This window comes from Oryctolagus cuniculus, chromosome X, assembly GCF_051225735.1.
Source record: "Oryctolagus cuniculus isolate XC-2025 breed Fujian yellow rabbit chromosome X, ASM5122573v1, whole genome shotgun sequence".
NCBI lineage: Eukaryota > Metazoa > Chordata > Mammalia > Lagomorpha > Leporidae > Oryctolagus > Oryctolagus cuniculus.
The window spans coordinates 23,247,325-23,391,503 of NC_142888.1; the positions used below are offsets into that span (position 1 = coordinate 23,247,325).

Here is a 144,179-nt window from a genome sequence, read left to right on the forward strand (position 1 = left end):
TGAGTGTGCATCGAAAACTTTGCAAACAGGGCAAGTGAGAAGGCAAGGAAATGCACATCCCAAAGTATAAGCATATTTAATTCTGCTAAGTACCAGCTGAGTATACCCATGGGTTTTATTGTTTCCTGGGACCTCTAATCCCAGAGCACCCCCAATTCATCAACTTTCTCTCCTTCTTCTCTTTAAGCAGTTCATTCTCATATGTTTTTTCCCGTGTCTGCTTAATCATGTGACCTCCTTTCTCCTGGGGGGCGGGTAGGTGTTCTCCTTACCTCTTCTGTCCATGTCTGTTCTTGGCTAAGAGCTCCAGGCTCAATAAACCTGGACTTCCCTGTGGACAGAAGGATCGACCTCAAGGTCAGCAGCCACAGGAATTGGACCTATTTTGTAGTCAGATCACAAGTCCGGGACAACCCTCTATGAGTGTGGCTGTGCATAAGAATGTGATGGTGGCTGCATTTATCCTTTCTCTCCATAAATAAACCTGGGCATTTTTATTTTTACTGTTGTAAAAAACAACCAGAAAGTTGATGCTGCATTAAATGTATAGGCCTCTACCATTATCATAAATCTTGCTGGAAGTGTGATCTCTCTCCTTGTTTCTTTAATTAAAAGTGCTAATGAATTGAGGCCTGATGGATGATGCCTTTAGAGTTTTAAAAATATATTTGTGTTTTCTTAAAATATTGAATCTTATCATTTCCACCTAGACTTCTTCACAAATGGCAAAGTCCCTTAGCTACAGAATTCCCTACATCTTCTTTTGCCTTTCTGCCCCTGGTATTTCTCCCTCTGAACCGAATTTGAAACATTTGCATTGAAAACTAAATCATCTCTATTTTTGTTCTGGGCAAAGGAGGGGTTTGGCAAGTAGTACGCATTAAAAGAGCAGACAGCCCTCTCTGCTTGCCTTTCTCCTACCTGCACAATACCAAGGAAGAAGACATGAGGGAGAAAGCTAAACGAGGTACAACTATCCAGAGCTATGAAAGTGGTTTCCAAGGACTGTGTGTGTGCTTTCTCTTTGCTTTTTTGTTTTTAATTCTACTAGGAAATAATTTCTCTGTGTGTGTGTGTGTGCACGCGCACAAGCAATGAAAGAGACAGTCAATATCATATATGAAATAAAATCCAACATTTATCTATTAGATATATCCGAGTGAACAAACGTGTTCTAGCATAACTTGATTAATGAATGGGTCTTAACTATGTGCTAACTGCTCCCCAATAAATTAGCACATAGTTAACTAGGGTACTCATTACATTTTAAGACGTTTATCTTAAACATTCATTTTTACTAAAACTTCTGCCTGGATAAAGCCATTAGTAGCCATCTGTAGAATATAACAGCCATGCATTTCACAGACAAGCAGCAGTGTCCAATAGAAATGTAGTGTGAGCCACAGATGCAGGTCACATAGGTAATTCATTAAGAAAAAAGTAAAGAAAAAAGGTGAAAATAATTTTAATCATGTATGACCATACTTCAAAAAGTTTGTAGAAAAGTGGAATTAAGTATGAGTTTATTTTGGCACAGAATTTTTTGAAATCCATTTATAAGAGGGCTCTTCAAAAAATTCACGTAAAATGTGTATTATGAAAAAATTTAAGCAGGGATTTCAAAAAACTTTTGCACCAAAATAAATTCATCTTTTAATTTCATTTTGCCACAATTTTTGAAAACCCTCATATTTATCTCAATATATCCAAAGTATTATCATTTTAATATGCAATCAATATAGAAATACTAAAGAGATACTTTCCATCTTTTGTACTGAACCTTCAGTATGCAGTGTGTACTTTACACTTAGCACACATCTCAGTTTAGTCTGGCCACATTCCAAATATGCAAGTCACATATGGGTCGACCACTGTGTTGGATAGTGTAAGGCTAGCATCCTATTTCTGTTTCCTTGTACTGATAAGGTTTTCCTACTGCTTAAATATTTTTGTTGTTATGAGAGAAAATGGAAATGGACACTTCATGTTTGTATGAGAATCGGGCTATTTCCCCAAATGCAACACAGCAGTACTAACAGCTGCCCTGTGGAAAATGGATCCTGTGTTAGGAAAGTTCTTTTCCCTCTTTCAGAGATCACATGGTAAAGATTCAGAAAACTGTCCTGGGTAAAGTAACCTGTCTGAAGTTGTTGAGTTCTTATCTATAAGAATTCTAAAAATTGCCATAAGTTATTTTTATATAAGAAAAACTTGTGTTTTCCTTTCTTTCTCCACTCTTTTTGGATCCTATGCATACTTACATTTGTATTCAGAATCACCCAAGGGTCAAGATGTCTCTTTTGTTCTACAATAACCCTTTACAAAATTAAGGTCTTGTACCCAAATATACACTTTTCTCTTGTTCTTTCAGAAATGTTGAAAATTCCAAAAAGATGAGAAACGTAGCACTAGACATGTATATGTATAAACATATAATACATATAGTTTCTTAAGTAAAACAGTTCCTGCAGATGCTTTCTTTATATTTTTGAATGTAGTGTTAATTTACATGCTTTAATGTGTGCTGTTCTTATAATGTGGACAAAGTAGCTGTGACATAGCCATCAGTTTAAAGAAGATGTAGACTATACTTGACTATAGTCAATCATAAGCAAATGATATTTTTGCCACTATACTCACAAGTTTTGTGTTTAGATCTGTGCTAAAGTGGCAATTTATTACCAATAAAATAAATTCTGCTGCTTAATTTAGTTCAAGTCGACTACAGTAACCCTTAAATGTTGATGTATTCAAATAAGAAGGCTGATTCAAATAATCAGTTTTGTCTTTGTGTTTTCAACTTTAATATTTCAATATTAGAAATGTCTTTTTAAGTCTGTAGCAGTAGGATACCTTTACTCTTGTAAATGCAAAGTGTAGCATGAGTTTTACATAGACTCTCCAGGAGTATGGAAGGCAAAGTCTCAAATGTAAGTTTGGTTTCAGAATCTGATGACAAGGACAGGCAGCCCATTCTAAAGTGGTAACAGCACTCCCAACTTTGAACATCTTTGGGAGCCCTTCTTGGAAGGAATGTCTGAATTTTAATCTCTTAGATTTAATGGCACAAAATGAAGAGTAATTTTAAAAATAGATTTTGTAAGATCCAGTTATTGGGGAGAACACTTTGCAAAGCCATATACTACAGGGAAATAATTAAATACCATATGTTAATTTGGGACTGTGAGTTTCCCAAGTGAATACATCTTGCTTCACCAAAAAAGCTTTGTTTTGCACAAATACCTTAAATGGTACTTATAGGATATGATTATATCATTGAAGAAAAACAGACTCATCTTCCTAAAGATATATTTTAAAAAGAGCAAATTAGTGCAATTCCTTAACTATTTGGGGGACAGTGCAAAAGAATAATCTTTCAAGATAGTATAACTAATTATTCCTAATTGTATCTAGGAAAAATATTATTTAAGATACTTTTGAATTTTGAAGGACTGCTCAATTAATTAGTGTTATTATTAATAAAATTACACTCTTTGCAATCTATTTGCCTTAGTACAAAAGCATATTTAAAACAAAATTGTAAAAATAATATAGATTAGTTATTACTACTTTAAAATACTATTAATTTCTGTCATCCTTAATTTTCTGTCATCCTTAACCAGTTATCTGTTGCATATAACTAAAATTTTGAAAGAATTGCACACAAAATGGGATTTTTTTTAAATGTCATTTTGCCAAAACAGGTTCTTTGATCTCTTGCTAATTATTATATTTCCTTAGAGGTACTTTGAGACTCTTTCAGACATATCAATAGCAATTAGGTCTGAATTTAGAGCAGAACATTCTGCCAGATATTTTACTATATCACAAAATGTCATACTAGTATATTTTATAATAAAACCAAATTCTCAAGTATTCTGATATGTTACATATTATTATACCAAAACATCACTTTCTATAAGTCTATTTATTGTATATAATATTTTTAAAACAATGGGATATTTTGGTCCTAGTGAGAAAATATAATGCAATACATGATATTAAATTGATCTGAGGTGAAAATCTATTTTGGTGGTTTGACAGGGAAGCTAGCAATCATAAGCTGTATTGTATACATTATTCTCAAGGACAAAATGGCAAAGACATGATCATTGGGGCAAGTTAGCTGGTGTGCAAACCTGAACATGCAAATGCTCATCAGATTTCAGCTTTTGTTACTGGTTGTTCCTGGAGGGGGAATTAATACAGTCAGTTGATATTGATCCACCTTCCTGTAGGGACTTGCTTTCGAGCCACTGGTATAATGAATCTCTTTAGAAGCAAAGTTGAGTCAGAAGCTTGTAGATGCACCTTACTGTTTTTAAAAACTGTTGTCACAATGGTCTGAACACTGTGATCTTTCCAATGTGTTTTCTGTATTAGTTTTGTACTGTAGAAAATAATTCCCCATAAACTGGACTTTATAGTGTTTACAGTGATGTTATTTATTGGCTTATTGCCCCACCCCACAATACACATGTATTTACAGGCCACTTAATGTAAAACCTGTGATAATCCTTTGCCTTAAAATAAAATCTAATACTAAATATTGAGTGTGTTCCAATTAATAATTCTAAGCTACTGATTAATTTTCCTTTTAAAACTAACCATGGTGTCAGATAAAATATTGTACAAATTCTCTGTGGAGTGTTGCTGCTGATTCTTTATTTGTGACAGTGTGTGTATCTTGACCCAGGACACAGTGGCCTGACGGGTCCTATAAATAGACATTAGTAATCCTTTTGGAAAAAGGACCTAGTACCTCTCAGCTGTTGGCTCCATCCTCCCCTCAATCCTTATAAATAGATTTTCCCATGTCACTGCACAACTAAGGAAAACAGGCCCTTACATTCTCTCCCTGTACATTCTTTGTCTTGACGCCTTCTGAATCTTCACGTTCTATTTGTGTTTGTATTATTTTCCTAAACAGAAAAGTATCAAATGTGCCTGAAGATTGAAATCACCCAATTTCAGCAGAGAAATATATCTTGTAATGCTAAGGCCTAACCCCTTCATGGAATAATTTAAAACATGAGTTGTAGAGAGGTTTAGGAGCTTGGTCAAGATCTGTGGGGCTGAGTCCATCCTGATGTCCAGGTGGTTACATTTTACTGGATGAAAGGAATTGTTAGTCTTGGGCTTGGCAGACCAGCAAGCAGAGGTATGCCTTGGGCTAGAAAACTGTTTCCTTATTAGGCCCTGCTCTTTGCCCTGTCGGAGTTAGGGCTATAGAGAAATGAATACGTTTTGTGGGCAGTTTTTCTAGAGGGAAGGCTTTGGTTCCTAGATATTACCTGATGCTCTCACCACGGACAGCAATGGCTCAGACCGCTGTATTTGGAAGGGGTTATGCTCACATGGCACGCTGAAGGGAAATCTCCCTCCCCCCTCCATCGGGGTGGTGGGTGTGTGACAACACACTTGCTCTTTGAAAAGCAGCCGTGTGGTCTGGTTATTTTTAAAAGACAGGAGCCTCTGACCTTTTGAAGAACCAGCCGTTTCCTCTGCCCAAAAAGGAGACACTGAGCTGGAAAGGCATTCAGACCCCAATTTTGGGGTCTGTCGGTTGCAGTTTTTCAAAGGCAGTATGGTTTCCAGAGAGCAGGAACCAAGGGACTCTAGGACCCAGCGGCTTCGCGAGGGGCCAGCAGGGCCCGCCGTTGGAGCCCTGGCGCGGCGCTGCGCAGCTGTGTGAAGGCGCGGGTTCGCGGCCCGCCAGGGGCTGTCGCTGAAGAGACGCCGCGGGTAGTCTAGCGCGCGGGCGGCGCACGGTGCGCGTGGGCGTGTCCGGCGGGACGGCGCCGCTTGCCCCACCCTTGGCCGGCTCCGTCGCCCCCAGGCCCAGCTCGAGCGTACTGGCCCAGCGGCCGGGCCCGCGTGCCCTCAGCGGGCTGCGCAAAGCGCGGAACAGGTCAGGGCCGGGCATGCCGGGAGCCCCTCAGGCAACCGCCGCCCCCGCCACCGCCATCGCGTCCGCCCCTGGTGCGCGCCGCTGACGCGCGGAGATGAAATTCCCGGCCTCCGTGCTGGCGTCCGTGTTTCTGTTCGTGGCCGAGACGACGGCGGCGCTCTACCTGAGCAGCACCTACCGCTCGGCAGGGGACCGCATGTGGCAGGCGCTGACGCTGCTTTTCTCGCTGCTTCCCTGCGCGCTCGTGCAGCTCACGCTCCTCTTCGTGCACCGCGACCTCAGCCGCGATCGCCCGCTGGTGCTGCTGCTGCACCTGCTGCAACTCGGCCCCTTGTTCAGGTGCGTGTGCAAGCCCAGAGCCAACCCCGGGCCGCAGTACCCCCCTCCCGCCGCTCCCCTCACCTGCCCGAGGGGGGCGGGGCGGCCTTCTGGTAGGGACAGGTGACTGGGCCTGGGGCTGGGCCCAAAGCCGACCCGCCCTGCCCCCAGCCCCACCATTCCAGTCACAGGCGTGCGACAGAGTCCTGGCGCAATAGTGACAATACTGAGGCCTTCTGCGTTTTTTGTTAGGTTCCATCAAATGAAATTGCCAACATTCACCTAAATTTTACCAAAAAAATGTCAGTTTCTTGTGGTTCAACCTCATCAGATACGTAACCTGCTCCGCGCTCAAGTAGGCCCTGGCAGGATTGCCTTGTGTGGCCACAAACCGTTGGGAAGTGTATTCTAAGCCTAGGTTGCAGTAAAAGCGTGTACAGGTAACAATTTCTCAACCATATGGCGCTTGTTGTGTGCCAGGCACTGTTCTAAGCGCTTGGCAAACATTTATTTATTTATTTCTCGTAAAGAAGTCTGGATATCCACACACCATGCTTTTCTCCTGGAGTTGTGATGAATATTGTGTGGTGTGAAAATATAAGGGGTCGTAGAAATGTCTTCCGGTCCTGACTTAGAAAACCAGATACTGAAGCTAACACAGTGTGCCATGAAGACAAAACGGTGCTGCGCACTAATAAAAACAGTGACTTTTCTGGAAATTAAATTTTTATTATGAACACAAAGCAAGTAGAAATATTTGGTAGTGAGACAGCCTTTGGCTTTTCTAAGGACCTTGAGGGGAGTTTAGAATGTGTTATTTTCATGTCTAGGAAAAAATGTCTTTCTGGATTAGAAATTAATTTATAATAATGAACTTTAAATATAGGTGACAGAGGAATTAGAAGAGATGGGAAGGCCAACGACACACCTTAGCTGCTAGGAAATAAAGGTTGTCAGGAACCTTTCTTAGTAGGAAATTTTTCTTCTCTTTCTCTGTGAGATACACACACACACTGGAGTAGCAAGACAGATCTTACAAAACTCTACTATAAAACTTGTGTACCTCATTTTAAAGACAAGCATCACAGCTGACCCTCAGAATACTGAATTGAGCTTACGTACAGTCAGTGCAAACTGGGTGAACAAGTTTCCCAGCCTGCAGAAGTGCAGAATCCTAGAAAAGAGAAACAGGTAAGCGGGCAGGAATGAGAAGTTACTAATCACATGCTGATAGCCAGGGGAGAGTCAGGGCGGAAAAGGAAAAGGGAATGAGGGGACTTTCAAAAGTCCTGCACCTTGAAGCGATTTGGAGTAACAGGGAAAGGGGAACTGGCATTTCTCGAAACCTTCCTGTGCTGGATGGTTTGGTATGTACTCATATGCCTCCGTTCATTCGCTCCTCACCAGGAGGTACGTGTAATTGTCCCCATTTGATAGATGAGGAAAAGGAGGCCCCAGACCACATTTCTAACATTTCTTAAAAAAGGAGTAGGATTCATTAAGTAAGTTCCCTATGCTTTGTGAAAGAAAGGAAAGGAATATATAATCTATTTTATCAGTAGTTCTAAAGTTTGGTCATTTTGGCAAATAAAAAATTTAAACACAACATAAATAACCGTCCAAGTAAATGATAAAACCCAGTCATTGCCACCATTTAAAATGTTTCTAGATCAGAGTAGGCCAAGACAAAGCTAATGACGTATTATGTCTAAAAAAAGTATGACAAGTATAAACCTGAAGACAAAAAAATACACCAAGATGTTAAGAGTGGTAATTTTTAGGGGGGTGGTGTTATGAGTAACTATAATATTATCTTGAAAAAATAGAGCAGTATATAGTTTTCTCCTTTATGATATACTGTTCTATATTTTTGGTTTTTATAATAAAATATTTTAACTGTATTTAAGAAATAAAAATGTTTGGTGGTTTGAAGATATAACTTCTTAGCGATATAGAAAGTTTGAATACTATTTTTAAAAAACTCTATTTCCAGAAACTTCTGAATGGGTCATTGTTTTCTTGGGAGGAAAACAAAATAACAGATGAAAACCAAAACAAAAAGCAACCCCTTTCCATCAACAAGGAGTCTCATTCTAAGGCAGCTCATTCATTTCAAGGAGATATTGGACCCATGATCTTACAGCTGAGATATACAAAATGTGGTCTCAGCTTCCAGATGAAAAGAAAGATGATTTGCTCTTGTCTATGGCTACTACTTAATATCTTACTGAAATTTCTTCCTGCTAACTGTTTGATTCTGTTTTAACTCTAAGACATCAGTTTACATAAATATCACAATTCTTTCCCCCCAAACAAAAGGGAATTGTGGTGTTTCTCTCCTACCTCTTTATTGATGGGATTTAGTAATATTTCTGAAATGTTTAGGGGCAGTTTATTTCTATTTAAGTTCGAGTGGACACTAGCCAAACTCACGTTCTTTTTAGGTATATGCTGTTTTTCATGCAGCATGATAGCCCAGTAAAACTGCACTATATACATTAATTTTTACTGGCTAATACTGCTAACTAGGCTCTGCTCTTTCTTTCCTTTAGGGAGGCATTGAGATAGCACCATATTTCATTTATATCAGTCTTATATTTAAAACTGTATTTACAGTTTGTATAGTTGTTTCTACATTATGGCTGGGCTTAAGTAATACAAAATTTGTATAATGCCTTCAACTTAATTTTTTCAGTTTTAAGGAGAATCTTATTGATAATAAAAATAGATATTCTTGTGGGAAAATATCTTAGCCCCTCCAAAAAGCATTATGTTTATCTTTTTTCACAGTTATGTTAACTTTCAGAAATTAATTGGGAAGAGTAGATATAAATGAATTATAGATTCAGGGAATTTTCTCTTTTGTTACTAGCATGGCGAGGGAAAAAATGGTCCATGAAATTCTGAGTTTATAAAATACAGGCAAAGAAATTCCAGAAATCTTTACGGAACAATGCAAAATGATTTGCCATAGTGTTTCTCTTTATAGTAAACTTTCCAAAGGATATAAAATAATAGTCTACATTTTAAGAGCACTTCTCATTTACAATGAGAAATGTATGCTTTTACATACAATATTTAGTTCCATCCACTGAAAAACCCTTTGAGCTCTCATTATCTTATTTTTACAGTCCATGAATTGAGGCACAGTGAGATTAAGCAAGTGGCTCTTCAAAGGTCTCACGGCATTTTTTATTTAACTAGTTTGGTTCCTGTGTAGCCTAGCAGGGCATGTGTGTCATAGGAAGATAACGTGGCTTATAGGAAATCATCATCAGTTTCTTCTTTGGAAAAAGTCTTTATTGGAGTCTCTGGTATCACAAGTTATTTGTGTTGGCACCAACATGTGTGTTTTCATCTGGGAAATAACCTCCTAGTGTTACTTTAAAAAAAAAAGATTTTTTTTTTATTTGAAAGACTGAGTTAGAGAGAGAGAAAAGGGGAGGGGGGAGAGAGCACAAGACTTTCATCTGCTGGTTCACTCCCCAAATGGCCCCAGTGGCCAAGGCTGCTTTCCCAGGCACGTTAGCAAGGAGCTGGATCTGAAGTGGAACAGTCTAGACTCAAACTGGCCCTCATATGGGATGCTGTCATTATAGGTGGCAGCTTAACTCATTACACCACAATGCTGGTCCCTTTTATCAGTTTTTTTAATGATTATTGGTGGGCCCTTTCATTATTTTTTTGCACACCTACTACATGTAAATGTCTATGCTAAGAAAAATGAGTTACCTGGGACAACAGCAGATTAGGAGAAGGTCTACCTGTGCCATTAGCTCATTCTGAGACCTTCTCATTTCCACTGATTGATTAGTGAAGTTTCATTTTGTCTGCAATTCTATCATTGCTCCCTGTTTCATACAGTCTCCTTGGCACCAAGAGAATTGCTTTCTCCTGTGAACCCTCATTACATTCATTCAGTTCTTAACATGTGTTGGTGTTTTATTAGTTATTTCAGCCTTTAAAAACACTAAGCTTGATTTTCTTATGCAAGTCAAACATTTGTTGTTGAAATGACAGAAGAGCACAAAACAGATATGCTCAATGAAGGCAATCAAACCTCTGATTGGACTCCCTAAGAAAAAATTCTTCAGGTTTTTGGTGTATATTAATATTTTGTGGTTTGCTTCTAAACTATCTTACTAAACTAAAAAGTGGTTTGCTTTTAAACTATCTCCGTGGGAAAAGAAGTCCTGATGTTCAGTGTTTGCTGATTTCTGTAATGTATAGCTCCCACCATGTCCATTCAAGCTACCAATTATTTAACAGCTAGCTCACAAAATTCTAATTTCACAGTTGGCTGTCTTCAGTCAGTACAAGCCAGCTCAAACATTCCACTCTTGGTATGTATATAACTTGTAGATATTTATATATGCATGTGATTCTCATTCTACAAAAACTGGAATTTTCTATATATACTCTAATATCCTTCTTTCGTTTACCAAGTATGTTAAAAATATTTTATGCTGATAGATGTATTTTTAAGCCATTTATTTTAAGGACTGCCTAATTTTTTAATGGATATATTATGATATGTAAAATTATTCTATTTTGGGGACCTTTAGAGTATTCTGAGTTTTGCTATTACAAATATGCTGTGATTCAAATTTATGCAGAATGGTTTCCTTCTAAATGAGATAATATATGAGAACATATTTGATAAACTAAAAATGCCATGTATAAATGTTAGTTCTTTTCATTATTTATTATTGTGTATATGTCCCATTATCTAATTTAAATGGTGTACACTTCTGAATGAGGCAGAACTATTTAGCTGTCTTTGCATTCTCCATAGCACTGAGTAAAATGCATCAGCACTCATCACTCAGTTGAGAATAAAGATGATAATCTGTTTATTGTATCTTCTAATCCTTGTTGTGGTTGGTGGTCCTATAGCAATAGCAGGGGTGCGGAACCTTTTGTCTGACAAGGGCCATTTGGATATTTATAAGATCATTCATGGGCCAAACAAAATGATCAACTTAAAAATTAACCTGCTATAGATGTATTGAATTTTGATTCCTGCCTGCAGTTGCCTTGGCAGGGCCAGGCCAAATGATTTCATGGGCCTTTTATGGCCCACGGGCCAGACGTTCCCCACCACTGTCCTAAGCATGAAATGGCTGGGTCTCATATAGTCCTCAGGTATAGATTTTAACTTTTCCTCAGAGGAAATTTCAGTTGGACCAGCTGGGCTTGGTCTGTTGACAGGAACTTCATTAACATTATTTTCAACTGAACAAACTGGTCCATGCTGTTTTACATGTTTTCATCTAATATCTTAAAATATCTTTGACCTCACTGGGAAAAATTTAGTAGACAAACCTGTCTGCCCTTTTCCCTCTCCTTCTCCCTTCCCCCACCTCCAACACACACACACACACACACACACACACAGAGCTACAGGCCTTCTTTTTCCCAGGAACAAATGAACAAAAGTAACCACAAAATACATCTGCTTTGTACTCACCAGAAAAGTTCCTGCAAGCTTTATTATTTCAAATTATGAATGTATTCTCCTTGCCATAGTTGCCTTGGGTAAGAGTATGAAGTTAACAGCATGCAATAAAATAGATGAAGCTGTAAAATCTTCTGGCAGTGTTATAAAAGTACATTTTTTGGGGAATGGAGAGAATTCCTTTAACAATTTTTAAACCTACGGCCCTGAGCACTTTTCTTACTCCTACAAAAAACAGCATTTTATTATTTATTATTTATTTATTTCCCCCAGCATTTTATTAATGTTGTTAAGCATACAGGGAAAAAATGAAAGAACACTACAGTGAACACCTAAGTGTCAGCCACACAGATTCTACAGTTAATATTTTGTTTCACAATCCGTCCATTTATCAGTCTCTCTATGTGTGTACTTCAAAGTTAATCATAGGAATCAGTATGCTTTCTCTCTTCAGCATTCATATCCGTTACCTGCAGAGGAAATCCCAGCCTTAAAAGTCTGATAGAGATCTCAGTCTTAAAAGTCTGATATTCTCTCAGTCTGGAGAGGTTACTGGTTAAATTTCCTTCCCTAGGACAGGCTTGCAATTCCATAAATCAGACATCCCTGGCAGCCCCCAGCTGTGATTAGCTTTGCCCTGTCAGGGATTATGAAAACACAGAGATAGGTAATATGTCACAGTCTTGCAGTGAAATGCTACCTGTCAAGCTGCCCTGTGCTGAGGTAGGGGGTGGAGTCTCCCCATCACAGCTCCTGCTTTACCAGGGGGTGATTTGAAGCATCTATGGAATGTGGGACATTTGTATATACACTAAATTATCACCATCTTTCATAGTAATATGACAGAGTAGATATTATCTCTGCTTTATCATTGAGGAAAAGAGCTGAGGGTGGGGTAAGGTGACTTTCCCAGGGTTACACAGCTAATATGTGTGAAGAAGGGAAATTGAACATTTTTCTATGGCTCTGGAGTCTGAACCCCTTCTCATTCTCTAGTAGGTTTCCTTGCCTTCGTGGCTTTCAGGGTTACCTCTCAATTTGATTCCCACTCAATTCACATTGGGCTGCTGGAGGGCCTCAAGAGGACTGTATTCTCAGAATTGGTCTTTAGAGTGGATGATTTAGAGGAGTTGACTGTATTCCAGAGTGGCCAAGTCAAGGTTTTGAGAATCAGGTTAAAGAAGCAAGCTGATGGAGAAAAGAAAAAAACAAAAACAAACAAACAAACAAAAAACAGAAAATCCTGCTTGTCGCCTGTCTCTAATTATATGACTTGCTGATATTTTTTCCAGGTGTTTTGAAGCCTTCTGCATCTACTGTCAGTCCAGTCACAATGAAGAGCCTTATGTCAGCATCACCAAGAAGCGGCAGATCCCCAAGAATGGCCTCTCTGAGGAGATTGAAAAGGAGGTGGGCCAGGCCGAAGGCAAGCTCTTCACCCACCGCTCTGCATTCAGCCGGGCATCGGTGATCCAGGCTTTCCTGGGCTCAGCCCCCCAGCTGACCCTGCAGCTGTATATAAGTGTCTTGCAGCAGCATGTCACTGTTGGAAGATGTATGTATCTTTTTAATTTCTTCCCACATTTGGGGGTCCAAATAGGAAGCAAAGCATGCAGTGATTTTTGTTTCATTCATACTTAGATTTAGTCCTGAGTTTGTGTTCTAGTTGTTAAAACTCAAAATTTAGTGATTTAAAATAATAATGTTTATTTCATTTTTAAATCTGCATTTGGGGCTGGGCTTACTGTGGATCAGTAAGCTGGGATGGCTCAGAGATTGGGGGGCTAGAATCCATTGAAGGCACATTCACTTACATGACTTGTTGCTCATATGTCTTGATGCTAGCTGTTGTTGGGGGTTCTTAGATCTTCTCGATTTGATCTCTGTTTGTGGACAAGTGTGATTCAGGAGTTTTACTCCTGAGAGACTAGGTCCAAGTCTGGACAGGACGGAGAATAACTTAGTAGCCTGTGCAAGTTCATACCTCTGTATTTCTAGTGGGGGGTGAAAATGTACACAGGAACACACCCTTTGTCTGGGGATGGCCGACTGGACTACTAGGAGGTATCTGTGCCTAACCATGCCATCCCCCCCCCCCCAAAAAAAAAGTGGCTCAGAGCCAAACCATTATATAACAGGGTTGTGGGCAACTAGCCAAACAGGTGGGTCTGTTGGTTACCATGACATCAGTTGCCATAGAGGCATAAAGATAAGAGGGCAAGGGCACAAAGGTGTGGGAACTTGATAAATATCATCTTCACAACAATGTTGGGCTTCCTCACAGTGTGACTGCTTCCAAGGGCAAGTGTCCTAAAAGCAACAGAGGGCCAGGTGGAGGTTAATCGTCTTTTTTTTTAAGATTTATTTATTTGAAAGGCAGAGTTACAGAGAGGCAGAGACAGAGAGAAAGAGAGAGAGAGGTCTTCCATCTGCTGGCTCACTCCCCAAATGGCCACAACAGCCGGAGCTGGGCCTATCCAAAGCCAGGAGCCAGGAGATTCTTCCAGGTCTCCTGCGTGGGTACAGGGGCCCAAGGACTTGGACCTTCTTCTACTGCTTTCCCAGGCCATAGCAGAGAGCTGGATGTGAAGTGGAGCAGCTGGGACTCGAACAGGTGCCCATATGGGATGCCGGCACTGCAGGTGGTAGCTTTACCCACTGTGCCACAGTGCTGGCCCCACTAATCATCTTTTGTGACCCAGCTTTGGTAGTCATGGGACATCACTTGCTGCCTTCTGTTTTCTGAAGGATTCACATACTTCTGCTGAGGTTCAAGAAAAGCACAGGGAAGTAAATTGATTCTTGCTGGGGAATGACAGAGTTCTGGAAGAGCATGTAGGACCAAAAATACCACTGTGGCCCCTTTTTTTTTAAGATTTATTTATTTTATTCGAAAGTCAGCATTACACAGAGAGAAGAGAGAGAGAGAGGTCTTCCATCCGTTGGTTTACTCCCCAGTTGACCGCAATGGCCAGAGCTGTGCCAATCTGAAGCCAGGAGCCAGGAGCCTCTTCCAGGTCTCCCACGTGGGTGCAGGGGCCCAAGGACCTGGGCCATCCTATACTGCTTTCCCAGGCCACAGCAGAGAGCAGGATTGGAAGTGGAGCACCCAGGACTAGAACCGGTGCCATATGGGATGAAGATTTATTTTTTATTTATTTGAAAGGCAGGGTTGGGGGGGGGAGATCTTCCATCTGCTGGTTCGCTCTCCAAATAGGGCACAAAGGCCAGGGCTGGACCAGGCCAAAGCCAGGAGCCAGGAACCAAATCCAGTTCTCCCACATGGATGGCCCTGGCCCAAGCAATTGGATCATCTTCCACTGTCTTCCAAGGCACATTAGCAAGGAGCTGGATCAGAAATGAAGCACCCAGGACTGGAACCCACATACTTCTGAGATGCTGGCATCAAAGGCTGTGGCTTAACCTGCAGAACCATAATGCCAACCCCAAGTATATTAGATTTGAAATGAACACAATTTTCTAAGCTTTGGGCTATTCTCATATCACCAAACTAAGAGCAGATTTTTATTAAGTCAGTTTTCAAAACAAACAAATCAACCTCTATTTGCATTAGGCATATAAGTGAAAAGGCTTCAAATTTTGAAGGGGAAACACCCCTCCACCCACAATGTTAGTATTGTAGATAAATTAAAAACCAGATATTCTGTTAAGTTTTATAAATCTGAATTTCATTCTTCTTGGTATCACTCTGTGCAATTTTTTCCTCCTCTTGCCTACCCTGTGGACTGAATGGTAAAATTTTTTTTATTCATGGCAGGTTATAGGATATTTGCCTGTTAGAGCTATATCCCTTATCCAGGTTATCTGAACCTGATTCTTAAGATATGAATCAGGATCTTAAGTAGAGGCCTTGAACTTTGTTGGATTAACATTTATATGAAAATGTCTTCTATGTATTCTGGTAGACAGTAAGTACTCAATAAATACAGCAGCATTTTTGTTCTCTGAGGACTTTTAACTGAAATGGGTCTTCACCAAGGTGAGTTCTCTGCATACCACTAAACCCTTTTCCAAGTTTCTTATTTTTCTCTTTGTGTCCAGGGACACAAAGAGAAGTCAGATATGATGATAGCCTGTGTGATTTTTACAAATAGATTTAATTTATTTTGTCAAGTTTTTGATAGCGATGACAGTTTTATAGTTGAAAGATTAGCAAACTACAACCCTTGGGCCTAATCTAGGCACTGCCTATTTTTATAAAGAAAGTTTTATTAGAACACAGTTGTACCCTTTCATTTTTGTTTTGGCTGTGGTGATTTCAGGGTGGGGATAGTTGCAGAAGATATCAGATATCTCATAAAGCCTAAAATATTTACTTCCTTCCTTGCTTCTTACAAGAAACCTTGACAACCCTTGTCCAAGTTGTGCAGACAGTACTCCATTTGGGAAAAAGAAACCTATCTTGTAAAATACCAGTGTCATTAGGGATGTCTGAGATGTAACCTAAGAACTTGGAAAAATATAAGTTCTCAGAGTTAAATGATAAAGCAATTGGATATGTATAAAGACAGTAGACATGCTCTTGTTAAAAGACAGATAGCTGCCATATAGGAAGGTCTTAAGTAACTGCAATCATTGCCTTAACATTTCTGAAGAAGGAACGCCCTACCCTGAAGCGGCAAGGCTGGTAGAAATGGAGCATGGTTCAGGGTCTGCCGTATGTTTAATCTTTTTTTTTTTTTTTTTTTGACAGGCAGAGTGGACAGTGAGAGAGAGAGACAGAGAGAGAAAGATCTTCCTTTGCCGATGGTTCACCCTCCAATGGCCGCCGCTGCAGCCGGCGCACCGCGCTGATCCTGGCAGGAGCCAGGAGCCAGGTGCTTTTCCTGGTCTCCCATGGGGTGCAGGGCCCAAGCACCTGGGCCATCCTCCACTGCACTCCCTGGCCATAGCAGAGAGCTGGCCTGGAAGAGGGGCAACCGGGACAGAATCCGGCGCCCCAACCGGGACTAGAACCCGGTGTGCCGGCGCCGCAAGGTGGAGGATTAGCCTATTGAGCCACGGCGCCGGCTTGCCGTATGTTTAAGAATGCATTTGGCCAGCGCCACGGCTCAATAGGCTAATCCTCCACCTAGCGGCGCCGGCACACTGGGTTCTGGTCCCGATCGGGGCACCGGATTCTGTCCCAGTTGCTCCTCTTCCAGGCCAGCTCTCTGCTCTGGCCCGGGAGGGCAGTGGAGGATGGCCCAAGTGCTTGGGTCCTGGCACCCGCATGGGAGACCAGGAGAGGCACCTGGCTCCTGGCTTTGGATCGGTGCAGCATGCTGGCCATAGCGGCCATTTGAGGGGTGAACCAACAGAAAAAGGAAGACCTTTCTCTTTCTCTCTCTCTCTCTCACTGTCTAACTCTGCCTGTCCACAAAAAAAAAAAAAAAAAGACGCTAATTTCTCTGGAAAATGGAAAATGGATTGGAAGGGAATGAGGGGAGAAACAGAGGCCAGTAAATGGGCTTGTTACCAGGTGAGAATGATAATGGCAAGTGATAATAGAGGGGACTATTGGAGCAATAATAAGGATGTCTAGGGCCAGCGCCATGGCTCACTTGGTTAATCCTCCGCCTGCAGTGCCAGCATCCCATATTGGCACCTGGTTCTAGTCCCGGTTGCTCCTCTTCCAGTCCAGCTCTCTGCTGTGGCCTGGGAGGGCAGTGGAGGATGGCCTAAGTGCTTGGGCGCCTGTACCCGCGTGGGAGACCAGGAAGAAGCACCTGGCTCCTGGCTTTGGATCGACATAGCTCCGGCCGTAGAGGCCATTTGGGGGGTGAACCAATGGAAGGAAAACCTTTCTCTCTGTCTCTCTCACTGTCTAACTCTATCTGTCAAATAAATAAATTAAAAAAAGGATATCTAAGTGGCATAATGTCTAAAATGAGAGTGGGGCAGAGGGAGATGTCAAGAATGGTTCCCAGGTTTATGTCATGGGAAGTTAAGGCCATGAATCCTCATTTATATTAGTAAAATCATCTGGAGAAGGAACAGGTGTAGGATATGTTTTTGTTTTTGTTTTCAGTTTCAGGTTTTTTTGTTTGAAAAAAGATGTATTTATTTATTTGAAAGGCAGAGTTACAGTGAGAGGGAGAGGCAGAGAGAATCTTCCATCCACTGGTTCACTCCCCAAATGATGGCAACAGGTGGGCTTGGGCAAGACTGAAGCTGGGAGCCAGATCTCCTACATGGGTGGCGGGGCCCCAAGCACTTGGGCCATCTTCTGCTGCTTTCCCAGGTGCATTAGCAGGAATCGGGAACAGCCCAGACTTGAACCGTCACCCATCTGGATGACTGTGCTGCAGACAACAGCTTCACTCGCTGCACTACAGCATCAGGCCCAAGTTTGATTTTTTTTAAAATGAATGTGTTTTGATGATTCTCTTTAACTCATGAGAGAACAAGTAGATGTCAAAACCAACTCAAAAGAAAATCCAGAGAACAGAGAACAGATATATTGACCAGGGATGTTTAATTAATATGTAAACAGAGGTAAAACTGGTTTTATTACAGCATGAGAGGGAGATGATTGAACTTCTATTGAATGTGACATGGTGCATGTCTGTCAGTGAAATATAGCTTACAAAGGGATGTAAATGAGTTCACAGGCAATGCAAGGCTTGAATCAGAGAACCTGTGGTGGAATCCTAAAGACAGGGTAGTCTTTCCATTGAGACATATTTTTTTTTTAAACTTTTATTTAATGAATATAAATTTCCAAAGTACAGCTTATGGATTACAATGGCTTCCCTCCCATACCGTCCCTCCCACCCGCAACCCTCCCCTTTCCCACTCCCTCTCCCCTTCCATTCACATCAAGATTCATTTTCGATTCCATTGAGACATATTTTTAAAAGATTTAAAAGTTTTATTTGTTTATTTGAAAGGCAGAGAGATCTTCCATCTACTGGTTCACTCCTAAATACCTGGTCTGAGCCGTTCCGAAGCCAAGAGCCCAAAACTCCATCCAGGTCTACCACTTGGGAGGTGCAGGGTTCAATAATTTAGCCATCAGCTGCTGCCTTCCCAGGTCCATTAGCAGGGAGCTGGATCATAAGCAGAGTAGTCATGACTTGAACCAGGCATGGGATGCTTGCTTCTCAAGTGGCAACTTTACCTGCTGTGCTCAGTGCCTGTCCTGAAACACTTTCTTGTTTGTTTTTTGCTAGAATGATAAAGTCAAGTAGAAAGTTAGAGTTCCCTCAGAAAGAAGGTTTAATCACTAGGGTGACCAGGCTAACATGATGGGTATTTCTAGTCTCAGGCTTGGTTAGGACCCAGTGGACAGAAATGACATTTCTAAGTGTAGGTTGTCACAAAGGCAATTCCCCGACTAGCAAGTGGCTGGAACACAGAGACATAGAGGGTGGGAATAAGTGCTGGTATCTTGAGAGGCCCAGGCCAGCAATAAAACCAGTTTAGCCAGCTGGAGCAAAACCCAGTAACCATTGTGCCTCAGAAAAATGCAGTCAGAACTCTACAGGCATTAGGAAGCCAACCTTTGCCTGCTCTGCGAGAGCCCAAATACAGTTCCCCATAGCCATGTGAACAACTTCTACCAAAAGGGGCACTATGTCTGGTGTCTGAGCTCATCACACCTATTTTCCTGGCTAGTGTTCTCGAGCCCCTGATGACAAACATCCTTGAGCTGGTAGACAAAGAGGCCCGCAAGAACGGCAAGGTGTGAATCACCCCAGGTCACCTGGAGAAGGCAGGGGAAAACAACTAGCAGCTCAGCTACACTTTCAGGCATAACACTAACTCTCAGGTTGTTGAAGCGTCCCAACCTGAGTAGAATCAGTGATACCTGTGTTTGAGAGCCTCGCTGGACCTCACCACTGCCTTGTTCAGCCCCCAGAACTCCCATAGATACAGGAGCCTGTGCTGTTCCCATCATCCAACGTTATTAGTGTTTAATCAATGCCAGTGATCTTGAATCCTCTCGTTTTTGTCATTGTGAGTTGGAGGTATTCATGAGACATCCAGTGTAGTGATCCCATAGAGACCTGGATGGGTGGAAGGGTGGCCGGTGTGGCGTGTTTGAATCAGGTATTTTAGAGGAATAGTTTCCAATGACGGAGGTGGGGAGTTGGGGGGAGGAGCTGGATGTAGTATAAAGCAGAGATTTTCCCATTGTCTCCGAGTGAGGAAGGCCTTGGGTGGCCTCAGAACTCTCAGCATGATGCGGGTAACTGGAGTGGAGCTGGAGATCATGATGAGTTGTGAAAAGCACTTTTGTTCTTTTAAATCTTTAGTTTTTTATTGAAAAGGCAGAGAGAGAAATCATGTATCCATTGATTCACTCCTCAAATGCCCACAACACCAGGACTGGTGTCAGGCTGATTCCAGGAGCCAGGTAGAAACCAGATCTCCCACATGGGTGGCAGGAACCCAACTCTTTGACCCATCACTTGCTCCCTCGCAGAATGAACATTAGCAGGAAGCTAGAATCAAGATGGGACGGAGAGGGGAGGGGGCGGTGTTGTGATGCAGCCAGTTTAGCCACTGCTTGCAACACTGGCATCCCATATCTGACTACTGGTTTAAGTCCCAGTTGCTCTGCTTCTTATCCAGCTTCCTGCTTATGAGCCTGAGAAAGCAGCAGAACATGGTCCAAATACTTGGGTCCCTGCCACCCACGTGGGAGACCTGGATGGAACTCTGGGTTCTTGCCTTTGGCCTGGACCAGCCCCACTGTTATGGTAACTGGATGGAAGATTCTCTCTCTCTCTCCCTCCCTCCCTCCCTCTCTACTCCTCTTTTCCTGTCACACTGCCTTTCGAATAAATAAAATAAATCTTTTTTAAAAGGGAGTGGAGCTAAGACTTAAATACAGACACTCCATTGTGGGACATGGACTTCCCATGGGCACCTAAACAATTACCCCCACAGAAGGCTTTATTCATGATAGGGAAGATTGAAAGTAAGAAGGCAATGACAAGAGATATGGAGTGGACAGGGTGGCACACTGGTTGGCATGGACTTAATGAGATGGGTTTTACATGAATATTGAGGAGTGATAGGGAGATCATGGGGAAATATACCAAAAAGGAGTTATGGTCAGCTTGATTTGTATATTATTTGTTTATACCCTGCCTCATTCCAAAAAAATAATTTGAGGCAATGATTAGTAGCTAGTGCTGTGATACTTTGTGGAATATATCCTTCTGTCCTCTTGTAAACATTGGTAGATTAAATAGTGATAGTATATAAAAGCTGTGATATGGCCTAATACAGTTGTTTACATTAGTTCTTAATGGTTATTAATTACTAATGAATGGACAATTCAATGTCATTAACAGATAAAATGCATAACTAATAATCATATATTTGATAGAGCAGCAAAGAGTTACCAAGTGGCCAAACATGTTTTGAGAAATATAAGAATAACCTGTGTAATTCTGTGCCAAGTGATAGACTGAAAAGCACATCTAATACTTTCAAAAATTTAATGCCCTATATAAAAAGATGTCTCAAGGAGTGCAACAATCTGGCCCCTTGCCCATGAGTGTCCACATTTGAGGTTTTCACTGATCCTTGGGTCCTCTAGGGCCACCCCCTGTTGCCTGCTGGCCTTTCATACAGGGCTAGTCTGAGGCTGCCTTGTCAGTTCTCACAACAGTCAGAAGACTTGAGTTCCAGATCCCAGTTCACCTTCTGGCCATGTGGCCTCAGGCCTTTATCTCTTCCTTTTGAGCAGGTTTCTTCATGTGTAAATGGGGTAATACAGGGCCCCCCATCTTTGGATTTCGTAAGTAGTCACCTCCACTTAGTTGATCCAAGGATGGTGCCAGAATTGCCCCTCTACTCTCTGAAGTGAAGCGTCTTTATATCTAGGACATGGGATTCTCATATTTCAGTGATCTTCAGTTGAAAGTGAGTGCCTCTGGGATGGGTAATGTCAGGAAAGTCATCATTATGCTCAGATCTTGACATGTTGGTTAAATAGCTATCTGATGTTGAAAATTGTTCAATTGTGGCTTGTAACTCTGGCTTGTTGTAGCACAGAACATAGACCCCTGCATACTGTACTGAGTACACATCTGAAGAACTAATTCAAAGTATAGGAAGCCATAGTAGGTAGTGTAAACCATGTTGGAGTAGCAGTTCTTTGTGGTCAATTACAGTCCATGCAGTATTCTACACCTGTGGTCATTGTGAGTCTCATAAGAAGCCAGGCTTCCTGGGCTGTTTCTGGTGTTTGAAGTTTAGCTTAAATGATCCCCTGCGGACAAGCCCTCTGCATGGGTGGCTCAGCAGCAGATAGGCACTATACATGCTGTGCTCACCTGTGCTTGTGCATTTCACAGCAATATGGGGCATCAACTATAGAGCGGCACTCTAGTCCAGCTTCCTGCCAGCTCCCCTTCCACACATGCAAGGAATCCTACCCTCAGGGGAGAATGGAAGCAGAGTGAGAATCATTGCCTCTGGGAAGGCATTAATGCATCCGAATTTAGCCCCCTTGTGCATCTAAAATGCAGGAAGGGGAATGGTGAGGAAGGAGTCTCTCTAGCCTGAGTCATGTAGAAAGAGCATCATTGGTGAACAGGACCCTGTTGGCAGAGGTCCTGAAAACTGAAAACCCAAGGCAGCAACAGCAGAAGCTGAAGCCAGGTAGGTCTGCGATCACAAGCTATGTCAGGATGGGACAGGGGCCAATGCAGGTCAACAGGGCAGTAAACATGTGGCAGAAGAGATGAGCCCAAGGATCGAGCCTGAGGGTAAGTTGGAGGTTAAAGGTAACTGGAAAATTGGGTAAACATGAGGCCTATTAACCAGCGTGACCTCCCTCTGAGGGCATCCCTCAGGAACAGAAGCATTTCAAAGATCCAGGTCCGCTGTTCCCTGTATGTGACAGATCCTGCAAGATGTGCCCTGGGGGAGATTGCCTGACTCTTTAGAAAGGAACTTGGGAGCCTGGAATAGGGTTATAGAAAAAGGGATCCTTTACCAACTTCAAATAAGTTATTTCCTGAAGGACTAATTGCCAAATGGCAACTTGTGACCAAGTCTGGATAACTTATGGGTTTGCTATTGTTACACAGACATCTTCAATCAGTATTAGAAAGCTGTGGACATTTACAGATCAAAGACTTTTTACCTGAAAGTCTTGATTTCTGAATTTTTCTTAAGAAACCAACTTGGATGTATACATGATTACAGTTGCATAGAAATAGATAGATGCTGCCCTTATAAGACTAGGTCTCTGGTTTGCCACAGTCCTCAGTCTTCCCCATTCAGTCCCATATCAGACCCACTTCACTAATTTATAGTAACTTGCCACTATATATACTTGAGTTTGTTACTTCCACCATAAATTAATTGTATTCACAGGAATCTTTTTATTTAATGAATTAGTATGGCACAGTGATTTTAAAACTATCTTTGGCAAAGGGCAAGCATTAGAAACTTTTCTTGTTTCAGTTCATTGGGAACTGATAATGTGGTCCTCCTTCACAAGACTAGTATGCAGCTCATATTTGATTTAGCACTTGAGTTCAACTACACTGGGCCTGGTACATACTATGTTCACCAAGACACAGCCACTCAAATATCATGACAAAGTCAGATTGCTATATGGATTCCTAAACAACAACTCGCAGTTTCCATATTTATTGAAGCTGACCAGTAAAAACAGTGCATTTACCAGTACTAGTCCACTCATAGTTTGAATAGATTAGGAGAATGAATTTATTATTTTACCAGTTTGATTTTCAGTTTCACAAAAGGCAGTAAACAAGACCTGCATTTGGTATCATTTTAGTAGTTCTTCAGACTCCTGCACAGAAATGGAAAGATTTGTTTATTCGTGCATTATGGATTTTAGAATAACATTGGGGAGAAAGATCTCTACATTCCATTAAAATAAAATCTATGAAAGGAAACCAGTTAGCAGCAGGGAGGCAGGTTAGATAACTGCAGTTGTTAGATACTGGATGCTGGAATGTAGGATGAAAGGAATTCACCAACTCAGGTGTAGAGTGGTGTCTTCATGACATAAAGGGACAAAAGAAGAAAGGAGAAGGAGGAGAACCAGGCTTCTATCTTCCATAGTGTGATTTAATTAGGGGCCCTTCAGCTTCTGTGACTGTGAAATGAGGGTATTAGAAACATCTTGGGGCCAGCACTGTGGCATAGAGGGTAAAGCTGCCACTTGCAGTGCCAGCCTCCCATGTGGGCACCGGTTCAAGTCCCGGCTGCTCCACTTCCTATCCAGCTCTCTGCTATGGACTGGGAAAGCAGTAGATGATGGTCCAAGTCCTTGGACCCTGCACCCTTGTTGGAGACCCGGAAGAAGCTCCTGGCTCCTGGCTTCTGGCTTCGGATGGGTGCAGCTTCAGCCATTGCAGCCATTTCGGGGGTGAACCAGTGGCTGGAAGACTTCTCTTTCTTTGCTTCTGCCTCTGCCTCTCTGTAACTGCCTTTCAAATAAATAAATCTTTTTTTAAAAAGAAACATTAACTTAAAAATCTGCTTAAGCTGTACAATTGCCTATGATCTTTTCCTAAGAAAAAAATCTTCACAGAAAGTGGGCAAATCAGATAAAAGGAGCAGGATTTTTTCATTTTATAGCTGAGGCCATGAGGCCCAGAGATGGTAAATCAGCTCTAGCAAGGTCACATGGACATTTGTATTTTTATTTTTTTTAAATGTTTATTTATTTTGATTTTATTTGAATGACAGACAAAAAAGAGCAACAAAGATCTTCCATCTGCTGGTTCATTCTCCAAATGCCCACAACAGCCATAGTTGGGCCAGTCTCAAGCTAGGAACCTTGACCTCAATCATGGACTCCCAAATGGGTAGCAGGGACCCAAGCATTTTAGCCGGAACCTATTGCCTTCCAGGTGCACATTAACAAGAAGCTGGTTTTGGCAGTCGAAGCTGGGACTTGAACCCAAGCACTCCAATATGGGATGCAGGTGTCCCAGATAGTATCTTAACCACTGTTTCAAATGCCTACCCTAGACATCTGCATTTCTATAGAGCTCCATAGAAAAGTTTGAAGTGTACTCTTAATTGAAAAGTCCTGATGGAAGATGCTTAATAAATTTTTAAAATTTTATTTATTTATTTTGAATGTCAGAGCTTTAGAGAGAGAGAAAGAGAATATCCTCTATACACTGGGCCAGACTGAAGCCAGGATCCAGGAGCTTCATCTGTTCCCCTACATGGGTAGCAGTGCCCAAACACTTGGGCCATCTTCTGCTGTTTTTCCCAGGCCATTAACAGGGAGCTGGATCAGAAGTGGAACAGCCGCGAAAAAACCGGCATCCGTATGGAATTCCAGCATCGCAGGTGGTGATTTTACTGGCTTTGTCACAATGCCAGCCCTGAAGTTTAATAAAATTGTGGTCAAATTTTTTTTTTAGAAATTTCCTGAAATGATGGCTGTTAACCCTATTTCTGTTGCCTAATATCAAAAGCATTAGGATTATGATAATTGGAAATAGAAAATAACAATGGAAGCCTTGACAAATCCCTAGGTACTTAACATACAGCCTAGAACTTTTGAAATACAGTCATCCCTGGGGATCCTTGAGGGATTGCTTTCAGGACCCCTGCAGATACCAAAATCTGTGGATGTTCCTTTCATATGTCAAAGTACTTCTATGTAACCTGCACATATCCTCTCATATACTTTAAATCATCCCTAGATTACTTATAATAACTAATGCAATGTAAATTCTATGTAAATAATTGCTAAACTATATTGTTAGGAAGTAAGAAAAAACAAGTATGTACATGTTTGTTACAGATGTACTTCATTTTTGAAGATTTTTGATCTGCAAGGCTGATCGGATTGATACTAATAATATTTTCCTATTCAAATTTAATCTGAAGTCTGAGCATCCCTTTTGATTAGACATTTTCTCCTGCAACTCATCAGTGCTAGCATAGCAAATAAAGTTGTTTTTTTCTAATGTGTTTCTTTCTACAAGGTGAAAGAGGAAATTTTTTTTTTAATTTTCTGAGGGCTCTCTGGGTAAGCTCAGTGCCAGTTTTAAGTGCAAAATATATTGGGAAGTTTTATTTCATTTCAGTTTTCATTTTGGAAGCAAACTTGAAAAGTTACCAGTAACTTTGAGAACTAAGATAGGATCATGGGTACCATAGTATAGTACCTAAATGGTCATGGCTTGGCTGTCCATTAATTAAAGTGATGTTACAATATTATATAAACATGCAGAAATTGTTTCTTTTATTTTAAAGAGAGTAATCAAGGGCATGATAAAGTCAGAACAAAGTGGCTGTGGTAAGAAATAGAGTATCTGTCATTTGAGCAGATTACATAAGGTGGGGTGGGAGGCTAAAAAGGACTCCCAAAGATATTCAGGTTCTAATCCCTGGAAACTGTGAATGTCACTTTCTATGGCAAAAGGGATTTTTCAGATGAGGAGCCATTTTGATATTTATAATTGTGCCATATAAAATTATCAATCTAAAAATTGGTCTGCTATAGATTTATTGAATTTCAAGTCCCGCCTGCAGTTACCTTTGCAGGACCAGATGAAATGATTTCACAAGCCTTATATGGCTTGTGGGCTGGATATTCACCACCACTGCGAACCTTTGGAGGGAGCATAGTCTATTGACAACTTGATTTTAGGTCAATGATACTAATTTCAGATTTACCTCCAGGAGTGTTAAAAGAATAAAAGACACAAATTTGTGGTAATTTGTTCCATCAGTTATAAGAAACTAATGCAGGCCAACAGTATTATTTTACAACCCCTTATCAAGAACAGACATAAGCCCCATAGATTGTCATTTTCACAGTAAGAAAACTATAAAATGTTTGATTCTAAAAGACCCACACTCTTCTGTGACAGTCTTACAAATAAACCCATCAAAATTGTGCCAGACATGACAAAATTTTAAGGCAAATTATGTTTCTTTTCAGATTTTCTCTTTTGTAAACCCCTACAGCTTACTTTATTTATCCAGGTGTCATCCTTGACTTTTAAAAAAGTATGCTCTTGAGATTCCTAGTAGAGTCTTATTCACTTACATTAATTATAACTTTTAAGCAGTCACAGTTGAGAAAGAAATCTAGGGGATAAATAATTGAGAATTTCTGCCATTTTAGCAGACTAGCAGATCTCATGAATACACCTAACCCAGTTTTATTTAATCGTATACATCCCTTATTGAGTTTCTTAATATGACAGAAATGAACATGTTCACTTATAAACACAAAGATGGAGTCTCTTTGTAGCTTATACAAATAAGAAACAAAGTATGTTGACTAAAACTGTGTTCATGAATCAATGTTACAGTACTCTATATTACTTACAAATGACAGAGAAAACCATTGAATGTCTTAGATCTTCAGTAATTAAAGATTTTGTAAATGCTCTTCCCATCGATAAACTCCATTACTGTAAGGATATAACTTTATCAGGACAATGATTCAATTTGTTTAAACATAAATTTACATTTTAATAGGAATAATTCTAACTAATTTGATCAGAAAATTGTATAGAAATTTATAAGAAAAAACCTAGAAAGCATAAACATGTGTTTCCATTATATATTAATACCAATAAATCAGAGAAGACATACTTGCTTACATTAAACTTAAACTCTTAAACTATTACTGTTTACCAAATTTATATAAATTATATAAATATAAATAATTAAAATAGTTTTGAGTTGTTTATAGGAGAATATGAATTTTTAAATTACCACATTTTAAGTATCAGTAGTTTAATTTCCCTATTTTAGGAATTTAAAAATTATTTATTGTTATTTATTTGAGGAGAGAATGTGTAGTAGAATCAGAAACAGACAGTGAGCTCTCATCCACTGGTTCACTCCATAATGTCCACAATGGCCAAGGCTGGACTGGGTCAAAGCCAGGAGCTGGGAACTCAATCCAGTTCTCCCCCATGGGTAGTAGGGACCCAATAACTTGAAACATCACATGCTGTTTCCCAGGATGTACAGCAACAGAAACCCAGACATTCTGATCTGGGATGTGAGTGTCCCAATCAGTTTCCTAACTGCTAGGCCAAATGCCTGCTCGTTGGGAAATTTTAGTTATATTCAATTTATATGAACAATAGTTTGTGTAGATCTACCAATCGGAAGAGAGCTCCTTTAATTTAACCAATTTAATCAGTTCCATCCAGAAGTAGGAAAACATCACACACACACACACACACACACACACACACAATTAGAGGTGAAGCTATTACTGCAGTACATACATTTATTCTTATAGACACAGAGAAATAGAATTTATAGCTTTAATTCTATGATTTCAGTTATGGGCCAGAAGCCAATATGAAATTAGAAAATTTTTCCAGTCCAGATTTCAAATGGCTCTACTCCTCCCAATACATGCTAGTGAAGAAGGGGGGGAAAGATACCCTAATCAACTGTTGGTGGGAATGTAAACTGGTACAGCCACTGTGGAAGACAGTATGAGGATACCTCAGAAAGCTGAAAATAAACCAACCATATGACCCAGAAATCCCACTCCTGGGAATTTGCAGAGAGAAGTGAAATCAGCATATGAAAGAGTTCTCTGTACCCCCATGTTTATTGCAGCTCAATTCACAATAGCTAAGATATAGTGTCAACCCAGATGTCAATTAACTAATGACTGGATAAAGAAATTATGGCATATATGCACTATGGAATACTATTCAGTAATTAAAAAAAATAAAATCCTGTCTTTTGTAACAAACTAGATACAACTAAAAACCATTATACTTATACTTAGTGAAATAAGCCAGTCTCAAAAAGACAAATATCATATGTTTTCCTTGATCTGTGGTAACTAATAGAGTATCTAAAATGCAATGTACAGGAATGAAATTGACATTATGAGATTCCATAATTGTATGCAGCTCTCATCTCTACTGTTGAGGAATATTGTGTTTTTTTTTCCCTCATACTATTTGTTGAACTCTTTACTTACCTTAGGACTAAACTTATGAGTATGAAGTAACTGAAAATAGATCATTGTAAAAATTAAGAGTGGGAATAGGAGAGAGAGGAGGAAGAAGTGTGGGATCATGGGCAGGAGAGAGAGTATGGTGGGAAGAATCACTATGTTCCTAAATCTGTATATATAAAATGCATGAAATTTATATACCTTAAAAAGTTTTTAAAAGAGAAAACTATGAAGTAGAAATAAAGTTAAAAAATATACAGAATTCTTAATTGGTTTGAACTGAAAAAAAAAAGAAATAACAACCAAAATAAAAAGACTGGCAAACCAGATTCTCTGTTGCTTCACATCCAATGGAGACTAGATTTCAATAAACTGTCAATACATTTAGAGAGATCTCCAGATGCTCAGACCCTAAAATCAAACTCCCAAGCAATTCTTCCAACAATAGGAAAACTTAATGGCCACAGATTAACCAAACCAAACCTAAACACAAAATTGGTAGAGAGACAATTCAAAATCGGAAAACAAGAACATCGATAAAGTTCAGGTAGTTTTCTGGATTCACTTACGAGAGCCAAGAAAAGACATGATTGGGTTTTGATTGCACATAAGTTGTGCTTCTCTGTTAACAATGTTTACCTGGATCTGACAGGTAATCTGTAGGGCATCTCGTCCTCACATTCAAAGTGTTTAAAAGATATTTTTGAGATGAGCATTTGGTACAGTGGTTAAGACACCACTTGGGATGCCTTCATCTCATATCAGAGTGAGTGCCTGGCTCTAGTCCCATCTCCTTTGCTTCCAATCTAGCTTCCTGCTAGTGCACATCCTGGAAGGCAACAGGTGGTGGCCCAGGCACTTGAGTCACTGCCACCCATGTGGGAGACCTGGATGCAGTTTAGGATTCCTGGCTTCAGCCTGGACCAGCCCTGGCTGTTGTGGGATTTGGAAAGTGAACCAGGGGGCAGAAGATTCTCTCTCTCTCTCTCTCTCTCTCTCTCTCTCTCTCTCCCCTTTGCCTTTCAAATCATATGAAAGTAAATAAACACTTTTTAAAAAGATTTTTCAAAAAGAAAATGGTATTGCTCATAACATATATGAAACTATGTTATTTATTCATAAAGTTATGGATAGATGTTACACCCAGTTCAGAGGACAATAGACAAAAGAATCTTCATTAGGATTATGGAAATAAGTATTTAACTGCAAATGGAACTTGTTTTATTACATTTTGGGTAGGAAGGCAATTGAACCTCAGCTGGAAAGTGCATTTTGCATGTGTATCAGTGACCTGACAGACAACCTGTTTCCTAGAGCTAGCAAGCAAAGAAGGCCTCCAGCCTTCCACAGCAGGTGCATCACCCCACAGCATGTGCAGATGGCAGTGCACAGCCCTGAGTGCCACCACTTTATGGATGGGAGTCAGTCTAATCCCAAGTTCCAGAAAAATTGCTGATTCCTGAGTTCCAGAGCCTGATGGGAGCTCTCAGCCTCATCAACAAATCACAGTTGAATAAGCTCTATGCTGCTGCCATCAGCAAATACTGTTAGATTGTAAATCCATGAGTGTGATCCTGAATGCTCTCAGTTTCTGTCATTTTTTAGTTGCAGGTATCGATGGGACATCTAAGGGGAATGTACTATAGGGATTTTGAAGATTGAATGTGGAAGCAGGAATAGATGTGTAGCCTGGTGAGCTAAATTTGAGGCCGAGTCAGGCACCTGGAGACTCTCAGCACATCCATGCAGCTGTGGTGAAGGGTTCTGTGCACATTGCCAATATCCCACTTCAAGCATGTGTCCCAACACACACTGTGCATTCCTCTTCCTCTGAGCTTCAGGAAATGCAGTTTAAGTACTAATGAGAAGTGTGAGGAAGCTAATACCCATGGGGTCACCCCCAAACTAAAGGAAATGGTAGCCAATGGATAAACTCTCAACCTCTCTGTTCTTTCAATTAGTAATCTGTAGATCCGCTGCAAATCCTCTGCATTTTTCCAGTGGGAATGAACCCCATTTGCCACAGCAGAAACCAGCTTAATGATGTAATTTTGATTAGCCTTGCTTTCTTTCTTCTGTCAATACCCCACACTCCTTCACATTCTGCTTCCTGGGCTTACCACCCAAATGAATCACCTGTACCCAGATGCTTGTCTTGGGCTGTGCTGTTTGAGAGTAGTCATCTGAATAGAGATAATAATTCTGAGCCACGGAAGGCTAGGCATAGGTTCATCCAGGGACGAGTTCTTTCTGATGGAGGCTATGAAAGAATGGGGGGGGGGTGATAAGTATGTTTCAGTGTTGTGCAAGGGAGTGGATGAACTTTTGCACCAAGGATTCTTAGCAGAATGGAAGGCAAGTAGGGGGTTTATTTGATTGGTGGGCTTGATAAGAATAATTTGAAAACAAAAATAGTTGCAATGGTTCTTAGGCAAGCAAGTTGGAAGGATAGAAGGTGGTGGTCAGCATAGGATATTTTGAATTAGTGATTATCCCTTGGGTATGTAGAATAACACCCTTAATAACGCATTCCCACAGTTTGACTTCTGCTATATCTGGGGGAAGGCTGAATAGACTAGGTTTCATGGGTCCAATTTTATAATACCCTTCTTTGAACCTTGAAAACCTGACATAATCATGTTTTATTTAATCAGATCATTTCCCAGAGATCCACCTTGGCCAGACACATTGGCTAGCTTCTGAAAGCACCTTATTTAATTTGTTACCTGTTTCCAGGACCAAATGCATGTTATGAACTAATCTGAAGATAATAACTTTAATTCATGCATTCTTAAGTTATACAGGAGGATTGAAGAATGGCTTTTTGTGTTTATGTGTAGTGCTTTACATGATATGAACTTACAAATTTTTTCCAAAACATCATTTCAGCTTTTGCACATCTGTACTCACACACACTCACATGCATACATGTACACACACATCTAAATATGAAAGTTCAAAAAGTAGGAAAGGAAATACTCTGAAATATCAGTTGGTTATTGTCTTGAGATAGAGGGGGATGATTTTTTCTTCTTTCCCTTTATCTGTTTTTTTCATACTTCCACAGTGAGGTAAGTTTTTGTTGGGATCATTGAGCTACTGGAAGTGACCAAAGGTCTTTGTCTTACTCATCTGTGCATGCCCATTCCTGATATGTGTGGATGCTCAATCTATATGGTCAGTGCATGGTGAAAAAGAGAAAACTGTTGCTGTGAGTCAGGCAGGGCAGTTATATTAATTTGATTTTCACAAATGAAAAAGCTGATAGTATCATTTATGTTATTTCAGTTTCAGTTGAGAGAAACCTGCCCCTCCCTCCAAAAAAAAAACAGCTTAAAATTTTAAAGAATATAATACAAGTTGAGCAGACTTAGTCTGAAAATCTGAAATCAGAAATGCTTTGAAATTTGAAACTTAAAAGTTTGGATTTGGAACATTTTGAATTTCAAATTTTTGGATTTTGCTGAACTACTTTCAGATTTAGAGCATATTGGATATGGGGGTTAAGAATTCTTGATCAGTAAAGTATATACAGATATTCAAAAATCTGAAAAACTGAGGAATCTGAAACACAACTGTTGTCAAGCAGTTTAGACAGGGAATACTCACTCCATACCTAATATAATAAATTCAAAGGCAGAGTGATCCCATGGTTGACTATAGGAACAACAGTGTCATTAGGATCCAGGTGCTTGTTATCATTTTGTCTTTCTTTTTTGACTTGTTAGTAGAGTCTCCCCTGATGATTGCAAGAGGGTCATATAGCGATTATATATTTTTATGAGGGTACTTTATATTTGTGGGAAATAGAAATAAAAGATAAGTTTGTTTTGGTGCAAAGAAATTTTGAAATCTATGCACAGTTTTTTCATAATATGCATTTTCTATGAGCTTTTTGAAGAACACTCCTGTGCTTGGATTTCAAATTTATTTGCACCAAGCAAACTTATCTTTTAATTATACTTTCCATGAACTTTTGGAAGGAATATCATGTACATAAACCACTACAAATCTTAGGGACTTAAAAGTAACAACAGTCATTTCTTTTGTCCCTGATTTTGCCATTTGGGCAAGTAACAGCAGGATCAACTTATCTCTGCTCCATGTGGCATCAAGCTGCAACATCTTCACTAGGGACTGGCGATTCGATGTTGCTTCATTGTGATTGCTTAGCTGGGGCTGAGGGCTGGAGGGCTTCGTTCTTTTCCATGTAGACTTATCCTTGACTTTCTCATACTATAGCAGCTATATTTAAGAATGATAGTTTCAAGAGACATGAATTGGAAGTTTCTGTTTCCTAATACATTGACTTAGAAGCAGCAAAGACATTTTTGACATATTCTGTTATTTAAGGAATCACATGATCTCAAATTCAAGAACAGGAGACAGATCATACTTCTTGTTGGGAGGGATATCAAAGAATTCCAAGGGCCACATTTTAAAACATCTCCAGATTGTTTCACATATAGACAATACGTATAGGTACCAAGTCAGCAATATGAGAGAGGTTTCTTTCTTTGTACTTTGTGCAGAGATGCCTTGTCACTTGACAGAATTCTATTCAAGTTTTATGGGTCAGAATTGAGTCATAAACCCATGCTAAACCACTCCTTAGCCATAGGAATGGAAAGTAGAGGTACATGTATCTTTGAGGTATGTAGATACCTTTGACACCACAGAGCAGCTGGACAGGGCCTGGAATGAATAGACCAACTTCGTCGACTTGACTCAATGTTCATACCATACAAGTAGTGTCATCTTTATATTTGTTTGTGGCACAAAAAAGTTAGTAGACTGGTCTGTACTAATCTTGGTTTACTCCAGCAACCAAACATGGGATCATTCCAAATTCTGGGAGGGTAAACATCATCTAATCAAATTACAGTTCAGCCTATAAGGAAGAAGGAAAGAAGGATACTGATTAAGGGGGGAGGCCCTAATAGTTGCCACATTGAGGACCAGGAAGTGTAAGGACCCAGAGGCAAAACCAAGGCTCAGTTTTTGGACACTTGACTCCATGCTAGTGTTTTAGTTGAAACTGGTTCTCATAGAGTAGGAGAACATTAGAGGTGGAAGGGACCTAAGAGGTCATCTTGTCTGATTTTTTTCACTTTCTGTAGAGTACTTTATTTAGTATTCCCTAAGAGGTAATCCACCAGCCTCTGCTTAGTTATAATCAGCAGTGGAGCTCCCAGTAGTTAAAAGACACTAAAAGTTCTTACACAATAAGATTTTAAGTGGGACCTGGCCTTTTCCCCCAGAAGTGACATCGGGCCCAAGTGCTGGATAATTCACATTCAGAAGAAAAGCCTCTAAGAATTGGCCAGATTGCTTCTTTCGGGATTTTCCAGGAGTGACAAGCCAGCTCTATCATAATCAACCCCACACACTCCCCACCCTCAGGTTCTATAAGGAAATATCTGGAGAGAGCTAGAACTTCTGTAATTTCTGTTTGTGCTGAAAAATTACTGCCACTCTCTCAGAAACTATTTAAAGTGGAATTTCATGATAAAGCATCAAGAGTAGCCACGCACTTCCTTCTTCTGCTTGCAAAGATGGAAACTCAGAGGCCCATCCCAGTGCTGATTAGCTCCCTTAGAGATAGCTTGCTGTGTGTACCCAGGGGTTTAGGAGCATTCATGAGAATAGAGACTGAGGCCTGCTTTTCATTTGTAGCTTTCTGAAGGAGGAAGACTTCCGGGAATATCCTGGAGTGAGTAGAGACTGCTGCCATATGCCTGGGAAGGGTACGAGAGGACCCACTTATGGCTGTTATTGAAGCACCTGAGATTCCAGATCCATGTACTGTACTAACAAACACATCTACTCCCCTTTATAAATGGTGATTCTCCAAATATTCACAGCCACCTATCTTCTCTTTTTTCTGTTTTCCATTTTCCAGATTCTCCAAAGACTTTAATGATGGTGTAATCAAGGTTACTCTACTTGAAATAAGAACTAGCTTATAAAAACTTTTTTCATAAAACGTGGTGTTCATAACATGATTGATATTTCAGAGTTGTTTTTGAGAAGAGAGAAAACAAGGCCATGCCCCATTTCTTACTTTTGATTTAATCAGAACCCTGTTATTTTCCTTGTGTGGCTTTTGGAGGAACTGAATCACATATTTCATTTGTTCTGAAGTAGGACCTGGTAAATTCTCTGAGACCCAAGATTTTCCATCTTGTACCTGGACAGTATATTTTTTAAAATAGAAGGACTTCCTATTTTTATTTTTCTTGTTGTATTTCCTTTTCTTGGATTCAAGCCCAGGGCAACAGTCTATTGAGATACTTTTGAATAATGAATCTCTTGTTTGTCTTCCCAGTTTTGTGCCAGCTGTAAGTTTATGTGTTCATCTAGCAGTTGACAAAAATGTGAGACGAGCATAGCCCAAAAGCCACTATCTTACTCATTCCTTGAGAAATACCTGTTCCTAGTGAGGAAAATGAGTACAGATTGCTTATCCAGTTGCCAATCCATCTACTTGTACTCACATTCTCATATGTTCTGATTTCTCTAACTTGTACATAAGGGTATCAGGAAATTTGGTTTTTGTTTGCTTGTTTCCTGGAGCCTTGCTTATAACCAACACTACTGTCCACACTATCCATTCACTCATTAATTACAAATGTTTTTCTTTGCATGTTAATTCAAAATATTGGTATTCCAACACATTTAAATAAATAGGTAAGAGTGGTGAATAGTGTAACAAAACTCAGATACCTTCTTGCCTACTTGATCAAATTTTCACATGATATATTTGCTTTAGGAATATTATTTAAAATAATTTTTCTTTTATTATTTGAGAGGGAGAGAGGGAGGAGAGACAGAGAGTGCCTATCCACTGATCATTCCCTACATGACTGCAACAGCTGGAGCTGGGCCAGGGCTAGAGACAAGAAGGCAATCCAGGTCTCCTACATGATTGGCAGGAACTCTGTCACTGCTGCCTCTCATGGTTTGCATTGGCAGGAAACTGGACTCAAGAGCCAGAGCTGGAAATAGAACCCAGATACTCCAGTGTGGAACCCAGACATCTTAACTACTAGGTTAACTGTCCACTACCCTTAATTTTTTCTTTTTAAGAAATACGATCATTAGTACATTGGAAGAACCCTTCTTTGCCATGATTTCAGAGTTTATTTTTTAAAGATTTATTTATTTATTTGAAAGTCAGAGTTACACAGAGAGGGGAGAGTCAGAATGAGAGAGCCGAGAGGTCTTCCATATGATGGTTCACTCCCCAATTGGCCGCAACGGCCAGAACTGCACTGATTTGAAGACAGGACCCAAGAGCTACTTCTGAGTCTCCCACGCAAGTGCAGGGGCCTAAGGACTTGGGCCATCTTCTACTGCTTTCCCAGGCCACAGCAGAGAACTGGATTGGAAGTGAAGCAGCCGGGTCTCGAACCAGCGCCCATATGGGATGCCGGCACTTCTCGCCAGGGCATTAACCTGCCACGGCACAGTGCCGGCCCCGATTTCAGAGTTTATTATCCTCATGTGTAACTTATAACTTTGATACAAAGGCATTATATTCATAAATATTTTTTTACCACTCTGCAACTGCTTCATTTTTTGGTAAATGTTTTTTCAATTTCAGTTTATTTTATTTATTTAACAGGCAGAGAACTGTTGCATTTGTTGCTCAATACATCAGTGCAGATTTCACAGGATTGTTGGGAAAAATTAAATGAAATATGCTGACAACATTAGAATGTGGTACACTCTGGTGAAATGCTCACTAGAGATTAATTTACTATATTATAAATCATTTATTTAAGGAGTGTCCCAGACAGAAAGTCTGCAGATGGCATGTATCTTTGGATAGTATTGATGACTTTAATAGATGTTTTTAAAAATATTTATTTATTTATTTGAAAGTCACAGTTACACAGAGAAGGAGAAGCAGAGAGAGAGGTCTTCCATCCGATGGTTCACTCCCCAGATGGCCGCAATGGCTGGAGCTGTGCTGATTCAAAGCCAGGAGCCAGGAGCTTCTTCCGGGTCTCCTATGTGGATGCAGGGTCCCAAGGACTTGGGACATCTTCTACTGCTTTCCCAGACCACAACAGAAAGCTGGATCAGAAATGGAGCAACTGGGTCTTGAACCCGGGATGTTGGCACTGCAGGCGGCAGCTTTACCCACTTTACCCACTATGCCATAGCGCCAGCCCCAACTTTAATAGATTTTAACAGTTTGTAAAGGTGATGAAAATCAGCATAGATTATTTTTTCTTCTGTTCTTGATGTAAAACAATTATGATTTTTTTCATGGGAAGGTTTTCATAATGAATTCAATTTTTAATACCTATATAGCAATTCAATCTCATGTCACTTTTAGTAAATTGTATTTTTTCTAGAATTTTATATATTTCACCCAAGTTGTTTGATTTTTTGGATAAAAAGTAGTTAATATTTCCTTATACATCTAATAACTGTGGGACTTATAATATCCTTCCCTCTTTAGTTTCTGATATGAGTTAATTCATATTCTGCCATCATTTTCTTGGTCATGAATTTTGCTGCTCTGATTTTGAAAGACCTAACTTTTAACATTTATATGTCTTTATTTTATGTATTTGAAAAGCAGAGAAAGAGTGATATCCTATCTGCTGGTTCACTCCTGAATAGTCAGGACTGAGCCAGGCTGAAGTCTAGAGCCAGGAACCCAATCCAGGTCTCCGAAGTGGGTGGCAGGCACCCAACTACTTGAGCTATCAGCTGCTACCTCCTGTGTATTGACGGGAACCTGGAATTAGGAGCAGAGCTGGGACCAGAACCCAAGCACTGTGATATAGGATGCGGACATCTCAAGAGGTGTCTTAACCATGGGCCAAATGCCCGCTCCAAAGATTTAACTTTTATGTATAACATTTTAAAATATTTTTTCATTGTTTAATTATATCAGTTTTTAAAAATGTTTTGTGATAACATATATTCAGTTTACACTATAGTAAAAAGCTTAATGCTCTACTAAATAAAGAATTCAACAAGTAAAAGGTAAAAAGACCATAGTTCAGCTGGAATATAGGCAAGAGCTATAAACAAAAATTACATGAAAAGATGTCAATTTCACTCATACAATAAATTTTAAGGTAGTCAAAGTTTTTATTTTTGAGTGGCACATAATAGTTGTGCATTATTAGGGAGTACAGTGTGTAATGATCACTGTTCCCAAATAGGAACATTAATTTGAGAAAAACATTCATAAAGAGTAGCATGCATTATATAGTACTCCAAATACCTTTTCTTATGCCTTAAACAGGTATCTGATTTACCTAGCATGGTGATAAGCAGGTATGCATACTGCAGACTTTTTGGCAAATCAGGTTCACATTTTTATTCCTCAGGTGAGACAAAATCACTCCTTTCTCATGCTCTGCAATCAAAGATTGCCCTGGCTGCTGAGTAGCAGAGTGACATCTTTGGAAATGGCTGGAGATTTGCAAATGGGCAAGGAGAATACATGTCAAAAGGGATAAACTAGTTCTATAGCTGTACTAATGTGGATAATAGTAATTGATGTTGCTGCCCTTTCCTTATTAAGGTCTATAGTTTATCAGCTTGTGGAAGACTGAGAAAGAAAGAAAGAAGGTTTAAGAGACAATCTTTATATTTGCACAGATAAGTAGTTTTTACTGCTTGCTTCAGATTGGAAGCTATTTCTAGTATTTCTAATTGTTCCCCAAGAGAACTAAAAGTAATTTGGACTCAGTATGCAGAATGAAATTGAATTTTCTCTAGGAAAAAATAATATTAAACATAAATTCAAAGCATCTTATATCAGGGTTATTATAATGGCAAACAGCTTCCATTATGTTTTGAGAAAATTAAGACAATAAATTCATGATTTTAGAACCTGTAAGAATTGGTTACTTTGAATTGGACCTCAGGACAAGCAGTTATCTCCTTCTGTGAACATTTTCTGAGTTATAGACCTGACTCCAAACAGTAAGATTAATTAAAGTGTGTGTGGGTGTGTGTGTGCATACAATATGATGAATATCTAAATATCTAGAATCTAGGAAAACTCACTACTTATTTGATTTCAGTTTTCTTATTTGTTTAAAAAAATCTAAAAGGGCATTTGAATTATTTTCATTGCCACTTATTAAAAGGATGACAATACATTGAGCGAAGAATTTATTAACAAATTCCTTCTCTTTCCAAGTAAGAATGAATGGCCAAAAAAGATGCCAAATATGCCGTGAAACTTGGTTAAATAGTCCGTGGGGAAAGGAAATTTCTGTACACTTGATTTCCTAATAATTTTCTAATTTTTTTCTAATTTTCTAGTCCAATCAGAAATAGTGTTTTGCTTGTGTATTTTTCAGCCTTACTATTGAAAAAAAAATTTTAGCTATTATTACCCTACTGTGCAATAGAACACCAGAGGATCATTTTTACAATAAGGAAAAAAATACTTTTAATTCAATAAAAGTAAACCTTTTTGAGGTTTAATTTATTTATTTTATTTATAAGCATTCTTTTATTTTTGAGAAACTTAATTAACTCTGAAGAAGAACTCAAGAATGATACATCTTTTGAAAGCACTCAGGAATAACTATAGCTCATGAGATGAAAGAATATTCTCCACTTAATACACTAAAACTAAGTAAAACTTTGAGAACAGGTTTTACTATTAACTCTTGTAATACAACTCTTTGAGGACAGAGTTCCTACATGGGAAGTTAGTGAACAGTGACTACTGTTGTTAATTTAACAATTAGCATTCTTATATATGATGTCAATGATCACCGGAGGCTCTTGACATGAGCTGCCTAGGCTATGGAAGCCTTTTGAATCTACAGAGTTCTTCAGTATTTAGAGAAGGCCATAAGCAAAGTGAAAGTTCTCTCTTCCCTTCAGAAAAAAAGTACATCCTTCTTTGACGACTACTTCTTTCCACTGGGGTCTCACCCACAGAGGTCTTTCATGTAGGACACTTTTTGCCACAGTGTCTTGGCTTTCCAATCCTGAAATGCCCTCATGGGCTTTTCAGCCAGACATGAATGCATTAAGGGCTGATTCGGAGGTCAAGAGTGCTACTTAAAGTGATTGTCATTCTGAGTCTGCTGTGTGGACTGCTTCCTGTGTTGGAACATTCACTCCCTTTTAATTATATCTATTATTATTACCAAACACTTAATCCTATTTACATGATCATGTGAACACTTAATCCTCTCCATATGTTCACTTTAATACTTAAAATGCTATTTTTACCACCCAGCTTAAAGGGATTTGGGGTCACATGGCAAGTTTTTAAATTGTACCCTAGGGGCTGGTGCTGTGGTGCAGCAAGTTAACGCCCTGGCCTGAAGTGCTGGCATCCCATGTGGGCACCAGTTCTAATCCCAAATGCTCCTCTTCCAGTTCAGCTTTCTGCTATGGCCTGGGAAAGCAGTAGAGGATGGCCCAAGTCTTTGGGCTTCTGCACCCATGTGGGAGACCCGGAAGAAGCTCCTGGCTCCTGGCTTTGGATTGGTGCAGCTCCGGCCATTGCGGCCATCTGGGGAGTGAACCATTGGATGGAAGGCCTCTCTCTCTGCTTCTCCTTCTCTGTGTAACTGTAACTTTCAAATAAATAAATCTTTTTTTAAAAATAAATTGTACCCTTAGAAGTGAGTCCATAGGAATATATGCAGAACTATACAGTTTTACAGTTAAAACTTCATACATTTTACAATTACAACTTTAGGAACATGGTGATTCTTCCCACTGTGCCCACCCTGCCGCCCACATTCCACACACTTCCTCCTACCTCTCTTATTTCCACTCTTATTTTTTACTGAGTTCTATTTTCAATTAACTTTGTACGGTATAATTATCTCTATGTTAAGTAAAGAGTTCAACAAATAATATGAAAAAAGAATTGTTCCACAACAATCAAGACAAGGGCTTTTCAAAGTATTGCTTCCCAAAGTGTCAGTTTCACTTCTGCAGATTGCCTTTTGGGTGCTCTATTAGTTACCACAGGTCAGGGAGAACATATGGTATATGTCCTTTTGGAACTGGCTTATTTCACTAAGTATGATGTCTTCCATTTTCATCCATTTTGTTGCAAATGACTGGATTTCATTTTTTTTACCACTGTGTAGTATTCCATAGAGTACATGTCCCATAATTTCTTTATCCAGTCTTCAGTTGATGGACATTTAGGTTGATTCCATATCTTAGCTATTGTGAATTGAGCTGCAATAAACATTGAGGTGCAGATAGCTCTTTTATTTGCCAATTTAATTTCCCTTGGGTAAATTCCTAGGAGTGGCATGACTGGATCATATGGTAGGTCTATATTCAGATTTCTGAGGTATCTCCAAACTGTTTTCCTTAGTCGTTTTACCAGTTTACATTACCACCAACAGGGGATTAGGGTACCTTTTCCCCTACATCCTTGCCAGCATTTGTTGTTTTTTGATTTCTGTATGAAAGCCATTCTAACTAGAGTGAGGTAAAATCTCATTGTGTTTTGATTTTCACTTCCCTGACAACTAGTGATCCTGAATATTTTTCATGTATCTGTTGGCCATTTGGATATTCTCTTTTGAAAAAGGTCTGTTTAAGTCCTTTGCCATTTAGTAACTGGGTAGTTTGTTGTTGAGTTCCATGATCTCTTTATATATTCTGTTTATTGATCCTTTATCTGTTGTATAGTTTGCAAATGATTTCTCCCAATCTGTCAGTTGCCTGTTCACTTTGCTGAGTGTTTATTTTGTAGTACAGAAGCTTATTGAAAATCTTTTTAAAGATACATTTGTTATCTTTCTGTCCTTTTTTTGAAGACATCATATATATTTGCTACACTTTTCAAGGATTCGTGTGTAACATATGATTTGGTAGAATAAGATATGTAGCACTGATTTGCATGCCTTGTATTTTATTAGATAATATATCTTTGTTATCAACTGAGTTATTCAATAGTCATTCATTGAACATCTGCTATATGCCAGGCATTAAAGAGCAGTATAACATCGTTGTCCAACTTCTATTCTATCAGGGATATTCATTGACACATTAACATATGATTCTTTTTACCTAAAAGTGGAGTATTGGTTAGTTGATAAACTGGTAAGTTATAAACTGATTGAAAGTTATAGTTATTTCAAACTTTAGTTACTACAAATTTTACTGAATTTTGTTTTCTTCTTACCCTAATGGTGACTTAGATATAGTGTCATATTGACTTTGCTCCAATATGAAGTTTCTCAAATCTCTGTTCTATGTTGCATGTCTTCTTTGTATACCATATTGCTTTCATCAACCTATAGACAGATAAATTTATTTGACTGCTGATAATCCAAGAAAGAGGTGATAGATAGATAGATAGATAGATAGATATAAAATAGATATCTAGATATCTTATAGTAGACTAGAAACTCTAGGACTTTTCTTTATAGGCTTAAACTTCTAACAACAATTACATTTAATATTTTTCTGTACTTAATATAGTACATATAGCTGCTATAGTAACCTCAACAATGGTCTATATGACTGTGTAATGGTATTTGTCAATATATAAGACAATATGAAGTCTGTAAAACTTGAGTGTGAATTCATATCCATTCCTCCTGAATTGATCTCATCTCCAAATATGCTGGACAAAAAGTGCTTCTGTGGTGGGGCTGGCATTGTGGCACAATGTGTTAAGCCACTGCCTGCAATGCCAGCATCCCATAATGGGTTCCAGTTCATGTCCTGGCTGCTTCACTTCCAATCCAGTGTCCTGCTAATGTGCCTGTGAAAGCAGTAGAAGATGGCCTGAGTCCTTGGAACCATGCTTGCACCTGGGAGAGCTGGATGGAGTGCCAGGCTCCTGGCTTCAGCCTGGCCCAGCCCTAGCCATTGTTGCCATTTGGGGAGTGAACCAGTAGATGGAAGATCTCGCTGTCTGTGTATCTCCCTCTCTCTGTAACTCTGCCTTTCAAATAAATAAATACATATTTTTTTAACTTTTATTTAATGAATATAAATTTCCAAAGTACAGCTTATGGATTACAATGGCTTCCCCCCCATAACATCCCTCCCACCCGCAACCCTCCCCTTTCCCACTCCCTCTCCCCTTCCATTGACATCAAGATTCATTTTCGATTCTCTTTATATACAGAAGATCAGTTTAGCATACATTAAGTAAAGATTTCAACAGTTTGCTCCCACACAGACATATTTTTAAAAATATGCTTCCATAGTAATACAGATTTTTCATTCAGACGTGGCATTTACATGCTGATTTTTTTCCCTGGATTTGGTGCCCACCAACCAATGGAAGTTACTTAGTGGTACTCAGTGGAAAGAAATACACTTGCCACACAGCTCCACATAGGAGTGTGTCGCTCCCCCTCTTCGTGGAGGAACGACACTAAACCCTGCCTAGGCTTCATATCCGAGTCACGGCACCATTATGTCGCTCCCCGTCTTTGTGGAGGAACGACACAGGACCCTGCGTTGTTCTTTTGTCTGCTCGGCCCTCCCCGGGTTTGCTGCTGGTTCTTCCCGGGTTGGCTACTGTCCCTTCCACCTCCGTGGAAGGGCGGTTCCCCCTGCCACCTTCCCCACTTCCGCGGGGGAGCGGCACACCGTTGGCCGGCTCTCTCGGGGGCTGCACAGGTGTTCCTTCAGATAGGTGTTCCTCGTGCATGTTGTCTCTCTCCTCCTTTATAGTCCTCTTCACCAATCCCAACTCTGCTACCCACACGCCGAGTACGCTGCTCTCCTCCAATCAGGAGCAGGTCCTGCTGTTTATTGGTTGAACTGGAGGCAGCTGTGTAGAAGCTGGTTCCTCCTCTCCCAGCGCCATATTGTGGGAGAGCAGATGCATAGAATAAGTCTTAATTTCAGTAACAGTCTAGTCTGAGTTGCTCCCCACAGAGTGTGTTATGAAGGCTGTGCTTGGATTAACTGGAGCATGACAGTAATGCTTTTTTAGCTCCTTAGATTTCCTTCTGGAGCCTGTTTTTAAGCAATATGGTATCTTTTTGATTCTTAACTCACATCTCTGTGAAGTAAGCAAACCTTAGTACTGTTGCTTAGAACTGGAGGCAACAGCGACTGGTGTTTTGGCACAGTGGGTTAAGATGCCACCTGTAATACCAGCATCTGATATCAGAATGCCCATTCAAGTCCTGATCCACCTTCCTTCTAATGCTCCTGAAAAGGCAGCAGATAATGGCCCAGTTGCTTGCTCCCCTGAGGCTTCAGCCCGGCCAAGCCTTTGGCATTGCAGTGATTTGGTGAGTGGACCAACAGATGGAAGATATCTCTCTCTTTCTGCCCTTCAAATGAATGAGAATAAATCTCAAAACAAACAAACAAAAAATTGGTGGCAATGAGCAGGTACAATCACACACAGAAGGTGAACTGAGATCTTTGAAAGACTCAAGCCATTTAGTGTCCATTTGTTTATTATCTATATCCTACCTATTTCTGAAAGGTTTTTGTGTTGCTTGCAACCATGGATTCATATCAAACAAGACAATAAAATAGAATAAAGCAGTTGAATGGAGGGAAGGGAAGATGGATTTGAGGGAGAAATTAGACTGATGATTAATGTGGCAGTTGAAAAGATTAGTGGAGGTGATGATGTGTCTATGGCTCAAGTATTGGCAAAGGGAAAAAACTGCACGAGGTTGTTTCAGTCATAGATACAACTGGCCATGCAAAGTTCACTGTACATAATTGCATTTTTAAAGGGTTTGCTTTGCCTTGCTCTAAGAATCTCCAGCAAGATGGAGAATCTTTGTCTTGGGGTGCTGGGTGGTTCCACTATCATTCTTCTGTTGTATAACCTGATATAGGGTCCTTTACATGATTCTAGGTACTTACTTCCTTGGTCTCAAAATCAAATGAGGGGATTTTTTTTTTTGTCTAGCTCAGTTCACCGGTGCCATCTCTCTCTGCCTGAAGCAGGATGATAAGGAAGGAGTAGGACTAGTTGGTAGGGCAGATAGAGGGGTCTGCCCCAACCCTCTTCTTTATGACCATTTATTGTGCCCTGGGAGGCAGTTCCCAGAAACCAGCCTAACACAGGTGCCACTCCCAGGTGCATAGGTAGCATGACATCAGATATTTATATGTGGAACACTCATATAGTGGAATAGACACTTAAGAAATTAGGGCTTTGTGGAAGGAAGGAAGAATTAGGTCCCCAGAGTACTCTGGGGAAATTTTCCAGATTCTTTTTGTAACTAGCATCAGGAAATTTTAAGGGTAGCAGACTCCGTTTTGATTCCTGTGGTAGAGCTGAGACCACTGCTAGGGAAATAATACTAATTATATTTATTGAGGCAGAAGAGCCTACTGTTTAAGACCAAGATCCTAGAGCAAGACTGCTGAAGTTTGAATCCCAGTTCTGTTAACTGAGAGATGTCTGAGAAGTTATTTAGTGTCTGCTTCATAATACAGATGAGAATTCTGTATTATGAAGATAATAATAGAATCTATTTATAGGATTGTCATTAGAATTAAATGATTAGTGCTTGAAAAAATTCTTACAATATCCCCTTGACAGTGAAGTAAGTGAAATCATTTTTTGAGCATTAAAAATGGATTGGAGGAAATCTTATCATCTAGATCCTTAGTCAAGAAATGGAAATATGTTGGAGACAAAAAAGAGCAAAATCATTCAAGATCTCTGGGATTATAGAATATACAGTTATAATCACATTGTGTGGGTTGTGAATGATAGGACATAATATATTTTCTGACAATTCTGAGAACTAAATAAGATATAAATGTATATTGAAGGATAAGTCTCAATTTCTGACTGAACATCTGGTAAACTGGCAAATATTCAAGGCAGATTCAAACCGTAAGATCTTAGTCAATAGGATTTTAAAATGTGTTTTTATGGTACTATGGTTTCTTACTGGTTACATTCATAGAACAGGTTTTACTGTAGTGACCTGAGGAGAGGTTTATACGTGTTTGTTTTCTATTTGACATTTTGCCAGGGTAGGGAAGGAACTTATTTTTGAAACAACTTAATTATATTAACTAAAGGGTAATCTTTTCCACCTTTAAACATTCATCTAATGAATATTTATTGAGTGTCTAGTAAGTATAGAAGTAGTGTACCTTGTTTTGTAAATGTGTATTTTTATTGTAGTAAAAAATGTATCCAGGCAACTGTATACACATCATAGGGGTGAAGTTTGATGAATTATCACCAAATAAACACACCCATGTAGCCCTCTGTCCATGTCAAGAAACCGAAGAGTATCAGCAACTCCAGAAGCATCTTTATGTCCCTGTTCAGTCATTCCTTTCCGCTCTTACCCAAAATGTTACCACTATCCTGAAATCAGACTACTAAGGCCATAGGTTAATTTTTCTGGTTTTTGTAAGTGTTCATTTATGTATTTGAAATATAGAGTGTATGTGTGTGTGTATTTGGTTTACTCCTCCAATGCCCACAACAACCAGGACTGGGCCAAGCCAAAGCCAGGAGCCTCAAAATCCATCTGTGTCTTCCACATGGGAGGCAGGAACCCAAGTACTCAGGCCATCCTCCACTGTTTCCCAGGAGCATTAGCAAGGAGCTGGATAAGAAGCACAGAGTAGCTGGGAGTTGAACCAGGCACTCCAAGCATCTCAAGTGGTGGATGTATCTGCTGTGCCACAATGCCCAACCAATTAAAAAAATAATTTAAAAAATTATGTAAGGGATGGGTGCTGTGGTGCAGCCAGTTAAAGCCCAGGCCTGCGGCACCAGCATCCGATATGGGCACCTGTTCAAGTCCTGGCTGCTCTACTTCGATCCAGCTCCCTGCTAATGCACCTGGGAAAGCAGTAGAAGATGGCCCAAGTACCTGGGCCCCTGCGCCCATGTGGGAGACCTGGAAGAAGCTCCTGACTCCTGGCTTTGGATTGACTCAGCTCTGGCTGTTGCAGCTATTTGGGGAGTGAAACAGCAAATGGAAGACCTCTTTCTCTGTCTCTACCTCTTTCTGTAACTCTGTCTTTCAAATAAATAAAATAAATCTTTTAAAACATTATGTAAATGTAGTCAGGGGTCTAGCTTTTTTCATCAAGATTGTTTGCTAGAATTACACATGTTGTGGCTTGTAGCAGAAGTTTATTCTTTAACATTGCCATCTTAGTATTCCGTTATACAAATATACCATAATGTATTGAGACTTTCTACTCTTGATTAATATGTCATTTATTGTTAAATATGACTGTTAAAAATAATACTTCTGTGAATCTCCTTACATGCAATGCCTTTTAGTGCATATACAAGGTACTTCAGAAAGCTTGTTGAGAATGGAGTTAAAAAATAGTGGGCATTTTCCTTAAACATTTTCAGGATCCTTCATATATATGCAGTTCTGTTGTATATGTGCTCAGGAGTAGAACTGCTGGGTCATAGGGATGCCCATGGTAAGCTTCGCCAGAAACTGTAAAAATGCTCTTACCGTTTCACACTACCAGAAACAGCGTCTTAGAGGTTCCAATTGTTCCACGTCCTTGCCAACACTTGGTTTTGTGATTCAGTGGATTTATAGTAGTATCTCATTGTAGTTTGAATTTTCATTTCCTGATTACTAGTGAAATTCATCTTTTCATGTCTTCAGTGGCCATTTTGTTATCTGTGCTTATATGTGTGTGGGGGAGGGGGTCTGTGTATAAATGTGGTGAATGGGGTGGCTGTGTGTGAAGTGATTGTTCACATCTTTCTGCCAATGTTAAGAACTGAGTTTTATTTACCATTTTGATCCCTGTTCATACTTTCTTGTATCTGTGCTTCCATGTGGAATCATTTCTCATGGTCCTTAACTACCTTTAATGTCTGCTTTAGAGCAGATGTGTTAGTGACAAATCCTCTCTCCTTATTTTTTGTCTTGCCCAAAAATGTCCTTCTTATACCGTCATCTTTTGGTATAACAGTCTGCGTCAGAGAGATCACTTACTTCTCACCTTGAGGGAGTCACTCCTTTGGTCTTAAGTCTGTTGAGATGCTGCTGTCTGCTGTTGTTATTATTGCTACTTTGAAGTTAACCAGTTTGTTTCTACTTTTTAAGACTTTTCTTTGACCTTGGTTTTCATCAGTTTTAACATGGTATGCTTAGATGTGGTTTTCGTCCCTTTTATCCTACTTGGGGTTTGTAGCAGTTCCTAAAACTATGGCTTGATATTTTGGCAGTTTGGGAAAGTTCTCAACATTTCTCTCTTCAAATATTGCTTCTTCTGATCCACCCCCAACACACACACACACAAATACACACACACACACATTTTCACTTTCCTGTAAGTCTCGAGCTTTTTGTTTCTCCATCAGTATTTTCTCCAAGCCTTTCAGTTACTGCTAATTATCTTTATAGCTGTGCCTAATCTGCTATTAAACCTGTCTGTTGATTTCTCAATTATAAATGATGCTATTTTTCAGTTCTAAAATTTTCATTTGAGTTTTTAAAATAGTTTCCAGTCTCTGATAAATTACTTATATTGTAATATAATTTCATTAACATATGAAAAGTTTTTGAGTCCATGTCAGAAATCTGTGTCTCCTATAGATCTGTTTTTATTATCTATTATTATTTTTTCATTGTGGTCATTTTAAAAAATTTCATTGTTGGCATGCCATATTATTTTTACATTAATAACACATATTTGAATGAAGAAAAGTAGAGGTTATTTGAGCCTCAGAATGAGTTGTCTCTCCAGGAAGATTTTATTTTGTTTATGGCAAGCAGCTGGACTAGATGCAGCTCAACTTGATTCAGTCACAATTTGATTTGGGTGCAATCTGTGCTTAAGTCTTTGTGTGGACTTAATCTATTTCAGTCACTGTTACCCCTAGTGTCCTTTGCGTTGCCACCAGGAAACCTTGGTTGTATGCCAGGGTCTTTATGGAACCTGAATGTCAATATTTGCTCCCACACCTACTAGCTTTGAGAAACTGCTGAAAGTTATGTTTTTTTTTAACTTTTATTTAATGAATATAAATTTCCAAAGTACAGAATATGGATTACAATGGCTCCCCCCCCATAACATCCCTCCAACCCGCAACCCTCCCCTTATCCACTCCCTCTCCCCTTCCATTCACATCAAGATTGATTTTCGATTCTCTTTATATACAGAAGATCAGTTTAGCATACATTAAGTAAAGATTTCAACAATTTGCTCCCACACAGAAACATAAAGTGAAAAATACTGTTTGAGTACTAGTTTTAGCATTAAATCTCAATGTACAGCACACTAAGGACAAAGATCCTACATGAGGAGTAAGTGCACAGTGACTCCTGTTGTTGACTTAACAATTGGCACTCTTGTTTATGGCGTCAGTAATCACCCTAGGCTCTTGTCGTGAGCTGCCAAGGCTATGGAAGCCCCCTGAGTTCACTGACTCTGATCATTTTTAGACAAGGCCATGGTCAAAGTGGAAGTTCTCTCCTCCCTTCAGAGAAAGGTACCTCCTTCTTTGATGACCCGTTCTTTCCACTGGGATCTCACTCGTGGAGATCTTTCATTTAGGTTTTTTTTTCCCCCAGAGTGTCTTGGCTTTCCATGCCTGAAATAGTCTCATGGGCATTTCAACCGGATCCGCATGCCTTAAGGGCTGATTATGAGGCCAGAGTGCTGTTAGGACATTTGCCATTCTATGGGTCTGCTGTGTATCTCACTTCCCATGTTGGATCATTCTCTCCCTTTTTGATTCTATCAGCTAGTATTTGCAGACACTATTATGTTAAGATTATTAGTCCCTTAGTACCTGCTTATATTTGGGCACATTTCTTGAGAGACAGAAAAACATCTTTAGAATTTTCTCTGGGAACATTTCTTCTTTCTGAGATCTTAGCCCCAGGAGTACTACTCACTGCTGCCGTAGCTCTCTGATACTTTTGAACAAATGTTTGTATCCAGTTGTTCTTGGTAGAAATATTGGACCAAAACAAGCTAATCTGCCATAGCCAGCATGGAAATTGTTTTTTGCTTTTTCATGCTTTTATTAAGGGAATTAAAAAATATTGAGAAAACAGAATTACCCTTATTTTCATCTTAAGTGCTCATTGATGACTTTGGATAAGGCTCATATTATATTATATAATATTATTAGTCTATGCAGATATGACTTTTGAATTCTGGAAAACATTTTGGTATATCAAAAGACAATATAAAATCTATTATGAGTTTGGTTCATTGCTAAGAACCAAAAGCAACCGAGGAAGATATACAAACTGCCAATAAGCACCAGGAAATATTCTGGAAATTATTAGTCACCAGAGAAATGCATGCAAATAAATATCACAACACACAACTTTACACCCATTTGAATGCTAGAATCAAGAAATTTATATAATAACAAATGTTGATGAGAATAGGGAGTAATTGGAATCCTCATATGCTGTTGGTGGGAGTATAAAATGCTGCAGCTGCTTTGGAAATCAGGTAAAAATAGAGTTATCATGTGTCTCAGCAACTCCACTCTTATAAACCTAAGAGAAAAGAACAGTATGTTTACACAAAAGCTTGTACACAAATGTTCATAGCAGAACTATTTACAATAACCAAAAGGTAGACACAACTTAAATGGTCATCAACTGATGACTGGGTAAGCAGAGTCTTGTATATCCATACAATGAAATATTATCTGGCCATAGAAATGAATTAATAAAGGACTATATGCTATAACATAGATGAACCTTATATTATCTCATTCATCTTAAAGTCCAGAATAGGGAAATCTGTAGATATGGAAGGTAGATTAATGGTCACATAAGGCTGTGTGCATATTGAGGGTGGAGGGGTAATAGCTATAGAATACAGTGTTTTGTTTTGAGGTGATGAAAATGTACTAAAATTAATTGTGGTGATAGTTGCACATATCTGTGAATATTATAAAAACATTTAATTATTTACTTTAAATGTACTTGAATTAGATCTCAATAAAAGTGTTAAGAAAGCTAAAAGCACTATTTGTACTAGCACCTGGGAGGAACCGGGAGCAGATATGGATGTAAGCTGAAGGTGATAATGATCTCTCTTGTTCTCAACCTCTTCATCAGTATTTTGCTGGCCAACTGTCAGAGCCAAGGGTAGAAATTGAAGTTGAATAACACTGGGTACTAGAGTAAGTATTCAAAACTAACTCCAAGGAGTAATCTGTGGAATCGAGCAAGGCCAGTTACTGACTGGCCAGGAAGACCTGACACTGCCAAGATAATTGGGATAACTCCTGATTGGTCCCCATGTCCTGAAGCAGTGCTTAGCTTTCATAGTTACTCTTGTCATCAGAGAATACTGCATTGTTCATATATGAAGATTCTTTAAGAAGTTCATGGAACATGCCTACTATGAGAAAACTATGCATGAATTTCAGTTTTATTTTGCACCAAAATAAATTTATCTTTTAATTGCATTTTCCCACAAACTTTTTGAAGTATTCTTGTATCTCCATGTTTTGAAGCCTTCTCATTTACCTCAAGAAGCATTTTTAGGGTACAGACTTAAATCTCAAAGAGTTTTTCTAATTTGGATCCTACTTCTCAGAAAATTTTGGAAATAGGTGCAACTTTGTGATTGAGAAAGGCATATGGAGAATAGATGAATTTGCATAGGAAGCCCATAACCCCAGGAGTCACCATGGTAAGAGGCTTTAAACATTCTCTTTGTTTGCACCAATCATGTCTGTGGCAATGTTCCTCATTCAATGGTGAAAAAAGGCAATTCATAGTTCTTTTTTATTAATTTATTCATTATAAATATATTGATTACTTTCTTTGTGCCATTCATTGTGCTAGGTACTAGTAGTACTTAGAGCAGTACTTCTCAAACTTTAATGTGCATACAAATCCCCTGGAAAATACAACTTCCAATTCAGTGTGCCTGGGGTAGGGCAGTTCTAACAAACTCCCCACCAGTGCCAAAGCGGCTGGTCCTTGGGTTGTGCTGAGTAGCAAGAGTTTAAAGATATGTTTGGTTGTAGTGAGACGAAGGTGAAGAGCCCTAGCTAAGACATAGGTTTCTAAAGAGGATGATCTGGGATGATAATGTCAGAAGCTGCTAAAGGAAGTGCAAGAGTATATTTTTCGAGACATACAAGTTTCATTTTGTCCATTTTTTTGAGACATCTATGGACTGTCTGGGAAGAGTAATCTGGTAGGCCCTGGGATAAAAGGAGAAAATGAAATCATTGTTCCTGAGTGGGAAGAGAAAGATGTGCCTCTGTAGGCACTGCAAGGTGGCTGCCATGAAAAGTGAGAGGATAATTAGAAAAAAATAACATGATCACGACTACAGTGAGAGTTGCAAGAAGCTGGGAATGAACAACATCAAATGTTGTAGAGATGAAGGAAAACCAAAGCCAGAATGCAGAATTCAAGGAGTTGAGGATTAGGAAGTGTTTGTTAGAGGATCGAAAGACATCAGAGTGAGTAGTAAATCAAAGTAAGTGCAGGGTAAGGAAAAGACTTCTTTCTCTTTTCTGCTTCCTTCCTTCCCTCCTGCCTTTTCCCCCTTTCTGTTTCTTTCTTCCTTTTTCTACCTCCTTTCTACCTTAATTATTATACAAATTTTCCAGCCTACAAAATGATTGAAAATATATGAAAATGAACTTAAATCTATCCATCATGAAAATCATGTGTGCTCTTGCCAGCAAAATATATTGTTTTAGATGCAGCTGACTTAGAGCAGATTCATACACTCAGGTAAAAGAGCCAAAAATGAGGAAGATGGTGAAAATTAATTTTAAAAGACTTATTTATTTATTTGAATGCAGAGTGACACAGAGAGAAGGAGAGACAGAGAAAGAGATATTCTATCCTCTGATTCACTTCCCAAATGCCTGCAACAGCTGAGGCTGGTCCAGGCCAAAGCCAGGAGCCAGTGACTCCGTCTGAGAAATCTGGTTAAAATAGCAATTTTCAGGAGCTTACTGTGCTAACTTCCTGTAATTTCCCTAGACCACTATAATCTGTATCATTTTAGGTTGCCTCAGTTTCCCCCTTGAAGTCATTCACTAATTTTTTAAAAATATTTATTATTTGAAAGTCAGAGCTACAGAGAGAGAAAGAGAGTAACAGAGAGAGAGAGAGAAAGAGAACTTCCATCCATTGGTTCACTCCCCAGATTGCCACAATGGCCAGGAGACAGGAGCTTCATTCAGGTCTTCCCACATAGATGGCAGGGGCCCAAACACTTGAACCACCTTCCATTGCTTTTCCCAGGCTATTAGCAGGGAGCTGGATTGGAAGTGTAGCAGCCAGGACTCAAACCAGTGCTCATGTGGGAGGCCAGCTTTGCAGGCAACAGCTTAACCCCCTGCACCACAATGCTCGCCCCATTCACTAATTTTTTGGAAAAGTCCATTCCACCCACCCAAGTATTTCCCAAGTTCAGACATTTTACTGAAGATTCAGACTGCAGAGCATCCTTTTTAGCTTTACCTGAAGTGATGTCTCACCTTCTAATAAAAGATGAAAACAGCAAAATGTACCCCCACCCAACACACACATCTAGGAAATGAGAATAGGATTATTAGGAGATGTGAAACTTCTGTGAAGTGCCACTTAAACAGGCAGGGTTGGTAACTGATCCACTTTTGTGTTGACAATGGGAAAATAAGTTTGAGAAGGGGTATCAGGAAACTTTAATTCTGAATAAACAGGCATTTGCATGAGCATCATTCTGGTCATTAGATAACAGCTTAATTCTAGCGGTTGAAATGTATACTGAAGCATTTTATACAGGCCACTCGTCTCTCGAATGTTATCTCCCTGCCTGGCCCCATTTCTGTCTGTGGCATTTTGCAGTGAGTACCCAACAGTTGGACTGATGAGATTGAATTCAGGTAATTTCTCTGCATTTTCAGAAGACTTCTATGTTTGATTACTACTAAGCACCAGTTGGATGATAGTTGCCTAGCTCTCTTGATAGAAAAAGATGTGATTTGGAAACAGTTGGCTAATAGAAGAAAAATGGATAGATACTGGAAAAATTTTGGGGTTTATGTTATTATAAAAGGCAATAAATATATAAATACTATACATATATTACTACACAATTTATACTAATGATATTTATTTAACTCGTGTTATACATTTAAGTATCTTATTATTTTTTATCACTTGGAGAAAATATAAGGACTAAAAGAAAAAGGCTCAGTTCTGGATCCTTAGGGAGTGATAACTTGTAAGTATACCGCTAATATGTTCTGGTTTAGAAAGATCTACTAAATAGCCTCTTAAAAAAATATAACTCAATCCGGTTACTTCTCAGTCTACTCCGGTGGTGGTGTTTCTATCTTTTAAATTTGATGACTATGCACCGTACTTTCTAGTGACTGATACCAATAATTTAGGTCAGTGCCAAAAGAGTATGAGAAAAGTTGATAATTTGAGTAACACTAAGCAAATAAATACCAGATTGTCAGATATGCTCACCAAATATAGGTGGTTTTTCCATTGATTCAGAACTTAAATAAGAAGAAAACCTCTTTTATTCACATGCATTTTATATTACACATTTAGGTAGAGACAGTTATGTTATGTGGACAGAATTACATGAAATTGCATTTTAAGAAGTGGGCATGGATAAAGCTGCAATAATCAAGACAGTGTAGTATTGGCAAAGGAGTAGATTAGTGGAACAGAATACAGAGCTCAGAATAGATTCACAAAAATATAGTCAGCTGATCTTTGACAAAGAAGCAGAGGAAATACAGTGCAGAAATAGATGGTGCTAGAACAACTAAATATCTCCATGCAAAAAAAATAAAATGTACCAAAATGTTCTTCAGTAGGTAAATAAACAAATAAACTGTGATACATCTAGGTACTGGGATATTACTTGAAACTAAAAAGAAATGAGCTATCAAATGCATATTTTAAGTGAAAGAAAGTTAACAAAGATCCTACATACTGTGTGATTCCTATTATATGACATCCTGGATAAGGTGAAACTGTGGAGACAGTTAGTGGTTGCCAGGGGTTAAGGAGGATGGATAAATAGGAAGAACATAGAGAATTTTTAGGGCAGTGAAAAAGTGATATTCATATGACATATGCCATATCATACACTTGTCCAAACCCATAGAATGTTACCCATCAGGCATGAACCTTAATGTAAAATATAGACTTTAGGTGATAATGTGTCAGTGAAGGACATTAGGTGATTATGATGTGTCAGTGCAGATTCAACTATTGTAACAAATATGGCACTCCACTGTGGGATGTTGATACTGGGGGAGGCTATGTATGTGTGGGATCTGGGTACATCTCTACCTTCTGCTCAATCTTGCTGTAAGCTTAAAGCTGCTCTAAAAATAAAGTATATTAAAAGAAATAAACATACTTGAAGATAATCGTAAAAAAGAAGCAGGCATGAGAGGTATATCTTTTCAGTTTTATGAATGGGAAAGCAGAACTGAGTGTAAATTGGTGAAGCAAGAGTAGAAGTAGACTCTTAGTTCTTAATTCAAAGCTCTGCCTCCCATCCATCCTTGTGCCAATATGTGGAAGTGTTGGCAGCCTGCAGTAGGTGGTTATATTTTAGTTTCAACCACACAGTCTGTGCTCATGGATTGGCAGCATATTTGTTAGATAATAGAACTCAAGACCAACAATATTGTGCTCTGGAACCTATTACTATGCTCAGTTTAAATGAGCCACAAACTGCTACTGTTTTTCTGTGGATAAATGTATTAGTTGTAAGTAATTTTTAAGAAATTTAAACCATAGAGTTGAGACTTCTTCAAATACTATGGCCTTTCGGTTCAAGACAGATGGACTGTTAGTAACCGGTTCTCATTTCTTCCACCCTCTGCAGAATTTAAGAATGCAACCAAAGTTAACATTCTAGTCAATAAGTAAGTTTTAAAGATCCCGCAGATAGAGGGTAAATAATGATAAATTTAGTATTTAGTACATTTTCTTTGTGTATACACTGCTGGTAATTGTTGATGGACATCAAGAGAAAATATTGGGCATGGTCAGTCTTGACTGCCTTGGAGCTTATATGCCAGTGGAGGAAACAAAACTTACCATGGGAAGAACTCTATGTATTCAACAGACCAAGACGGAATCGGGAATGTGTTTTAGTTTGAGTTGCCCCTGAAGCAGATCCTAAAAGAAGGATTTGAGTGCATATATTTTGAGGGAAGGTTTAGGAAGCATAGGAAAAAAGAAGAGGCAGAGAAGAGAGGGCAGCCAACAAAGGGAGCATTGTTAGACAACTATCAAAGTATGCAACTAGAAGTTAATCCTATGAGGAAACACTGGAGAATGGTCTAGAACACATGCCTCAGAGGTTCTACCCAAGGGATGGGGGAGCTAAGATATTAGGTCTGGGTTTGGGATATTGAGGGATCTCCTAGGGTTATTAATTCCCCAGCAGTTGGGTCTGGTAGGTCCCTGGGCAGAGCTGCCTTCCCTTAGTTCTGGATAAAGTCCTCAGGCACATTAGGTATATATGGACTGCTGGAAGTCAGCCTGTGTATGTAAAACTGTAGGGTTCAAAGACTATGTGTGGGGCCCTGACAGAGTATGCTGCAATAGGATTCCTGGTGGAGGTGAGACTTGACAGTGCTCTTTCTCTTCTCTCCCCAGGCTTCTTAATGACCCTATCCCTGCTGTCCATTGTGTACGGAGCCTTGCGCTGCAACATCCTAGCCATCAAAATCAAATATGATGAGTACGAGGTCAAAGTGAAGCCTCTGGCCTATGTCTGTATCTTCCTCTGGAGGAGCTTTGAGATTGCTACTCGAGTCACAGTCCTGGTCCTCTTTACCTCTGTTCTGAAGACCTGGGTGGTGGCCGTCATACTCCTCAACTTCTTCAGCTTCTTCTTGTACCCCTGGATCCTCTTCTGGTGCAGTGGCTCCCCATTCCCTGAGAACATAGAGAAGGCGCTCAGTCGTGTGGGCACCACTATTGTGCTCTGCTTCCTGACTTTACTGTATACTGGTATCAACATGTTCTGCTGGTCTGCTGTACAGCTGAAAATCGACAACCCTGAGCTCATCAGCAAGTCTCAGAATTGGTACCGGCTACTGGTGTACTACATGATGAGATTCATTGAGAATGCCACCCTCCTCCTCCTGTGGTATTTTTTCAAGACCGACATCTACATGTATGTGTGTGCGCCTCTGTTGGTTCTGCAGCTCCTCGTTGGGTACTGCACAGCCATTCTTTTCATGCTCGTGTTCTATCAGTTCTTCCATCCTTGCAAAAAGCTCTTTTCCTCTAGTGTTTCTGAGAGCTTTGTGGCATGGATCAGGTGTGTCTGCTGGGCCTGCCGTCGGCAGAAACCCCCTGAGCCAGTAGGAAAGTCAGACACAACGTCATCTAGTAACAGGCGTGAGACACCTTCTAGCAGTAAAGTAAGTCTTGAGCCCAGTCAGATGTTGGAAGCTGATGATCTCTGCTCTGCTTAATGTGACCTGAGGTCTCTCAGGGCACAGGCATATTGTTTTCTGGGTTGATACCTGTTATTCATAGAAGTAATGAGACCTACACAGGGAGCAAGGCAGGAAGTCAGCTGTCAACTCCTTGTGAGCTGCTGCTCTTTATAGAGCTTTTGGGTATGTGGGAACTATGGGGGAGAGGCCAGGAAAACTTCTGAGTGTTGAAGAGGCAGCCCAGGGCACCACAGTTCCCAGGTTAGACTCTGTTTTTCCAGGCATTACTGGCCTTTTTACTGATAAGACACCCCTGAAGTGTGTATTGGGAAGGTTAGATACATCAGGTAGAAAAAGAAGAGCTTTCCCTTGTTTTCTGGATTGTGTCTGGGTAGCCTGACGATTTATCTTCTCTGAGCATAGTTTTTACCCAAAAGCTGTACTAATAACCAGAGGTTACTGGGGTTTTTCTGTCAGCAACATTATTATTCCTGTTCAGGGAGTACTGTTCAGGTTTGAGTTTTGAATAAATGTTCCATTTTCATGTCATTAGGGCTTTTTGTACATAGCCAACTCTAGCCACCCTGCAATGCAGAGCCTAGATTTCGAAACTTTTTTTCCCCTATGATCCATGACTGTAAAATTTAATTCGGAACTTGGTTATAAAACCTCCATATTTTGAAGAATTTCTAGATGGGGGTGGGGGCGAGTTGTTGAAACATCCGCATGATGGAGGCTTGTGTAAGTAGAATACTTAATTTTCAGGATGGTGGAAGATAATTTGCAAGAAGGTGGGCTTAAGCCTCACCAAGTTTGAGTGCTGTTGGGTGATTCTCAGAAATTTCTATTAGCGTTAAATAGGAAAGAAGAAAATAAGACTCAGAGTCTCCATCCCTGCCTCCTCACTCCTTACCTGCTAGGTGAGTTTTAGACAGAAGTTGCCTTGGTTAACTTGTATTTTTCTGAAAACGCCACAGAAATATTTCACCCAGTGAGGCATGCGGGTATATGGGCATTTGGATTTTCAGTATTTGAAGAAAAATGACTTTCCTCACTACCACCCTTAGTTACAGATTGATTTCAGAAACTTTTCTTTAAAGTATAGAAGAGATAAAATGAACAGAAATTTTTTACCTTTCATTGAATATATTTTGATTTGGCATAATTGTGAGTTAATGTGAACTAACTAGATTTCCAATTTTACCCTCCTATACTTTTTTATCTTCTGTGGCATTTCTCCTTCACTCTGCAATGCTGTTTATTTCATGAAAGAGAATTGGATAGAATACCCTCAATTGTCTTAGAAATAAATGCCTGGATCCACTGCTAATATTTCTACAATTAAAATCTTGACAACAAAATACCTAGAAAGAGTTGACCATAAAAATAATACCAGTTGAGAATAAGGATTAGAGTAAAATCTGAACAATCTACAAAGGGGCCACTCTTACCAAATGGAGTAGGGATTCACTTCCCTGACCATAGTAGTCCACAAAACTTTTTTTTGAATGGACTTCACAGTTATAGTTTTCCTTTGCAATTCTTCATGGTGTCAAATTTATTAGTGATTTCGTACACAGAAATGAATGTGCAATTTGGTAATCAATTTCCACTATATATTAAGGGGTCAATGAAGTAGTAAATGTTCTTTCACAGGGCATACATATTGTTTACTCTTTTTATACAGTTCCATAGAAATATATCAATAAATGCCTAAACTATAGAGCATCAATTTTACTTTTATGAGATATTTTTCTCATTTTAAATTCTCTTGGTTTATCTGTATTTGTGGTTTGATTTTGAGAACATGTCCAGGAAACAGATCCTTTTTTGGTTTATTATTAACCAAGTAAGAATAAAACTTAAGATTGTCTTTGTTCTCCCTGTTAGCACACCATCTACCACTTGCCCATTTTAATAGGCCTCAATAAACTATGCGCTTATATAATCAAAAGAATACTTCATACAATGTGTACTTCCATGGGCATGTTGTGCATAGGTAGATGCACATTTATAATACGCAACACAACCCTTGAAATACATACCAACTGTGAATAACAGAAAGCTAAGCTATTCAAGCATCCTCTTGTGGTTAGTTCCCAAATAATGATTAGAACACTAAGGTCATTCCTAAGTCATTCCAAGTGTGTGTTTGTATCAAACCAGTTCGTGGTGTTCATTGACACCAGATATTTTCCAGCTCTTTTGTGAGATAGACATTCTCACCTTGAAGCTTTACAATGGCTGATGTTAGAGGTGAAGGTGCCCTTTATCCACCTGAAATGTCTGCAGGCCATGCCTTGGGATTCAGAGGTCCACTGGCCTGTCACTGGCTGTGCTTGCTCGGAATTAGACAGGGATGGAGAGGCTGGTGTTTCCCAGTCTTGGAAGCCTGTCTCAAAAACCATTAGAAAATCTTAGCTTATAAATACATTTGAAATCACTTTAATTCAGAGATCTGTATTGACCCAAACCAAGCTAACAGTGATTTCTGTGAGACTCACAAAGCCCAGTTAACACATTTATAAGGACAGAGGCTCCATAACCAAATTGAATGTTTTGTCAGTTTTAACCTTTGATTTCCAGGTACCTCAGCTTTGGGGATATGCATGGCCATTCACTTAGGGGGACAGAAATCACTGCTGTTTTTTTCTGCATGGTGAAAATATAAGTTATGGTGAACTGAGAATTTTTATTTTTATATTATTTATGTTAATATCTCTGAAATGGCAGACTTACAGTTCACACTGTGGGGCTGTGTTGTCCAAAACACATAAGCAAACCAGAAAATGTCTTCATGTGTTGGGAATTAAAAATGTGTCTTTCAGTTATAATTTCAGTTTGTAAAACTCTAAATGCTTTGTCTTTAAATCTCATGCCATAATTCGTCAGGACAGTTGTTGCAACTGAATCACTGTCATTTGGCTGGATAGGGATGAAGTATTTCCTAAAAATATACCAAAATAAGATCACCAAACTTGTTCGACTTTCTCTTGTCAATACTGGAGACATCCCACTATAGCGATTGGGATCTCCCTGTCCAGCCCTTTGGGTTACTTAATTCCTTTATGCTTTCATTTGCTCACCTACTAAATTTTGATGCTATACCTGCCCAGCCTACCTCACAAGGTTGTCAGAAAAATCAAATTAAATTGTAACTGTGAAGATGCTTTGAAAATACTTCTAAAGTGCCATGCACATTTAAAGAGTTGTTATAGTTATTCAAATCCATAAGCAGGTTGTTATTTTTTTACTGTTTGAAGGAAATAAGAAGTGCCATCCACAGTGAGTGTCTTGAGTGGGCCTTTAGCCTTCTGAACAAGTGTTCTTTCATTTACCACCAGTTACTCACAGAAATTATCACCAAAATGTATGGCATATGGAGCAAAACGACCCACTGAGTCTGAGAAAAAGCTTCTGAAGGCAAATGAATTTATCATTTTGGTATCATCTTTCATAAAGGATGTAGCAGCATCTCTTGATATTTATGTTACGACATGAATGCCTAATTCAAGGCACTGAATGTAAGTTTAATCTTTTCAGTCTTGCAAATGGGAAAATAAGCATTAGACTCCATCATCAAATACAGCATTTCCCTGGAAGCCACCTTACAGCATTAGTGCCATGGTTAAGAGTGTATATGCCAGTATTTCTCAGCCGATACATTGTGGATGTGAACTTTTGTGGACTGTTTCTCTGCAGTCATTGATGCAAATATTTTGTTTCTTCATTTAATAAATTAATTTTTCAATTTCTCCTTGTATTTCATTTCTTATACAGTATTTACATGGCTTTTGTACTTGGTGACTGTTTTAAAAACAAATTTGAAAGTGGTTTGGCTTTGATAATTATAGTCTTACAACCTCACCTGGAAATTCCTTATGTAGGATGAAAAATTTGAGAGTGCTGGGATTCAGCAATAGTCTATCTAAACTCCTCTGATTGTTTTAAAATCATTTACTCTCTGAAAGCTGCACTGCAGGATACTGTAAGATTCTGTTTGGTTATCTAACAGCTGCTATGTGTGATACAGAAAAAAAAAGAAGTGATATACATCTCTTCAAGACAAACATAAATGGTACACTGATTCAGTGACTCACCAAAAGGTGGCTTGATGCTAAAATAAACAAATAATCAAATATAAATGACAGATCCTAATTGAAAAGAATATATCAATCATAAAAGGAAACATTTTAGAGCATGAGCTAGACATGGACAGTTTCAGAAACTAACCTTTGCTTCTGAAGGTGACTTTGCAATTTACAAAGACTTAGCTATAGGATAAATCTTTTTTATATTTTTTAAAGAATTATTTTATTTATTTTGGAAAGACAGAGGAGTTACAGAGAGAAGTAGAGCCAGAGAGAGAGAGAGGTCTTCCATTCCGCTGGTCACTCACCAAATGACTGCAACGACCAGAGCTGAGTAGATCCGAAGCCAGGAGCCAGGAGCTTCTTGCAGGTCTCCCACGTGGGTGCAGGGGCCCATGGACTTGGGCCATCTTCTACTGCTTTCCCAGGTCATAGCAGAGAGCTGGATCAGAAGTGGAGCAGCTGGGACTAGAACCGGTGTCCATATGGGATGCCGGTGCTGCAGGCTGGGGCTTTAACCTGCTGTGCCACAGCATCGGCCCCAGATAAATCTTTTTTAAAAAAATAAAAACAGATGGGGTTGGCTGTGATGGTGTAGCAGGTAAATCCTGCTGAAGAAGCTTCTGGCTTCAGATCAGCACAGCTCCAGCTGTTGCAACTGTCTGGGGAGTTAAACAGCTGATGGAAGACCTCTCTCTCTCTCTGTCTCTCTGCCTCCGCCTCTCTCTAGCTCTGCCTTTCAAATAAAATAAATAAATCTTAAAAAATAATAACAGCTTTATTGAGGTGTGATTGGTATACCGAAAACTGCACATTCTTAATGTATACAATTTGATGAGTATGGACATATGCATATACACATGAAAACATCACCACAATCAAGGTAATAGACATACCCATTACCTCTAAAAGCTTTCTTGTTCTTCTCTGTTTTCTTTTTCCATAAAAACACAACATGAGATCTACTGTCAAGATTTTAAGTTCACAATACAGTACCACCAACTATAGGCACTTTCTGTATTTTACAACAGATCTCTAGAACTTCCCTAGCATCACAGAAACTTTGTACACTTTGAACAACTCACACTTCCCCTTCCCCCCAGCCCCTGTCAAATGCCATTCTATTCTCTCATGAGTTTTACTATTTTAGATAATTCATATGGGTGGAATAATGCTGGATTTGCCCCTCTGGGTCTAGCTTATTTCACTTATCATAATGTTCTCCACGTCCATTCATGGATAGAAATGGAAGCATTTCCTTCTTTATTTAGGGATGAATAATCCATTATATTAATATACTACATTTTCTTTACCCATTTCATCTGTCAGTAGACATTTATATTATTGTCATATCTTGGCTTTTGTGAACAATTGTACAATGAACAGGGGGAGTACACATGTCTTTTTGAGATCCTGAGTTTAATTCTTTTACCTAACTACCCAGATGTGGGGAGCAACTCGGACTAGACTAAGTTACTGGAATTAAGACTTATTCTATGCATCTGCTCTCCCACAATATGGCGCTGGGAGAGGAGTAAACAACTTTTACACAGCTGCCTCCAGTTCGACCAATAACCTGCAGGAGCTGATCCTGCTCCTGACTGGAGGAGAGCAGCGTGCTCGGCGTGTGGGTAGCAGAGTTGGGATTGGTGGAAGAGGACTATAAAGGAGGAGAGAGACAACATGCACGAAGAACATCTAAAAGGAACACCTGAGGAACATCTGAGCAGCCCCCGAGAGAGCCGGCTGGCGGTGTGCCACTCCCCCGCAGAAGTGGGGAAAGTGGCAGGGGGAACCGCCCTTCCACGGAGGTGGAAGGGACGGTAGCCAACCCGGGAAGGACCAGCAGCAAACCCGGGAAGGGCCGAGCAGACGAAAGAACAGCGCAGGGTCCTGTGTTGTTCCTCCACGAAGAGGGAGAGCAACACCCAGACATAAGATTACTAGATCTGATGCTAGTTCTGCTTTTACTTTTTTGAGGAGCCTGTATACTGTTTCTCATAGTAGTGGCTGCAGCATTTTACATTCCCACCAATAGGGTATGAATGTTAAAATTTCTGCACATCCTCGCCAATACTTACCTTTGCATTTTTGATAGTAGCCATCCTAACAGATATGAAGTTATATCTCATTGTGGTTTTGATTTTCATTTCCCTGATTATTAGTGATGGTGAGCACCTTTTAATGTACTTGTTGGCCATTTGTAAGTCTTCAGAGAAGTGTCTATTCCAGTTCTTTGCCCATATTTTAGTTGAGGTGTCTTTTTTTTTTTTTTTTGCTTTTAAGTTACAGAAATTCTTGATATATTTTGAGAATAACCCTTTGTCAGATATATAGATTGCAAATATTTTCCCTCATTGTTTCTTTTCATTCTGTTGGTTGTTTCCTTTTTCTATGCAGAGGCTTTTTAAAAAAATCAATTAATTAATTTATTTGAAAGGCAGAGTTACAGAGGCAGAGAGAGAGAGAGAGGGAGGTCTTCCATCCGCTGGTTCACTCCCCAGATGGCTACAACAGCTGGAGCTGGGCCGATCCAAAGCCAGAAGCCAAGGGCATCTTCTGGGTTTCCCATGTGGGTGCAGGGGCCCAAGGACTTGGGCCATCTTCTACTGCTTTCCCTGCTTTTTAGCAGGGAACTGGATTGGAAGTGAAGCAGCCCGGACTCGAAGTGACCCCCATATGGGATGGTAGTGGCTTTACCTGCTATGCCACAGCACTGGCCCCATAGAGGCTTTTAAAAGAGTTCTCTTGGTGTTAGGAAAAACGAATGTCAACAATTATACATTCAAGCAGGACAATCTACATTTACTTTCGCTGATGTTTGTAAATGTTTTATTTAGAAATAATTTCAAACTATTAGAAGAGCCTCAAGAATGATATAAGGAATTTCTTAATACCCTTCACTCCGAACTTTTTTTAAATTTGACTGGCAGAGTTAGTGAGAGAGAGAGACAGAGAAAGGTCTTCCCTCCGTTGGTTCACCCCCCAAATGGCCTCCATGGCCGGCGCACTGTGCCTAGGAGCCAGGTGCTTCTTCCTAGTTTCCCATGCGGGTGCAGGGGCCCAAGCACTTGGGCCATCCTCCACTGCCCTCCTGGGCCACAGCAGAGAGTTGGACTGGAAGAAGAGCAACTGGGACTAGAACCCGGCGCCCATATGGGATGCCGGCGCCCATATGGGATGCCGGCGCCTCAGGCGGAGGATTAACCTAGTGAGCCATGGCGCCGGCCCCCTCACTTTCTCTTATGAATTGAGATTTTTGTGGCAGGCATTAAGCTCCTTTATTCCTAAATACTTCAGTGTATTTTTCCTAATAAAGATAGTCTCTCATATAGCCACAGTACAATTATCAATTTCAGGAAATTTAGCATTACTACAAAACTAATATCTAATCTAGCATCCATGTTCCATGTAACACTATGTCAATCACTTCATTTGTTTTCACAAGCCTTCCTCGACCATGTGAAGCAACTCCATTCTCTTCTGTGAGATTCTCTTTATTAAAATCAACAAGTAAGATTTAACTTCCCTATGAATGCTTAGAAAACTACAGCAGACTTTGCAATGTTATGTGAAGAAAACACACATGATATCAGAATTGGCTAATAATTTAAAGCCATAATTCTGATCTTTTTTTGCAAACTGGATAATTCTATTTTATGGATATCCATTTTAGAACTCAGGTGTTTGCCATGTAATATGTGTGCCAGTAATGCCCTCCCCTCCCCTCCCCCACAGTAAGAGCTCTGTTTTACAGTGTTTGGGCCGAGCTTATAGATTAGCAATGAGGTTAGGGGTGTAGATGTTCTGCTATGACCATATTGCTAGAGGTGCCCCCCTTCCAAGAGACTGTGCTTGCTATGAAAATTTTTCCAACTGCGGAAGAGCTCAGAAATTGCAACTATACGTTGTGGATGAATAAATAGCATTGAATGCCTTCTCTTTTTCAAGGGAAGACACATCACAAGCAGCCAAGATTTGTATAAAGCTGGAAATTCAAAACTGTTCCCAGTCCCTTCTTCGCCAGCACACAAACCCTGTCCCTCTAGGCCCCTAACTTACTAAACAGGTGTGTTTGCTGCAGAAGCCTGCTCTTGAGAATGCCTTCATTTCTGACTACCCTCTGCAAGGTTGATTCTCTGGAAATTGTCAGGCCAAGAAGGTCTAAGACAGTGTTGGTTTAGGCAGGCTTTCAAAGCCAGAGCATCTTCAAGGAGTGGACAGCAGCGTACATTAAGTACCTCTCCGCAGCAGGTGATCAGAAAACCACCCTCCCTGTCTCCCATCCTGAATTACTTTTCTGTCTCTGAATGATGAGTTTCTGATTGAAACCTGATTAGCCTGCTTCCTAGAGCCCTGGAAATTCTATCCTTCATTGACATCTGCATTATGCATACTGTTTTAATTTCTTATCAGTTTGCTTCCTATCTTAATTACCTAAATTCTACAGTTAATGAGACAGGCTTTCAGGAGTGATAGCACTCGAAAAACAAAATAGGATTTAAAAATACTGTTTTGGAATGGTGCAACAAGATCATCCCCCACCACCACCATCCAAGCAGAGAGGAGAATGATTCCCTGATGTCACCTAAGGAAAGTGATCTTAAATGGAGTAGCAGAATTACTTCAAACAATGGTGTCCAGCTGTAAGGCTGCAGACAAAGAATGAGAGTATCACCCTCCTCTCCTCCAACCACAGATATCTGGAACTCACTCCTTCAGTTATTTCTCAAAGTAATTGGAATACTGTTGACAGGAGTGATTAGAAGTGTTACTGTAGGCTGGCACCGCAGCTCACTTGGCTAATCCTCCACCTGCGGCGCCGGCACCCCGGGTTCTAGTCCCAGTTGGGGCACCAGATTCTGTCCCGGTTGCCCCTCTTCTAGTCCAGCTCTCTGCTGTGGCCCGGGAAGGCAGTAGAGGATGGCCCAAGTACTTGGGCCCTGCACCTGCATGGGAGACCAGGAGGAAGCACCTGGCTCCTGGCTTCAGATCGGCGCAGCACGGCAGCCATCTGGGGGGTAAACCAACGGAAGGAAGACCTTTCTCTCTGTCTTTCTCACCGTCTAACTCTGCCTGTCCCCCCCAAAAAAAAAAGTTTTACTGTAGAAAGAAACTTTGGGCCGGCGCCACTGCTCAATAGGCTAATCCTTAGCCTGCGGCGCCAGCACACCGGGTTATAGTCCCGGTCGGGGCGCCAGATTCTGTCCCGGTTGCCCCTCTCCCAGGCCAGCTCTCTGCTATGGCCCGGGAGTGCAGTGGAGGATGGCCCAAGTGCTTGGGCCCTGCACCCCATGGGAGACCAGGAGAAGCACCTGGCTCCTGGCTTCTGCAGTGCACCGGCCATGGCGGCCATTGGAGGGTGAACCAACGGCAAAGGAAGACCTGACCTTTCTCTCTGTCTCTCTCTCTCTCACTTTCCACTCTGCTTGTCAAAAAAAAAAAAAAAAAAAAAAAAACACAACACACACTTTGTCATTTTCATCCCAACCCCCACCATAAATAAACACTAAAAATTCAACCACTCTTATGTGGGCAGTGACCTTAAAAGACATCATATGTGAGTGAAACTTTGGTGAACTACTATGCTATGCAGCTTTTTTTCCCTCTGCTAGAATAGTTTATCCTGTATACTTACAGTCTGCTTTTCCTTTTTTAACAAAAAATTTATAATTTCCTTGAAAGGCAAAGAGAGGGAGAGACCAAAAGGGAGCTTCCTTACACTGCTTCATGCCAAATGGCTGCAACTGCCAGATGGGCCAGGCAGAATCCACGATCCAGGAACTCTATCTGGTCTCCCACATGGGTGGCAAGGACCCAGGCACTGGGGCCATCTTCCACAGCCTTCCCAGAACCAGTGCCCCAGTATGGGATGCCAGCTTTGCAGGTGGCAGTTTAACCTGCTCTGCCACAATGCCAGTCCCTTGACTTTCCTTTTACAAGCTTGATTCAGGAGATGAGAACATAGTTCTCTTGGTTCTACTTTCAAAAAATACATTATCTACTTTCACCAAAAGTATGCCATCAAAGCAAAATGTTTTTACAATATCAAAGCACTAATAAATGTATAAGAGCTATCAAAACAACAAAATGATTTCCACATATTCTTCAATTCACCTCCCAGTTTACCTCTTTGGCCTTATTAGAAAGTACACCAGGGTATTTTCAGCTACAATTTGTAGAGCACCTGACTGAAAGAGGATTAATTGATAAGATGATGTTCTGTAACCTAACAAAAGTCTGGAGTGAGACAGTTCTAGATCCTAGCAGGGAAAAACTTGCTCAGGCCCCAGAGGGTACCCATCTTTCTTTCCTTTTCATCTTCAACCTGCTGTTTCATTTTTATGCTTGACTCCTTATGACTGTAAGATAGCAAATAAACTCCAGGGAACACATGGACAAAACTGAATCCAAAATTAAAAACATGATTTCTTTTGGGGTATCTCTTATAATTCAGGAAGAAATGTCTCTTAGAAGCCATCCACCTCTGCCAGCAGAATTTCCCAGTTGGGCAGTTAGATCACATCCTTGCTTGTGAGGCTGTCTGACCATATAACTTTCACTTCTTGGAGATGCCAAAGGGGCCACCATCCCTGACCATACAGAAGGAAGAAAACCTATAAAATTAGGATACTACCAGTAACAATGAATGGGGGAAATGGCCACGTTCTAGACAGCTTGTGGGGTTTCACACACTAAGCAGTGAACTTTCTACTTAGTGTAGGGTTAATCTTATGAGTACAAAAGTCAACTGAAAATTGATCTCTGTAAAAATAAGAATGAGAAAGGAAGAGGGAGGAGGAAGAAAGGCAGGAGTATGGGTGGTAGGGAAGTTGGGGGGAAGAATCATCCTGTTTCCAAATCTGCACATATTAAATGTATGAGGTTGTATTCCTTAAACAAAATTTTAAAAAAGAAAAAAAAATAAAGACCCAAATAAGCTTATGAATGTGAACACTTTCTATCTACCTTTATGAAAAAGAAAAACAAAACCTTATTTACCCATCTTCTATTGCACTGTGTGTTCACGGGTAAAAAGCCAGATCTAAGAGGTTATACATTGCATAGAAACAAGTGTACCAAATTTGGGAGAATGCCTACTAGTGGAATTCTCTTAACATCTTTTAGCTTGAACTTGTGGAGCTGAAGGCACATAGAAAGGTCAAGGTAGAAAACCCACTGCTCTGGAAAGCCAGGAATTCTAGAGGTTAGAGTGGGAACCAGGTATATATTCTTTAGTCCTGCAGGTACTTAAAGAATGCCTCCATGTGCCAAGTGCTGAACTAAGCACTGACGATAGACAATAGACTGGTGATCAAGATACTGACCTTATATCTTAAGAACTCTTATTGCATTTGAAAAGACAGACACCCAACCTGGAGATTTCAATGCACAGGGGTAAAGACTTCATAGGAGTATACCTAAGGAGGACCTAAGAACAGAGATAAAAAAAAAAAAACAGGTCTACTCTTGGAAGTTCAGCAATATTCATAGAGAAAGTGCCATAAAATTGAGACTGGAGGTGGATTTGCCTTGAAGTTGATAAAGCTTAAGCCTCAGGGCTCCCTTGAATACTGACAATTATCACATCTTCTGGATGGAAAGGAGAAGTCAGGATGCAACTGGGAAGCGTGTCTGGGGAGCACTTCTGTCACATCTGAAGAGAACACAGAAGGAAGGGACCAGAGCCTCTGCGGATCCAGTAATTGATTATGATTTTGTTTTCATTCTAAATAAATATCTTTTCATTTTGTAGTTAATTTTTTTAAGATTTATTTATTTTACTTGAAAGAGTTACACACAGAGAGGAGAGAAAGAGAGAAAGAGAAAAGAGACAGAGAGAGAGAGAGAGTCTCCCATCCGCTGGTTCACTCCTCAATTGGCCGCAATGGCTGGAGCTGAGCTGATTTGAAGCCAAGAGCCAGGAGCTTCTTCCGGGTCTCTCATGCGGGTGCAGGGACCCAAGGACTTGGGCCATCTTCTACTGCTTTCCCAGGCCATAGCATAGAGCTGGATTGGAAGTGGAGCAGCCAGGACTCGAACCGGCACCCATATGGAATGCCGGCACTGCAAGCGGCGGCTTTATCCGCTACACCACAGCGCCGGCCCCTGTAGTCAATTTTGAAGTCATATTTGTTTTCTTTTTTTGTTCAAAATGTCTCAACCATATTCTAAGCTTCACACTCCACAAAAATTGGATTTTCCCCCGCCTGAGACATGAAGCATGAGTAGACATTTTTCAGATGAAAGCACTGGGAACAGTGTTCCTGGAAAAGGGAATAGCATGAGCAAAAGCCTTGTGGTAGTAAAAAGGACATTTATAGTCAGGGTCTGTGCGTCAGTGTTGCTGGAGTATAGGAGTGATGTGAAATTGGAAGTGTGATCAGGAACCACATTGTGAAAGAGAGCAGGAAATTAGAGGTTGACTTCAGACAGGCACTGTGCTAAGTGTCATTTACATGTGATCACTTTCATTCTTTACAACAGCTCTTTGCAGCAGTTACAGTAATTATTTCCACTTTACAGAAAAGAAAACTGAGGCTGATGAGATAAACTATTCCTGTGATTGCAGCAGGGTTGAGATTCAAGCCTAACATTGGATGCCAAAGCCCAAATGCTTAATCACTAGTCTCTCCTGATTCTCAAACTAGTGTCAGATACGGTTTAAGTCTGGCAGGTGTCAGAGACTGAAGAAACAAGCTTGGTAGCATTTCCCTGTTAGAGAGGCAGGAACTTGTGTAGGGCTCTTCAAAAAGTTCATGGAATGCGGTTATGAAAAAACTGCATGGGTTTCTATTTTTTTGCACCAAAATAAATCCATCTTTTGATCCAGTTTTTCCACCAACTTTCTGAGGTACCCCTATATGGGACAGCCCTTACTCAATAGAAGGAGGTGGGTTCTGCTAGGGACTCGAAACACCTTCCACTGCTCCTGATGCCGTGCTCTGACGTGCCACAAGGGGGCCACTGGATTAAAATCATGAGGGTCAAAGAGGAAAGAACTTGGGTTGAAATCACATTGTTTGGTAACGATATTTGTGCTCAGGGCCACTCTCCTCTTTTCTGGGAAAAAAATGAAAAGACTTACCCACGGCCAGGTAGTGAGTTAGAGCACATGTGAACTTAGAACCTGGTTTCTCCTGTCTCATTGTTCATCCTTTGGAACTGAAAGTTAATACATCTTAAAGACATAAAGTAGGAAAGAAATACTTTCTTTGAGCTTGTATTTGGAGGAGGGGGTGGCTGTCACGTGCCGTCATAGTGAAGGAAGACAGTTGGATTAAGAAGCTATAGCTATGGGACATTTGATAGTGGCAGGTCGGGGCCAAGACGTACGTCACTCCTCGCCGTCTGTCTCCCTCCACTGTCCCCAAGGACAGTGTACATTGAAGGAAAGGCATGAGAATGCAGCACTCCAGTCAGCTGGGCTAACACACCTGGAAGGATCCTTTTCCTCACCATAGATGATGATAGTTTAACTGTTTACCAACAGGCTATAAGACCTGCCCTTACATTTTTATAAGTATTGTATATAGGTATTTCTTCTCACCGTCAAGACTCAAGTCTTGAATTACAAGAGCAGTGGGAGAGAAACTCAGCCTCCTGATCAGAGAGCATTTCTTTCACCATGAAGGGCCCAGCTGTGGACTGATCCTGGCCCTGAACTCTGACAGAAGGAAAGGGTCCCAGGAGAGCTGGAAGGAGGCAGAGTGGCCGTTAGCCACCGAGGTCACACACTTCCCCCAAGACTGTTACTCCTCAAGGCTAATGGGGGCAAAATAGCCCTGATTCCCCTCACTGAACGAGGACTTCATTTTCTCCATCTTAGAGCTCCGTGACATTGCTTTACATTCCATTTGCCACCTCTCACGTGGAACTCATTCTGCTTTCTCGGGAGAAGTGGTTGTGGAGGAACAGAATAAGGGAGGTTTCTGTTACACTCCATACAACTAGTCAGCTGTGACAGGACAACATGTATCCTGACAGAGCTCCCTGGGATTACGGGAGAAAACAAGTATTCCACTCTCACAGCCCTGAGAGAATCTACATGTTTCCAGAGAGAAATACGTTTTATGTGATAATGTCATCTCCTTATATTGCACTTCCAGGCCAGCTCTCTGCTGTGACCTGGGAGTGCAGTGGAGGATGGCCCAAGTGCTTGGGCCCTGCACCCCATGGGAGACCAGGAGAAGCACCTGGCTCCTGCCTTCGGATCAGCGCCATTGGAGGGTGAACCAACGGCAAAAGGAAGACCTTTCTCTCTGTCTCTCTCTCTCTCACTGTCCACTCTGCCTGTCAAAAAAAAAAAAAAAACAGTCTTGAACACTAGTGAATGATTTGATGTCTTAATGAGCACTGTACAGCAGCACTACCTACCAGACACATAAAATATGCCCATTCAGAATTGAAATGAATTTTAAATATAAAATACACACTAATTTCGAAGACTTAATAAGAAGTAAAAAAAAAAAGGAAAATATCTTCTTATTAGGGCTTACATTTGATGATATGTTGAATTGATAATATTTTGGGCATATCGTACTAATTAAAAGACACTAAATTTAATGCCATCTCTATTTTCTCTCTCTTTTTTTAAAAGTACTTATTAATTTGAAAGGCAGAATTACAGAGAGAGAGAGAAGAGGAGAGAGAGATCTTCCATCTACTGGTTCACTCTCCAGATGGCCACAACCACCAGGGCTGGGGCAGGCTGAAGCCAGGAGCCAGGAGCTTCTTCCTGGTCTCCCACATGGGTGCAGGGGCCCAAGCACTTGGGTCATCTTCGCTGCTTTCCCAGGTGCATTAGCAGGGAGCTGGATTGGAAGTGGAGCAGCTGAGACTCAAACCAGCACCCATATGGTATGCCAGTGCTGCAGGCCATGGCTTTAACCTGCTGTGCCAAAGCACTGGCCCCCTCTATTTTCTCTTTAACCGTGGCTACTGGGACCCTTAGAATTTCCCAGGTGGCCTCCGTTTGGAAGTCTGGCATGCACCTTGAAGACCTGTTTTCCGTGTAGAAGCCTCAGCCCACCACAAAATGCCCAATCAGCCAAGGTCTGCTCCTTGGGTGGCATCTTCCTCCTCATGTCAGGAAAACCGTTGCCGTGAGAACAGGTGCTCCCGCTCTGTGGATGGCTTCTGTATTCAGGCAGAGTGTCCTGAGAGTAGGGAATGTTGGTCAGTAAAGTGCCTCTCAAACCTGGCCGCCCACTGGAATCACCAGGGCCTAAAGCAAGCTGCTGCCTGGCCACAGCTCAGAACAGCTCGATCAGCATCTCTGGGCCTGGGGCCCGAGCACCTGGGCCTGCGCCTGCGCCCTCAGGGGACCCAGACATCCTGCTTCAGGAGCAGAGGGAGGCGCCCGGGGCCCAGGCAGGGGACATTCATCAGACGCACGTGTAGGTGTCTCAGGGAGCAGAATCACTGATTTCCTCACACTGTGCACACATGGCCCATGGAATGTAGCTTCTTTATATTCTAGAACGGATTTAGACTTCTGTGCGATTCCCCACCCCCATTGTCTTCCAACAAAAAAGAAAAGAAAGGGCTGGCGCTGTGGTGTAGCGGGTAACACTGCTGCCTGCAATGCCGGCATCCCATATGGGCGCCGGTTCGAGTACCGACTGCTCCACTTCCAACCCAGCTCTCTGCTATGACCTGGGAAAGCAGTGGAAGATGGCCCAGGTCCTTGGGGCCCCTGCACCCACGTGGGAGACCTGGAAGAATATCTTGGATGCTGGCTTTGGATTGACTCAGCTCCGGCCATTACAGCCATATGGGAAGTGAACCAACAGATGGAAGATCTCTGTCTCTCTACCCCTGCCTCTCTGTAACTCTGCCTTTCAAATAAATAAATAAATCTTTTTTTAAAAAAAGACAAGGAAAAAAAAACCCAGCCTGATGTCCCCACCTGCGCTGAACGGAAGTGTCTCTTGGAATAACTGGACACTCTGACCTACAACACCAGTCACTGGGACGCCTCCCCTGCCCTCTCCCTTTACTAAGAAGGCAGGAGTGTGGATGGAAACCATCTGCGACCTCATGCAGAGGTACCAGGGCCTTCAGGCCGGAGGCTGGTCCTGGCCCGGGTCAGGCCACGGCACGTGCCCACCAGCCCCTCCAGTCTGCGGCAGTCTGCTGCCCGGCTCTGCACCTGGTCAGGCCTGTCCTCTGCACATGTCCTGGGCCACAGCTGGCTCCCAGCAAGGTACAGAGCCGGGGCCAGACCCTTCCCTTCTTTGGGCTGCTCCCCTGGGGCCTCCGCGGAAGGTTCTGGGCCCTCAGCATCACACCCTGCCCTCCCTGGGCACGGCTGGGCTTCTGGATCCCGCACAGCCAAGCCAAAGGGCCATCGCCTGCCTTCTGTCTGACCGCCGTCTCCTCCTACATGGGTCAAGCAAGGTCCCGGAATAAGGTGCCACACAGGGGCACAAATACTCTGAAACCTGTGGTGTCGTCTCCGCCAATTTAGAACACCCCTTCCCAGGCGGTCAGGGCCCAGGGGCCTCACTGCCGGGCTCCTTACCCCAGGGCACACCCCTTCCCACACGCCCAAGGGCCACTGCCCCGTTGCGTCTCCCAGCCTCCTTGGTCTGGGGCACAGGCCTCTTGTCCCAGCATCCCAGGCTGAAGGAGAGTCCTCTCTCAGGGCACAGGCGGAGTGCCGCCGCCCTCCAGGGCTATCTTGCTGTGCCAGGCAGAGCAGCCCAAGGAACTTGGACAGCAGTTCTCCCACAACAGAGCCTGGCTTTCAGACACAGAATCTTGGCTTTGCAACCTCGATGGAAACACTTTGGCCTCCTCTTCCCGTCTGAAGCCCAAATGGCATCCCTGTGCCCCCCCCTTCCCCAAGGCTGGTGATGCCTCCGGGTGAGGAGGAGCAGGGCGGCAAAGGAGAAAGGGAAACGTTCATTCTCACGCATTTCGGGATGGGATGGCCACTCGTCCTCCCACTACAGAAACCATTGACTGCCTGCATTACTTGAATTCATCTGGGCCACAACCAGATGAGGAAGCAGGTGCAGAGAGGTGAAGGACCGCGCCCAAAGACACACAGCTGCCAGATGCCAGCCAGGGACTGGAATGGAGCTGGGCTGCAGCGTCTGCTCTGCACTGATCTCTTTTCTCGGGCTGGGTGGCCCTGCCCCCTCTGCTCCCTCCAGGCTTCCCCTCCAGGGAGACAAAAGACAAGCAGCTTCAAGAAAGCTTTTTTGAGGTGGGTGGCCTGGGAGAATGGCTACTGATGCACCTCTTGGAAGGAGCTGCAGTGCAGTATTTAAAGGGAAATAAATGGGCGAGGCGGGGGGAGGGATTACAGTTGTGTCTATTATCCATCATTAGAGCTCCCCTTCCCCAACAGTATTTAATCCTTACTGTGGAGGTCACGTTCTTTTCCAGAATTCCACACACTTCCATAGACCCAGTGTTGCTCATATAAAAGTGCTGCCACCCCGACTCCATGGCCTCACTGCTACTGCCTCCAAATTCCTTCTGCTCCTCACCAATCCCCAGCCCTGCACAATTCACATATCCGATGCAGTGCTGTGTGTTGCCTTCTGATGGCTTCCTCCACACATGTTTTATTCGTGTGTGATCGCCTCGAGGCCAGGGACGATATCCTGTATTGGGTTTGCAGCTCCCACAATGCCTACCACAGTAGGGAACACATAGTAGGCGCTCAGTAAATAGTTGTGGATTCCTTCCCGCTGGAAAACATAGCATTGTCTCCAGATCTTCTTTGTTAATTTGACTCCTTTCCCTAGTTGTTTATTTCTCAAACCTTTGAAACTTATATTCAACTTTTTGCTTCCTTTATAATCTAAATATCTGCATTGTACTCTCAGCTAATCTGCGTGGGTTGAACTTCCAGCACTCCTGGTTCCTTGCAGAGTGACCTCTCTGTGCAAATTTCCACAAGTGCCAATAAGGGCATAGTTGCAGTGTCTGCTGTTAAAGTCAGCTGTAGGGCCGGCGCCGCGGCTCACTAGGCTAATCCTCCACCTTGTGGCGCTGGCACACCGGGTTCTAGTCCCGGTTGGGGCGCCGGATTCTGTCCCGGTTGCCCCTCTTCCAGGCCAGCTCTCTGCTGTGGCCAGGGAGTGCAGTGGAGGATGGCCCAAGTGCTTGGGCCCTGAACCCCATGGATAAGCACCTGGCTCCTGCCTTGAGATCAGCGCGGTGCGCCGGCTGCAGCGCGCCGGCCGCGGTGGCCATTGGAGGGTGAACCAATGGCAAAGGAAGACCTTTCTCTCGTCTCTCTCTCTCACTGTCCACTCTGCCTGTAAAAAAAAAAAAAAAAAAAAAAAAAAAAGTCAGCTGTAAAAAAAAAGGATGCTTGGCCCCCATTGACCTTCTAATGAAATTTCCATTGCTGTATTGTTATTATACCCAAGGACACATTTACACATGCATGATTTTTTAAGAGTTTAAAAAATTAAACTTTCAGTTCACTCCTTTTTCAAATGTGGTTTTCTTTATATATATATATGTATATATATATTTAACTTTTATTTAATAAATATAAATTTCCAAAGTACAGCTTTTGGATACAGTGGCTTCCGCCCCCCATAACTTCCCTACCACCTGCAACCCTCCCATGTCCCGTTCCCTCTCCCATTCCATTCACATCAAGATTCATTTTCAATTATCTTTGTATACAGAAGATCAATTTAGTGTATATTAAGTAAAGATTTCAACAGTTTGCACCCACACAGAAACACAAAGTGTAAAGTACTGTTTGAGTACTAGTTATAGCATTAATTTACATTACATGTGTTAGTTATAGCATTAATTTACATTTCAAATGTCGTTTTCAAACAGATCCCTGGGTCGTCATATTCTGCATGGCCAGCAGGTGGCGATGTGTGCTAGGCCAGGTTCAGAGGCTTGACCTGGCCTTAGCCCTGTTTTGGAAGAGGATCAAGTTTCAATTGTCCACCCTTTTCCCTTACTCTGTGGCTTGCTGTTTCTTTCCCTCAGTTATCTTCCTCTCTACTGCCTGCCCCACCTCTATCAGGCGTTTAACCACCACCTCAGATGTGTGCCTTGTAGAACTTCGCCTATCAGCAATGGCGACAGGATCCACCTTGCAAAGCCGGGAAAACTAAAGACTGGACCACTAAATGTGAAACTAAAGTGGAGGAAAGGGAAATTCTCAGCGGCCTGCCAGCGCTCTCCACTGCAATCCCTGGCAGGCCAGGGAGGTGCCGTGACTGTCACCGCACCATGTCCTGTCCTGGCTCCAGTTCCTGCCAGCACCGCCGTCCACAGGCTGTGGCCAACCGGAGAGCCACACAAGCCGCGCTGGCCTTTCCCAGAAGGTCCCGTGGCAGGGTCAGGTGTTCTGGGCTCAGGTCCCAGGTGTCCGGCCTGCACTTCGCTGCATCCAGAGGCCTCTGCCTAGGCCTCTCCCCAGCTCCCCTGCCCGAGCTGGGAACAGCAACCAGGACGCATAACAGCCGCCACTCCTGAGCCCCTGCCGCCAGCCAGGTGTCCCGTGCCTCACATCATGGTCTCTCGCAGCCTCCAGACCAGCTGAGAGGGACCAGTAATACGCGTGGGCTGCCCTGCTTGGGTTAAGAAGCTGGCCAAGGTCGTGGAGCCCGGAAGGGGGAGGGCCGGGACTGAGTCAAGGCCGCCTGACTTTCAAAGGCTTGCGCTGAGCCTCTCACTCCCCCGAGGTCCTGGAAGCCATCGCATGTTCTTCAGCAGCTCAGAGAGGAGCGGTGCCATCCCCGCCAGGCCCGGCCTCACTCACAAGTCCCAGAGCTCACTCCCTGGCCACCCCCAGCCCACGGGTGTGCGGAGAAAGCACAGCTGGCAACTGGATGTGGCACACGGGAAAGGCTGGGGTCCCCTCTCCCGAGCGCGGGGCCAGGGCTCCCCTGCACCCACATGGGCGGGTGAGCCCTGGGGGCAGAGGCCTGTGGGAGCGAGCCGCCACCACCTGCAGAGCCCACGAGCCTGGTGGGCTGGCAGCGTCTGGGGAAACGGGAAGGGGGTTTGGAGGCGCCTGTCCAGATTCAGAGCCGGGGTGTGGCTGCTCTGAGGCAGCAGGGTTTCCCTCCGCGGGGAAGGGCCAGTTCTCCCAGCGCAGAACGAGGGCACGCTCCTCTGGGTGGCGGCTCAGCCAGCTCACATGCAGCCCGGGCGAGGCACAAGGAGAAGCCATTCCTGGGGCAGGGGCGGCCTGCAAGGACTGGCCTAGTCTCCCTGTGAGCGCCCTGTCGACAGAGGCCACGTGCCTGCTGCCTGCCGTCCCTGTGCGCTGCGTTCCCAGCTGGGAGGCAGAGAGCCGAGCAGATCGCCTTGAGGGTTTCGCTTCACCGCATGGTTGGCTTTATTGGCCTGAAAGATGGGTAGCCATGGAAACTGCCGCAGGCTTCTTCTGGAAGGGCCCCACTAGCCCAGCATCGGGAGTCTTGTCACTTGTGTTCTACAGTTCCTCCACCTGTGGTTAGGAATCATTCATTGATTCCACGTCAATTTAGTGCGTCCCAACCAGAATGTATTTACAAAGAAATTAGGCTAGAATTGGACACAAAAGAAAATACCATAATGGCTTTTACATGTCGAGTATTTTGGGGGGAGATATTTGTTTCAGTTCCTTACACTTATGAATGTAGGGTGTCACCATTTAAAATATATTCTTACCATAGCTGCAGTCAACAATGTTTTGACAGTTCTGTTCACCCAGGTCTCATCTGGATAGAAAGGAAAATCTCCCCTTTTTTTTCAGAGCAGGTTATTTCTAATGGTCAGACACCAGGGGTAACTGAAATGGCCATCAACAGTAGAAGAGGTAAATATGTATGCAGTGAGCGTATTGCACATGCTGCACAAAACTGAGTGATTCATAGCTATGTGCAATGATGTAGATGGATCTCACTTATGTCAAACATAAAAGACAAGAGGAAAATATGTCTTCTATATGATTTCATTTACATAAAATTCTGTAAATGCAAAACTGAGCTATGGCTTAGAGATGCTATGGCTTAGGGTGGTAAAACTATAATGGAAATTGATAACTACATAAAGTCCAGAAAAATGGTTTTCTTTGGAAGGAAGGGGGAAAGGACTATGATAAAGAAGAGATTTACAAAGTGAGGGATTCTTGAGGGCAGACAATGCTGTTTCTTTTTTAAAAAAAGATTTATTTATTTATTTATTTGAAAGAGTTACAGAGAGAGAGGGAGCAACACAGAGAGAGAGAGAGAAAGAGAGAGAGAGATCTTCCATCTTCTGGTTCACTCCCCAGATGGCCACCATGGCCAGGGCTGGATCAGGCCAAAACCAGGAGCTGGGAGCTTCATCCTGGCCTCCCACTTGGGGACAGGGGTCCAAACACTTAGTCCATCTTCTGCTGCTTTTCCTGTTCATTAGGGAGCTGGATTGCAAGTGGAGCAGCTAGACTCAAACCGGAGTCCGTATGAGATGCCAGCATTGCAGGCAAGTAGCTTTATGCACTCCACCACAACGCCGGCTCCAATGTTCTGTTTCTTAATCCTGGTGGCACTATATGGATATTCACATAATTATTAGGCATATTGTACATTGATGTGTACATTGATGTTATACTCACTCTTAGGTAGGGGATGACTAATTATTTGAAAAGAATTTAAGTAGTGCATTTCAATAGCAAATACAAATTTCACCTTTCAAACTAGAAGTTTTTATTCGTTGCTGCAATGAAAGATCCACAGAACCAATATGAAGGGCACTAGCCGCAGTCCTACGGCTCTTTAGCAGGGCTTCTTCCAGGACTGAAACTCCAGAGAAACATTTGTCCTCGTGTTTCCAAGGAGAAAAATTAGGCAGATGCCAGCTCAGCCCTGAGACATAGAAAAAGGCCATCTTGCCGCATAACTGTTTTGGTTTGTCTTTTTTTTTTTTAATTCAACAGGTATATTTTTTACATTTCATTTTTAAAATGTATTTTATTTATTTATTTGAGAGAGATAGTCAGAAATATAAACATAAACATAAGCAGATAGATAGCTCCCATCCACTGATGCCTACAATAGCTGGAATTGCTCCAGGCTGAAGCCTGGAATTAATTCTGGGTCTCTCACATGAGTGGCAGGGAGCTAATCACTTGAGCCGTCCTCTGTTGTCTCCTAGAATGCACATTAGCAGCAATCTGGAATCAGGACAGAGCTGGGACTCAATCCAGGCACTCTGATATGGGATTCAGATAGCCTAACTAACATCCTAATCTCTAGGTCAAATTCTCACCCTACATTTTATTTCAGTAAAGAGGATGTTTTCTTTGCTTCTTCTCTTAGTGAATATTTTTTTTTCAGATTTTTCTCCTTTGCAATAAACAGGTCCTATCCTTGTTATATTTTACTGAAATTTAATTTATATTCTCTCCCTTATTAAAACTTTTCTTATGTTTTCAATATATGTCAAAAATGTGACCAGAAGCCATGAAGAATTTCTAAGGTTTACAAAATGAAATTCTCATTCACAACTGTTATGGGTTGACTCATATCCCTGCAAAATTCAGGTGTTACAGTCCTAACCCTTAGTACCTCAGCATGTGCTTGTATTTGGTAATAGGGTCTTTAAAGGGGCAATGCAGTTAAAATGAGGTCATGAAATTGGGCTGTAATCTAATATGACTGATGTTCGCATAAGAAGAGAATGTTAGGACATAGACAACGTACGCATAGAGGAAACATTCGCAGAAGACAAAAGGTGGACATCTCCAAACCAAAGAGGCCTCAGAATGACACCAAACATTTTGAGATTCAGTGATTATTTACAGGCCTTTACTGCTGAAAAACAGCATTTTTTTGCATCATATTTGTTGACCTCTTTACTTAGTGTAGGATTAATCTTATGAGTATAGACTGAAAATTAACCTTTGAAAAATGAAGAGTGGGAATGGGAAAAGGAGGAGGAAGAAGGGTTGGAGTGTGGGTGGGAGGGAGGGTAGGGTGAGAAGTATAACTATGTTCCTACATTTTTTATGAAATGCATGAAGTCTGTATACCTGAAATAAAATTTTTTAAAAAATTTAAAAGCAGCTATTAACGTTTAAAAAATAAAAATTAAAAATGTAAAAAATAATTAATCTAAATCTGCCTAAACCTTGTTCTTGGACTTGTAACCTTCAGAGCTGCAATAAAATTATTTTCTGTTGTTTAAGTCACCCAGACTGATATACCATGTTATGACAGCCCTTGCAAATTAGCACAATCCTTTATTCTTTTTTTTTAAGATTTGTTTATTTATTGGAAAGGCAGAGTTACAGAAAGGCAGAGGCAGAGGCAGAGAGAGGTCTTCCATCTGCTGGTTCACTCCCCAGATGGCCGCAAAGGCTGGAGCTGCACCGATCCGAAGCCAGGAGCTTCTTCTGCGTTTTCCATGTGGGTACAGGGGCACAAGCACTTGGGCCATCTTCGCTGCTTTCCCAGGTGCATTAGCAGGGAGTTGGATCAGAAGTGGAGCAGCCAAGACTAAAACCATGCCCATGTGGGGTGCCAGTGCTGCAGGCCATGGCTTTACCTACTAAGCCACAGTGCCGGCCCCCTGCAAGGCAAGTCTTTGAAAGGGTGGCACAATTGGTCTGAGATTGCACCATAGACATGTGTTCTCCATATCATAGGAAGTCAAGATTTCTTCATTCATGGCCAGACCACACCTAGAGCATGTTCTCAGTTCTGTGTACCACATATTAAAAGTGAGGTAAATTCTCATGCATTGTGCTGATGCCATCTGTCTAGTACCTAGTTATGTGTGTTGTGTGCCATTATTCCTCTCATCAACCCAGCGAGGTTGGTATTCATCCATCTCTCTGGTTATTCAGATGAGAAGACAGAGATAAAGAGAGGCTAAGTAGATTGACCAAGGGCATTCAGCTGGTAAGTGAAGGAGTCTGGAGTCAAACAAATTCTCTGTAACAGCAACTAAAAGAGGGCAAGCGGAATGGGAAGAGATTTAGCTACCAAGCCATCTTGAAAGTTTAGAAAATATTGTGTGCTTAATTGGAGTAGAAGGAACCAAGAAATTGTCAAAATATATTTGAAGGGAGCTGGCGTTGTGGCACAGTGGGATAAACCACCACTTTGCAATGCTGGCTTCCCATATCAGAGCACCAGTTTGAGTCCTGGCTACTCTGCCTCTGAGCCAACTCCCTGGTAATGCACCTGGGAAGGCAGCAGTTGATGGCTCGAGTATTTGGGCCCCTGCCACCCAGATGGGAGACCCAGATGGAGTTTGTGGGTCCTGGCTTCAATCTGACCCAGACCTGGCTGTTTCAACCATCTAGGGAATGAATCAGCAGATGGAAGGGATCTATCTCTTTGTCTCTGTCTCTCTCCCTTCTTCCTCTCCATCACTCTGCTTTTCAAATAAATAAATAAATCTTTTAAAAATATGTTTGAGAGCCTCTTGAGAGGAAGAGGGAATAAGATCAATTGAGGTCAGTTCTTCCAATTATCCCATCTCTTCCGAAATCTCCTAATTCATCTGGGTGAACACCTGGGCTCCACTGACCCCCCCCTCCCCCGGCCCTGCGTAAAAAGCCTTTTGCACTGAATGTATGTATTTCTCATCCAATGGTTAGCCACCTCTACTCCATCCTCCTCTCCTCTCTTAAGACCGATTGGCCTACAGATCGCCCAGCTACATCAGGTGTTTCTCTCCCAGGTAGCGGCTATAAGACTGGGAATCTGTGGTACCATTGCCCCAGCTCCTCACTGACACTTCTTGATTTTCTTTTCTTTTTTTTTTCGTGACAGGCAGAGTGGACAGTGAGAGAAAGAGACAGAGAGAAAGGTCTTCCTTTTGCCGTTGGTTCACCCTCCAATGGCCGCCGCGGCCTGCGCACCGCGCTGATCCAATGGCAGGAGCCAGGTGCTTCTCCTGGTCTCCCATGGGGTGCAAGGCCCAAGCACTTGGGCCATTCTCCACTGCACTCCCGGGCCACAGCAGAGAGCTGGCCTGGAAGAGGGGCAACCGGGACAGAATCCGGTGCCCCGACCGGGACTAGAACCCAGTGTGCCGGCGCCGCTAGGCGGAGGATTAGCCTATTGAGCCGCGGCGCCAGCCCCACTTCTTGATTTTCACTCCTCCTACATGCAAATCCCTGTGCTCCTTTGAGATGTGAGCCACTCAGCAGTGGCTCCCTCTACCCGTCCTATTTGAGGTCATGCATTGACCTCCCAGTTGCTGTACTGAGAACTCGTGCACTGAATGTAGTACTGAGCTGCACTGTGTCACGCTAACACTTGCCTTCTTTCCAGTGGCTTCAGTGGAGCTACCACTCAGCCTTACACGCCCTTGGCCTCCTCATTCAAAGATCTTCACATCCCCCCACAGCCATACTCTGAACCCCATTATTTCTCAGAAATGTGCCATCTTTACCGTCTATGTCTCAGACACCCACCCCGCTGATCCTGCTCTTGTGGCTTCCTCATTCACTCACACACAAGGTGGCTGTCCGGCAACCCATCAAGACCTTTAGCTTCATTTTGATCCTTTGGCTTTGTTTCCTTCTGTGTTCACTTTGTGGTGTTCTATCACTTGAGATTCCACCAGGCACCCCTCAGCGGCTTTCTTGCCTATATCCCAAATTCCAACATGTTGTGGCCTTCTCTACTGCCCACCAGGCAGAAGCCAACCCTGATCAACTCTACACTAGCACATGGGTAGGAAAGGGAAGCTTGAAGAATCAATGCCACTGCTGATTAAGCATCTCCAGGTTCAACCAGGTCCTTATTTGACCTGGGAATCATTTTCTGTTTCTACACTAAAGTCTACCCTTCGGAACAGCAGATACAGTATTGCAGACTGTCTTGGTTTTCTTGAAATATCTACCACTACTTCACTTTCAACAGATGACCTTGTCTTCCCTTTCATAACGAAAATGGAAACCACAAAGAGGAAGTCCCTCACCCATCCAGCACCAGCCCTACAAACCCTCCTGCATCTGCTCCCTCTTTCCCCTCTTTTACAAGAGAAGACCTTTGTCCTGTCTAATTCCACTTCTTCCTCCCTGTTCTAGGAAAACTCACCCTACCCAAGGTGTTCCATGTTTACCCTCTCCCTTGTCCTAATTTCTTCTCAACGTTTATAAGCTCCCATTTAAAATGAAAAAGAAACCAAATCCTTCTTGTCTTCTTGATTCCAACCATGCTCTCTCTTCCTTAACAGCCTTAGTTATTTTTAAGCTTTATTTTATTTATTTGAAAGAGTTACAGAGAGAGGTAAAGACAGAGAGAGAGAGAGGTCTTCCATCCACTGGTTCACTCCCCAGATGGCCGCAACGGCCAGAGCTGCGCCGATCCAAAGCCAGGAGCCAGGAGCTTCTTCCGGGTCTCCTACATGGGTGCAGGGGCCCAAGGACCTGGGCCATCTTCCACTGCTATCCCAGGCCATAGCAGAGAGCGGAATCAGAAGAGGAGCAGCTGGGACTAGAACCGGCACCCATATGGAATCTGATGCTTCAGGCTAGGGCTTTAACCCATTGCGCCACAGTGCCAGCCCCAAGCCTTAGTTATTTTGAGGTAACTAACTTCCTCATCTCAACCCATAGCATCTCACTCTCCTCATTGCTTTCTAGTGAAACCCCTTCCAGAGGTGACAATTAACTTCCCCTTGCCTACCCAAGGGCTAACTTATCAGCTTGTTTTATACTTAAACTTTGGCATTGCATGACTTGTACCTTAAACTCAAGTTCCTCCCCAACCCACAGTTCCAGGTTTGCATTCTCTGACTGCCTCACTTCTCCATCTCAGACTTCTCTTCTGCAGCTCTACAAAGCAAGATCTTCAAATAGTATTTGTCCCTGGGCCTCCTCCTTTCCTACTGCTGCATTATCCCCTGACTGTATATACCTACTTCTTGTTGATAAAGTAAGTGAGTCAGACAGGACAGAGCCCCTGCACCTGTGTCTCCAGACCAGCTCTTGTTAGTGAGCTCCACATTTGTACATCCAGACTAACCAGCCTACACGTCCCCTTGCAGACACCCAATCCCGTGCAAGGAGAATTCATTCTCTTTCTCCACATACTGGTTGCCTTTTCTGTGCATTTATTCCAGGGGATGGCACTACCATTGTAACTCAGATGCTCAAACCAGAAACCGCAGGTCAGCCTTGACTCCTTTGTGTCTATCAGCCCTATTCCAGCTTATTTCTCAGTGAACAATTTCCAATATTACTTCTGAATCTTCCCATTTGTCTCCCTTACCATTGTTCTCTACTCTGTTCTTATCTAATTCACCTCACTATCTTATCTCAAGGTGGTTCTGTCATGCCTATTTGCTGTATTGTTTGAGACTATTCAATTCTACTGTAGAAGATAAAATAAAAAAAGTGGGATGCAGTGGAACTCTTAAGATGTGTTAAGCACGGATATATGTGTTAGCTCTGGCTGTCATAACAAAATGCCATAGACTAGGTGGCTGAAACAACAGAAACTCATTTCTCCCAGCTGGGGAGACTAGAAGTCCCAGGATATGGTGCCAGCATGGTCAATTTCTAGTTTGGGTTCTCTTCCTGCCTTGCTTGTGGCCACCTTGTAGCTGTGCTCTCACATGGCCCTTGCTAAGTGTTCTCTCTTTTCTTCTTTTAAGACCACAAATCTATTAGGTGCAGACCCAGCCATTGTAATCTCATTTAACTTTAATTACTTCCTAAGAATCCTGTTTCCAAATATAGTCATATTAAAGGTTAAGACTTCAACTTATGAATTGGGAGTAGGGGGAGGGAGAGAATACAATTCAGTTCATGTCAATAAGGAAGTTAGTAGCCTAGAAGACAAGCCCATATAAGTAAATAAGTCAGTATCCTGGGAGACAGGTGAGAAAAGTAAAACCAGTTGAGCATGACGGGGTCTTCAAAAAGTTAACAAAAATTGTCTATCATGAAAAAAAAAACTTTTCCTTCCCCAGAGACTAAAATATTTCATAGGCTATATGAATTTTCTAATAGATTGAATTAAAATGGACTGTACAGGGCGCTGTGGCTCACTAGGCTAATCCTCCGCCTTGCGGCGCTGGCACACCGGATTCTAGTCCTGGTCGGGGCACCGGATTCTGTCCCGGTTGCCCTTCTTCCAGGCCAGCTCTCTGCTGTGGCCCGGGAGTGCAGTGGAGGATGGCCCAAGTGCTTGGGCCCTGCACCGCATGGGAGACCAGGAGAAGCACCTGTCTCCTGGCTTCGGATCAGCGCGGTGCGCCGGCCACAGCGTGCCGGCCTTGGCGGCCATTGGAGGGTGAACCAATGGCAAAAGGAAGACCTTTCTCTCTCTGTCTCTCTCACTGTCCACTCTGCCTGTCAAAAAAAATGGACTGTACAAGTCATTTTTTTATTCTGTACACAAGCTGATTTGAACATTGAAACCGTTGAACAACTAGTTACCATGAATTGTTTAGTATAGATCGATTACACTACAAACTTCCCCATTATGCCACTTACCACACTGTATGTTAACTGCCTAATGAACATGTCTGCAACATCCACTATGCTATGAGATCCATGAAGAAGGGGAGGATCATGTCTGTCATGTTCGTCACTGCTTCCACGAGATTGATTTCATTAATGGTACCAAGTAATGGCTTCCCTCTATCCACATCTTGTTTCTAATTTTGTAGAGCTCTGAGTCATCAGCTAGATGACTTATTTTGGCCAATGGAATGTTGGTAAATGTGATGCAGGGACAGGATTTTGTTTTGTTTTTACATTTAATATTCTTTTCTTGAACTTTATATAATATATAAATAAATTTTGAAAAATTTAAAAAATTACTACAAAAAGGAGAAAAAGCTCAATCATATATTCAACAGTTTTTATGTTTACTTAACAATTTGGATTGTGTCCCTTTGTTTACAGTTCAATTCTCTTAGTCTATTTAGACGGCTATATCAAAATACCATAAACTGGACAAGTATAATCAACAGAAACGTATATCTCACAGTTCTGGAGCCTGGAAAGCCCAAATTCATTTTGAAGGCAGTTTTGGTGTCTGGTGAAGGCCTGTTTCCAGGTTCTTAGATGGCACCTTCTTGTGTGTCTTCCCATGGTGGAAAGGATAACACAGCTCTCTGTAGTCTCTCTTATAAGAGCACTAATCCCATAAATGAGGGCTCCACGTCCATGTCCGAATCACCTCCAGAGGCCCTACCTCCTAATACCATCACTAGGGAATCAGGATTTCAACAGATTGATTTCAGGGAGACACATTCAGACCATAGCACTGCTCTAATATTTTATGAAACTAACTGGCCAATGACTAATAATTGTTCAATAATGTTTTATTTTCTTGATTGGTTGTTTAGTTTTTAAACAAAAAATTAAAGAACAAATTTCAGTCTTAAAGCTGGTATTTAATTTCAGTAAAATATTTTCAGTCATGAACTAAATTTGCAAGCAGAGATTTGAAATGCAAATATACATTACCCCCCCCCCCTTTTTTTTTTTTTTGTATGATTGGGCTTGCTCATCCTTGTACTTTTGCCTCATCATAACAGTTTGGCTTGCTCGAAGGGTAGTGGAAACTCATGGAGAAGAACTTAGGCTATTCTAAACCAGCCAAGAGTCAGATGCTTTTCAAACATATCGAAGACAAGATCAACAAGGCAAGATCAACAGAGCTACCCACTAGACCCAAAATGACAACAGATACACTAAATGAGCTTGTCGAAGGTCAAAAGATCCACCCAGACAACCCACAGTCCTAGGAGCAATAATAAACATGGACATTGTGTTGCAGTGAGTTATGCTACCACATGGGATGCCTGTGTCCCATATCAGACTGCTGGTTCAAGTTCCAGGGGCTCCACTTCCAATCCAAGTTCCTGGTAATGTGCCTTGGAAGCCGTGGATGATGGTCCAAGTGCTTGGGCCCCTGTCACACACACAGGAGACCCAGATGGAGTTCCTGGTCCTGGCTTTGACTTCATCCAGTGCCAGCTGTTGCAGCCATTTGGGAAGTAAACCATTAGATGGAAGATCTGTTTCTGGTCTTGATCTCTACTCTCCCCCTCTCTCTCTTTCCGTCATCTCTCTCTCTCTCTCTCTCTCTCTCTCTCTCTCTGTGTGTGTGTGTGTGTGTGTGCGTGTATGTGTTCCTCTCTGTGGCTGTACCTTTCAAATAAATATGTCTTTTTTTAAAAAAAAGATGATTAATATTTTGAGCCACAATCATCTGAATTTGTTTTCATACAACATTTTGTAGCACTAGATGATAAATATATTCATCCTCCCCACCAAACTATTTTCCAAAACATGTTTAAATAAATTCTTTCAACCAAAATGCTGGATTACTTTCTCTGATTGGTTCAAGGAATGCTTTCACTTCATTTATTTTAGGGTGTTTTTCTCTCGATCATTTCTCAGAACTGATCACTTAATAGGCCTTGAAACTGACTCACTGACTTTTTTTTTTTTTTTTGCTTTTTAAAAATCTTTTTCCTTTTTCTTTTTACAAATACCTTTCAGAAGTTTTTACCCTTTTTTCTTATATCCTGGACCTTATCTTGCTCTTATGTACTCAGTGTTATATTGAAGCCATCTTATAATGGTTCACAAAAGCTAATTTTCAATTTTTCTGAAATTTTGTAAGCTATTAAGCATGACCAGCTTTGAAACTCACCATGGTAGGAGTATTTACGCTACAGAAACTGGTAAATGCTACAAATCAGAGCTGCCTCCCTAGACACAGAAAGGTTGCTAAATATTTGATAGCACACCCTTGTCTATGTTGTTTGTATTTTTAGCTGAAACCCACTTTCCTTTCAACCTCTGTGAGAGGGGCACATGTACTGCCTGAGGGGTTGGAGTGCTGAGGGGAGGCAGAGAAGATAGTGGAATTTTTGCAAATATTTTTTTCAATTTTATTTAAAAATTTTAGATAATCACGTAACACGTTCACATTTTTAAGAGGTACAGCTCAACTTTTCAATGCATACATAGCTTAAACCAATCATACCAGTCAATCAACCTTTCCATATATTTTCTTTTTGTTTGGAGCCTACCCAAGCTTCACTGTTTCAGTTCTTTATACATAATATAGTACATCACTCCACTGTGCTTCAAAAAAACAGAACCTACATTCATGTTACTGTGTTTTAGGACCCATTGTTCAATTTCTCCCTATCCTGCTCCCCCACGCCATCCTTCTCTCCTTACTAGTGATCAATAATTTAAATTAGGACTGAATGCATTCTATTATTATTATTTAGCTTTTACTTATGAGAGGGATCATGTGGTATTTATCTTCGCGTGTCTGGCTTACGTCAGTGAACATAGTGATCTCCCAGTTTCATCCATTTCGCTGCAAATGTCAGAATTTTGTTGTTTTTTTTTAACAGAAGAGTAATACACTATTGTGCATATATATATGCATACATGCATTTCTTTATCCATTCTATCAACACCTAGGTTGATTCCATATCTTAACAATTATGACTAGTGCTGCAATGAACATGAGAGTGCAGGTATCTCTTTCATATGCAATTTTATTTCCTTAGGATATAGACCCAGAAGGGGGATAGCTGGATGAAATAGTAGATCTATTTTTAGTTTTTCTTTATTTTATTTATTTGAGAAGCAGAATGAGAGAGAAACAGAGAGGAAGAGATAGAGCAATAGATCTTTCATCCACTGGTTCACTTCCCAAATGGCTGTAACAGCTAGGACTGAGCCAGGCCAAAGCCAGGAGCCAGGAATTCCATCTGTGTCTCCCATGGACAGGGTCCAAGTACATGACACATCATCCATTGCTTTCCCAGGGGCATTAGCAGGAAGCTGGGTCAGATGCAGAATAGTTGGGTGCAGCTTACCCACAGCACCACAATGCTGGCCCCTATTTTTTTCATAGGTTCTGCTCTGGAAACGTGTCAGTCTTTAGCTGCCCACCTGCTTATACTTAGGGAATCCTCCACTGTATATGAAGATGAATAGCTAAAATACTTATTTTCTTTGGTCCCTGGTAGCTGAAGCAAGTGCACAAACATAATGAAATGCTCCCAGAAATGTGTATTTGGTAGTAGTGATAGAAAGAATTGGGGGAGTTTAGAATTCATTCTACTGCCCTTCACCCAAATGTTTCTTGGGACATCACCGTGGTTTTCTGATATCCCAGCTCCCCCTCTATTATTGTTCCTTTTCTACTCCTGTTTCCCCATACTTCCTGTCAATTCTTCAAGGCATTTTTTTTAAAGATTTATTTTATGTATTTTGAAAGACAGAGTTACGGAGAGAGGCAGAGACAGAGAGAGAGGTCTTCCATCTGATGGTTCATTCTCCAAATGGCTGCAACGGCTGGAGCTGCGCCAATCTGAAGCCAGGAGCAAGGAGCTTCCTCCGGGTCTCCCACATGGGTGCAGGGGCCCAAGAACTTGGGCCATCTTCTACTGCTATCCCAGGCCACAGCAGAGAGCTGGATCAGAAGAGGAGCAGCCGGGACTAGAACCGGTGCCCATATGGGATGCCAGCACTTCAGGCCAGGGCATTAACCCGCTACGCCTCAGCGCTGGCCCCACCAAGGCATTGTTATATCAAAAACTAAAAAAGAAGAAGAAGGAGAAAGAGGAGGAGGAGGAGGAGGAGGAGGAGGAGGAGGAAGAGGCGGAGGAGGAGGAGGAGAAAATAAATAGAGAAGGAAGTACAAGAGAGGGGGAGGGAAGGGAGGAAGGGAGGGAAGAAGGGAACATAATTATATTCTTAGAATTGTATCTACATTGGCACTGAGGCTCACTAGGCTAATCCTCTGCCTGCGGCGCTGCACCCCGGGTTCTAGTCTCGGTTGGGGTGCCGGATTCTGTCCCGGTTGCTCCTCTTCCAGTACAACTCTCTGCTGGGGCCCGGGAAGGCAGTGGAGGATGGCCCAAGTGCTCGGGCCCTGCACCCGCATGGGAGACCAGGAGGAGGCAGCTGGCTCCAGAGGGTGAACCAATGGAAAAGGAAGACCTTTCTCTCTCTCTCTCTCTCTCACTGTCTAACTCTGCCTGTAAAAAAAAAAAAAAAATGTATCTACAAAGCCCATTGATTGAATCTGTTAAAAACTAATTTTTTTAATTTTAAAAAATTAACAAATTAAAAACATCATGTTCTGTAAGTTATGTTTTGATGGTGCTAACAACGTTGGCTGGTGTTGTTCGCAGCTAATTGTGCTGAGTGAGACAAGCAATGTGCTGAGAAATCCACAGAGGTGCAGATAGTGGGGCCTTCAAGAGAGTGTTGATGCCACCACCTAAACGTGGGTGCCTGGTTCATGCAGCCATACTTCCACTAACAGGATTAATCCACTTGGAATCTGTGTAAATAAAGGTAAAGTAAGCTGTATTAAAATAGGATATATAAGTTAAAGAAACACAGTGACTAAAAATGGAAGAAATGAAGTCGATATTTTTCTTATTCAATTTTCACTATTCTCTCTTTTTTAAAAAAGATTTATTTATTTATTCTAAAGTCAGAGTTACACAGAGAGAGGTGAGGCAGAGAGAGAGAGAGAGAGAGAGAGAGAGAGACAGAGTCTTCCATCTGCTGGTTCACTCCCCAGATGGCTGCAATGGCCGGAGATGAGCTGATCTGAAGCCAGGAGCCAGGAGCTTCTTCCGGGTCTCCCACGCAAGTGCAGGGATCCAAGGACTTGAGCCGTCCTCCACTGCCCTCCCAGGCCACAGCAGAGAGCTGGATGGGAAGTGAAGCAGCTGGGAATTGAGCTGGTGCCCATATGGGGGGCCGGCACTGCAGGCAGCGGCTTTACCTGCTATGCTGCAGCGCAGGCCCCTTCACTATTCTCAGAGCTTTACCTAGTGTTTCCCCCACACTCTGTTTGAGTACAATGAAATTACCTTAAGCTTTCTTGACTACTCCTTCTTTAGGGGATTATCTGTGGCTCCTGAGTTCTTAAGCAACTCAACAACAAATGTCCTAGTACTGTTATCCTTTGTTTTAGTAAGGAAATACAATAATGGTTATATTTTCTTAATATATCGGTAATACTGGATAAATGACCAGATTTGGCCTCCTTGCGATATTTAGCAAAAAGAAGGACTCTGGATATCTCTCTTATTTTTTATTAGGGCTTCAACATGAATGGAAGGGGGTGTAATTCAGTCTATTACACCACCATTATTGCATCATCCCTAATTTGATTATTATTGTTGTTAAAATAAAATGAAAAAGCTTTCCCAACAAAAGTTTACCTCCTTCCTCCACTAGAAGATATCTGTAAGGCTAGTTGGAAGAAAAGTTCGGGAAGTTTGAGAGAGCTAGTATTTGTGCTTTTCATTTTCTTTAAGGGATCTTCAGAAGTTCATGAAACATGTGTATCATGAAAAAAATTGCATGAATTTCAACTTTTTTGCACCAAACTTAATTTTTTAAATTTTATTTTTATACAAACTTCTAAAAGTACTCATATATTGGGAGGCAGCAGAGAAGTGAATTGAGAAAATTTTTATTTTTATATTTTATATTTTCAAGATTTATCTTTTGAAAGGTAGAGCATCAGAGAGAAAGGGAAAGACAGGCAGAGAGAGATCTTCCATCTGCTGGTTCATTCTCCAAAAGTCCACAATAGCCAGAACTGGTCCAAACCAAACCCAGGAGCCAGTAACTGCATTCAGGTCTCCCACATGGGTGACAGGGGTCCAAACACTTAGGCCATCATCCACTGCCTCCCGAGGTACAGTCAACAGGAAGGTGAATCAAAGCAAAGTAGTGGGTACCTGAACTGGCACTCCAATATGGGATGCTGGCATTGCTAGTAGTGGCTTAACTACCTGTGCCATGCTGGCCCCTGAGAAAAATGTTTAAACAGTGACTGCTCTATCGGCATTTAATAAACTGTTCTGGGGAAATGCAGAGTTGAGACAGCCAGAGTACCACCTTTTGACTCTGGGTTTGCATTGATCATAGTGCCTCTTTGATTTCATTTGTTTTATTAATGATAGTGATTCTGTGCAATTATCTGAGACCCAAGCATTGCTTATTTTGGGGCCATATTGCTAGATATTTCATGAGAGTTGGGGGAATCTATAATTATGTGTGTACCATATCTCATGGACACTTTGCCAATTTTGAAGGACATGTTTCATTTTTAAGTCCAATCTGTACTTTAAAAACTGATCCACAGTAAAGGCACTGATATTTACCCCAAGTATATAGTTATAAACATATAAGAACTCCAAAAATTCATGGGAAATGCACACTATGAAAAAAACTATCCATGGATTTCAAATATCTTTAAAGCAGTATTGTTTTTAAATTTCTTTATTAATTTTTCCTTACTGATAAGTATAAAGTCAGAGAGAGAAAGAGAAAGATCATTCATTCACTGGTTCACTCCCCCAAATGCCTGCAACAACCAGGGCTGGGCCAGGCCAGAGCCAGGGGCAGGAAGTCAAGGCAGGTATACCACATGGGTGACAGGGGCCCAAATACTTGAGCTATCATCTCTTGCCTCCCAGAGTATGCCTCATCAGGAAGAAGCTGAATTGAAAACAGAGCTGGAACTCGAACTCAGGTGCTGTAATATGCGATTCTGACATCCCAAGTGACATCTTAACCGAATATCCACCCTTCAAATATTTTTGGCATCAAAATAAACCTGACTTTTAATTTCATTTTCTGTTAGCTTTTGAAGTACTCAACTTTTTTAAAGATTTATTTTATTTATTTGAAAGGCAGAACAACAGAGAGAGAGAGAGAGAGAGAGAGAGAGAGAGAGAGAGATCTGATTTTCCATATGCTGTTTTCACATCCCCAAATGGTTGCAATGACTGTGGCTGAAACCAGGCTGAACCCAGGAGTCTGAAACGCCATCTGGTCTCCCACATGGTTGGCAAGAGCCCAGGTGCTTGGGCCATCCTCCACTGCTTTTTTTTTTTTTTAAGATTTATTTAGGGGCCGGTGCCGTGGCTCACTTGGTTAATCCTCCACCTGCGGCGCCAGCATCCCATATGGGTGCCAGTTCTAGTCCCAGTTGCTCCTCTTCCACTCCAGCTCTCTGCTGTGGCCCGGGAGGGCAGTGGAGAATGGCCCAGGTGCTTGGGCCCCTGCGCCTGTGTGGGAGACCAGGAGGAAGCACCTGGTTCCTGGCTTCGGATAGGTGCAGCTTCAGCCATTGTGGCCATTTGGGGAGTGAACCAACGGAAGGAAGACTTTTCTCTCTGTCTCTCTCTCTCACTGTCTATAACTCTACCTGTCAAATAAAAAAAAGATTTATTTATTAATTTGAAAGTCAGAGATACACATAGAGAGAAGGAGAGGCAGAGAGAGAGAGAGAGGTCTTCCATCCGCTAGTTAACTCCCCAATTGGCCGCAACAGCTGGTGCTGCACCAATCCAAAGCCAGGAGCCAGAAGCTTCTTCTGGGTCGCCCACATGAGTGCAGGGGCCCAGGGACTTGGGCCATCTTCTACTGCTTTCCCAGGCCATAGCAGAAAGCTGGATTGGAAGTGGAGCAGCCGGTACCCATATGGGATGCCGGCACTGCAAGGCGGCAGCTTTACCCGCTACGCCATAGCGCTGGTCCCAATCCCCCACTGCTTTACCAGGAGCATTAGCAGGGAGCTGGATCCAAAGTAAAGCAATAAAGACTCCATACTCCCAACTGTTGCTCCAATGTGGGATGCCAATGTCAGTGTCTCAGGTGGTGGCTTAACCCACTGCGCCACAATGCAGGTCCCTGAAGTACCTTCATAGATTTAAATTTCAAAAGCAAATGAAATTTTAAATTTATTCAAAGTTGTCTTTTTTTAAAAAAAAATCGTGTCTTTATTTCCACGAAAATATTTGCTTTTGTTCAAAATTGTTGATCCATTGAGACCTGTGAAGTTTAGTGAGGAAAATAAGTGCAGTCCCTTAATTATGTACAAGTCTGGCTTGAGTCTGGATATCTTCACTTCCTTGAACTGAGAAAAGTATTCATACTTTATGCTTATAGTTTCAGATTTAATGTGTGCAGGTGTCTTCTCACATCAATGAGAAAGCAATACCTTTGTGATTCATTTGAAATCTCACAGACTGAGTTTCTTAGCATTCTTTAACTACTGAGAAACTCAGTCTCCAAAAGCATTTCCACCAGCCTCACAGATAACTACAAAGTAATAATCTCACTGCATTAAAATAAAATAAATATCATTACCATCTGTACTTTTACACATAGTTCATAATTAGCAAACCTTGAAATTACAACACATGCAAACGTCTCTTTCTTGATCCAGCTCATCTGCAATGTCTGGTTTTGCTTATTCTAATGATAACTGCAGTAAAAGGTGGGCACACCAATCTTCTTTTCTGGACTTTAGTAAACTATTGAAATATACTTTAAAACTTTAATTGCATGTAATTCATAGATCGCAAACTGACTCTGCTTTCCTGCATGTAATCAAGTTCTCCAGGGTACCGTCTTCCTCCCTTCAATATCTAATATCTAAATCACTACAATTCAAACCTGAGACTTTCTGAAAGCCCAGTATCTTTCCTTAGTATTTCCAAGGATTTCTAGACTGTTGGTCCTGGTTGTCTCTTGCTATTCCTCTGAGTCATCTCTGGACATCTCGTCATTAGTACTCCCCCTTGCTGCCTCAACCCATTCTGATCTACTTCACCCATTGAGCAGTGTCTGCCTTATCCCCCAAGGTAACCATTCATTCAAAGCCGATGCTGTGTTGTGTTTGCAAATCAACTTTACTAGCAATATGCAAGCAACACCAAGGGATTACAACATAGGGAAGGGAAAATTGGCAATCAGGACTTTGTATCCCTGTTCTCTAAGATCATCACCACGAACATGAAAGCCCCTTATTGGCCACATCTTCTTTTGGGCCATTCTGTCCTAATCTGGAACCTATTCCTCATCTCTGTGAGAACCACTTCTATCCACCACAACATTCTCTTTCCACAGTGGTCAGTGAAAGCCTCAAGTCAGGTAACAGTGCAAATGACTCCACCCAAGAACATCTCCCTTCCATTGTACTGTTCAGAGCAATTTAGCGCCTTCTGAGTCAACCTGTAACCTCTAGATTAAGACATGTCTTTTGATTGCTACAAAGCTCATCAAAGTGTCTTCCCTAACAAAAGAGCAGGCTGTACCCCTAACTAATTCTGCTGTCAACACCCAGAACAATGTACACATACTGGAGATAGCCTCTAATCTGTCAGATTTAAAAAATTGTTTTAAAACGATTTCAAACATAGAGAGGACACTTGAATGAAGCTAAAAAGAAATCCAGGGTACTCTTGGGACAGATTTATCTATCAACTATTAACATTTTGTCACATTTATATTATTCTCTCTTTCTCTCTCCCTGTTTACCTTCCTCCATCTCTCCCTGTCCTTGCTTCATATTATTTTTTCTGAACCATTTGAGAAAAAGTTGTCTACATTTACTCTTAAACATTTCAGTATTTTCAAAGAGAAAGGTCATCCCCAGTAATGCAGCAAGTCAACATCACGTACCTTCTGTGTGATATACTGAGAATGGCACAATCACTTTTAGGATGTGCCAAAAATGCATAACCAGAAATTCATAGCCTGAATCTAGTCATGAACAAATATCAGACACAACTTCTATGAGGGACATCCTGCAAAATAATTTGTCTGTATCCTTCAGAGATGTCAGTGTCGTGAAAGAAAATAAAGGCTGAGAAACTGGCCCAGATTAAAGATGACCAAGATACATGACATCTGGATTCCATGTACAGTCTTAGATTGGAATCTGGAGAAGAACAGAGAAGCAAACCACAAAAAAGGACATTACTATGGCATTTGGGAAACTATGAACTATGGATTAGATAATAATATTGTATGTTATATTTTCTGAGTTTAGCAATTGTACTATGGTTATGAATGTTAGCAGATTTTTGCATGTGAACACACATTTGCACAAAACAGCTTCAATTTCTTAGTAGAAGGTAGTCAGACCCTAGTTTTTGTAAGGCTAAGCATTAAGTGCTGAAAGAATCAAGGGAGATAGACCTCGGGGTTGTATGAAATGCTCATGCCTTTCCTCTTGGGAAAACTACTAACAAGCCAGTATTCCTAAGAAAGTTGACACTTGAGACTGTCATCTGGCTAACACTTAAGTAAACATCTTCACAAGGATGTGCTGTGGGAAGCGACCAATTGACGCTGGTGTTGCAGACAGTGAGAAGAATTCACCAGTCTAGAACAAAGAGAGAAGTAAACAGAGTTAGAATTCTTAAAATACACTTTCAGGGAATAGTGGGCAAGCAGATCAGGTATTAACTGACCATGTAGATTATAATGCTGTAGATTTATATCTGAGGCAGAATGCTACTGGCTTGGGGTTTTTCCATCACTACTGATTTCCTTATTGCTAGGGGTTTTTACTGGGGATTTCCTTACTGTCAGGGACCCAGGTGATCTTCACAGGATGAGCCTCTACCAGCTGCCCAAGAAGGGACTCTGAGAGCTCAAATACATCCTGGGGCAGGGAAAAGTGATATAAGAAATGAAGAGAAAGGGGAAAGGGCCTTCTCCTTCAGGGCCAGCAGAAATACTCAGAAACTGATTGTACAAACCTAACACTTGTTACTCAAGAGATTTCTTCAGGCTTCTTGGTTTGATTGAGCAGATTCCGAATGCATGTGGTTACTGTAAAGACACAGCATAAAGAATGAGACTGAAAACCAAGGCCTTTTCTGATCAGTTCTGTGGGAAGAGTAATATTACATGTTGCAAACCAAGAGCAAGATGGCAGAATTCAAGCTCAGGGTCTTGGGACAGCAGTTGAAGTTCATGAAATGATTTTCTTATTTACAATGAAGCCCTAGCATCACAGAATGCTTCTGGTGGCTCATATAAACATTGGCACATCAGCTCGCTAAGACTCAACTCCCGGCTCTGACTTGCAACTCTGGACAAGTTACTTTACATCCCTGGATCATAAATCTGTAAAATGGTATGTCAGTTTTCTATTGCTACAAAAACAAGCTACTAGAAATGGACTGGCTGGAAACCACACAAGTTGATTTTCTTACATTTCTGAAGGTCAGGCATATGGAATCAGTTTCGGTGGACTAAAGCCAAGATGCTAGCTGCCAGCAGGTCTGCAGTCTATATGAAGGCTCTAAGAGAGGAATCCCTTCCCTTGCCTTTTATGGATGCTAGAACTGCATTCCTTGGTTCATGATCCTTTCCTCCATCTTCAAAGTCACCAGCTTAACACTTTCTCTCCTCTATGGCCTCTACGTCCATCCTCACATCTTTGTTCTCTCTGAGCCTCTTCTCTCCCTCTAATGAGGACCTGTGTAATTACATTGTACCCATTTAGACAATCCATGATAATCTTCCCATCCTCACATCCTTAATTTAATTATGTTTGCAATGGCCTTTTAACTGCACGAGGTAACATATTTACAATTTGTAGGGATTAGTACCTAGATATCTTTGGCGAACCAGTATTCATCCTGCTAAAAATGGATTTGATAATTTTTTATACCTTAAGGGTAGTAGTGGAAAATAACAAAGTGCATGTGACATGTGGCACATATAAAATACTTTCTAAATGTTAGTTTTTGTTAATAAGACCAAGTTAAGACTGTACAAATAAATTTTTTTTTCAGAAAAAAAGCCACAAGAGGCACATTGAAAAGTTTTAAACTAAAATTAATGATTGGAGAGATTTTTATGTTTTCTTCCTTATTCTGATGAATTAGCATACGCAAATTATGTTTAAGATAAAGAGTGAAAGATGTAAATACTCATTACCAGATATTTTCATTTTCTATTAAGTAAAAATATTTGTAAAAATCATGTTCTAATGCCTTTGTCTAGATCAGTAAATTACTCCTTCATCCCTGAATTTCTCTTCTTTTGCTTTGTTAATTTCTCCCTCACACAGGAGACAGAATATCTGGAACTTTTTACAGAAAACTTATTCAACTTTCATTAATTTTTTTTTATGATGTAAACGTGAGTTTCATTATCCTATGCTTTAGCAAGAACCCTTCTTGATATAAGCAATAGAAATCTAACTCGAAAAAATTTTAGGACTTAGAATTTTTCCAAAATCAGAAATGATAAATATTTGAGGTGATGGACAGGCTAATCACCCAGATTTGATCATTACACATTAAACACATGTATCAAAATATCATGCTGTATCCCATCAATATTTACAATTATTGTATTTCAATTAAAATCAAACTTTTTATTTTTCATTTTTTAATTTTTTTAAAGATTTATTTATTTATTATTTGAAGGGCAGAGTTGCAGAAAGAGAAAGAGAGAGAGGTCTTCCATCTGCTGGTTCACTACCCAGATGGCCACAATGGCCGGAGCTGCGCTGATCCAAAGCCAGGAGCCAGGAACCCTCTCTGGGTCTCCCACGTGGGTGCAGGGGCCCAAGGACTTGGGCCATCTTCCACTGCTTTCCCAGGCCACAGCAGAGAGTGGGATTGGAAGTGGAGCAGCTGGGACTTGAGCCGGCGCCCATACAGGATAAAGCACTGCAGGTGGCACCTTCCCTGGTATGCCACAGCGCTGACACCCGCCCCCCCCCAAAATCACACTTTCTAAAAGTGAGAAGTGGTAGTGTGGTAGTGGTGAGAATTTACATCTTGTTTAACCAGGTCAGGTACTGTGATAAGTCAACCAGATCCAACCTCAAGAAAGAAGGACTTACTCCCCTGCTGTTAGCACCTACAGAGATTGTCTCTGTGATGAGAACAATCTTGCCCAAGGTTGCTCAGGGGCATCCCAGACTCAGATCTCCCCACAGGATTGCTGAGGTCTTATATTGTTACAGCATGATCATTTAACTTCTCCTTCCACCCACTCCTGTTTTCTTATCATCGGTTTTTACCTCCAAAAACACTCCCGCATAAATCTCCTGCACACTAATCTCCATTTCATAATCTGCTTCCCAAGGAAACCCAATCCACAAGGGTAAGTGAGAAGCCAAGTGTCTCAGGCAGATCAGACTCAAGACTTCAAACATTGTCATCATATTCCTCTCCAAACCTCCCCCATGCTGTGCCAGCTACTGGCTCTGATGTTTTTTGTGTGTTGACCTAATTGTTATGCAGCTTTCCAGAACAGAGTCATGAAGATGACCTATAGCAGCATCAGGCATGCTTTTTCACAGAGAGAAAAGCTCGACTTTCTCTCCTACAGAGCCCCTAACAACCTTCTCTCTGCCAACCCCAGTGAAAGAAATTAATTGGTCTTGTTTGGGTCAATCATTTCATTTCATTAGCCATCCTTAGGCCAGGAATGTGAGGCCACATAATTCACAGATGCATGTAGCGCAGGAGCATACAGTACTAGGAGAAACAGGATCCCAGCAGAGAGAGAAGGAATGGAAATCCATTTTCACTAGCACCTGGAACAAAAACTCATTGGAAATCTCAGTGTAGTTACACATTTCTCTTTGTTCAGCGATTTCACGCATCCTTCTTGGAATGATTAGGAACCTAATTTTCCATTAGTCTTATCAAAAGGAATCATACTCAGGATGCAAAGTCAGGGAGTTTCCTGGAGACTTAGGTCTGCTTCTGTTCCACCCCACCCCCCACTCTGAGGTGTGTATAGGATTTCTCTTTTAAAGAATAATTTTAAGGCCGGCGCCACGGCTCAATAGGCTAATCCTCCATCTAGTGGCGCCGGCACACTGGGTTCTGGTCCCGGTCGGGTCGCCGGGTTCTGTCCCGGTTGCTCCTCTTCCAGTCCAGCTCTCTGTTGTGGCCCGGGAGTGCAGTGGAGGATGGCCCAGGTCCTTGGGCCCTGCACCCGCATGGGAGACCAGGAGAAGTACCTGGCTCCTGGCTTCGGAACAGCGCGGTGCGCCGGCCACAGTGGCCATTGCTGGGTGAACCAACAGAAAAGGAAGACCTTTCTCTCTGTCTCTCTCTCTCACTGTCTACTTTGCCTGTCAAAAAAAAAAAGAAATATAAAAAATAATTTTGACTAATTTAAAGATAACAGATTTCATGTATTTCATAGTCATAATTCTAAGAAGATAACCATACTTCCCACCCTTATTCCCCCCCCCCACAATTCTCTCTCCATCCTTCCTTTCTTTTTTCCTTTCATTTTTGTAATAACATAATTTCAATTTATTTTATAATCATAAGCTTAATGCACTCCTAACCACAATGTTCAACAACTAAAAAGTAGAAAGATAACTGTTCCACAGGAATATAGACAACAGCTAAAAATAATAATCAAATCATAAGATGTCAGTTTCACCCTTATACTTTTTTGGGCTCTATATTAACTACCACATATCAGAGAAAACACATGACAGTTGTCTTTTTGGGACTGGCTTATTTCACTAGGCATAATAGTCCCCAGTTGCATCCATTTTGTTGTGAAAGACAGCATTTTTTTTTTTATGGCTGAGTGGTATTCCAGTGTGTGTGTGTGTGTGTGTGCGTGAGCATCACATTTTTTTTAATCCAGACATCAGTTGATGGAAATCTGGCTTGATTCCATATCTTTGCTATTGTGAATTGAGCTGCAATAAATATCGGGGTACAAATAACTTTCATATGCTGATTTCATTTTGTTTGAGTAAATTGCCAGGAGTGGGGTGATTGGGTCATATGGTAGATCTATTTTCAGATTTCTGAGTAATCTCCATACTGTCTTCCATAATGGTTGTGCTAGTTTACATTTCCAGCAACAGTGTATTAGGGTACCTTAAGCCTGAGGCTGTTGGCCATTACTGACTACTAGAGGTGATAAGTACATCTTTAGCACAGTCTAACTTGAGACTACCAGATTGGAAGCCGAAGTGGCTGGGAGAAGATAAAATGCTAGTCAATGCATGGAGATTCAGTTTTCTACATTTTCCGTGTCTAGTAAATGGCAGTCACTCACTATTTATTACTCCTTTACAGTGTTCTCAAAAGGGAAGTTACTTTGCATAAAATATTTTAACTCTCTTTGCAACTGATCTCTCTTCCTCCAACTGTGAAGCTAGTTGGGGTTCTCAGGCTCTCAACAAATCACTACTTACAATGCTGTAATTATTTTTATAAAAGGAGAAAAAAGAAATTAAGAGAGTGGTTGATTACCTATGGAAAATATCCTTTAAAATGTTTTCTTCCTAAACTGTGGAAGGAGGGGAAAAGAGTGCTTAAATGTTTAAGAAATAGGTTTTTGTGAAAACAGGGCACTTTACTCCCTGATACATGAGTATTCATGGACGCCTTCTCATTAACTTCACAACAAAGCATAGGCTTCAGGAGGTATATAAAAATGGGGAAAGACTTGAGAACTTAGACAGGGCAAGGGAAGATGAACCATTAGGCAAAGAAAGGGAAATGGGGAAAGAGATACAGAGAAGGCTTCTGAGAGTTTGATGGAGCAGCATGCACCCCTAAGGACGTGTTTGAGAGCGAGAGTGAGAGTGAGAGAGAGGAAGAAGACATTAAAGGTGTCATTCCTTTTTTTGGCATATATGCCTCATTTCTTTAATTCTGTGAGAAAAATGAATACAGACCTGAATTACTTTGTGTATCAAAGTCCAGTCTGAAAACAGAAAAGTCAAAATTTCTGTATTTCAACAGAGGACATTTCACACCAGCAAACCGTTACATAATGGAGAATTTCAACAGGAGGTATAGACACAACATAAAGATGAACAACTACAGGAAGTGATTGCCCTCCCCCCCAGCATTAGAGAAAATGAGAAGAAGATAGTGTAACTGCAGCTTGGAAGGCAAGATCATCTGGCGGAATCTAGAACTATAGTGGTGCTAGCCGGCAAAGGCTTATGCCGCATAGGAAGGGACTGATTGGTGGAAGCTGGAGTCCCAGTGGAAATGCAGCCACTTCAGGGATGCCACTTGAAACGAAAAGCTAGGGGAAAAAGCAATCTGGCTTCTGCCTTGATCTCCATCCTCCAGTTAACCTAAACATACAGGAAGCCAGACAGCCAGACACCCTTGCAGATCTAATTCCCTCTGAAACGCAGAAGAACGAGGAAAGGGTGGAAATAGATCCAAGAGCAAAGAGGCAAGTAACTGAAACGTGTTTGGCTTTCAACTACTGTGTCTCTTCGAACTCATCTCTGTGTGGAATGGAACCATGAGACCAACTTCTCTTTTTTATTTTAAATCATTTTAAAAAGATTTTTTTATTTATTCATTTGACATACAGAGCTATAGAGAGAGAGAGGGAGAGACAGACAGAGGTCCATCCATCCAATGGTTTATCCCCCCCGCAAATGACCACAAAAGCCAGAGTTGAGCTGATCTGAAGTCAGGAGCCAAGAGCTTCCTCCAGGTCTCCCACTTTGGGGCAGGGGCCCAAGCACTAGGCCATCCTCCACTGCCCTCCCAGGCCACAAGCAGAGAGCTGAGACCAACTTCTCTTTACATAGGATATACATGATCCAAGAGCCATGCAGAAGGTCAAAGGTAAGTAAATTTCCTTGAACAGTAAGTGAAAAACAATGAATCTTTACTATTTATCGTAATTCCAGAGCCTGTCCCAAGTAGTTCATAGAGAGCAACCAAAATAAGTTCATGCTTTTACTCTTTTTTTCTTCTTTCTTTCCCTTTCACTTCTCCTATTTCTTTTCTTTTTCTTGACTCCCTGTTAGTGGTAGCTTCTGTATGACCATGATTGTGCAAGTTTTCAACTTGATCTCATAGTGTAATTACTCAACTACCCTCCTTCTTGTCATATCTTGAAGACTGAATAGCAGCTGGGGGAAATGCTGCATCTAGCTTTCTTTCCATCTGCCATATCAAAGTACTTTCATTCTGACTACGTTCATACAGTTAGCATAGAGGATGCTGTATCTCCCTAGGAACATGATTGCTGTCTGGAATGCTGATATGGTTGTTACATTGTCATTTCCTATAGTTGATGTGAAGTGATGTTGGGTGAGATTGGAACAGTCAATCTTTTGTTCTGGTATCATAGTTAAAAGTACACTTTGATGTTACATTGCTTGGAATTTAAATACTTTCTCCAGTACTCCCTGATTGTGTGCCTGGGACCAAGTAACTTCTGTGGGTCTCAGGGTCCTCATCTGTAAAGTAATTTTTTTTAAAGATTTATTTTTATTTATTTGAAAGACAGAGTTACAGAGAGAGGTGGAGACAGAGAGAGAAGTCTTCCATCTGTTGGTTCACTCCCCAGATGGCCGCAACGGCCAGAGCTGCGCCAATCCGAAGCCAGGAGACAAGAGCTTCTTCTAGGTTTCCCACGTGGGTGCAGGGGCCCAAGGATTTGGGCCAGCTTCTACTGCAATCCCAGGCCATAGCAGAGAGCTGGATCAGAAAAGGAGCAGCCGGTACTAGAACCAGCGCCCATAACGGATGCCGGCGCTTCAGGCCAGGGCTTTAACACGCTGCACCACAGCATCGGCCCCTAAAGTAATTTTAATAATAGAGCTTTCTGTGTAGGAGTTAAGCCATACAAATCAAATGAAGTGATGTGTGGATGTGTGAGCATGTAGTGTCTGTATGTGAATACAGACATATATCTATATATGTATGCTCAACTCACATATGCATATGTGTATATATGCATACATATATAGACATATATATATAGCATATACAATTGGTACATAATAAGTATCCTATAAATACTAACCATTGCCATTGTTGCTTTTCTCAACAACTTTGTAAATGCTGCTCTAGCCTCTCAAAAGATATTCTTGTTTAATGTTTACTCAGCACCAAGTCAGACTAGTTGAAGGACACAAAAATTGTTAGCAGATAACTGGCTAGTGAAAGGTTAGTTCACTATGAAAAATGCCTCCTATGAATTGCAGCATTATCTCTCAGTTGTTGAAATTGGTTTTATTTTCTACTGTTTAGATGTGATTGGATCATTGTTGCTTTTTTTTTGTTCAACTGTAATTTTTGTGGTGTAAAGATTTAAATTTACTATGTAAATAAGCTTTGTAGTTGACCAATGGTTAGCTAATTTCTGATCATAGAAAAGGAAACAGATTGCCCCGTGACTTCTGTTTTCATTTCCTTATGAGAATAAGCAGCACAGTATAGAAGTGCAGACACAACACGGTGCACCTCTGCCACCATGGGGAACTGGGTTGAGAATGAAGGACTCTCCATCTTCGTTATTGTAAGTACCAACAAGAGATAAATTATGAATTCTCTTGGGAGCTAAAATAGAGCAAAACTTTTCTATTTGTTTGAGAAATCATGTTGAAACTGATTTATTTTGTGAACAAACATCTATCTGAAAGCTGACTGAGATCCTTACTGCAAATTCATTAAATAATTCATTAAGGAATGAATGTATTTGGGGGGCTCACTTTTGCTACCTTATTTTTGAGTTCCTCAGGGTACATAATTATCCAGTTTTTCATAGAGGGAGTAAAAGATATTTCATAATAATGATCCCTGATCCTAAGTTGCTTACTAATGTTTACCTAGAGACAAATGGCCAATTGATATTTTAGACCATTTTCCAAATAACAAAATACGACTGACACAGTATGGAAATTGGCTCTTATTTCAGCAGTTACACCTAACAGAATCAAAGTTCTCACATTTCTTCTTTTAAGAAATTTATTTATTTATTTATTTATTTAAGAAGTGGAGTTACAGACAGTGAGAGGGAGAGACAGAGGGAAACATCTACCAGCTGCTGGTTCACTCCCCAAATGGCCGCAATGGCCAGAACTGCTCTGATCTGAAGCCAGGAGCTTCTTTCAGGTCTCCCACACGCACACAGGAGCCCAAGCACTTGGTCCATCTTCCACTGCTTCCCCACTCCATAATAGAGAGCTGGATGGGAAGTGGAGCAGCTGGGACTAGAACCGGTGCCCATATGGGATGCCAGCACCACAGGCGGAGGATTAACCTACTGTGCCACTGTGTCAGCCCCTCACATTGCTTTTAAAATATAAGTATGTTCTTTTCTCTGAGGTCTAAATTTGAGGTATATATGAAGTTTATAAATACTCAAGAGAGGGAAACTGAAATAAGTTACCTATACTTCTGTAAAAAAATAAACTATATTGAGAAGTATCTTTATAAGGAAAGATGCAACTGATTTTCAAATAGACATTTATTTCTGTATGATTTCTGTATTCTTTAACATAAAGATCAACTATTCTCTTAAGATGGTGGTCTCAGTGAAGCAACCATGGACAAATTGGGTAGGTAGAAATGTGATTTCTAAGTAGCTTTCCAAATTGTCAATGGAAGCATCATACATATGTCTAAAAACTTACAAAAAGAACCTTGTGAGAATTTATCATGAAATGTATTGAGTCTAAATTTTAGAGATAGAAATTAGGGGCACAAATAAAATAAAAATAAAATATATTTTGTTATTAGAGAACATATTTTATTCCAAACCAATGTTCTAATGCAATGCAGAATTTTTCTGAATATTGAAAACTATAAACTTGATTGCTTATCACCATTTAAGAGATTATTCCTACAGAAGACAAGTTGAAATTATATTTTTAAGCTCTCCAATTTTTCCCAGGAAATTCTCTTCTTTTGAATTATGCACTCATATATTTGGAAATGAAGACTTAGCTTGGAGAGCTAGAGTAAGAAAGCATGATCAGGTCAGGAAATTGAGGATTTGCTTTAGGACCTTCTTCTTTGTTGGGAGAGATTGTTCTCCAGCATCTATGGACATTTAATACCTTCAAAGCAGTTAAGCGATTATCATTACAGAACTGAAGGCAGAGGACAGGGCAATGTCACTAGTTGATAAAAATCAATGCCTGGACTGTAATGAGCTATCACAGTCTAGAAAGTGCTTTGTTTTTAAATCCCATGCTCCTCATTCCCTCACTCCTGCTAAGTATCTCCTCCTTCAAAAAATAACAAGTAGAGAGGAGGGTTAGGAACAGAAGTAAAAGAAATAAGATAGACTGATAATAACCTAGAATACTGGCCAAGTAGTAAAACAATAACAGTAATACAGAATAGAAAGATTACAGTTATAGAAAAGAATCTAAGCTGGTTAACACCCATTTTGGTAACCACCTTTGTCAAAGCCTGGATTTAGGGAAGTCCTGACCCATATCTGACTCCAGTTGTGGTAGAGGCTTTTGTCTTTTAATTAAACATGTTTCTAACTGACATGATTAAAATTGTGGTAGAGACCTTCCCAAGGTCAGAAAAAGAAAAAGGGAGGCATCTGTCCTGGGAATGAAATGCGGCTGTTATCTGCTTGCCCATGAATGCTTCAACTGTAGTTATTATCTGCGCATATGTAACCATTTCAGGTTCTGCTTGCTAGCACAGGGCAATGATGTTAACCCTTGCCACACAGCATCATCAGTAATTATGTATGCATGAGCAGAGTTGTATCAATTCCTGTGGCCGCCATGTAACATTAGAATAGTCAATCCAATGTATGCATGTAACCATATAAGGAAGAAAAAGAGGCTAAAACCATATATAAGAAAATACTCCTTTTTGTCTGGGGCTCAGGCTATTAAATAAGATATTCTATCTGGGCCTGATGCCAGGCATAAATAAACAAGACTACTTCCTTTTAAAAGGCCTTGGTGTCTTGTCTCTACACAAATCCTGCTACACAATCTTGTGTGGAATCTGCCTGTTGGAACATGAAAACTTCATGTAATTATTTCTGTTTGTGCAGTTCGTTTGGCTGGGGCTGAACGTCTTCCTCTTTGTGTGGTACTACTGGGTTTATGCTTTTGGAAAGAAGTATTATTATACTACAAAACTTCTTGGGGTAAGTATAAGTTCCATTTCCTGAAATATTGTCTGGTTCACATATCTAGTCAAACATTTCTTGTTCCTATTTTAAATAACTGTTCTGACCAATCCAGACAGCACTATCTGTCTCATTCCCTCCAATGCACCTTAGTGGGCAAGAGTCTCTTGAGGTCTTTTAGTATGGGACAAACAAAAGTGTGGTAGAAGGGGCTCCCTTCTCAAGAACCACTTGCCATTATTGTGTTTAAAGGAGAAACACAATATACTAACTCTGGAATGGAAGGCCAAGTTGGAGCAATCCATCCTGGGTTACACATGTGGGAAAAATGGAACTTCCCCTATTTTCCAAGTCATCTGATTCCTACCACGTTTATGCACAAACAGTCCTGCTCTGGGTGACATGTTGTGAAATAATCTTTAGAAAATTGACATCTCTCTACATTTGGAGATTTTGAGGAACTTCTTCAAGTTCCTTGTGTCCTTCAGTAATCTCAGTTTCCTTGAATGTCAGTCCTCTTCTTCATGGCAAACAAAAATAATTACAATTGCAACTTCCCCAGAACACAGCTTTTGTTATGTCATGCTGAAACTATGAACTAATTACTTTATGTTAATTATAATACATTTGATAATCCACACATTTAGTAATTATGATATAATTATACAGCATTATTATAATTCTGCTGATTCTTTCTTCCTCCAAAATATACGACATCTTTAGACATCATAAAGCTAATAATTCTAATACCAAAGCATTACACCATACCAGTTTAAGTTACTGTTAAGATCTGTCTATGTGCAAAGAATACTTTGTTTAAAATATTTAAGAAGCCCAGTTTTGCTACTGAATTGCAGTTATTGATATGAACATTTAAATACTTACAAAAAAATAAACTGGTGTTTGCAACTTACTTTGAAATGCATGAAAAAATAGGATGAATGGAAAGAGATAGAAAGATTGATATTTGATATGGCATGTATGGTAAAGTGTAAAAGGTGTAATCTCAGGGACAAGCCTTCATTGAAAATTTCTTTCAACATCCCTTTATGTTTGAAACTTTTCATAATAAAATGCTGAGTTTAGGAAAGGGTCCATTTCCGATTAAAACCAAGGGTCCCAGGCAGCCCTAAAGGAAAACCCATGGCTCTGAAGGACCTTCCTTGCTGGATCACTTGTCACTGCATGTGGCCTCTTATGGGAAACAATGAGAGTGGGGACAGGTGAATTCTGTGCTCACAGGAGTCACTCTGTTCCCTCTCTTGCCTCTTCTAGGCAGCACTGCCATTGGCCAGGGCCCCAGCAGCCTGCCTGAACTTCAACTGCCTGCTGATCCTGCTTCCAGTCTGTCGAAATCTGCTCTCTTTTCTCAGGGGTTCCAGTGCGGTAAGAGCAAACATTTTACCAAGTTTATCAAATATTTAAAGGCCATAAAGCAAAATGTCCTGTCTCAGGAAAAGCAAACCAATGGTTTGGGAGAATATCAGCTTTTGTATAATACTCATGATCCAAGCCATGCCCTATTCTCAAATTTTTTTTCTTGTACTATTTGTGAATGGAGCTCCCTTGGGACAACCATTTAACCTCGAAAATAAATTAAACAACAAAACAAACTGTACCTTGACCATAGCAGTGAATTAAGCATACACATGTGTACACACATACGTATATAAACTGGGCTTTATGAAGCTAGAATAAGCATGAGAGTTAATTTTTCTTTTTTAAAAAAATATTTTATTTATTTATTTGAGAGGTAGAGTTACAGACAGTGAGAGGGAGAGAAAGAGAGAAAGGTCTCCGTCCGCTGGTTCACTCCCCAAATGGCCACAATGGCCAGAGCTGGGCTGATCCAAAGCCAGGAGCCAGGAGCTTCTTCCGGGTCTCCCACGTAGGTGTAGGGACCCAAGTGCTTGGGTCATCTTCTACTGCTTTCCCAGGCCACAGCAGAAAGCTAGATCTGAAGAGGAGCCTCCGGAACATGAATTGGCACTCATATGGGATGCCTGTGCCACAGACAGAGGATTAACCTACTGTGCCACAGAAACTGGCTCCGAAAGTTAATCTTTCAGTGTCATCAAAATAATTTAAATCAGACAAAATATATTTTGTGTATAATATCCCAAGCACATGGAGTCAGTGAGCAAAGAATCACACTAGATTGAATGTGACTAAGAAGTATTGGCTCTGTGGAATTGAGGGATGCAGAGGTTTCTAAATGCCCACGTTTTCTTTCACCTTCACTTCAACAATTTAGTGAGCCCTTAAATACAAGAAGGGGGGAAAAACCCCAATTAAGTAGGAAGGACCTTTATAACCTATAAAATAATACAAATATCTTACTGGTGTTATATACAAATCAAGATGAGAATGAAGCAACTTACAGTCTATACACATACTTAAGTCATTATGACACAAAGCAAAATATAATGGGCTCCTCTACAAATAAACCTACAGAGAATGAAAGAAGAGAGAAATCATATCAGGCAGGGCAAGACATGAAGAAAAGTTTCTTATGAAATGTGGCATTAGAGATGGGCATAGCAGGAGAAATAAAAAAGTAGCAGGTGCAAATGGGAGAGAAAGGCATTCTAATGGGAGAAAATGACATGGACAAAAGCACAGAAAATGGTGAGGAAATCTTATTCTTTTTAAAGATTTGTTTATCTGAAAGGCAGAGTTATATATAGAGAGGGAAAGTTACAGAAGGAGAGAGATTTTCCATCTGCTGGTTCACTCTCCAAGTGTCCATAGCTGCTGGGGCCAGGCCAGGTCAAACCCAAGAGTCTGGAACTCCATCTGAGTCTCCCATGTGAGTGGCCGGGGCCTGAGCATGCTGCTTTCCCTGCTGCACCACAAAGCTTGACTCAGGAAATCTTTTTTTTAAAGATATTTTATTTATTTATTTGAGAGGTAGAGTTACAGACAGTGAGAGGGAGAGACAGAGAGAAAGGTCTTCCATCCGTTGGTTCACTCCCCAATGGCCGCAACGGTCGGAGCTGCACCAATCTGAAGCCAGGAGCCAGGTACTTCTTCCCGGTCTCCCACGTGGGTGCAGGATCCCAAGAACTTGGGTCATCTTCCACTGCTTTCCCAGGCCACAGCAGAGAGCTGGATTAGAAGAGGAACAGCCGGGACTAGAACCGGTGCCCACATGGGATGCTAGTGCTGCAGGCAGAAGATTAACCTACTGTACCTCAGCGCTGGCCCCAGGAAATCTTATTCTTGTAAGCCCAGTATTAGCATGACATGTGGCTTTTCTTTCGATTTATTTGCCATTTCTGACCACACCAAATAGGGTAGCTGGGGGAAAAAGTAGGGATTTGTGCCCTGATGGATCCCATTTCACTGGCCCATTAGTTACTAGTAGGTTCTGTTTCTTCTTTTAATAAAATGCATGTGTTTTGTATTGACAAGCTTTAAAAAATATCTCTTACATAGAAATCATTTATGGAAGACAGCAGCAAACAATCTATTTTTATGGGAATATATGGATTGTATAGGGCAAGTGTCTATAGTAAGGCTGGAGAAAAGAGTTGAGATTTTGCTGATAAACTAGAGCCTTAAAGGCATCACTGAGGAATTAATACTGAATTTGGCAATCACAGAACATTTGGGGGAAGGAAAGTGAACTAAATTGTCTATAACAAGTATAATGTACCTTGAAGTCTCTGCCTTAGTTTTTCTTATTCACATTGATCCACAGATGTTTTTCTCTTGTTGAACATACAACACTCTCTTCAGTAAAAAGCATAAGTAGTCTACAAATAAGCTTTTTTTTGGTATATGACTTAACTTATTACAAAATATCATTTCACCTTAAACTGACTGCCAAAATTGGACTTCACAAGCCTAATTGTAAAGTAAAAATTGCTAGAAATAATGTTTACATCCTTACTTCATAAAAAAAAAAAAAAAAACAAAGAATAGGGGTAGGGTAGGAATTTGGCACAGTGGTGAAGGTGCCACTTGGAATGCTTCCATCCCATATCAGAGTGCCTGGGTTTAAGTCCTGATTCTCTATGTGATTCAGCTTCCTGCTAGTGCATACTCTGCAAAGCAGCAGGTGATGGCTCATGTACTTGGGTCCCTGCCACCCATGTGGGAGACCCAGATTGAGCTCTGGGCTCCTGGCTTTGGCCTGGCCCAATCTTTGCTGTTGCAGGAATTTGGGGAGTAAACCAGGATATTGAAGTCAGTTCCTCTCCCTCTCCTCTCCTTCTTCTCCCTCCTCTCCCTCTCCCTCTCCTCTCCCTCTCCCTCCTCTCCCTCTCCCTCCTCTCCCTCTCCCTCCTCTCCCTCTCCCTCTCCCTCCTCTCCCTCTCCCTCCTCTCCCTCTCCCTCCTCTCCCTCTCCCTCTCCCTCCTCTCCCTCTCCCTCCTCTCCCTCTCCCTCCTCTCCCTCTCCCTCTCCCTCTCCCTCTCCCTCTCCCTCTCCCTCCTCTCCCTCTCCCTCCTCTCCCTCTCCCTCCTCTCCCTCTCCCTCTCCCTCTCCCTCTCCCTCTCCCTCTCCCTCTCCCTCTCCCTCTCCCTCTCCCTCTCCCTCTCCCTCCTCTCCCTCTCCCTCTCTCTTTCATCAAATTTTTAAAAATTATAAAGAAAAAGAAGAATTTAAAGATACTCCAGAAAGTTATGATTTTTTTCTTCTGGAAAATTTTATGATAAGTTTCCTTATTTAAGCCACAAACTCTGTCACATAATGACCACCAAAAAAAATAAAAGCCTAGTAACAGCACTTGGTATTAAACATTGATTACAAGGATGTCCAAATCATTTCCTCACTTGAAGAAACCACAGAGATAAAATTTCACTGGATTTAACTTTTTGATGAGCTAACTTTTGTAAAGAATGGTATGTGATATATCATAGGTTTCCAGTGAACATTTGATGAAATGTAGCTTTTTGTTAAGGAGGCACAATTCTGTTTCATTCTCCCTGCCTCTACTTAAATGCTTTCCATTTAGAGGAAGTAAGGCCTGAGAAATAGGCAGTGTTTTCACCAGAATGGCTTGTTAGGAAATCCTTGTTACCCCACAAGCCAAAACTACAGTGCTGTTGAGTTGATATGACCTACGAACAGCACATGTTGTAATGGCAGCCTTTATACTTTCTGTGTGCCCCGGCCTGCGGCGTAATCAACTAGGACACGAGGAGGGCAGACCTGAATGGAGAGACAAACCAGACACGAGAAGGGAGACCAAGACAGTACTCTGATCAAGGTCTCACTTTATTGGAGAAGGAGGTAGTTTATATAGTACAAGGCAAGGATTGTAACAGTCGAGGGTAAGCAGGGGTCATCTTACAACATAGTTCAAAGGAATAATTTCACAGGAATCAGTATCAGTTTGACAAAGGGAGTTACAACGAGGTCTTACAGCTACCAGACGTGCTTATCAAGGTACAAGAAAGAGAGCACTGAAGCCAGATGGCCAAGCGCTAACCATATCAGTGAGCTGTACAAATGGATTTTCTAGTGAATCCTCCTTACAGGAACACAGTTGAAGGTTAGTCTAAACAAAGGCCTATACAGGGAAACCAGCACAGTGGCTCCCAACACTGTGGCCCGGAACAAAGATCCACATGAGGTTCTCCAAAGACATGGGTGAAATGAGGCCACTCTTCACATTGCACAGAAGCCCAGCTCTGTAATCAAATCTTTATATAAGAGAATATATATATTTTTAAAACTAGCAGCAAACAATTTTCTTTGATAGACTGATGTGTCCATCTTTCTGAGATTTGCTATCTGAAATATAAATTCTGCAAACTAAACTTCTTTTACAACTGGGATTAAACTGAATGAGTGTACTATGACTAATGTTGGAAATCACAATAGCTGCCATTCACGGAAGCTTCATATAACTCAAGTCATGAAATATGCACTTTTAGCAAGTGAGGTGGGACCAAAATTAAATGGCAGTGGTAGGATTCAAAACCAAGTCATCGTGCCCCCAAAGCCCATTCACCTTTCTATGTGTCATCTAAACTTCCTAACACTGTCATATCGTGAAATCCATCACATATGTTAGTGTTGGAATACTTCAAATAATCTAGGGTAGAAATGCTGTAACTTAGTGGTAGGACACTGGGAGAACTAAACAGCCACAGAACTTCTGTTCAGTTTATAGAAGTATTAATCAATCATTGCTTAGTAATTCTTCTGGTAAACTGGGAAAGAAAATCCCAGGTTCACATCCACCCACCTTACTGCAATCCTGCACGCCAGGAAAGACAAGAATCTCATCCCGTTTTGTTTAGGGATATGTAGACAGTATAGGGCTCAGCATACATTAATCCAAACTTGCCATGCAGAAACTTATTTCTAACTGAATGGCAGTCCTAGTCTTAACATCAGAAAGAAACAGGAAGGTGAGAGTGTGAGATCTTATCTGTTACCTTATACAGTCTGGGAATCAGAGGCCCTCAATGTGGCTCTATTTTTAACCTTGTGGTCTAGTGCAAGCCTCCTGGGCTTTCTGTCTCATAGTTTTTTTGGTGGCTTTTTTTTTTCTGAAAAACAAGTCAGAGTGATATTTCAAGATGTTAGTACAGCATGAACTGATCAAATCATGGTAATTAGGATTTCTATCTTCTTATCGATTCCTTATGTCTGGAGCATTCAAGCTCCTGTCTTCTAGTTGTTCATAAAATATATAATAGAGTATTGTGAATCACAGTCACCCTGCTGTGCAGTGGAATGCTACAATATATTCCTTCTATCTAAATATTTTAGGTATACCTCATAAATATATAGAATTATTACATGTTAATGAAAAATGTATGACTCTTGCGGAACGTAAAAAATTAAATTTATTTTTAAAAACCAGGTCAAATAATGCAAGTGTAAGGATGAATTTGCTATTCTAAAAGTATATTAACTGATTGAGTCTGTCAGTCAGTGGGTTGTCAGTTAACAAATTTTTGTTGAATGTCATCTATGTGCTAAGAAATCACTAGGAATACAAAATAAAGAGGGAGCTATGGCTTGGATTAGATATTAATGGTTTTAAGAGGAGATAAACATGATATTTCAAAACTATAAATAATACAATGCAAATAAAGTGGTATTCTTCATATTTATCACTGTCACCAGGTATGAAATTTACTGTCAACTTGTTTGCCTGTGTTCTGTAGATTCAAGGCCAGTTTTTACATCTCCCAACTTGTATAAAACTATCTAATTGAGATACATTAGTGGTGCATCTAGTGAGACCACATGTACATAACAGAGATTTCAGGTTGCTACACCATTCATGTTATATTCTATTAAATATATACTTCTTTTTAGTTCCACTTCTCATTTTTTGAAATGTGTTTTCTCACTCACAGTTTCAGTAGAGCATAGAAATCTGCCTAGGTGACACAATAATCTCCTTTGCATTAGAATGGCAGTTCATTGCACTTGAGCAAGGCTCTCAGTGTCAGTAACAAAGGAACTTCCCCATAGATGCTGATGGCAACAAACAGAGGTAGTTCAGTGAGGAAGCTATGGAACATTATGGCAACTTGGGTAACTGGTAAGTGACTGTAGATAATTCAGAAGTGACTCAGTGTTTAGAAGTGGTATCTCTATATAGCAGAAGAACAGAATGATCCTGGCTAATTACAGACAACAAAATCCTTCCTTCCCGCCTACCAACTGGTCCTCTTTCCTCTTTTTTTTTTTTTAGGAAGTGGTAAAGAGGTGGTATTCTTGAAAGCTCAGCATCAGCATGACTTGTGGCTTTCCTTTGGATTAGTTTGTCATTTCTTACCACCTCAAATAGGGCAGCTGGGAAAAATTAGGGATTAGTGCCCTGGTAGGACCCATTCCACTGGCCCATTAGTGACTAGTAACCTGTTTTTCCTTTTAATAAAGTGTATATGTTATATATTAACTAACTTTGAAAGACTACCTATTAAGATAAAACATAGCATTACTGAATTGATATCATATTTCCCAAGCATATCCCTCCATCTGTGCAACAAGCCTATGAAGGAACTACTAGGATAATTATACAGATGAGGAAACAGGACTGAATACATTGTTCAATGACACACAGCTAAGTGGCAGAGCAGGGAGCCCAGACAGGTGTATCTGAAGGCAAAACTTGCTTTCAAATGTAATTCAGTTACACTTTCCAACTCTACTAATTCCCATTCTCTGATTTTTAGGACTCCAGTGTAGTTTCACCAATCCAGTATGACAAGTATAATAGCTGTCTATTGTTGTGTAACCAATTACTACAAATGTAATGGCTTAAAACAACTTCCCCGTAATAATTGTCAGTTCTGTAGGTCAGAAGTTCAGCACCCTGTAGCTGGGTTCTCTGCTCTGTGTATCACAAATGGAAATTAAAGTGTCTACTGTGTTGAATTCTCAGTAAAAAATCATCTTCCAGGTTTATTCTTATTGGCAGAATTCAGTTTGCTGAAGTTGCAGGACTAAAGTCTCTGTCCTTGCTGCTGGTCATCCAGAAGCTGTTCTCAGATCCTAGCGGCCCCTGTATTCCCTGCCACATGCCCCTCTCCATCTTCAAGCCAGGAACCATGCATTAAATCCTTATGTTTCAAATTTCTGACTTCCTTCATCTGTGACGTCCGGACCCAGATTTTGGGCGTTCAGGGTCAGGCCTACACAGAGAAGCTCCCTCTTAGAATCAACTTGAATCTTTAATTAACTGTGTAAAATCCTTTTTGCCATATTATATAACAAAATCACTGAAATAATCTCTCTTCATACTCACGGGTCTCATTTAAAGTCAAGAGGAGGAGATTATATAAGGTCATTCGGGATCATCTTAGAATTCTGCCTACCATCAGAAGTCTAAGAAACCACAGAGGAACATGACAATTGGGAAAAGGAAAATTTATTTCCTTAAAGTTGTAAAGGATATAAAGTAGAAAAACAACTTTCAGTCCTTGAAATAAATACAAAAGGCAACAAGGTTATACACAAGAAAACAGTATCAGTCACTTTTTCATCAACAAAGTAGAAAATAAGCTATTTCAAACAGGAAGCCCTTGTTTTAAGGGCCTTGATCCTCCCTTCAGCTCCATGGCTGCTCAGTTGTAATGGAGCTGTTGGTGCTCCCCCCTATTCCCTAAGCACTGACAGTTCCAGTTCCTGGGGCACCTGCCTTCTGAAAGCACCAGTCATTCTCTACCTAGGGATTTTCGTTCAGCCCTCTCCTAGGACAAGCTTCAAACCCTGAGAGTGGCCCTTAGCCAACAATGATGGCTGAGCATTAATGGACAAACATTCAATCTTCATAACCACTTAAGCAAAAACTGAAAAACTAAGGAAACAAAAAAAAATCTCTGGGATGAGTTTTATTTCACTATCCTAGAGTTCTCTGGTGTGGGGTTATGATATGATATGATAATGTAGCTTATTTGGTAATACACCCTTTATTGTTTCCTGTTCCTTTCTAGCTTCATTTCTACTAGCCTCATCTTCTGTGGTCACCTTCCAGATAGAGTACTTGGACTTGAATTCTTGTCTTAGATTTTTAGGCACTTAGAATAATAGTGACTATATCCTTGCATTTGGTTTTGTGGAAGAGGCATGAACCTTGACAGACAAATAACCTTGAATTCCAGCCAATGAGAGATTTTATTTTTAGTTTCCTTATCTGTAAAATGAGGACAATAGTGCTTTTCTAGTTGCATTAAATGAGGGAATGATTATGGGCAAATGAGTTGGATCACAGAAGACACTCAATAAAGCCTAATCTTTTTTTTTCTTTCATTTTTCTGGAATTCCCAGTATCTTCCTTCCTAGTATTTTTGCAATTCCATGAATCTGCACTCATGATCCAAACAGCCTGTTCTCCCTAGGTGTGGCTAACCAAGTGATAGTGGAGTAATAACAATTGTCAATGCAATTATATTTCTCTATAAATTTGGAACATTTTATTACAAACAAGTAAGCCAAATATTAAATATCCCTGTATTTAAGTTAAATACAATGTTTAAAACTCGATATTTAAAATGGTATTTTATATTAAATTTATTTTATTTATTTGAAAGACAGAGTTACAGAGAGAGGTAGAGACAGAGGTCTTCCATCTGTTGGTTCACTCCCCAGATGGCCGCAATGGCTGGAGCTGAGCTGATCCGAAGCCAGGAGCCAGGAGCTTCTTCCAAGTCTCCCATGTGGGTGCAGGAGCCCAAGGATTTGGGCCATCTTCTACTGTTATCCCAGGCCACAGCAGAGAGCAGCTGGGACTAGGACCAGCACCCATATGGGATGCTGGTGCTTCAGGCCAGGGCTTTAACCCACTGTACCACAGTGCCGGCCCCTAAAATGGTATTTTAAATGCCTACTTTATTTTGCTACTTCATTTTCTTCTTCTAAAAGCTCTCTGAAACTAAGTGGCAGAACATTTAGATTCTGGAACAAAATGGCCTGAACAAGCAGTTGATTTTCAGCAGTGCAAAGCTCTAATGCCACCATAAGCCAGCTTTTTTTTTTTTTCCTTATTTGAGCATTGGCCTGAATCCAGATTCAAAATACATTTTCTAACATATACAGATAGGACAAATACACAAAGATATGGACCAAAATACTATTTTTAGGCCGGCGCCGCGGCTCACTAGGCTAATCCTCCGCCTTGCGGCGCCAGCACACCGGGTTCTAGTCCCGGTTGGGGCGCCAGATTCTGTCCTGGTTGCTCCTCTTCCAGGCCAGCTCTCTGCTGTGGCCAGGGAGTGCAGTGGAGGATGGCCCAAATGCTTGGGCCCTGCACCGCATGGGAGACCAGGAGAAGCACCTGGCTCCTGCCATCGGATCAGCGCGGTGTGCCGGCCGCAGCGCGCCAGCCGTGGCGGCCGTTGGAGGGTGAACCAATGGCAAAGGAAGACCTTTCTCTCTGTCTCTCTCTCTCACTGTCCACTCTGCCTGTCAAAAAAAAAATACTATTTTTAATGTCACAGTAATCTCGTAAGTTGTGAAATATCAGAATATTAATAAACTCTGGTATCAGATGGCTTGGTTTAAATCTCAGCATTCTAATCTAAAATCTATGTGACCTCTGACAAGGTATGCTTTCTATGCCTTTGGTTCCTAATCTGTTATATGGTGTTGATAATGGCACCTTCCTTTCAGGATTTTTTTTTCTGGATCATATTCTATTGCATATGCTGATTTCATTTATTCTGGGTATATTCCCAGGAATTGGGATGGATGGGTTATATGGTAAATCTATTTTCAAATTTCTGAGCAATCATCATACTGTCTTCCATAATGGTTGTACTAGCTTATGTTCTCACCAACAATGTTTTAGGGTACCTTTTTTCCACATCCTAGCCAGCATTTGTTACTTTTTAATTTTTGGATGAAAGCTATTCTCACTGGGATGAAGTAAAATCTCATTAAGTTTTTTTTTAAAATTTATTTGTTTATTTGAAAGTCAAAGTGATAGAGAGGGAGAGAGAGAGAAAGAGGTTCACTCTCCAAATAGCTACAAGAGCCCAGGGCTGGGCCAGACCAAAACCAGGAGCCTGGAACTCCATCCACGCCACCACATGGGTGGCAGGGCGAACTGCTTGGACCATCATCCACTGCTTTCCAAAGCACATTAAAAGGGAGCTGGAATGGAAGTGGAACTACTGGGACTTGAACTTGTCACTCTAATATAAGATCTGGTGTTGCAAGTGATGCTTAACCCACTGTGCCATAACACCAACTCTCCTGATCGGATTGATGTAAGAATTAAATAAGTCAGTATATATAAAACAAATTTAAAAAAAATTATTTATTTGAAAGCCAGAATGACAGGGAAAGAGGGAGACATACACTCACACACACATACACACACACAGGGACAGAGAGAGAGAGAGAGGGAGAGAATCTTCAATCCACTGGTTCACTCCCCAAATGGGGTTGGGCCAGGCCAAAGCCAGGAGCCAGGAGCTTCTCCCCGGTCTCACATTTGGGGGCACTGGGCTATCATCTGCCACTTTCCCAGGGGCATTAGCAGGGAGCTGGATGAGAAGTGGAGCAGCTGTGTCTCAAAGTGGCGCCCATATAAGATATTTGCATCACAGGCAGCAGCTTTATCTGCTTCGCCACAATGGCAGCTCCACATAAAACACTTAAAGCAGTTCCTTGCACAAACTCTTTTTTTTTTCTTATAAAGATTTATTTATTTATTTGAAAGGTAGAGTTACAGAGAGGCAGAGGCAGAGAGGGGAGGAGATCTTCCATCTGCTAGTTCACTCCACAAATGGCCGCAACGGCCAAGTCTGGGCTGATCCAAAGCCAGGAGCCAGGAGCTTCTTCCGGGTGTCCCACATAGGTGCAGGGGCCCAAGGACTTGGGCCATCTTCTGCTTTCCCAGGCCATAACAGAGAGCTGGATAGGAAGTGGAGCAGCTGGGACTAGAACCAGCGCCCATATGGGATGGCGGCACTACAGGCAGCAGCTTTAGCTGCTATGCCACAGTGCCAGCCCCAACAAACTCTTGATAAATATTAATTACTGCTATTTATGCTATTATTATTTTGTCAATGATATTCATTATGACGCTTCTGACCTATGTGGGCAAGTGAACCTTTCTTTTTCCTCCCATAAAGTCTGTCCCGAAGAAGTGTTGTTTGGGAACTTTCCACTTGTTCTAGAACTGTTCCTCAATTAGACTGTCAGGTATGTGAGGAAGAGCTGTCCTGTATAAATTTCCATATTTCCTATTTGTTGAATAAATTAATTGGTACAAGAAACTATGTGGTTAGATATGTTCACTTTCCAAATTCTTTTTACACCATTAAACAGTGGATTTCAGGAGAGACTTCATGGCACTGATATGAAAACAAAAAACAAGCTGATGAAGTTGGCTATGTTGCTTAATTGTTTGACCTGAGGAAGTTGGTTACAACTCTCTGAGCTCAGTTCCATCATCTTTCAAATAGTGTGGTCAAGTTTTTAGGGTGGTCGTGAGAGTTAAATGAGATGATGCTCATCAAATATTTAGTACACAGAAGGATTTCTTGTTAATAATTCTTATTTCGTTCTTTCTCCATTACTCCGAAGTGCTGCTCAACAAGAATTCGAAGACAACTGGACAGAAATCTCACTTTTCATAAAATGGTGGCATGGATGATTGCACTTCATTCTGGTAAGTTTATTGAAATATTTGAAATTGTGAAGGAAACTTTGAACCAGAAATATCTCTTCATTCTTAAGTGACTTTTTTTTGCAAGATATCAATTCTTTCAGAGTTCTGTTAAAGTATTTACTGCTCTTTTTGTCATTCCAATATTAGGATTTATTTCTCAAGGTCTTAAAACTTTAACATCTTAGGATCTGCCTATACAAATGAAAATGTGTCATGGGAAAAGTCAATCCAATCATCCTCATTTTTTTCCGTTACTTTTAACATAACAAATGTTTGTTAGCATACATATGAGAGCTTTTATTCATTCCACCAAATGGTTGCACACGTGGATCTGTGGATTTTCTGCAGTAAACCTATAGGAGCCAAAAAATTGAGAATCCCTTTAGATAGTTCTTAGCAGCTAAATATCTTCATTGTGGTGGTGATGACGATGATGATGATATTATATATAAACATTATACATATATGAGTGTATATATATAATAATCATTAGGCTAGTGGTATAAGTGCAAAAAGGTGTGTATCTGGGCCCTTATCCAGTGTCTACCAATTACTTAATAAATAATTCATGTGGCGGACAATAGATGCGCACAGCAATGATCACAACAGACTTTTACTCTACCTCAGAGTTTATTCCTAATCCAAGTAAAATAAACTTGGATTACAGATCTTAATGGGTTCTTCTGTTCCTACTAGATCATGTAGGCTTTCTGAGATGGGGTGAATGAAATAGTTCAAAAGAAATGTGACAAAATCTTGTTAGAAAGTAGCATAGTTTACTGGTTAGTATCGCAGATTTGTGTGCCAAACTGCTTGGATTTGGCTCCTAACTCTGTTACTTCCTAGATTGGTGACATTGGCCAAACTTTTAAATAAATGGATGTCTCCGTTCCCTCATCTCCAAGATGAGCTGACACTAAATAGCACCTACATCATTGAGTGAATTACAAGTGAAGTAATTGTAAAGCACTTATAACAATACTTGACACCTAGTAAGCCCTATGCATGTGTATGTTAGAATAAAGAATGCAGTTTGTTTTTTAAGGGAATCACACTTGTGGCCATTGGCTTACATCAATTCAATCACATTTATCAGTGATTTCAGAGTCAGATGAATTGGTCAGCTATTAGGTTTATGAGAGCTCAAGAATGTTTGAGCGCAACTATATTAGGAAGAGACAGTGAAAAGCACCATCCTGAGAGACCAACGCTAGTTTTTAGAATCTTAGGACTTGATTAGGTCTAAGGTGCATATAGTTCAAGATCTTCATTTTACAAATGATGAAACTGAGACCAGAGAGTTTAAGTGATTTTCTCACAATAAAAATACAATTGGGCAGGTACTTACCTACTAGAATAGCCTTGCTTTGCTGATTCTGGGGATCCTGTTCTTGTTTATAAGTGCCCTGGGCCACCCCTGTTTCTCCCTGTGACATCATTCAATCAGAGGCAGTGGCTGGAAAAGCAGCTTACAATACATTTCTGCATACCCTTCACTTTCTTTGTTTCTCTTTTTTGCCCTCTTTAGCGATTCACACAATTGCACATCTATTCAATGTGGAGTGGTGTGTGAATGCCCGAGTCAACAATTCTGATAGTTACTCGATAGCACTCTCTGAAATTGGGGACAAAAAGAATGAAACTTACCTCAATTTTGTTCGAGAGAGAATCAAGGTAAGCTATTCATTTCCTGATTCAATTGTTCCCTAAGCAGTTAAAGCTGAGGACTAGATTTCAGTGAGTGAAGGTCAGGATATGGCTAGAACCACAACAAAAGTTGGCCAATCATCAGGACAAGTCTGTAGGTTATAAGAATGTGAATACAGAGAGAATGTCTACCACTTTCCTGATGCCATGTATGGAAGATCTGTAGATGTTTCCCAGTTCCTTAAACTCACCTGTGAGAATGTGTGCCTTTGGAGCCTGTAGTAACTCAGGCTCTCTCATGGCCATTCCTACCAGTCAGAAAAGCCAGGATTATGTTTTTAGTCAAACAAAATTTGATTTATTACTACTACAACAAATGAAAGTTCACACTATGAGCAAGTCTGGGGCATCTCATGGGGTATTAAGAGGAATTTGCTGTGTGATTTAGTTTTCTTTTTTGTTTTAAAGATTTATTTATTTGAAAGGCAGAGTTATAGAGAGACAGTTATAAAAGAAGAGATACAGAGAGAGAGATCTTCCATCTGCTGGTTCACTCCCCAAATGGTAGCAATGGCCAGCACTGGGCCAGGCCAAAGCCAGGAGCCAGGAGCTTCTTCTGGTCTCCCACATGGGTGCAAAGGGTCCAAGCACTTGGGTCATCTTCTGCTGCTTTCTCAGGCGCATTAGCAGGGAGCTGGATTGGAAGTGGAGCGGCCAGGACAGGAACCAGCACTCATATGGGATGGCCGGTAATGCAGACGGAGGCCTTACCTGCTGTGCCACAGCACTGGCCCCATAGATTTAGTCTTAAATTAGATGGTTTGAAGGAGAGATTAGGAAAACAAAGATTTTCTCTAGATTGTTTATTATTAGTAATTGGGTATAGTTCTAGGACCAGGTAGCTTAATATATTTCCCTAGGAGGCAGAAGGAAGAGAATGAGGCTAAATCTTTAATAGGTAAAGAGGCAGGAGTTACCTGTGTTTTGGTCTGAGCTCAGACATGATTTCAAAGTGGTCTTGTGTTTATTGCATTCCATCACAGTCAGAGCATGACCTAGTCTGAGGTTGGTGTTTTATGAAATTATGTATGTGAAGTAGGGAACACCCCTGGCCTGGTGTTAGCGTCAGGCCAGCCACCAACTGGCAGCTGTCAGTGGTGCTGTGTTCTTTCTTCCACAACATCTGAGTGGTGGCCCACCATTTATTATGCCTCAAGAAGCCTGGTGCCCTGGGAGTGACATAACAGGTCTCAAGGGCAGTCATGAGGTTATCCAGAGGCAAGGACTTCTTCCCTCCCTGCAGTTGTTGAAGCTTCCTACACTCAGAGAAACTCAAAGTCACAGTCATGTGCTCAAAGGCTTGGGAAGATGGCTCAATCATATTGAGTTCCAAACCTGTTTTCTTGTACTTAGAAAAGATCATAAGGGGCTGGCATTGTGGCATAGCGGGTAAAAGCCGCTGCCTGTGATGCCAGCATGCCATGTGGGCGCCAGTTCATCTCCTGGCTGCTCCACTTCGGATCCAGCTCCCTGCTAATGACCTGTGAAAGCAGAGGAGGATGGCCTAAGTGTCTGGGACCCTGCACCCACGTGGGAGACCCAGAAGCAGCTCCTGGCTCCTGGCTTTGGCCTCGCCCACCACTGGCCATTGCAGCCATCTGGGGAGTGAACCAGCGGATGGAAGATCTCTCTCTGTCTCTCCCTGTCTCTCTGTAACTCTGCCTTTCAAATAAATAAGCAAATCTTTCTTTTTTAAAAAAGAAAAGTTCATAATAGAAGACTCATTTTGTGAAAGAATTTATTATACTCAGACTGACATGGGAAAAATTTGCCTAATCTACTTAAGGACAAAATCAAACAAAACAGAAATTCTTTTCCCGCAATATTTTGGATAATTTTCTTTTACATTGTTCATCGTTTGCCAAATGACACATAAGATTGGTGATATGAACATAATAAGGTGAGCAGACACCTTATTTTATTTATTTGAAAGACAGAGTTACAGAGAGAGGTAGAGAGAGCGAGGTCTTCCATTTGCTGGTTCACTCTCCAGATGGCCGCAATGGCCGGAGCTGAGCTGATCCTAAGCCACGAGCCAGGAGCTTCTTCTGGGTCTCCCACGTGGGTGCAAGGGCCCAAGGATTTAGGCCATCTTCTACTGCTTTCCCAGGGCATAGCAGAGAGCTGGATCAGAAGAGGAGCAGCTGGGACTAGAACCGGCACCCATATGGGATGCTGGCACTTCAGGCCAGGGCGTAAACCCACTGCGCCACAGTGCCAGCCCCATCTTCCACTCTTCTGAGTGCTTTCGTTTTCAATGACCTATAGTTGTATTCCTTCTTCAGAAGACTTCCCTGGAGATACTGAAGTCCTTTGCCATAGGCTCATAGATCTAGAAGGGCCTGTATGGTTACCTCTCCCTGGATAACCCTTTGCCAGTAATACACGTGTGCAAGTCATGAAAACAGATTCCTCGCTTTGAGTCAAGATAAACTCTGAGGCAGACCTTACTCTCCAGGGTTCCTCTGCAGGATCCAGCTGAGGCTAGCGCCTGCGGAGCTTTTTCTGAGATCACCATGTGGCTTGACTTTTTCCTCTTTCCTGTCCCATTCCTCATTCCCTTACCAGTTTCTCGTGGAGCAGGTTTTGTTCTAAATCGCTTTACCATGATTCTTCATCTCAGGGCTTGCTTCTGGCGAACCTAGGCTAAGATGCTAGGCGTTCCCAGAATGCATCTGTGAAAAAGCACTCCCAAATCAAAGGAGAAAGTGCTCCAGACACTTTCATTACGCCTTATAGTCAATTAATTTCTTTTATTTGATACTTCAGTGTATCACTTCATATTTACTATGGCATCTTAACCATATAAGACATTTTAAAATGAATACCTATTCCAAATCCATGTCTCTGTGCTGGATGGTTAGGATTATCCTAAGGGGAAGTGAAAATACCTATTGCTATATATTCTGGGCAGTTCATAAAAGGGTACTCCTGCTTTGAGAGCCGACCATAATGTGCGTGTGTGTATGTGCTTATATTTTACAGAACCCTGAAGGAGGCCTGTTAGTGGCTGTAACACGGTTGGCAGGCGTCACTGGAATTATCATCACACTGTGCCTCATACTTATCATCACATCCTCCACCAAAATCATCCGGAGGTCTTACTTTGAAGTGTTTTGGTACACACACCATCTCTTCGTCATATTCTTCATTGGTCTTGCCATCCATGGAGCTGAGTGAGTGTTTAAACCCTGAGGCCAGGGACTTTACGTCTCTCTTTTAGATGTGGTGCCTTGTAAGAAGCTCAGTGACCTTGCCGGGGAGTGGCCAACCTGCCCACTGAGGGAGCGGGAAAGGATGGCAGGTATCAGTTCAATAAAAACCACTCAGCAGCACTTTCGTTTTTTACACCCAACTAATTGGTATTGATAATGCAGTTATTTTAGCAAGCCTGACAAAAACAGCAAGCTTTGAGTATAAAACATGAGGAGAGCACTGGTAGGCTCCTGGTGTCTATAACAATATCTCCTGTGGCTTAGTCACTATTGAATTAGACAAACCCACAAAATAGAGGACTTACTGGTTAATCACTTTAAAGGGGTTTTCTGCTGTTCAGTCAGTTAGAACTTAAGCCAATAAGCATTTATTGGTTGCCTACCGTGTATGAGGAGCTGTCTCAGGCACCATGGGAATACTAGCAGGAAAAATACATGGATATTGACTTCAAACATTCTACTCTATTAAACGTAGCTGCTAATTTCTATTGAGCACTTGCTCTACATCAGGTTATGTGCTAACGATTTGACATAAACTATTTCTTTTAGTCCCCAAAATATATAGATACTCTCACTATCCTCATTTACTGGGAATAGTATTGCACACAAGGAATCTGAAACTAAAAACAGTGAAATATGTAGGCAAGGCCACACAGCTGGTAAGTCCACTACCTAGGAATGGAGCCCAGGCGATCTAAAGCAGCCTGTGATACATGCTGTAATAGATACACAGTACCTGGATGCGTGCTTGGGAAAGTTTGCCTTATTGGGAATCCTTTTTGATACCAGGTTTCCTTTTTTACTGTTCACACCACCTGCACACAAAGGCAGGCCTGGGGAAGTTTCCTGGTGGGTATAGGACTCCAAGAAACTAGGGGTAGGGGGATTACACGCTCATGGTTCAAACCTTCAGCTCAGAACCAAGTCTAGAGATGGCCAAGATATGAGTATGAAAAGGGAAGGGTGGGAAGAGGCATCCCTTGAAAACCACTGTGTGCATTCTAATCCTCCTTGATGAATTTGACCTTGGTAAATAATTTCTAAGCACTGAGGAATCAGTGTAGACAAAGATTCTCTTGGAGTGAGTCTTTGGCTGAGCAGTTAAGAAGCCTGCTAATATGCCTGCTTTCCATGTGGGAGTGCCTAGGTTTGATAACCAGAATTTGCTACGTGCATCGATACCCAGCTCTAGCTCCTGACTCCAGCTTCCTGCTAATGTGGACACGGGGAGGTGGTGATTATGACTCTCTTAATTGGATTCCTGCCACCCAAGTGGGAGGCTTGGATTCTCTTCCCAGCTCCCAGTTTTGGCCCTGCCCAAGCCTGATCATTGTGAGCATTTAGGAGTGAAGCAGCAGATGGAATCTCTTTCTCTCTCCCACACCTTGTTTTCTTTCTTTCTCTATCTGCCTGTATCTCTGCCTCTCAAATAAAAAAGTAAAGTATCTATCAATGAGACTGAGTCATAATCCAGCGGTTTCAGTTTCTCTCAAAGGCATTTTTCCCTCTCTGTAGTTTACTAATCTGGCATTCTTCAATTGTAGGTTTCACAGATATCCATCTTCCTTTGTAGAAGACTGAGGACAAATTCTCCATGTGAAGAGAATTTGCTACTTACACTGGTTAGGTGATTTCTCATAGTGTCATGGCTAGGTAACAGTTTAACTGGGATTAAAATCCAGGTTCCTGGAATACTGGTCCTAACAGTGAAAAGGAGAAAAGCAGATTTGCTTTCTATCATTTATTCTCCACTTGAACATGGGCATGAAGAGAACTTTAATATCTTTTTTTGAACTCTTCGTTTTTAACATTTTTTAACACCTCATGACAATTGATTAGTAAAACAAACTTTTCATGAGGTATTGTCATGCCTATTTTACAGCTAAATAAACTGAGGTTCACAGGAAGTTATATAATTTGCCTGAGGCCATCAAAGTAGTAAAGGCTGAAACTGAGATTTGAAGCACAGGCTGTCTTGCTTGAAACAGAAAGATTTTCGTTAGTCAATATACTTTGAGTTGCCAAATCATCCTGTTTTGAGTTATTACTCTTCTTAAAATTGGGGTAGTAATACTTGCCTTAGGTTTGTTATGAGGATTAACTGAAATAGTTTGAATATAGTGCCTTTCTTCAGTTTTGGCACATCATAGGTGCTTGATACATGGTAATTCTCTTCCCCAAGGCCTCAGATACAAAGGAGTGGTTAATAACCTCGAATGAGAACATTGTCAAAAAAATATCAAATGGCACGATAAAATTTAGGTCTTCAAGGCAAACTGTGAAAGAACCTTCTGTTTCTCTTCTTCTCTGTTCTGAAGATCCTGCCATATGTGTTCTTCAAAGTCAGAGGCATGATTTACCTAACTTTGCGCCTCCCTCCCTCCATCACCATTTAACCCAGCATTGTCTTGTTTTTTAGTTCATACTTATTGAACTGAAATGAATGAGCTCTAACACTTCAAGGTACATTCTATCTGTCCTGATATTTCTGAAAATGCTATTATCACCCTACAGTCATGTCTTCTCAAATAGATTTCAACCTTTGGGTTTCATTTAGACAAAATTAATAAATAAAGCACTTAGGTTAAGCCTCAGGGCTACTGTGTTTAACTGTTTGGGTTGTCCACTATACCAGGGTGCCTGGCCACAGAGGGTAATGTTTGCCTATAGGACTGACCTCATAGAATCGGTGCCTTTTTCTAATTCATGCAAAGGCAATATATGGAAAAGCAGTTACCCTGTTCTATTTGTACTTTTTCTAGTTTTGTTTGCTTGTTTGTAAATAAAAATGATACTTGAGACAGAAGCACAAATTCTTCCTTTAATAAGATGCATTGGTGATCCAAGACTTACCCTCTATAACATTACATTAAAGATATTCCTTGTGATATTGCACATATTTTCCATTGCTCAAGATCACATATTTTATTCTTTGCCTCTAATTTAGTCAGAGGTGGTGGTAAGATATTCCTTTTAAGTGAAACTTATAGGACCTGTGTTGAAAGATTCAAAAAATTCCCAGAATCTTAAAAATCCTAGTTTCTTGATACTAAATGATCTAAACTTATATTTTTCTCCTAGACGAATTGTACGTGGGCAAACTGAGGAGAGTCTGAAGAAACATGATCCAGTGATGTGTGAGCAACATATCTCAGATTGGGGAAAGATAAAGGACTGCCCTGTCCCAGAATTCTCTGGAAACCCTCCTATGGTATGTACAATACATTGTTGCTATTACCATGTAATTACTGACAATCTTCAAACTGTGTCTAAGAAACATGTACAAATGTCATAGAGTTTTCCATTATAAATGTTATGGGACTGCTAAAATGTTGTATAAGTGTCTGCTTTTCTCTACTGTACTTATTGGATAAAATTGTTTCTTGAAAAGTAAATTTTTCATTTTTCTTATATCAACGTCCTGATATAGAACTTAGAAAAGCAGTGTGTTTAAAAGTATTACTTGGTTTCAAGAGGTTCCATCTCTTTTCCTCTGGATGTTAGGATGTTAGGGCCACAATAACACCAGTTGATGTTTTTCAGAAGGACACTTGGGGATTCCATCCTGAACTGAATATGATAGCTCAAATGAATCACTTATAAGGAGTTAGGGGCCTCTTCAGAAAGTAAGGCTTTGTGTATGGCTGTCAGAACAGGGAGGGAAATTGATGAGGTAGCACATTGTGTTTCCTGTCAGTAGCAAGAGGTCCCATCTATGAGGCATAAATGAAACAGGACAGTCAGGTTCATACCAACACTCAATGGCACCATGTGGTGGAGCAGGAGTATAGCAAAGCAGAGCAAGGGAAAACATGGGAAAATAATTTCCTGCTTTTATAAGGATTACTGAAGGGCTCTATTTTGTGTATTCTCAATATCTCCACTCCGTAAACTGAGAAGTAGGCCCTGTAATCTATGTTTTCTTCCATTGGGAGAAAATATGAGTGTACTTTATTGGTTATTGTGCTAGCCATTGGTATAAAAATAGGCAAAAGTCAACATCTGTACAGGGTTTCTGAACAGTGTCATTAGTTTTCCCTTAAGGACAGTGTACTATAAAGGCACATTTCTCATCCCATTGTCTCCTTTCTTTTTTCCTACTCTCTTAGCATCAGAGTACTCTTCTGCTAGACATAGCATGTTAAGTGAGGAATTCACATCTTTAAGCATGTTTGCTCCTTAATGAAAGCAAACAAACAAATCAGTGTACTGCTCCACTACATTCAGACATCAGTGGAAAAGACAAAAAGGGAACCATATTGCTGGTCCTCTTATGCATTAGGGAAGGTATATTTCCTCGATGACAGCTGGAGTCAGAATTCTATTGCTGTAAGAAGGAGGTACCTTTCTCTGAAAGGAGGAGAGAACTTCCACTTTGACTATGACCTTGTCTAAATATGATCAGTTGGTGAACTCAAAAGGCTTCCATAGCCTTGGCAACTCATGACAAGAGCCTAGGGTGATTACGGATGCCATAAACAAGAGTGTCAATTTGTTAAGTCGACAACAGGAGTCACTGTGCACTTACTCCCCATGTAGGATCTCTGTCCTTAATGTGCTGTACATTGTGATTTAATGCTATAACGAGTACTCAAACAGTATATTTCACTTTGTGTTTCTATGTGGGTGCAAACTGTTGAAATCTTTACTTAATGTATACTAAACTGATATTCTGTATATAAAGAGAATTGAAAATGAATCTTGATGTGAATGGAAGGGGAGAGAGAGCAGGAAAGGGGAGGGTTGTGGGTGGGAGGGAAGTTATGGGGGGAGAAAGCCATTGTAATCCATAAGCTGTACTTTGGAAATTTATATTTATTAAATAAAAGTTAAAAAAAGAAAAAAAAGAATTCTATTGCTGTAACAGGCATCCACCTCAAAGGATCTTCTATGTCTCTGGAGATATTAGGGGTGATGCCAAATCTGGCTCCACTCAATGGCATCCCATGGTAGCACACAGGAACCAAATGGATGTTGCAAGCCTATTTTAAATACTTGTCCCATGGAAACAAAGGCCAACAGCAGAACATTCCTGATTTCTGGCAGGGGGGAGGGGATATTCTTCAACTTTGGCTGGAGATGGGGACATTTGGATGCGCTCAACTTTCAATAATAAATTTCCTAAAAAATCATTTAATAGAAAAAGTATATGTGAATCTGTGGGAAGCACTCTGAGTTGTTTTTCTCCCTTGAGTCCATTCTGCAAAGCCATCTTTTAGGTGATACTGCCTTCTAAAAGTCTTTGTTAGTTTAAGTATTAGACTAGGAACTCAACTAGTGCAGTCCAAGGATCAATCTATTTGGATTAAATGCTTTTGTATATCCAAAAGTACTTAGAGAGTAATACCAGTATTATGAAACACTGCATATTCTGAACAGAGAGATATCTAGAAAAATCTGAAAATGTTAGGGTTTGTCTCAATTCAGCAAGCACATTGAATAGCTCCCAGAATTTACCAAATACTGAAGAAATAGCTAAAGTCTTGCACAAAATCTATAATCTTGCACAAGATTAATCTCTGACTACATGGCAATTACAGGATTGCATTAAAATATCATGGTGCTGAAATGATATCCTTTAGAGAAATGTTAATTCTGAAACCAACCTTGCTCTACTATAGAGTTACTGCAATGCAGTTGCGACACTAGAGGAAATTCCATTCTTGTAGGCAGTTCCTCTTGGTGAAGTTTCATACTGCAGATACAGTTCCCCAATGTGGCTAAGCAGAATGTTCGTTTTTTTTACTGACTTAATAATTTATCATAATTTCAGATATTTTTACTTATTCTGATGTAAGGAAAATTTACTTATTTCATGTCAAATATTTAAATGGTCCTATAAAGAATAACTTGGCTTCCAAGATTTTTTGTCCCTCTGAATCTTTTATTAGCTATACTCCCTTAACACACTTCATTTTCATTTTTGCTTGTATTACAGACCTGGAAATGGATAGTGGGTCCCATGTTCCTATATCTCTGTGAGAGGTTGGTCCGGTTTTGGCGATCTCAGCAGAAGGTGGTCATCACCAAGGTATTGGCTACGAGTAGTCAGTGTCTAACTATTTCATGGACAAGCCCACCCAGGCTTTCTATAACATTGGTTACAACTGTCTTTTACTCAGTTTTCTTCTGATTAAATTCAAAGCAGAGAGAAGACCTACAGTATTTTATTCACTGTATTCAGGATAGAAATCAAAAGGTTGGGCCTTTGATTGGGATACTAAAACTTAACCATTTTCTGTGTTAAATTGTAGACAAGTGCTTTGTATGCATGAATTCCCCCAGCCAGCATAGGGGCATTATGTGATTAGTTAGAAGAAGAAAAGAGCTGAGTTCAAATGGCATAAATGAGAGTTAAAACTGTTAGATGCCAGAAGAACCAAGGATAGATTGGTTTGAGTTTGAAGTATGTTCCCAGGTCACCTTCACCTCTTGTTCTGTGCTTTATATGTAATCACAGAATATCAGACTTGAAGTGCCCCAAATCTCAAGCTAACCAGTAACAAAGCTGCATCTCAGATTTGGTCTCATAACTGCAAGTCTACGGTAGTCCCCTCTCCACCGCTCTGCAACACACATTTCTATGCTTTTTCTCATCACAAAACAAACAAGTATATTCCCATGTAAATAAGCATAAATGGAAACTCCTTGTTATAGTTTCAGGAAACACAAGGTGAGACTATTTTTATCAAATAAAACTTAATTCAATTTGACTCCATCCAAACGTATTGACCAAAAGCCTACTATGGATCATTTCTGGAAAACATACAAATTCTTTCTGACTCTACCCTAGATTTTCTCATTTGGTGTCTACGAAGGGTTATAGTAAGATGAGTCCAGCTGACATTAGAAGTCTTGAAATATAGGAAGCCACAACAGTTCTCCTTTTATATTTATAATAGATTGCAAGAAAGAAACCCACAAATCAGCAAAACAAGCTGCCACGAAATTTCCCTTACTAAACAAGAGATGACTGAAGCAAACAAATATTTCTCTTGAGCATAGTTTTAGGGAAAACTTACTTTTCTGTGAAGAAAATACATAACCATTTTCTTCTTTCATAAAGAAATATAAGGAACAAGAGTATTCCAGTGAGAATGATATCCACTAGTACATCTTATTTAGTTAAATTCTATTTGTTCTAGTGGTGGCAAAATTTCAATACAATAGAAATTGCTTTCATCACACAAAATTACAACATGCTATAAATATTTCAACATAATTTTCATTTTCTGTTTTCAAGATGAATCTTTACAATGTCTCATTTCATTGAAGAAGAGAAGTTGTTTATAGCTTTATCATGTAAGATACATTTAATTCACAAGTTTTGGAAATGCTTGACTATTTTTATTAGAAGAATTTCCCACATTCCCACAACTCCTCAGGTGTGAAAAAAATCCTCCATGTTGGCCGGCGCCGCTGCTCACTAGGCTAATCCTCCACCTAGCGGCGCCGGCACACCGGGTTCTAGTCCCGGTTGGGGCGCTGGATTCTGTCCCGGTTGCCCCTCTTCCAGGCCAGCTCTCTGCTGTGGCCAGGGAGTGCAGTGGAGGATGGCCCAGGTGCTTGGGCCCTGCACCCCATGGGAGACCAGGAAAAGCACCTGGCTCCTGGCTCCTGCCATCAGATCAGCGCGGTGCGCCGGCCGCAGCGCGCCGGCCGCGGCGGCCATTGTAGGGTGAACCAACGGCAAAGGAAGACCTTTCTCTCTGTCTCTCTCTCTCACTGTCCACTCTGCCTGTCAAAAAAAAAATCCTCCATGTCAGTCAATATTTCAAAACCACTATTTTTTTCTTTTAGTTTTTCTTTCCTTTGATGTGTCTTGGTTTATCTTTAATTAAAAATATAGAGTTCTTGGCATCTTTAGATCATCAAAGAAACAGTTTTTTTAGTTTTATTTTTAGTTGGTTGTCACACAATAATTGTATGTATTTATGATGCACAATGTGATGTTTTTATACTTGTGTACATTGTGTGATGATAAAATCATGATATTTAACATATCCATCACCTCAAACATTTATCATTTATTTATAGTGGAATAATTTAAAAATTTTTATTCTAGCTTATTATTTTAAATATACACTCCTTTATTGTTATCTGTAGTCACCTACTGTACAATAGAACACCAGAACTTATTCTTGCTATCTACCTGTAACATTGTACCTGTTGACCAACCTCTCCCTGTGCCCCTCTTCTCTTACACCTCCCAGTCTCTGGTAACCCCCCTCACTCTACTCACAACTTCTATGACATCAACTTTTGTAGATTCCACATATAAGTAGTATCATGCAGTACTTGTCGTTGTGCCTGGATTATTTCACTTAGCACCACATTTTCTTATCCACTCATCAGTGGATGGACCCTTAGATTAATTCAGTATCTTGCCAATTGTGAACAGAGCTGCAATAAACATTTGAACTAAGGTATCTCTTTGACAAGAACCAGTATATTATTTTATATATTTCTCTTTATTGTGTTCTATTTTTAAAATATTCATGTACTCACTAGTTCACAGACATTTATTTACCCTTTTGCTTTTATTAATAAAGCTGCTATGTACATTTGTTTTCATGTACCATAAGGAAGAAAGACAATGAGTGAGTACCACCTGGCTTGAGAAGAGGTGCATAGTGTACTTCCCAGGTAGGGAGAAATATAGAAACAATGAATGAAATTGGGCAAGTCCAAGATGTGATTCTGGACAAAAACAGCAGCAGAGTTAGACTTCATTTGGAGGATGTTGCTATTTCACAAGCCAATGATATCCCCTTCTTCCTGTCTATCTGCTAAGGCCCGCTCTCATCTCCTGGCAAGACAGGAAGGCTGAGTAGGAAACCATCACTTTTTAAAAAAAATTTTTTTACACTGTTATTGTCTTTTTAGAAAAAAAAATCACAAGAGGCTGATTTCTTAGGTTGGATTCCCTGGTAAAGACTGAGACAGAGATGCATGCAGAAAGTTTACAGGAGCATACGTTCAGGAGCTGAAACCGTAAAGTAAATAAGAAAGGGTAGTGGAGAGGGAAAAGTTGACCCAAATGTTATTGCAATTGGAGCCTTAGCTGATACCACAAGAGAGTGCTGGGGTTGGGATGGACTCGTAGAGTTGTCCCAAATTGAGGAGAGAGAACTAGGCCTTTGTATCCCTTTATCAGCTTGGCATTGGCTATGGTTTATAAGCAAGGGCAATTTCCAGTGGCAGACACATCTCTTGGAAGTACTGCTGCTTTGGTCCCAAAGTAGGTATCTGAACAGAGCATCTTAGCTCAGAATTTTACCTATACAGACACTGAAAATACAAGTGTTTAGGGAAAGTGTTTTTTCCAGAGACATGCTTTATTCCATAGGTGGTCACTCACCCTTTCAAAACCATTGAACTACAAATGAAGAAGAAAGGATTCAAGATGGAGGTGGGACAATATATTTTTGTCAAGTGCCCCACGGTGTCCAAGCTGGAATGGCACCCTTTCACACTGACCTCTGCCCCTGAAGAAGACTTCTTTAGCATCCATATCCGCATCGTGGGGGACTGGACAGAGGGGCTGTTCAATGCTTGTGGCTGTGATAAGCAGGAGTTTCAAGATGCATGGAAACTACCTAAGTGAGTATAAAACACCTAAAACAAAGGTGCATAAGTTCAGGAAAAATGGCATAAGATAGTTCATTTTCCCCCTTATCTTGCTGTATTATCTCCTGAGCCCCTGATAACATATTCTAAGAATACAGATCCCTATCACTGTGTTTTCCATTACATGAATGTGTTTTATTAATGTACTTTTATAAATCTCATATTAAATATAAAACATATTAATCAAATATTAGTAATGGATAGTCCCAAGTTCCTTTAGTATACGAAAGTTAAAGCAAAATTACAATAACTTTCCTAATAAACAAAATTGTAGTATTTGAAAGAACTCCTTAAACTTTAATGGGCATAACTTGAGGGTAAATGCCATATATTAGTTTCTTTGCCTCCTTCTCTTCATATGCCTAACACAGTATCAGGCAGTTCATAAATTCTGAAGAAAAGCTTGCTTAATAATTGTTCAAAGAATAGACAAATGGAGAATGGGGATATTCAGTCTATAAGATGTTAGATGTGAAGATGTCAAGATGTCAGTGTGAAGTAGAGAATTCTAGCTTCAATGTTCAAAATGTAAGCAACAATTCAAGTGGTGATTCCCTAGCAAGAGATGCAGGTGTTTGTGTGTGTGTGTGTGTGTGTGTGTGTGTGTGTGTGAAGAGTGGTGAAGCAACAAAAAAAATACCCATACTGAGAGTCCAAATGTTTTGAAGTTAGTTAAAAAGTCGTCTTCTTATATCCAACCCCAACATAGTTGGGTTGAGTGTTGAGTTGGTTGCTTGAAATCTATTTCGCAGGAAGCCTTCCATAGATACTTTGTCCCAGTTTGAATAGACATATTATACATCCTCAAAAATAACAGGTGTCCCATGTTACTATGAAGAACAAGCCATCTGTGTAACAATTTCCTCTCCACTTCCTTTCAGGATAGCAGTTGATGGGCCCTTTGGCACAGCAAGTGAAGATGTGTTCAGCTATGAGGTGGTGATGTTAGTGGGAGCAGGAATTGGGGTCACGCCCTTTGCATCCATCCTCAAGTCAGTCTGGTACAAATATTGTGACAATGCCACGAATCTGAGGCTCAAAAAGGTATGTTCCTTCATTTTCTGGAGGGCCTGGAGTGGTCATCACACTTTGCCAAGTGAGGCCTAAGGGTGTGTTAAGGGCTAAGGCTGGCTGAAGCCAGAAAAAGTGAAGAGAAATGTTAGGTGGTTCCCGAGAAGCAGATGTCTTTTCAAAGGACTATGGGGTAAGTTAAACGTACCTCTATACTCATATAAGAAGGCCTATTAGTGAAAGCAATATGCTAGTTTTGTATATCATTACTGGAAATTCAGAAGAAAGTTGGGAAACAGTGAAGACATTTACAACAGCAAACCAATAGCTATCTTTTTTGTCTATTGTATTCTAATATTTACATATTTTCAAAAGGTATAAATATTGAGTATGTATAATTTCATATTCTGGCTTTCTAAATATATTATAGAAAGTGTGTTCAGGCTTTAAGATAATCTCAATCATTCTTTCATTTTCCATTGAGAGAACATAGAACAATTTTTCCATCACCCTGTGTTAGATATTGAGATTGATTCAATTTCTACCCCACCCCTTATTCCCCAAATACATTTTGCAGGAATAAAGCAAGAAACATGACATTTTGACTTTCTCATGGATATATTCTCAGGATCAATTCACAGAGGATTTTTTGTTACATGTGAATTTAGTTTCATTGCCTGATGAAATACATCTTTAATATATCTTGCCTAGACTAGCTGGTGCCAGTCTAGATTCCAATGGCCTTTCTGAGAGGAAGGACAAAGGAATCCAGGGATTCTGGGAAAGCGAGAATAGTTCTCTAGAGGGAAAGGTATTTCTGAGGTTAATTTATTCATTGCCTTGCCAGTGTGAAGGCCAGAGCAAGATCCTGTGAACTAGCCTGTGCTGGGTCCAGAGCTTTCTGAAAACCTGTACTGCTAGACATCCTGACCATCAGGAAAAGGTTTGGGGACAGTAGAAATCCACATGTTAACGAAGATCAAGTCTATCTAAATATAATCTGTGCCTCTTTCAGATCTACTTCTACTGGCTGTGCCGTGACACACATGCCTTTGAGTGGTTTGCAGACTTGCTGCAGCTGCTGGAGACACAGATGCAGGAGAGGAACAATGCTGGCTTCCTCAGCTACAACATCTATCTCACCGGCTGGGATGAGTCCCAGGTGAGGGCAAGGGTCCACATCTCAGGTCCTTCCAGTAGTGTCCAGGGCTTACCAGTTTCCCCTTTGTTATTGGTGTTTTTCGTGCCCTGTTTCTTCCAAGATCAGTTAATGGTTTGAGTAATCCATCCCAGTTATTCTCACTCTGTCTCCACATGATGTTAAAACTGTTGAGACTACATTCAAAGCTAAAGAGCCTGTAAAGGAAGAAAATCCTTGACTATTACACTATTAGAGCAATGTTCTCACCAGAGGATTAGTCTCAGACAAAATGGGTAAGATGCTCCACTATATTATGGGGAAAAAAAAGTTTCCTCATTCTCTCTCTCTTGGTATGTGTATGGGTATTCCTTTAATTTATATGTTTATGCTTGTTTTATAATATACTCAATACATTGCTAGTTATTAAGCATATGCACTCAGCTTTCCATATCTGTACTGAACATATCATTATCCACTACACAATACAGTATAGCACTTATTTACACAGCATTTCCATTCTATTAGGTGGTATAAGTAATCTGGAGATGATTTAAAGTGTATGGGAGGATGTGTTTCGGTACTTGCAAATGCTACCTCATTTTATGTAAGGGACTTGAGCATCCTCACATTCGGAATTTGCTAACTTCAGCAGGGCTGGGGATGTGCTGGGAGAGTGGAAACTAAACCTGACAGACACCAAGGGGCAGCTTACTATGTTCCCACTATTATTCTTAGAATTTACATAAATTGCCTTATTTTATCCTGTCCACAACCCTCCAAGGTTATTATTATCCAAATTTTACAGATGAAGAAATCAGGCCCAGAATAGATTCAGTCATTTGCCTAAGAGAACCCAACAAGTGGCAGAGTCAGAACGCTTCTGAACCTGCACTCTTAGCAACTCTCAGTAGTTTCTGGTTATATTTTTTTTTCCTTTTTCCACAAACTTTTTGAAGTACTTTCTTTTTTTCTTCTTTAAAATTTTTTATTTAATAAATGTAAATTTACAAAGTACAACTTTTGCATTGTTGTGGCTTTTCCCCCCATAACCTCCCTCCCACCCGCAGCCATCCCATCTCCCACTCCTTCTCCCATCCCACTCTTCATCAAGATTCATTTTCAATTATCTTTATATGCAGAAGATCAACTTAGTATATACTAAGTAAAGATTTCAACAGACTGCACCCACACAACCGCACAAGATATAGAGTGCTGTTCGACTAGTAGTTTTACCATTAATTCTCATAGTACAACACATTAAGGACAGAGATCCTACGTGGGGAGCAGGTGCACAGTGACTCCCGTTGTTGATTTAACAATTGACACTCTTATTTATGATGTCAGTAATCACCCCAGGCTCTTGCCATGAGCTGTCAAGGCTATGGAAGCCTCTTGAGTTCACCAACTCTGAACTTATGTAGTCAAGGCCATATCACAGTGGAGGTTCCTTCCTCCCTTCAGAGAAAGGTGCCTTCTTCTTTGATGGCCCGTTCTTTCTGCTGGGATCTCATTCATCTGGTTATAATTTGTAAACGAATCAACAAATATTGCTTGAAGGTGATATGCAAGGGTGAAAAGTTCATGGATATTGCATGTTATGAAAAAAATGAAGTGTAGATTTCAAAATACATTTGCACTGAATAAACTTACCTTTTAATTTCATTTTTCCACCAACTTTTTGAAGCACCCTGGTGTGTGTGTGTGTGTGTGTAATGTATATATGTGTGCATGTGTGTGCATATATACACATGAGGGTGCAAAGAACTTTTGAGATCTATATGTAGTTTTTTCATAATATGCATTTTCCATGAACATTTTGATGACTCCTCCTTTGACTATATTTTAGTGTATGGTTGTTTCAGTTCTTAGTGACTCTTAAAGGAATGGTAGTATATTAGGGTCAGGAGAGAAAGTCAAACACAGAGCAGTGAGAAAAATGGCAAAGCACTACCTATAGTTCAATGCCTGACTCAAGTGCAGTGATCTTAAACTTCCCTATGATCACATTCCACCTTCTTCTTTGCTCTCATCAGGATACTTCGCCTCTTCATGACACTCTCCACACTCCCCTCTTCTACAAATAAGATTATTTATATTTATACTTCAAGGTTTCCTGTTCCAGATGGAAAATTCCCTGAGCAAGACTCAGTTTGTTCATTTTTGGTTACCTCCTAGCCTCTAGCATGTTTTTACAGCATCTCTCTTTTCTTTTCTTTCCTGAATTCATGTTCTTTCTTGTAGGCCAATCACTTTGCTGTGCACCATGATGAGGAGAAAGATGTGATCACAGGTCTGAAACAAAAGACACTGTATGGACGACCCAACTGGGATAATGAGTTCAAGACAATTGCAAGTCAACACCCTAAGTAAGGAGTCCCTCACCAAGGTGTTCTTGAGGCTAGTGATCTCCTAAAGTAGCAGCTGCCAGGCATGGCTAGACTCGTCTATTGCAGACTGAGATACCCATGTTACTACATAAGGGTTGAATTCATGCCCAGTAGAAATGTGAGATATCTTTGACTTTAAGACACAATCTTGGGCCGGCGCCGCGGCTCACTAGGCTAATCCTCCACCTAGCGGCGCCGGCACACCAGGTTCTAGTCCCGGTCGGGGCGCCAGATTCTGTCCCGGTTGCCCCTCTTCCAGGCCAGCTCTCTGCTGTGGCCAGGGAGTGCAGTGGAGGATGGCCCAGGTGCTTGGGCCCTGCACCCCATGGGAGACCAGGAAAAGCACCTGGCTCCTGGCTCCTGCCATCGGATCAGCGCGGTGCACCGGCCGCAGCGCGCCAGCCGCGGCGGCCATTGGAGAGTGAACCAACGGCAAAGGAAGACCTTTCTCTCTGTCTCTCTCTCTCACTGTCCACTCTGCCTGTCAAAAAAAAAAAAAAAAAGACACAATCTTAACATCACACCAAAATTACCAAAAGTCAGTAAAAACAAAGATATCCCGACCCTTACCCTGCTCATCCCACGTAGAGCCATAGCTTGGTTCTTTCTTTTAATTTCCTAAATTTCACTAGTTTATCTACTTCTTTTAAATAGTCAACATCATTTATACTTATTATTAAGGAGATACTATCCTTGAATTCAGTTACAGCTTCTGGGTTTAAAATCTTAAATTAAAAGATGATCCACGGTCCTTTTTTCTTGCACTAGAGGTTTGGCTGCCATGAAACTTTGAGAGGATCCCCTATCTTGATAGAACACATGAGAAACTCGAGAGACCATCATGAATACATCTGCTAGCCACTGCTTCTTACACTTTAATGAGCATAACACCTGGAGAATCTTTCAAAAATGCAGATACTGATTTAGTAGGTCTGAGATGTGGCTCCAGAATCTGCATTCTTTTAAGCTGCTGTTGAGGCTACTGGTCTGGAACCATACTTTGAAAAGCAAGGGTTTAGACTCTAAAGTTTAGAAGAATGAAGCCACACGGAGCTGTTGGAGCTGTTGGCAGAGTTGGTATACTTAAGACAGGTTCCTGATTTAAAGATGCCAGAGAGGGATTGGGGGCACAGAGTTCTGAAGCCACAGACCCATGAACTTGCCACCATTTTCTCTATGGTAAAAGTTTCCCAGAACTCTGTGTGGCTGTCACTTTCCTGGGAAGGTAACTGCCTTTCGAGTGATCTAGCTGTCCCACATACAGGACGGATCCACCTTCCAGCAATGTGTTCTGAACTCTGTCATTTGTGAAAAAGATCAAGGGAGCAGAGGGGACTCAGCCCTGGGACCTCGAATCAACAGGAAATATCCCCACCTACTTTGTATTCTATCTCATCCCAAAGCCTGAATCTGTGTTTTTTTTTTTTTTTTTTCCCTTCTTCCCTGAAAGTACCAGAATAGGAGTTTTCCTCTGTGGACCTGAAGCCTTGGCTGAAACCCTCAGTAAACAGAGCATCTCCAACTCTGAGTCTGGCCCTCGGGGAGTGCACTTCATTTTCAACAAGGAAAACTTCTGATTCATCCCACTACGAGGAAAGAAATTTGGGTTATGCTGCAAAGTGCCCAAATAACTCTGGTTAATAAGATCCTCTCTCTTTAAAAAAAATAGGAGGAAAAGCAACTGTAATGTTATGGACTCCCCTGAAAGCAATGTCGAAGACTGATAGTGATAAGTTACATTTATATGGGGCTTTATGGTTTTCAGAAGACTTTTGCAAACATTAATTCCTTATTTCTTCTTAGTAATGCCAGAGGAAGATAGGGCCAGGATTCCTGGTCTCATTTTTGGGATTTAAAAATGGGAACTCAAATAGTTTTAGTAACTTTCCTGAGAGCAGATGTAGGCCATCTGAATCCAGATTTGGTAGTCTTTCCACAAAACCAGACTGTCTCAAAATTTTCTTTTTTTATATTCAGAAAGAGGAAGCACACCAAGTAATGATCATTTTCTAGCTTGTGTCATCTTATCATTATTGTCATATTGAAGGAAAACTTCTAGATAAGAGATAATATGAATATATGCTTAGTATGTTTTAATACTTGCTAGTGACAGAATTGACATCTGAGCACACTCCAGTTTACCAACTCAGCAGCCTAACTGGGTCAGAGATGCTTCCACGAAAAGTCTTAGACTGACTGAAACCAGTGTCATAGTTGGCACTTACTATGCTGCTTGGCAGAGTGGATTCTCAAGGAAAATTTGTTGAATGAATGAATGAAAATGCATTAAGAACCATACAATGCCAGGGTAGAATTGATTTAAAGACTTTGTGAGAATTATCTAAGGAAATAACTCTTGTTACTCTTATAGATCAAAGGAATGTAATTCCCCGAAGGGTAGAGAACAGGCTAAATCTTAACTAACAAGATGACCTGGAGCGTCCCTCACATTCTTAGTTGGAGCATGGAGGAAAAGGCGATGGAGGCAGAGAATTGCTTTCCTGCCATAATTCTACTAGTCCCTCTAGTCCTGCTCTCTGTGCTATGAAAGGAATACAGAGTAATTTATTGCCTGAAAGGATCTCCCCCAGCCAGCCTTTGCAAGTTCTGAGTTTAAGAAGTAGGACAAATATGCATTTCACATGTACATTTGCTTTAAATAGCATCCACCCCTTGTTCTACTTAAACACACACACAAATGAATCTTTTTGTGTGTGGCTAATCGTTTTTTATATCATCATTTTTTTTCTTCCTGAAATTTACATCCTAGAAACTAAAATTCCTCATTTACTGTGACATATTGAATACATACCTAATAGAGTGTTCTGGATAAAGGGAGAGTCTCTAAATCACTGTTAGTGTGGTCAGAAGCAGTTGTTTTTCTTAAAACTTCTCATTTCTGTGAACTAAAAACAGCTTTATTTTTTCCATCCCCTGTGGCCACAGATATTTCAAGTTATTCCACTTTGGTACAGAGGAACAAAGAGAAGGGAGCAGGGGAGGGAAGAAGACTGGATTAGGAGGTAAGAGGTGGGAAGATGGAAGGGAACAGAGGAGAGTGAAAGAAAGTAAACATGACAAAAGGGAAAGGGAACGGACGACCATCTCACGTTACTCACTTACTATCCCAGATTTCTTAAGGTTTTGAACGAATTACATGCACAGACTCATCTTACTTTCATTACATATGACATTGAACCTTTACATCTTGGTCGCAAATTTTGATGCTGAGTCAACACATTCAGGCAACTGATATGAACTAAATAAAAACTTAGCTGTTCCTCATAGTATTTTGTATTACTTTGTAGTTCCTTTGATCTCCCAGGATCCTTGGAAACTAAGGGTCAGTTCTGACAAACAAGGCCTGCAGTGTGAATGTCACCTCCCCAGAAGGTACCAGGAATATCTCTGCTTAGAGAAACTTAGATCCAGCCTGTTCTCACTGCACCCCAGGTATCAGTTCATTCATTCAACAAATATTAGTTAAGCCATTACTATGACTTCAGTTCTGTGTGCATAGTTTCAATTTTTCCCACCAAAATGTCAGCAGGATGAGAAACCTCAGTTCTAAGGAGTCTGACAATACTGGCCCTTTCTAATGTATTAGGCTTAAATAAAATCACCTCCATTTGTTGCCTTTTTCTATAACATCCCATTACCAAAATAAAGAGATATGCCTTGTGTTATCCAGGTTATGAAAGAATGAGTACAATAGTGCTTGCCATTGTGAAAGCTTCATTCTCTATCATTCTCCCAGGTCCCCAGCTGCCAGCATTGCTTTTTTAGGATTGAATATTTAGTATTAGTAACAGGTATTAAGAGAATCATGAAGCATTGTTTTTGATCTCAAGGCCATGCAGGCTTTCCTTAGTTCCCTTGCTTTTGCAATATTGTGTTTATAAAATTTGAATACTTCTATTCATTATATGTGAATAGTTTTGGGGAGGCATCTGGGAGATAATTCTTTTTTAGGAAGAACTATTAAAACTGTGCTCAACTATTAATCAGCTATCTCTGTGTCTGTGTTATTGGGCTTGCTACTGAAAGGTGAATTCAGCTATCAAAAATTTTCCTTTTCTCCAAGAAGGTTGAGAGTCCCTGTGTTTCTGCATGTGACGTGTCAAACACTGCATGGTTTATGGGTTCGAAAGGGATAGCTGAGAACTAAGTTCTGTGGTTAATGTCCTGGTGACCCTCAGAGCCTGACCAGAATTTTGAAGATGAAGAAGCCCCAGTATGACCTCTTTTTCCATTTCCATCAATCTTTTGTGTTCTAACTTCACAGTTGTGTGTTGTCAAGTCAGATTCTGGACAGACAAACTCATGGCTCTGTATTGGCCATTGTTCTAAATGAGTCACCTAGGTACAATCCCCACTGTTTAGGAAATGCTTGAGCGTCATAAGGGTGTGGACATGACATGTTGCTGTGGGAGTCAACAAGTATCACCATGGAAGGAAATAACATTACCCAAAACAAATGGCTATTATTGAAGTAGCTAGTATTTGGTATATCTCTCTCACTATGCCAAACATTTTCCATACATTTCAGCTAAACCCTCAATAACATCACAAGGTAACACTTTTATTCCAATTTTATTGATAGGAAAACTGAGTCTGAGAGAGGATAAATAACAAGCAGAGTTCCCACAGCTACTGGGTGGCTATGTCAGCATTAAATCCACATCATTCTGGCAACAAAATCCATATTCTTTACACTGCACTAGCAGATTACACAAAGGATAAGTAATTAAGGATATTTTTAAAGCTATCGTGCTAGGTATCAATTATATACTAAGAATAACTAGGTAACAGTGGCGGCATGAGGTTATGCCTTCTATGTGTCTTGGTATTTAGTTTTATAAAAACTGATGTCTTATTAATGTTATTTTTATCTTTAAATTGAGAGAAAATAAAATTTATCAAGAAATGGAATTGTTTTGCTTAAAGAAAAGAAGGCGCTAAGGCATGGGTGAGAACACCCAGCCCACAAGCATTTGGTCTGGCCCCGTGAAGGCAACCACAGGCAGGACTAGAAATTCAATAAATCGATAGCAGGCTAATATTTAAATTGATAATTTTGTAGGGCCCATGAATGTATAAATTCCAAATGGCCTTTTGTAGAAAATAAAAAGTTCCCTACTCTTGCTGTAAGGTGACTCAATAATATTGAATACATATAGTTTTTTACTTTATATTTCTTTACTTAAAATATTTCTTTAATCCAGAAAATGGCCAGTTATTGTCCATATTGTGTGTGGGTGTGTGCATGTAATAAAACTGTATGAGGAAGAAGTGAAATCCTAAGAGTAAGGAATTACTTAACTGCAAATGCTGTTGG

At 40.9% G+C, this 144,179-nt stretch overlaps 2 protein-coding genes across 3 annotated transcripts; both read left to right on the top strand.

The window, feature by feature from the left end:
* The first annotated feature begins 5,779 nt into the window (after nucleotides 1-5,779).
* XK (X-linked Kx blood group antigen, Kell and VPS13A binding protein) lies at nucleotides 5,780-60,693 on the top strand. The gene is made up of 3 exons (XM_002719830.6): nucleotides 5,780-6,250; nucleotides 12,980-13,242; nucleotides 56,148-60,693. Exons 1-3 carry the CDS (start codon nucleotides 6,006-6,008, stop codon nucleotides 56,972-56,974), a joined length of 1,335 nt encoding a protein of 444 aa, XP_002719876.1. The 5' UTR covers nucleotides 5,780-6,005; the 3' UTR covers nucleotides 56,975-60,693.
* Nucleotides 60,694-102,365: 41,672 nt separating this feature from the next.
* Nucleotides 102,366-142,845, top strand: CYBB (cytochrome b-245 beta chain). 2 transcript variants are annotated; one of them, XM_089323641.1, is made up of 14 exons: nucleotides 102,366-102,384; nucleotides 103,971-104,068; nucleotides 106,580-106,675; nucleotides 107,933-108,043; nucleotides 119,666-119,750; nucleotides 121,279-121,424; nucleotides 124,443-124,633; nucleotides 127,754-127,883; nucleotides 130,611-130,703; nucleotides 134,022-134,275; nucleotides 135,184-135,346; nucleotides 136,329-136,475; nucleotides 138,696-138,820; nucleotides 140,292-142,845. In XM_089323641.1, the coding sequence occupies exons 2-14, from the start codon at nucleotides 104,024-104,026 to the stop codon at nucleotides 140,416-140,418; spliced, it is 1,713 nt and encodes a 570-aa protein (XP_089179767.1). In that variant the 5' UTR covers nucleotides 102,366-102,384; nucleotides 103,971-104,023; the 3' UTR covers nucleotides 140,419-142,845.
* Nucleotides 142,846-144,179: the final 1,334 nt, after the last annotated feature.

Coding starts and splice junctions, on each gene's coding strand:
- CYBB (XM_089323641.1), top strand. CDS start 104,024: ATGGGGAACTGGGTTGAGAATGAAGGACTCTCCATCTTCGTTATT. Junction 124,634..127,753: donor CTTGCCATCCATGGAGCTGA/GTGAGTGTTTAA, acceptor TTTTTCTCCTAG/ACGAATTGTACGTGGGCAAA. Junction 135,347..136,328: donor CGAATCTGAGGCTCAAAAAG/GTATGTTCCTTC, acceptor TGCCTCTTTCAG/ATCTACTTCTACTGGCTGTG.
- XK (XM_002719830.6), top strand. CDS start 6,006: ATGAAATTCCCGGCCTCCGTGCTGGCGTCCGTGTTTCTGTTCGTGGCC. Junction 6,251..12,979: donor CAACTCGGCCCCTTGTTCAG/GTGCGTGTGCAA, acceptor TATTTTTTCCAG/GTGTTTTGAAGCCTTCTGCA. Junction 13,243..56,147: donor GCATGTCACTGTTGGAAGAT/GTATGTATCTTT, acceptor TTCTCTCCCCAG/GCTTCTTAATGACCCTATCC.